The sequence below is a fragment of the Urocitellus parryii genome, unplaced genomic scaffold (assembly GCF_045843805.1).
Source record: "Urocitellus parryii isolate mUroPar1 unplaced genomic scaffold, mUroPar1.hap1 Scaffold_53, whole genome shotgun sequence".
Lineage (NCBI taxonomy): Eukaryota > Metazoa > Chordata > Mammalia > Rodentia > Sciuridae > Urocitellus > Urocitellus parryii.
The window spans coordinates 1,713,707-1,857,885 of record NW_027554068.1 but is presented as its reverse complement, the minus strand read 5'-3'; the positions used below and the strand labels follow the sequence as shown (position 1 = coordinate 1,857,885).

At 38.1% G+C, this 144,179-nt stretch overlaps 1 protein-coding gene and 2 pseudogenes across 4 annotated transcripts; 2 read left to right on the top strand and 1 right to left on the bottom strand.

The window, feature by feature from the left end:
• Positions 1–42,008: 42,008 nt before the first annotated feature.
• LOC144252721 (secernin-3-like) lies at positions 42,009–76,096 on the bottom strand. 4 transcript variants are annotated; one of them, XM_077794864.1, is made up of 8 exons: positions 76,020–76,095; positions 74,097–74,263; positions 70,896–71,077; positions 70,218–70,417; positions 64,360–64,572; positions 52,757–52,919; positions 51,640–51,820; positions 42,009–42,086 (listed from the first exon to the last, which is right to left on the bottom strand). In XM_077794864.1, the coding sequence occupies exons 2-8, from the start codon at positions 74,250–74,252 to the stop codon at positions 42,081–42,083; spliced, it is 1,101 nt and encodes a 366-aa protein (XP_077650990.1). In that variant the 5' UTR covers positions 74,253–74,263; positions 76,020–76,095; the 3' UTR covers positions 42,009–42,080. The 4 variants fall into 4 exon arrangements, with proteins under 4 accessions (XP_077650990.1, XP_077650987.1, XP_077650988.1 ...); XM_077794861.1 differs by lacking the exon at positions 42,009–42,086 and adding an exon at positions 45,076–48,807 and having other exon boundaries at positions 76,020–76,096; XM_077794862.1 differs by lacking the exon at positions 42,009–42,086 and adding an exon at positions 45,076–48,807 and having other exon boundaries at positions 64,360–64,569; positions 76,020–76,096.
• Positions 76,097–76,116: 20 nt separating this feature from the next.
• On the top strand, positions 76,117–112,173 carry LOC144252723 (corepressor interacting with RBPJ 1-like; annotated as a pseudogene).
• Positions 112,174–137,002: 24,829 nt separating this feature from the next.
• Positions 137,003–138,971, top strand: LOC144252726 (protein spire homolog 1 pseudogene; annotated as a pseudogene).
• The last annotated feature ends 5,208 nt before the right edge of the window (positions 138,972–144,179 follow it).

Sequence of the window (144,179 nt, the reverse complement as noted above, 5' to 3'; positions counted from 1 at the left end):
CTTCAACTCACTCAATGGCCCACTTATCCTCTCAGTTACATGGTTTTTCTTTCTTTATCTGACATAAAAAGCAGAAAGTCAGTTTTTCCTCAATTCCCATGGCTCAGCAAAAGGCAAAATTTTCCCAAGGTATTATGCGGCCTTTCCCCCAAATATAGGAAAATGAACTATTCCACTCCATCTCCTTGGAGGCAGCCACAGCTTCCTGATAATTAATTCTTCACCTGATTCATCTCTTCATGACATTTGGGGTCTCCCTTCTCTCCCACTGCACCCCCACTTTCTTTGCATCTCTTCAGGGGACTGTGAGCAAGAAGGGTTTATCTTTTATGACATATCTTTTTATGACATATCTTTTTCTTGCATAAAGACTTTTTCTGAGGCCCCCACAGTGGTCTAGAGAGCTCACACCTTATGTCCAGATGCTCCTTCTTGGAAGCCAGGGATTTAGAATTTACCTGGCTTCCTATCCAGCCTCACATGTCAATACCATGTGATGTCCTTATCTTTCCTTCTCCCCTGCCCTGCTTTTGCTTCTCAAGAGAGTGGAACAAAAATAAGAAATAATTAGCATGATGGAGGAGAGTAGAAGTTATTGAAAATCTTTCATTTAGAAAGTTGTGCCAGACACTAAGAGGTTAATAACACCAGTAGCTCTTTACTTCCTCCAGAGCTTCAAGCTCTGCCCCTTGTCCCCAGGCCTCAGTACCCAGAGACTTAGAGAACAGGGATATGCTTGCATTACCTCTTCCTCCCTGCAACTCTCTTCCCCTAGATGTGAAACCATTCACATCTTGGCTGGTGGGATGACTTTTGGACCACCTGTTTCTTTCCCACTGTTTTGCTTGATGTCAACCCAAATTTCCCTTAGAACCTTGGGAAGGAATCACCATTGCTAACTATGTGTTTGGCCTCCATTCTGGATGTTTGACTTCCTCACACCCCTCTCTAGAGTGCAGGGCTAGATGGAGCAGCGGGCAGGGAGAGATCTCCATGGATAGGGTGAGGTAGGGAGTAGAGCAGAACCAAAAGCCCTCTGGCTGGTATTTCTCCAGGGAGCTTCCTGATGAATCAGTTCCCTATTAGCATGCTGAAGCAGGAAGAAGAGATCAGAGAGAGGACTCTGGATCATAATTTTGCTGTAAATATTTTCTCATTCCTCTATGCCTCATTATATACCAAGAATGTGTCCCGGGCATGGAGACTGAAGAGAGAGTGGTTTCTGTGTTAGATGCATTATTTCAGCACAGAGTTTGAAGTTTTCCCCTTAACTCCCTTTCCTGCTCAATTCCAGGAGAAGCAGAAACCCTGGAAAACCTGTGACTACAAAATAATGAATCATTTAATTGCCACCTGGTCTACATTAACATGTGACCTGCCTTCTCTCCCTCCTTCAACTGAGGGACACACAAAAGGGGTGGCATTGGAGGTCAGACTAAGGAAGAAATTATGTGGAGGTGTGTGAGCCTAGAAATATTATGAAAGAAAAATCCTCAAGGGGTTAAAATTCTTTCTCTGCATGCTTCTCAACTCTTGCTAAGCTCTGGCCCCCACTGCTTATGCTTCTTAATGAAAGCAGCAAACATAGCTTTCTCCTCTTTATTTTTTTTTCAATCAAGGCTCACAGCATCTACGAAACTGACTATTATCCCTTTCCTGGTTGGAGCCAGGCCTCAGCCTGACCTGAAAAAGTCCCCATGCAATGGAAGCACATGACCCTATCTAAAGCTTCTGGTTTCAGTGTGACCACAGCTTCTCTGTTTAAGCACAATTGCCTACCTACTCATCATGCATTTAGAGTATGGATACCAGCACTTGCCTGTGTCTCCACACCCATAGGCAGGTGATTATGGGAAGTTAGATAAGATTCTTATATTATACTTCCAATTCAGCTTTTTCTCCAAGCTCCCTATCTCAATGTAGCTGCAAAGTCTGAATGGCTTAGCTTAATAATTCCTGTCTTCTTTCTTCCTCCTTTGTCTTCCTTTTATATCCTTCCTCTTACTTTCCTTTTTCCCTCTCTTCTATTTTCCTCCTTATTCTTTCCCTTTTTCTTCTCTTTCCCTTGAATTCTTTCTCTCTCCTTTGCTTCCTTCTATCCTTCACTTTCACTTAAGCTGCACAGGTTCGTCTCTTTCCTCTCTGCACTTATCCTTTAATCATGAAATAAATCTATTTTTTTTCTGATGCTGGGAATGCCAGTTGGGGCCTTGCACAAGCTAGGCAAGTGCTCTATCACTGAGATACACCCCCATCCCTGCATGAAATAAATCTTGAGTCATCTTTGGAGCTCCTTGGTCTAATGCTGGCTGGAGGCTGGGGATGGCTAAAAGAGCTCTTGCTTTTAGCTGGATGTAGTTTTTAGCCTGAGTTTTCTAAGACAAGAACAGCAGGTGTTTCTGTTGTTATTGAGTGAGGTCTGCTTGAAGATGGCAGCTCCTGTCTGCTTGATGATGGCAGTTCCTGTCTGGTCCATCCTGGAAGCTATTAAGAACATGTGAAGGTCTATCAGTCAGCCAACTAAATGTATCATGTATCCAGTCCATTCAAAACCCTTCACTCTGTGCTGTATAAAATAGGAAAGAAGCAGGTGGTCCTTGCTCAACCCACATGAGACACATATCTGGAAACATTTAAACAAGTGTAAGCATATTGCAGTGATCTAAAGCTACCTTCTATCAGAACAGCACAAGATAAGAAAGAAGTGTATACATATTAGGTTCAGAGCCAGAGAATTCTTGGTTGGGTTTAAGAAAGGGTTCATGTCAGGAAATAGTAAAAGTTAAGGATAACCAGAAAGGAAACAACCAAGATGATTCAAATCCTGGAGACAGACATCTGCATTGCACGTGGATATCATTCCATCCTCTGATGGTACAGTCCCCCTCCTCTTGTATCCTCCTGACCTGGAAAGCCTCAGCACACAGGGAATCTATCTTGTGTCTAAAAGGCCTGAGGAAGCATTATACAGCCAAGCCTCACCAATCTGCTTATCATTTTTTGTCTTCTCCTACCCTCACAAGGGAGAGGACTCCTATTCAATAAGTTGGAAAATGGGGCCAGAATGAAGGCTCATTGAGAAGAGGGAGTATGTGTCTTTTTGCTTATTCCTGGAAGCTGGTGCAGAGTGAATGTGCTGTCCCCTACCTTTCCAAGGTCCTGGAATGTTGTTCTTACCTTCCCTTCATCCAAAAACATCACAATTTTAGAAAACCATGTCATTTCTTTGCCCCTGGGAAAGCCCTGTGCCTTGTTCCACCGCATCTCTCTCCTTCCACACTCTCAGGCTCTTCCCAGACTCACACAGTCAACACCACAGGGCCTTACCAAGACATCCTGGCACATTTTCCCCTTGGCCCAAAATCAAGAGAGAGGAATAGCAATTGGTCCTGCTGATTCAGCAGGTATCTATCTGTGCAGCCTGAGTTTCATAGGTCACTTATGCAAAAGGAAAAAAAAAAGGTGGAGGTGAGGTATGTCCTATTGTTTAATAGCTGTCTGTAACGGTAGCACTAATATAAAAAAGGAAAGTTCTAGTATTAAAACATTAAAACAACTTTAATACATTAAAAAAAGAAAGAAAAAAGAAAAAAAGGTGGGGGGCAGATGGGGTCAGGCCTGGGTGGAAAAGGAAAGAAAATGAGTGTGATATGAAAAAAGAGGAGCAAGCAGGGCCAAACTGCTGAGCCAGGGTCTGGAAAGAGGCTCAACTCTTGAATTTAAATCCCATGTAAAGATTTTAGACTAACTGTTCTTATTGGGGAGCCCAAACATTTTTTTCCCACTGGAGTTCAAACATATTCTTGGCAGCTCTGGACACAGGGTAGCAGCAGTTTAGTTAGGGGACACTTTCATTTTGCAGCTGGCAGATTCCCAAATGTGAGGCCATCTGGCAGGGTTTCCAAGGTTTGGGCCATTGCAGCAACTTCTTCCTCTGCTTCTGGAAAAGCATGATGCACAGGTTCCCACAGAAGTGGTAAAGGGTTTCTTGTTTCCATGGAGCAAAGGGATGGTCATCTTCATGTCAAGTGATGAGGGCATTAACCAAAAGAAAGGGAATCGGGAGTAAGGTGAGAAAGAAGCTGGATTTTTTGACTGAAAGGAGATTTTGGAAATCATAGAACCAGAGAATGTCCAAGATCTAGGTAGTGAGAACATGAGCTTTGGGGAAGGCACACCTGGGGAAGAATCCTGTTTCGCCATCTACCAGCTGTGAGACCGTACATTCATTATTGCCTTCCTTTAAGCCTGTTTTTTAATATATAAAATGAAAAATAATATCTACCTTAAAGGATTTTTGTAAAGTTCAAAAATTTGATATTATCACTTTCTAGCACTGTCCTGAGCACATAGTAAGTGCTCAATACATGCCAGTATTTTGACATAAAGGAAGCAGGACCCAGAAAAGACAGGAGGCTCATCTGATGGCTGACAGAGTAGAATCCACATTCAAGATTCTTTCTATTCTGCCAGGCCACCTTTTCACATGTGCCCCTTTCTCATTTATTCTGCCTCTGCACAATGGGCACCAAAACTTATTCAGAGGCATGAATGCTGAGCTTAGCTTGAAAAGCAGCCAGGCAGGACAAATCCAGCACCCCTTAGTGATCCATACACATCTTCATAGCTGGGAAAGGCGTCTTTTAAGCTTAACTGAAATATTTTCTGTTGCATTTTAAGGTTATTTGTTCTTCTCTTAAAAACACCAAACAGATCTGAGTTAGTACTAATGCCATATGGTGATATGAGGGACCGCTACCCTGTTTCCCACTGACCTGTCAAGGACAACAGTGATGAGTGAAGGGAATGGAGGCTGAACCCAGAAAGCATCTCCCACTTCCACAAAAAGAAAGCTGAATCTATTTCTCCAAATTGTTTTCTTCTAAGGGATTAAAGGTAAAGCTGCTTTTTTTTGCAGCATTCTGAGGTCAGAAAGCAGAAGAAAGCAGGGAGGGACACAGAAAAGAAGCCTGATGTGTTGTTGTGAGTGCTCTGGATGGTAATGAGGGGGCTAAGGATCCTACTTTGTTTGGTCAGGCCTAAAGGGTAAGAGTCTTCTCTTAAAGACTTTTCTTCAATGAGATATATTCTAGGGGGAAAAGATAAGGTAGGCTTAAAATATTCTACCCATTGTGGTCATGGCTAAACACCACTATGCAAAAAATATTAGTGTGTGTGTGTGTGTGTGTGTGTGTGTGTGTGTGAGAGAGAGAGAGAGAGAGAGAGTGTGTGTGTGTGTGTGTGTGTGTGTGTGTGTGTGTGTGTGTTGAGGCCTGGGTAAGATGGAGGATGGGCTGTTTTGCTGTTGCTCTTTGCTTGCAACATCTAATCTGGAGGGTTATATAACCGATGATGTGATGAGTGGTACCTATCCTCCCCCACAGGCCGACTGCTGTGGACAGAGGGCATGACACAGCCTGTCCAATCCCTGCCTAGTGAAGGTCCTAGCCTCTGGCTTCAGAACATTCCATCTAGGCCCATATACAGAGACTGGGGACTTTAGAGGCTTGATCAGAGTCCCCCAACCTCTTTGGGGAGTCAAGCAAATGTCAGACCTGGATGGAACCTTAAGGCCACCTGGTCCAAACTTCTCATTCAGCAAATGAAAAAAAAAAGAAAAAAAAAGGTCCTGAAAGGGCAGTGACTGGTGCTTCTAAACTAGTTAGTGGCAGGACTTAGGTTTAGAACTCAGATTATCTTTCTTTTAACACTTATCTAGTTCTCTTGGTCTTACATAGAGATGAACCAGAAGAGCTAGTCAGGGCTCTTCCATGGGAGTGCTGGACCAAAATTACAGCTAGTAATTGGGGCTTAGGGGACCCAAGGAGGTCCCTCTGCCTTCTAGAATTTCTCACCTTTGCTGCCAATTCCACAGTCAGAGATTGCTTTGAGTACTTCAAGGTTATCTTCTTGAATAAAACACAAATTCTCCTAGGACAGGAGAAAAACAAAACATTTAGCCCTATCAGTCTTTCACACTTCAGCACGAAAGCATGTATCTGGGCATTTCCCAGGGCAAGGCTTGGTGAGAGGGAATACACAGCAGCACTAGTTGACTATAGGCCAGGCCAGGAGGCTCATAAGGAGCTGAAAGGTTCATGAGGGAGGCTGTTGAGTATCTAAACGTATCTTTATTTTCACTAAATTTTGCAAAGAGTTGGAATTGTCTTGCTTGACCTTGGCAAAGAAGGGAAAGGGACCCAGGGCATCCCACCCCAACTGGTTGTAGAAAAGTTATTTGGGCTATAGAAGGGATACTTCTCCAATGAGCTTCATTCATGTGTAAAGTCACAAGAAAACAAGTACATAAAGGGGCATTATAGAGCTTGTTTGCTTCTTTCTAGCATCTTAACATAATGTTTGTGATAGTAAAATGTCCCAGGACTCTTGGGGTTTGCTGAGATAAGAAGTGTGGGTTGGTAGGGGTTGGTGTCCATGAGCCTGAAGAGAATGGGAGATGAGAGCCAAACTCAAGACCTAGGTGCTTAATAAACACTAACTGAATACATAAATTCATAGTTGTGTGGGGCCCAGGCAGGCTTATGAATTATGAAGTGGAGAGAGAGAAGGGTATGGTATCAGGGTTGAGAAAGAGCTCTGCTGAAGGGAAATAGGTTGTGCTTGAGCTCAACAGCATAGCTCCTTGTCTGTGTGAAACTTGGAGGTTCAGCTCTTCACGTTGGTAGGGAAGTAAGGGGGTGATGGTGGATGGAGGACTGTCCATCCCTACTAATGACACCCACCCCAATCCTACACAATCCTACATGTGAGCAAGAAAGCCCTCCTTTCCCTCTGCCCCAGCCTCTGAGCAATCTCTCAGCCTAGGAAGCTCATTAAGAACAAAGTTAATGTTTTATCTCAATGACACTTGGGTGTGCATGCGTGTACACACACACACACACACACACAGCCTCTCAGAAGGTTGGACAAGCAGTGGACAATGGGTCTATGAGGATGTGAGGGATAGGAGGCCTGAATTACAACCTGTTTCTGAAGGAAAGAAATGTGCTGGGGTGTGGGTCCATGGTAGAACATGTGCCTAGCATGTGCAAAGCCCTGAATTCAATCCCCAGCAGAGAGAGAGAGAGAGAGAGAGAAGACAGAAACAAACATAAGAGAAAGAGCAACCTGGATTCTGGTCACGACATAGCCAGCTCCCAGGCTGCAGACCTCTCTATGACGCAGTACCAGTCCTGTTCAGGACAAGTCAGGATCTTGATGGAAGGTGAGTGGGTGTGTGCATGGTGTGGATGTGTTTGAGACTAAGTGGATATGGCGTGCATGGGTGAGTGTGTTGCTGAGTTGGGCTGGGGTGTTGGACGACAATTCACCTCACACCACAGGCTGTGAAAACCTCCCAGCAAAGATCAGCATAGCTTTATCTTGCTATCTCCAATGACGCAGAGTCTGGTCACACTGTCAGGATTCTGGGTTCCTTCTCTGCACAACATGTTTCATCTCTCTTGCTATCCAGTTTCTCCTGGGTCTTTCTCCTCCCTATAAAATGGGGTGAGTCTACAGTCCACACCCATCCTGCTATCAGTACCCTACTGTTTGGAACCCACAAACCAGGCTCCAGAAGACTGAGCCCAGAGGCAGAAGGCGGCCTGGAGGATGGGTGGTTGCAGCTGGTGTGGTCTGGGATTCTCAACTGAGGTGTAGTGTTTGGAAGCTCAGGTACACTGCAGCAGAAAGCACAAAAATTTGCAAAGTGGTTTTCTTTGGCCAGGGCCTGCTGCCAGTGACTTCTCAAGGCTTTGGACATGCCAGGTCAAAGCAATATTCTGCCTGCCTTCAATCAAGAATGTACTCCTATCCCAGGCAGAGAGGCAAGGGAATTCCACAATTTCTTCCTTGATGAATGATTCCAATCTACCACAATTTTCATTCAATGCATCAATTTAACACAATAATTATTTTAAAACAACAGAAACAAAAAAATCTGCAAAGTGGCAGGGAATTTCTTGCTTGGGCCTAGCTTCAGTATTTCCAGTGCCAAGCAAGCCTCATATTTACAGGCCCTGTAATGGGCCTGGATGCTTCCAAACTGGCACTTCGGGCACCTCTGACATTCTAGATGCTTCTTACTAAGAGCCCCTCAGGGAAGACCAAAGGAATTTCAGAGACAGGTAGATGCTATCTTTTCAAGCATCTGGATTTTGATCCAGAAGCTAGGACTCTGGTTCTCATGCTTCGCCCTCCTCACAGACCCCCAAGCAAACCTCTCTCTGCGCAAGGGGACAATCGTTTTTTCCTTCGCCTAGTCCCTCTACCCTCAAGTCTGGTGAAGCAGAGCCTTTAGGGGGTTGCTGCAGCAGAGAGGGCGGCCCTCCCAAGAGAAAAATGCCTTCTACAGGACAAGAACCCTAGGACGGAAGCCCAGGATGGAGGACTGAGGGAGACTCTGAATTCACTCTCCCTTTCAGGAAAAATTTTGGTAGACCCCCGTGCGCCCTTTAGCAGGATAAAGTGAATTCCGCAGAGGATTCTAGCTATCAAGTACCCCGGAAATTTCCACTGGGTTCCCTCTGGTCATGAATGCGTACAACCCGGGGCAGCAGAACAGATCTAACCTGTTCTTTCCTTCCCCAACCTGACCGGGATCCCGCTCCCTCAGGCCCCTCTGCAGCTTCGCGTGCCCCAGTCGCTGGGCAAGCCAGGGGAAACCCCGTCCTCCTTCTCTGGCTGTGCTCCTGGGGGCTGCTGGCTGGGGAGGGAGCACCGAGTCAGGATCTCGGTGTGCGGGCGGCTGGCTAGCTGCTGACAAGCAGGATGGGATCTCCCTGCCCACGCGCCCCCTCCCCCGCAGCGCTCGGCAATCCCTCGTGGGGGCGGGGGCGGGGACGGGCACCCCAGGCGCAGGAAAGCCGCGAGCCCCTGCCACCCCGCCCGCCCCCGCTGCTGAGTCACGCGCTCGGGAAGTGCGGTCCCAGCCACGCGCAGCACCTGTGCGCTCCAGCCGCCGCCGCTTCCCGGTCCCGGCGCTGCGCACTCGCCCGCTGCCCCTGCCCCCTGCCTCTGCCCCCTGCCTCCCGCCCTCGCCCGGTGCAGCTCCCGCGTCTGGCTGTGTCTCGTCACCTTCCTCCACCCACGCGGCCTTCTCCTGCTCAGCCCGGCGTGCCCGCGCCACCGGCCGCCCACGGCGTCTGGGAGCGCCCCCTCGCCACGCGCCGCCTCCGCGCACCTCCCAGAGCTCCCAAGGGGAGAGAAACGAGTGTCGCGTCACCGCCTGCCCCAGCGCTCAAGGCTGAACACTGGGCACTCTTCTTGCCCGGCCTCCCTAGGCCTCAGCCCTCGCTAATGTGAATGGATTCCCTTTGGAGAAAAAGGGAAATTAAGGGGGGAGAGGCCAAGGAAGTCAGTGATGAGGAGTGTTACCGAGTCCAGCTTTTCAGCATCCACCTCTCCTAATCTTCTTGTACCCGCGAGACACCTCCTCTGCTAAAGAATCGCAGCCCTTTTGTCTTTGAAATGTGTTTTGTAGCTCAGTTGTAGAATTTCAAAGGATCTTTGGGTCCAGCCTGTGATGGAGCAGGAAGTGTGGCACTGGGTTTGAATCTTAACTCATTTGCTAATTCTATGATCTTGAGCAGGGACAGCTTCCGTTTTCTTGTCCGCAAAATGGGGACCAGGAATAGTACCCATCTTGTGGATTGCTATGAAAATTCAGAAGGAATGCCAATGAAGCGTCAAGCAAGTCATGTGCATAGTGAGGGTAGAAAGTAAGGTACTTGCTATTATTTGGGGACTGTTTGCAAGCACTCGCCAGGAAGGTGTTTTGTTTGTTTGTTTGTTTGTTTGTTTCAATAGTACTGGAGAGGATGAGCCCCCAGAGCCTCCGGCATCTAGGCAGCCACTCTCTACCCAATCACTCTCTACCATTGAGCCACATGCCAGCCTCAGAAAGTGCCTTTTGAGGGTGGAGTTGTTGTCCTCACTCCCACTGTCTCCCATAGGGCTCAGAACAGGACTCCCTCTTCAGTTTGACAGCTCCTCAAACAACTGAAGATAGTCATCCTTTCCTCCCTAGCCCCCTTCCCACTCTCCAGCCCTTGCCATCTTCACTCAGATGGGCACACCCAGTCCAGCACTTCCTGCTCCACATGGTTTTATGGGTGGCTCTGCCTCACCTCAGTGACAGCTCTTTCAGAGCGCAGTGCCACCAGCAAGTCTGCAGCCCAAAGGGTGTGGCCAGATCAGCCTGGGCACAGGGAAGCCCTGCCTCAGCCCCAGCTCCATCTGAGCTCTGGACCTTGCCCAGCTTGCTGTGCTGGCTGGGAACCTGCTGGCTTTCTCAGCCCCAGTCACAGGAGATCTATCCGACACCTATACAATGGGATGTCAATTGCCATTTCTACGTGTACAGGTGACTTTCATTTTTACAAAATTGCTGGGACTTTTCACACAGACCTGTTGTTTTGCATTTCCCCAATCTGATTGTGTTCTTTTTTCAAATCGAATTTACTCTTTTCAAATAGATAACACATGAACCTAGTGCAAGATTTAAAAGATGCAGAAGTTTTCAACGAGACATGTGTGTGTGCCTGCATGTATACAAATGGTAGTATACTATCTGCTGTTCTGCACTTGGATTTCTCCCCCTAATAAAGTATGTTAGTGATCCTTCCATATTCGGTATAAAAAGAGCTGCCTCATTCTTTTTAATAGCTGCAAAGTATTCCATTGCTGGGAGTTTTGGAAGGCATGCTCTGTGTAACCATTCTGGGTGGGTTTTTCTGAGAGTCAGGGGATTGGGTAATAGGCAGACACTGAGGGGCTCCTTTGGAGATTGCCCCTCCAGTTGCTGACATATTACAGGCATGGGTAAGTTGCAGTAGAAATAAAATTCAGAGACTGAAAACCCTGACCCTGCTTTTGTTCCCTGGTGCTTCCTTTGTGGTCCACAGGCTTCAGGTAGGGGAAACCTTCAGAGTATTATAATGTTATTCACAAAAAGCTGAAGCAAATCCTAACACCCCACCCCCTTTCAGGGAGTCTTCCTGAGTTGATCTGAGAAATAAGCTGATGCTCTTGCAAAAGGTGGTTTTCTTCTCTGAATATGCATATATATTAATGGCGTATGCATTCCTTCATTCATTATGCTTAATAAATATTTATTGAGTATTTACTGGGCCAGTTACAACTCTAGGCACTGGAGTACAGCAGTGAACAAAAATCTCCCAGATCCTTTCAAGAAGCTTGCAGACCAAAACATAAACAAAATAATGAAAATTTATAATGCATCTGATGGGATAAATGCTCTGGAGCCGAGAAGGGGGTCTGGGAGTATAAGAATTGTGATTTCAACAGGTACCCTGGAAAGGCTTCACTGGGAAGATTAACACCAGAGGAAAATCTGGAGGAAGAGATAGGAGGTTTTCAATGTCTGGGGAGAAGTCTCCTGGCAGAGGGCAAAGCCTGCACAGAGGCCAGAGTGGGAATCAGCTTGGTTGTTCCAGTTCCTGGGAGTGCAGAGAGTAGCCTCAGGTGAAATCAGACTGGTGTGGGATGTAGGGAGAAGGTGAGTGTGCAGGGGTGGAGCAGATCTTGTAATCATTCTCAACTGGGACTTCCAAATCCACCAGACCATGTTTGGAAATGTGTAGGAGCATTTTAGATGTCACAATGGCCGATGGACTTGGGGGAGGTGGAGTTGCTCTACTAGAATTTAGGGACAGGGGCCATGTCAAACATTCTGTAGAGCTCAGGATGGTCCACAGAATGAAGAATTTTCCTGCCAATGATGCCAGTGTTTCTTGTTAAGGGCATTGGAATCCACTGTGAAATGTTTGGCTTCTACCTTGAGAAATACTGGGATCCATTGGATAATTTTGAGCAGAGGATGCTTAAAAGGAACTTTGAACACTGGATTGAGAATAGACTGAAGAAGAAAGGAAGATATAGAGTGGGGTTTAGGCAAGAGGTTGGCACAAAATCCAGGTAGGAAATGGTTAGTAGCTCAGACCTGGATAGTAGCAGTGGAAGTGGTGACAAGCTGCCCAGATAGTTGTACTTCCCGAGGGATTAATGTGTGTAGGAAAGACAGAAAATGAGGATGAGTCCAAGGTTTGAGCCAGAGTCACTAAAAAATGAGATGGGGAAATCTTGGGTATTGAAATTTAGGAAGTCAAGTTCAAGATGCCCATTAGACATTCAACTGGAGATGTTGGAATTGGCATTTGGGATGGCCAGGCATATAAATCTGGGCTGGTTTTTAATCCTTAAGCCTGGACAACACCATCAAGCAGTGAGAAAAGAAGACTAAAGAGAACCAGAGGCAGAGTCCTGGGGCACACCAGTATTGGGAGATGGGGATGGTGGCTAAGAAGGGACAACCAAAGGGCAAAGAAAAAAGCTTAGAGAGCAGAGGGGTTTCCAGGAGGAGGCCATGAACCTTAGAGTGAAACACTGCTCACATGTAGAATAGGATGAGGAATTGTTCATTGGCTTCGGCAACATTCAAGCAATTGGAGACTTGAAAAGCAGAATTTTGCTAGAACATTGGGATGGAAACTTGACTGGTATGCGTTAAAGAGAGAAGGGGAGGGGCAGGGCTGTGGCTCAGTGGTGGAGTGCTTGCCAAGCATGCATGAGGCACTGGGTTTGATCCCAGCACCACATAAAAAATAAACAAAATAAAGATATTGTATACATCTACAACTAAATTTTTTTTTAAAAGAGAGACAAATCAATTAAATATAATGTGTGGACCCTGATTAGATCCTCATTCAAATGAAGCAACTAGAAGACATTTTCAAGACAATCAAGGAAATCTGAAGAGAGACAAGAGAATTGCTGTTATGTAGATATGAGAATGATATGAACTGTTGTTATATATCTTCTTAAAGTTCTTACCTTTTAGAGATACAAACTATTCTAGCAAAAAAAAAAATGTCGGGAGGTAGAAGATCAACAAAAGGTGTGTTTAAAGTTTCCCTAATAATAAATATAAAAGTGTCCCCTGATATGTGGAAGCTAGTCCAAAATAAGGAGGAGGGGAGAGAGAGTGAGAAGGTGGAAAGGGGAGGAGGGGCTCCATCAAAAATGAAGGAAGGGCTGGGGTTGTGGCTCAGTGGCAGAGCGCTTGCCTAGCATGTGTGAGGCACTGGGTTCGATTCTCAGCACCACATATAAAAACAAAATAAAGGTCCATTGACAGCTAAAAAATGTTTGTTTGTTTTTTAATGAAGGAAGACTGGTGGGCTAGATGAAGGGGACTGAGGGAGGGAGAAGAGAGAGGATTAGGGAATAACAGAGGAATGTGCAGACATGAATATACCACAGTGAATCTCACCATCTTGTATATCCACAAGACACCAAACAAAAAAGAAAAAAAAAACGTCTAAAAGTAAACAGCAGAAAGATCAGTAGAGTAGAGGAAAGGAAGGAGAGAAGGGGAAGGGGAAATACTAGGGTCTGAATGATATTTTTATTTCATGCTTTTTTAATTATGTCAAAATGAATCCTAGTGTATGTATAACCAAAAAGAAACAATTAAATAGGTTTTTAAAAAGTGTAAGAAATTATGGAATTGAGAGGAATTGTAGAAAGTGGGTATAGAAAATTCTTCGATGGGTTTTACTAGGGAAGGGGGGCAATAAAAGGGGTCATAACTGAAGGGGAAAGTGGTTTAAGATGAAGGGTTATAAGCCGGAAGAAATAATAGTACATTTGCTTTTGCAGTACCTCAGCCAACACCATGCATTGATCCTTGCACCACAAGAAAGACCCTGTGCAGAGCTCTACAGATAAATCTAGAAAGACTCCTATAGGAAGTGAATCATTTAATTACTTTGAGTGCAGAGGAAATATGACTATGTGCTTATAATGGGTTAGGCACTTTGTTAAGTGTTTCACAAACTTTTTTCTCCATATGTCCTAAAACACTTTATGAGCTAAGCTCTGTCCTACATTCCAAGTTACTTGTCCCATTCAAACCCAGGCAGTATGGGTCGGGCAGTTGGGGCTCTTGGCCTCTACTCTCCCCTGCCTTTCTGCAGATGACTGCAGTCACGTGTTTCCAGATTTTTTAAAAATGTACTTGTCCTGGCCTCTGCCCTGGGGAATGTCACTCAGCAGGGGACCAGGGAAAGAAGGACAGACAAGCATGCTTTAAATGAAGCTCTCAAGGGATTCAGATGCAGCTCCCTGCTTAAAAACCATTAGGATAGATCAGCCTGAACACATTCATTTATCAACACATACACAGACATTCACACCACTGCTGTATGCAATTAGACTAGCTGGGCTGAGGGGAAATTTTGAAATATTATGCACTGCTATACAGAAGGGAGGAGAGTAGAGAGAGGGAGCTGAGTGTGTTATTGTTACTTAGGGATGGAAATTTTATTTAGGCTCCTTAAAGGCAGGAGTCATATGTATACACTCACTTAACAGGTATTATTGAACACCTCCTGCTAACAGCACTGCTGTCCGCACAGAGGATTCATTGTGAACAAACCAAAGACCCTGCTATCATAGAGCTCTGAGTCAAGAGGAGAAGACAGGCATGAAACAAGTAAATTTGCACATATGTAATCTAAATTCAAAGGATTGAAAGGAAAAGAAGGGGACGAGCCAAAGGAAGGTTTTTGTTGTTGTCATTGTTTGGGCAGTGTTCAGAATGGAACCCAGGGCCTCACACATGCTAGGCAGGTGCTCTACCCCTGAGTTACGTATACCCCAGTTCAGGAGGGTTGTTTTGATAGGCAAGACCTTGCTTAGGAGATGACACTGCTGCAGAGAGATTAAATAAAACAGGCAGTAGAGGGGACCGAAGCTAAGTGCACTGACTGCCAGATCCACACTGCCTGGCTTGAATTGAAACAAGTAACCTTTTCCATGGGGAAAGCATTCCGGGAAAGGGCCCTAGGCCGGAAGAAAAGTATGTGTCAAAGAACCCAGAAAGGAAGGGGTGGCCAAGAGGGGACCCAGAAAGGGAGACAGCGAGAGAGGGGGAGAGGAAATGGGGTTGGGAGGGGCTTTCTGGAGGAGTGTCTGGGTGAGATATGTCAAGTGGGTGGAGACCCTGAGCAAAGGAATGATGTCACCTACTGCTACAGAAAACCGTTCAGGGGCTTGAAGGGCAGAAAAAGGAGACTAGCGCAACAGAGACAGCCCCAGAAAAAAATTCATAATCATTCCATATTCACTCATTTATTCAAACTTTCTTTAAATATCCATGTACTTAATTTTTGCTATGTGTTAGGCATTTATGTACTTTATTATCTCATTTATTGACACAATCTTGATGGGATGATATCATTATTTCTATTTCATAGAAGTAGTAACTGAGGCTCAGAGAAGTTAAGGTGACCCACCCAAGGTCACACAGCCAAAGTGCTATATTCAGGAGTCACATGAGAGCCGTAGCCTCTTATACCCCGTCTCCACTCTAGGGGGAGTCCCTTGTGGTGCAGAAAGTGCTTCCCCCAAGCAAAGTATAGTCTGGGATATACACCAGTATTCAGGGACAAAAAGGATGGTGGCACTGTGCCCATACAACAGTTGTTCATGTTGTTGCAGCTCTGAACTTGGCCCTTGGCCCATTCATCTCTGTCATGCAAGGCAGTACTAGGCTAGAGGGCTGGCAGAATGCCACCCACATGTAGCCACAGGATGGATGGTTGGAAGGTCACTGTGGAGCATCGAATTTCTCCAGGGCCCACATGGTCAGAAGGGTTCACATATGGGACAAAACATCCTTGGCCTCAGCTCTGTATGTGTGTGTGCACACACAGTGTTGTATGTGAAAAAATATATGTTTGTGTTTCTGTATCTGCACATTCAAGGGTGTGTGTGCATGCACATGTCTGAACATGTATGTGTGCCTACAAATGCATAAATATATTTAATGTAAGACTGGGAGTTCATTTAGGACCTATGGGAGTACACTGAATGTGTGCTTGACATTAGATATGTATGTTAAGAAATGTATGTGTGGATGTGTTGGGCACAAAGGGGCACCTGTGTATGCTTGTATGTATGAATCTTTGCACACCCAATTGGGTGCATGTATGCTAGTGTTAGAGTTCAGCTGATTTATCAGGAGCAAACAGGTTTCTTTGCTAAGTGTGTGAGTTGGGTGGATGCCATGAGCAGAGTGTTGGGAGGTCAGTGGAAATTATGGGATGGAGTTGGCTGAATGAGGTTTGATTTCTGTCGAATTTTAAGAGCCTGAATGTGCTATTAAGGGCAAGATCAAGGCTCTTGTATTCACAACTGAGAGGCCACCTCCGCTACACATGCTAGGGGAGCAGGTATAGTGAGTGTGGGAGCCAGAGGCAGGTGCAGCAGTGAAAGGGGAATGGGGGTCATCAGACTTCACTTAGCCTTAGTTTCCCATCGCTCAAATGGCATAATATAATAATAATGATAGTAATTAATAGAAATGTTATTAATTATCTTATTATACTATATTATTATACATAAGATGATTCTTAGGGTTTTCAAAAGTGTCTTGTAAATGAGAAACTCTGTAAAGGTACAATCATTGTTCACCCTCACTAGGTTTCCACACCTTTCCTGGTAAAGCAGTGCGGCCCACATTCGGCTAAGGGTGGGTTAGTGCACAGTGTAGACGTGCTGTGTGCTGCTCTGGCCTTGAGTAGTCAAGACTCTGGGGCTGGCATGGGCCTGATGGCCTTGATCTGTCCTCTCAAGCCAGTTTCGCTCAACAGCCAGGCTGAAGTCTACCAGGTAATAAAGAGGTCTCTTGTGAGAGAAACTGGCAAGATGTAGTGATGGCCCAGCTCCGTAATTCATGCTGTGCTGCCCAGTCTGGCACCAGAATCCCTCCTGGCTCCCTATAAAGAGTGCTGGGGTTCAGAAAAACTCACTTGGGTTTGGACAACTACATGGCTTCAGGCTTGCTGGGCAGGAAGGAGGGTAAAGCATGGAGCTGGAGGGCTGGGATGGAGCTAGTTTCCTAATGGTTCTTAGGCTGGGCTGGGTGGTGAGTATGGAAGGAGGAAGGGTCTGGGGTCCCCTGACACATTCAGGTTACAGACTGGGTTTCCTCCCCAGAGACTGCCAAGCTGATGCCAAGGCTGTGTGATACTGAACAAGTATCTTAGTCTCTCTGAGTCTCCTTTTCCATAAAATGAGGATTACAATGAGGTGATGTGTGAAAGGTGCTTACACACTGCTTTGAGCATAAGGATGAGTAGGTCTGTGTCTCTGTGGTATGTTTTTTTGTTTGCATGCACGCGAGTGTTTCAGGTATGTGCATGTCTGATTCTCCATTTCCCCCCAGCACCTTCAGGAATAGGAACTTTTTTATGCATTCTGTCTACAAACAGTATCAGCTCTATGCCACATGCCAGGCCATGTCTTGTACTAGATGTAAAGATGCATTGGTCACAGAAGTGTTCTGGAAAACTCATTCCAGTATAGAGAGATATAACATGCATATAAACAGTGATCCAGCATAGGAAAATTTGATGTTGCAGCCTGTTAGTGCATCAGGGACACCACCAATGGAGCTCAGAGGTGAGTGCTTCTGGCTCAGGTGGGGACAGAGGCCCGCAGAGCTCAGGATAGGCCCAAGGACAAACTAGGGAAGACTTTCCAGGAGAGACGCCCAGCCCTGGTCCTACAGGTAGCCAGAATCTGGATATTGGGAGTTTGGAGGAGCCTGGAATCTCTGACTGAGGCTTCCATCATCCTTGGTCTGTTTCTTAACTGTAAATTGGGGATATAGATCTAGGCTCTGCTGTTCCCACATCCTTGTGGCAAGACTTTTGAGTTTGCAGCTGCAGGGCTGGGAAAAGTAATTGAGTCTGGTTGAGTCTGAAAGCAAAAAGTGCAAACTAATTGGTCCAGGCACAGTACTAAACGCTTCAGATACATTATCTCATTTACTTGTTATAGAGACCCTTTGAGGTATATGATGATGATGATGATGATGATGATGATGATGATGATGGTGATATGCTATTAGTATCCTATTTTATAGGTAAGAAAACTCAGATTCAGCCAGGTCAAGCTACTAAACAGAAAGTGAACTTTGAATTTTGGATGCTGGAGCCCATATGAGGGCACAGTTGGGTACAGTCATTTTCTTCTATGCTTGCCTTGTGCTACACTTTGTGCTAAGCACCAAAAGTGTTATCTTGTTTGACTTCCACAATAGCCTGATGATGTCACTTCTTTGATGACCTCCCGTTTTCAGAAGAAATGGAGACTGAAGAAGCTCAGATAATCTGCCTGTGAATCCACAATCATTGTAGTGGGAAGATGAAGCCTGAATGCAGACTGTCCTGAGTCCACAGGCTGCTGGTTTCCTGGGAACCATGCCATTTCCTGTTTTTTGAGAAGAGCCTTCAGTGAAATTCCTTCCCCAGAGATTTTTGTGGCTCCTCCACACACTCCAAAAGGGGGCACTCCTAGGACCAGAGACACACAACCACAATATGCTATGAAAACTGTCATGTACCATTGCAATACTTAGTGTCATAAAGCCACCCCCAATTCAAAATACAGATAAGCATCAGTTTTGCTAATAAATCTGTAATTTGGACAGGACTCACTTGGGATAGTTCCTTTGTGCTCTACCTGGCTTGAGCTAGAGTGGCCTGGCTAAGGCTGACCAGACTCATCTTCAGGATGGTCACCAAATGGCTGGCAGGTTGTGTTGATTGTTGGTGGCTTTCCACATAATTCTCTCCATTCTCCCAGAATGGTGACTGATTTCCTCTTATTTCCATGAAAAAAAAATAGAAGGAGGAAAACTAGGGCAGATCACTTTTCTGGAAGTCAAGGGAAGAGGTGTTTCAGGAAGGAGGCTTTGGCTAACAAAAACTGTAGGAAAATCAAATTAATTAGGAACTTGGGTCTGGCAATCAGGAAGATATTGTGGACCTCCCTGGGGAAAGTTCTGCTGGGGTCTGGGGGAAGAACCCAGGTAACGGCCAGTTGGCAGGAGATAAAGGTGAAGGGAAACTCATGCAAGCAGTAACTCTTTCAGGAAGTGGCTGAAGAAGGAAGCAGAGAGTTATAATCAGGGGAGAAAAGTTGCAGGAAAATAATATTTTTAAAATGATTTGAGCAGGTTTACATGCTTATGAGAATAACAATATTGAAGAGGGAGGAGATGGGATGAAAACAGGATGAGGCATGAAAAGGACACGAACACCTCTCTCTCAAGGTCAAAGGCAGAGAAGCAAGAGTGGCCCTAAGTCAGACATATGAATAACAGCTTCCAATTATTAAGCTAAGTTGTACTGTAAGAGCTTTATGTGTTTTAACTCGTTTTATCTCATACAACCCTTTAAAGACGTGGTTCAGACGTGGTTTCTCCCCATCAAAACTCATATCAAAGCTTGGTTTCCAATGAAACAGTATTGAATGGAAGTGAGACCTTTAAGAGGTAGAGCCCAGTGTGGGGGGGGGTCATGTCCACCCTTCTAAAGGAATTAATGCTGGTCTCAGAGGACTGGATTTGATCCCATGAGAGCAGATTAGCTTCTGAGGAGCTGGTTATTATAAAAAAGTTATTTTGGCCCCTTCCTGCTCTCTGGCCCTCTCTCTCACCATGTGAGCTATATCTTGCATGCACTCTTGCCACATGATGTCATTCACCATCTTTGACTGTAGTTAAGGAGGCCCTCACCAGAACTGGTGCAATGTTATTTGCACGTTCAGTCACCAGAGTCATGAGTCAAATTAACTTCTTTTCTTTATACATTACCCAGCAACAGAAATTTTATCATAGTGACTCAAAATGTGAAACAGACCCCTTTTGAAATTAAAAATTCCAATCAAGGGATGGGAGGTGAGGAGGGAGGGAGGGAGGAAGTGCTGAAAAGTGATATTGACCATATTATTATACTGTTATATTGTGTGCATGTGCAAATATATAGCAACAAATTCCATCAATTTGTAAAAGGATAATGCACCACCAACAACAACAAAAAAACACATAGGGGGAAAAAGATTCCTACTTGAAAATTCAGAAAAAAATTTAAAACTCCAAATTATTTTAACGTCTAAACTTTCTCATACTGAGGATGGAGGCCAAGGGGCTGCCCCCTGTCCCTCACAGGTTTTCTGGGGAACCTAAGACTGTGACATGTTTCTAATTAATATAATCTAGCTAAATCTTTGTATGTATATCACCTGGCCTTTTATTTTTTTTTTCTTTAAATCAAATGGCTTCTGTGGGATTGGCAGAGAAGCAATCTAGTTTCTAGCAATCTAGAAGCAACTAGATTGATTCTCCCCAGTTTGATCAAACTGCATAAAATTCATGCTTCCTTCTTTCCATCATTTGCCTATTTCTTATGCAGGCAGCTGAATTCACCTAGCTTGGATCCAGGCAGTTTCCCTGGCTGGGCTGCTGGTAACAAATGGACATTCATTTCGTCCTCATACAACCCTTTGAGAAGTTTAAATGTGATTTGTCCTTGTCAAAACTCAGGTCAAAGCTTGATTCCTTGGGTACCAGTTTTGAAAGGTATGGACCTTCCATCCCATTTTACAGATGGGAAATGGAGGCAGAATTTGTACAGAGGAGTTAGGAAGGATTACTCAAGCAGGCTTCCTACAAGCAGTGAGGAAAGGAGGAGCAGAACACTGAACCTGGCTGGACAACCCTGTCCTGAAATCAACAGGCTGACATTTTCTGTTGTATGCACCCCAGCTGCTGGAACAGCTATAAACATGTACCTTGTTAAGTGTCAGATTGCCCCACTGAGCAAAGGAAATCCTGACCTGAAGGAGGAGATGGGGGACCCAGGAGAAGAAAGTCAAGAAGGTATCCTGGTAGGGCTCTGTTTGCAAGCAAGCTGTGGTTGCCGAGTTCCTCAGTGGCAGAGACTAATAATATCAACAATCATCATTATAAGATTTTGCATCTGTACAGGGTTTATTATGTTTCTCTCAAGGTAGTTTCACATTTGCAGTCTTACTGAATCCCACAACTCAACAAGATAAACAAAGTGAGACAGAAACCTCTTTTACCATGACCTTCCTCTCCTGAGGCAGAGCAACAGAACGGGGCCAGGTCTCCTCCATCTTCAGCTCAGAGCTATTTCTGACACACCTCCCGGGGACCCTGTCTCAGCCCAGGCCCTATTTCCCCCATTCATCCATCCACATCCCCAATTTTCTCATTGTCCTAGTTTCTGGCCCCCTGCACTCCGTTGGCTCAGTGATGAGCTATCTGGTCTCTGAAAATACAATCTAGCTGTTGAAAGAAGGAAAAACACAATGTCTTTCTGCTGCTTGGAAGGGGGTTAATAATTAGGTGATCTGGGGGTAACGGGTGGAGGGAAGTTAAGGAAAAAAACTGATTCCAAATCCTCTTGAAGTAATAAGAACTAAGGAGGAAAAGAAAAAGATTTTGGTCTTTTTGCTTTTCAATCAGTTGTATTAAAGTAAAATGACAAACAATAAAAGTCACCCATTTTCAGGGTACAGTGTGATGAGGTCTGATGGATGTCTGCAGCCACGTAACCACTATCTTAATCAAGATGTAGAACATTTCCATCACCCCAAATTAACCCTGATTCCCTTTTGCCATTAATCCTTCCCCTCCCAAACTGCTAAAACTTACTTTCTGTCACTATAATTTTGCCTTTTCTAGAACATCATATAAATGCAGTCTTTTGTGTCTAAATCCCTTTATTTAGAATGATACTTATGAAATTCATCCATGCTGGAGTATGCATTCATTGCTGAATAGTACACATTTCATTGTATGGATATACTGCAATTTGCTTATCTATTTGCCAGATGATGGGCATTTAAGTTGTTGCGTTTGTTTTCCTACTCTGAACATTTGCTGCTGTGAAGAGTTTTGGGTCATTATGTTTGAATTAATCTTGAGTAAATACCTAGGAATGCAATTGCAGGTGCATATTGCAAGTGTGTGGCCTAACTTCATAAGAAAACGCCAGGCTATTTTTCAAATTGTTGCACCATTTTGCATTCCCACAGAAGTATAGGAGAGTTCCAGGTGCTTCACACCCTTGTCAACACTTGGTGTTGTCAGACTTAAATTTTAGTTCCTCTAGAGGATGTGCAAAGGGATTTCACTGTGGGTTTTAATTTGCATGATGACTAATAGAACTGAATATCTTCTCATGTGTTAATTTTTCTTTCATGAAGTGTCTGTTCAAATTTGCTGTACATTTTCCTATCAGGTTGCCTTTTCATATTAGGTTATAAGAGTTATTCATTTTTCTTATTAGTGCCTTTCAAAGAGAAAATTTGATATTTAAAAATTTTCTTGATGAAGTCTAGTTCTATTTATTTATAATTTTTTGCAGTGCCAGAAACAGAACCCAAGGATTTGTACATGCTAGGCAAGCATTCTACCACTATGTCCCCAGCCCTAATTCTGGCATTTTTTTTCTTTTATAGTTTGTGCTTTTTGGTCTTAAGAAATATTTGCCTGCCCTAAAGTCACAGAGTATCTCCTATGTTTTCTTTGAGAAGTTTTATCTGTTATTTTAGGTTTATGATATATTTTATATTCATTTTTTATATTGTACAAGGCAAGGACTAAAGTCCTTTTTTTGGCATATGGATATACAATTGTTTCAGCACTATTTGTTAAAAATATTCACATTCCCTTTGAATTATCTTGGCACTCTTACCAGAAATCAATTGATGACCTATGTGCTGATCTGTATGTAACCTCTGTATTTGCTTCAATCAGTCCATATGTTTATTCTCATGACAATACCACACTGTCTTTTTTTTTTTTTGGTGGTGGTGGTGGTGCTGGAAATAGAACTAGGTCCTCACGCATGTTAGGCAAATGCTCTGCCACTGAGCTACACCCCTAGCACCACACCAATCTATTTTAAGTCTTGAGGGCACATTGTGTTAATTCTATAAGTTGTTGTTTTTTTCCAAAGTTATTTTGGCTAGTCAGTCCCCCATATCCCTAGGAAGAGGAGAATCTTCTGAAAAAAAATAAAGATCTGTTTCTTCCTATTTATCACGTTTAGATTAGAGAAGCTTCCTGGAGGAGGTGAGAAAATTAAGAGAAAAGTTAAAAGAAAGCAATTCATTTTCTAGGCTTTACCCTCCAGTGAGAATGGTGTTAAGGGTGGGGCATGGGAATATGATGGGAAGTGAAGTGATTTCAGTGTTTCTCCCTTTCCCTGGAATCCAAGGCAGCTCCTTTAGAGAGTTTCCCTGGAGGTTTCCTTTCAAAGTCTGGGGGGAAAGTCTTCTTGCTTGGTGAAGCAAGTCTTCAGTTTGGTGAAAGGGTGGGAAGGATCCTCCTTCAAAGTTGCCCCACAGAGATTCCTGGGTTTTCTTCCTGTATGTTCCTGCAGAGAGTCCCTTTTCCAACCTCTCTGCCAGTTCCCCCACTGCACTCCTGCACACATCCTCAGGTCTAAGCCATGCCACTATTTTTATGGCCATGCAGTGGAATCCTGAGTCTCAAACTAAATCCAGATGTGGGCGGTCATAGGTTTATAGCCTTCCGTAATTTTGAGAACCTGGCACCAGTAAAGCTTTCATGATGTCCCTTCTCCTTCCAACCAGCCGGCTGGACCCTTCAGCCCCACTTGTCTCCCCCGCAGTGCCCTCTCTCAGCTGTCTCCTTCTTCAGAAGCAGGGTCCTCCTCTCCCTCAGCCTCAGCTTTCCTCCTCCTTGGGTTCCACCACTGCTTCTTAGCAGATCCTTCGCTCCTGTCTTGCTTGGCTGATGCCTTCAGATTTCCAGAGCCAGTCACTCTGGGGCCCAGGAACCTGGAGCTTTCTGCTCTGCTCTGCTCTCACTCCCAAGTCCTCCAAGCTCCTCCTCCACCCAGCCTCACAGCACAACCAGGGACCACCAACCTGTAAAAATCCTCAATATTGATCTTCACATCCAGGTGTCGCCACCACCTCTAAACCACATACCAGTCCACATACCCCCTCAGACTCATCACTTTGGGAGACCTGGGATGGCCGAAGCTTGGGAGGACCAAATGTGCCCAAAGACATGGGCCCTGGAATTAAGAGTCCAAGGAAGAATTGCTTTGGTTCTGGATCCTACAGCCTGGCTCATTTGGCATTCCAAGAGCCAAGGACTAAGAATGTGTCATATTCCTTTTCAGGAAGGGTCCCTTTCATTGCCAGTTTCTAGTGTCCTTCAGCCCCCAGAACTCCTTGGGCTGTGAGCCCCTCACATTACAATGGAAATGATGCATGGGAACTGTGTGACTGGGTGGCTTGGAGAAGCCCCACCCAGGCCCTTTTGTCAGGCAGGTTGAGGGCTGTATGATTCCAAGGCCTGGCTCACATTCCTGATGTCCGCCTACCACCACCCAAAGTGTGATGATTGTGCTCGGGCCTATGAGGATCATTCTCCTTTCTTTAAGTTTCTGGTAGCAGCGACTCCTTGGTACTCAGTGGTAGAGCCCCCCCTGGGTTCAATCCCTAGTAGCCCCCCCCCCAAAAAAAAATCCAACATCCAACAAAACTTCCACATCTTCCTCATCACTCTAGAGGTGAGTGAACTGAGGCACAGTGAGTTTGGGAACCACTGATAAAATATCAAGCATTAACCCACATTACCTCACTTCTTATGGGAACACTTTGTGGTGTGTGTTATCATCCCCTTTTGTACAAATGAGAAAGTAAAAACTCAGAGGAATTAAGTGACTTGGGCAAAGTCACACGGCTAGTTAATAACAGAGTGAAACCTGGCAGAAAGCAGTCTGATTTCCAGGATTATGCCCATTACTCCTCTTCAAAAGGTTTCATAGCCAGTGGACATTCATGTCTTCATTCTCTAAACCTGGAGCGGGAGTCCCCAGTCCCCAGCTCAGTGCCTTGGTGCTCAGCGCATTGACAAAGGTCAAAGTCCTTGTTTGAGTGAAGCTGTAGAGGAGGCTACATTTAGAGTGTGGACTAAGGGATAGGGCCTCATTTGTACTTCTCTGCCTAAATCTACAGTTTTCCTTGATACTGCACTCAAGCCTCAGTCTGAATCTCTAGTCTCTGTGACATGGCCCTTCCTCTCACTCTTCCCATCCTCCCTGGAAGTTGCCACCACAACAGAAGGACACTGGACATCAGAGAATGGGAAGGAGCACAGAGGACAGGAGGAAGGACCCAGGGTTCCTGGAGTGGCAACAGCCTAGGGCTGGTGGACCCTCACAGCCTGTCCTGTCCATGTTCAAGGCCAGGGGCCATGGGTACAAGCTGTCTCTGTCTAGAGAAACTAGAGTAAGCCTTTTTCCCCGCAGGAGGGCCAACCTGAGGTCTTGCCACTGTCCGACTCCAGACAGGCTAATGGAATGGATACCACATGCCCCAGTTCCCCACATATGGATCACAACCGCTGCGTGTGTTCATTTAAGTCCCTGATCTGTCAAAGCTTCAGTTTTCTCATAGTCGAACTAGAATAATAGCAACATCTGTACCCTGCAGGGCTTTTAAGGGGAGCAAATACCCAGAAAATGGAACAGTGCATCATAAAGTTAAAGGCCACACATGCAGGTGAACCTTTCATTCATTCACTTTCCTGATCCAGCTCTTTCCCTTCCATCAGTTCAAATGACAGAAAGGAAGACAGAGTTCTTTCTTCTACCAGTGATGTTTCCTACATCCCCGAAATCCAGCACTGCTGCATTTCATGAGCACCCAGAGGCAGAAATGTCCCCTCAATATAGCAAGAACCAGGGGCTCACAGAACTTCCTGACAGAACATGTTCTACACACCTGATTCATCACTAAAGCAGATGATGACATGCAACATCTCTGCATCCCCATTTCATGGTGGTGGAAACTGAGGCCTGGTGCAGAGTGAAAGAGGGTCCCAAGAGTTCAAGCAAATCCTCAAGATGCTGGACATTTAAGCAGAGTACCAAGAAGCCTCTGCTACCAGAGAAGTAAAGAAAGGAGAAAAGTCCCCATTTGGGTGGTGGTAGGCGGACATCAGGAATGTGAGCCAGGCCTTGGAATCATACAGCCCTCAACCTGCCTGACAAAAGGGCCTGGGAGGGGCTTCTCCAAGCCACCCAGTCACACAGTTCCCATGCATCATTTCCATTGTAATGTGAGGGGCTCACAGCCCAAGGAGTTCTGGGGCTGAAGGACACTAGAAACTGGCAATGAAAGGGACCCTTCCTGAAAAGGAATATGACACATTCTTAGTCTTTGGCTCTTGGAATGCCAAATGAGCCAGGCTGTAGGATCCAGAACCAAAGCAATTCTTCCTTGGACCCTTAATTCCAGGGCCCATGTCTTTGGGCACATTTGGTCCTCCCCAGCTTCGGCCATCCCAGGTCTCCCAAAGTGATGAGTCTGAGGGGGTTGTTTGGTCTGCTCCGTGGATAGAGGTGGCGACACCTGGATGTGAAGATCAATATTGAGGATTTTTACAGGTTGGTGGTCCCTGGTTGTGCTGTGAGGCTGGGTGGAGGAGGAGCTTGGAGGACTTGGGAGTGAGAGCAGAGCAGAGCAGAAAGCTCCAGGTTTCTGGGCCAGCAGAGTGGCTGGCTCTGGGAATTTGAAGGCATTAGCCAAGCAAGACAGGAGTGAAGGATCTGCTAAGAAGCAGTGGAGACCCTTTTAATTTTGAGACAGGTTCTCAATAAGTTGCCAAAGGTGGTCTCAAACTTGAGATCCTGCTGCCTCAGCCTCCCAAGTAGATCACAGGCATGCACCACTGCACCTGGCTGATGTCAGGGATTTATGAGAATAGTGAGTTACTATCTGTAAAGTGTTTCAAACCATATTTGCCACGTAGTAAACACTATAAAGTTCTAAGACACAATCAATGTTTTCCTTCTCATTTTATCATCTGTATCAAATAAACTTCAGACTTTGTAGTTCCCGTTTTTTCCACTGATGTCCTCTTTTTGCCCCAGGATCCATCCATCCAGGACACCACACTGCAGTTGCCATGTCTCCTTGGTCTCTCCTGGTCTGTGACAATTTCTGTCTCTTTGTTGCTTTCATGCTCTTAACAGTTTGAAGAGTATCAGTCAGGTGTTTTATGGACTATCCCCAGTTTAGAACTTAAATTGTCTGCTCGTTTTCCCCGTTAGACTGTGGCTAGGGGTTTGGAGAGGATTACCCAGAAGGAAAGTGCTTTTCTCATCACAACTCCAAATTGATTTTTATGGTAAAGAATTCTTTGGCTCCCTCTGTTTGGCTTTCCCTCAGGGTGGAGGAAAGGGAAGTCTGTGTGGCTGAAGGAAAGCTTCAGCCAAACTAAGCTAAGACCTGACCAGTCAGGGAACTTGGACCATGACCTGGGGCAGGGGAGGTGGTTAGAGGCAGACTGAGCAGGATCAGAAATTCAGCACAGGCCAAACCCCAGGAGAAGGCCAGGGGGTCCTAGGGGAGCCCCTTGGCCGGGCTAAGGAGGCTCAGGGAATAGGCTGTGGACAGAGGAGTCAGAGGGGAAGAACCAGGAGGTGAGCCCTTCTTGGCTGGACTGTCCTGAGGGGACCCCCTGGCAGAAACCCCAACAAAGATTTTGCCCCTTCAGCTCTGCCAGCCTGAGCCTAGGGTGCAGAAAGGTCAAGATCCTTCAGGCCTATGTTGCTCACTGTATGGGCCAATGCAGCCAAAGACTGAGGGTGGAGGGAAGTCCCTTGGAACCTGCCCTCCATGTCTGGATAGAGAAGCAGCACAGCCCTGGAAGGAAGCCTCTGGGAAATACAGGGAGGATCAGAGCAGAGTGCCCCCAGGGACCTCTGTGCCAGCAGGGGACTGTCTCCTTGGGCTTGCCTTCCAGAACTGCCAGCGCTGTGGGCTGGCAACCAAGCTGCGTTTGTACTCTTGATGACTTTTGTCAGGAATCCCAAACCTGTCCTGGATACAGGCACAGCTGGTGGCCTGGAACTGGGGGTATGGGGAGGTATGCCATTCACCTACCAGGGTTCATCTGCCCCTCCACTGTTTGGGCTCTGAGCTCTTCTGGTTCTTGCACTTGTCTCCTCTTCTTCCCCTTTTCCTCAGGCCAGAAAGCCTTGGGTGCTATCAAGACCTTTTGGTTCCAGACAATTCTCCAGGCTCTCCGATTTGCCCCAGGAACCCATGGATGGAAAAGGGAGATGGGGGAAGGACAGACTAGCAGACAACTCTAGGCTTATTCTCCATACCGGGTCTCAGCTTTCTCATCTGTAAAATGAGGGATCGGAATCAGTTACTTTTATTGTATTATTATTATTATTATATTATTATTATTATAGTGCTGGGATGGAACCCAGGGCCTGGCGCATGCTAAGCACATGCTCTACCACTGAACCACATCCCCAACTCTTGCTCTTTTGAAATTTCATATTAATTGCATTAATGATTAATCTGTGGTCTATAGATTACATATAATCTATAATCCAAATAATCTATTAAAGTAATAAAAGTCCAAGATAAAAAATTGTTCATGATCCCATTCTGAAATTACGTGAATATTTGTGTTGGTTTCTGATGATTTCTAGTTCTTGTCCAGGTACCTATTCAATTTTAATGTATTTCATAAATAGGAATTTATATTTAACATTTCAATTATCATTACACAGAACAATGTTTTTTCTTTTGTTTTTCCTACCTCAACCTTCTTTTATTCCTCACTCTCCTCCTGCTGCAAAGTTCACAGCTTAGTTTGCACTCATAAAATATAATGTACTGATATAGTACCCATATCACACATAGAATTCACATTTGAGGGGAGAGGGGTCGTGGCCTATTTTACAAAATTGAGACCATGCTACATACATTTTCCTGCAAACTGTTTTACTCATTTAGCCATACGTTGTAGAAATCCATTCAGGCCAAGATAGAGTGCATGATTCCATAAGATGAAGCTATTGCAATTGATTCAATCATTCTGTGATTGATGGGGACTTGGGTTTTTTCTAGCTGTTTCTTCTTCCCAACTAAAAACAATGCTGCCATAAACATTTTGAATAATAATACCTCTAGGAACAGTTACTTGCATTTCTACAAGTATGAAATACCACCGGTGGGATTGCTGGAGAAGACTGCATAAGACTCACTAGTGTCCTCTTTCCCCAAAACAAGAATAAAAATTCACATCTACACAAGTAGTGCATGAAAGCCTCTGTCTCCCCACATCCTCACCAGCACTGGTAGTTAGCAGTCATTTTAATGATTGCCAGCCTGCTTGATGAGCAATGGCATCTCAGTGCTATTTTAATTTGCATTTTTCTGTTTACTAGCAACCTGGAGCATCTTTCTTTGTATTTATTGGCTTTCCAGATTTCCTCTTCTCTCCATAGCTATTCACACCATTTGCTCATTTTTTTTTTCTTCTGGGTTTGTCTTTGTATTATGAATGTGTTGAAGCTCAGTGTAGGAATGTTTAACTTGCCTTTTGTGGGATGTAATGCAAATATATTTTCCCACTAAGTTGAACGAAATATATTTTTCTTTCAACTTAGTAGGGAATCTTTTTCCATACATGATGTTCTCATTTTATTTAGTCAGATATGTGTCTTTTTCTTTGATATGTGTATGTGTGTGTGTGTGTGTGTGTGTGTGTGTGTTTGTGGTACTGAGATTGAAACCCAGGGCCTCACATATGCTAGGCCAGTGCTCTACCACAAAGTAACATCCCCAGTTCTTTTTATTTTATTTTGAGGCAGGGTCTTGCAATGTTGCTGAAGCTGGCTTCAAACTTGCCATCTTCCTAAGTAGGTGGGATTATAGGCATGTACCACTGTGCTGGGCTAGATATGTGTATCATTCTTAATGACTTTTCAAATTCCTGTTTTGTTCTTAAAATCTCCCCAACATATACACTATATTCCTAAATTTCCTTTTGTATTTTTCCTTGCTTTATTTTTTTCTCATTTAAACAAAATCTCTCTGGAATTTATTTTGTTGAATTAAAAAATATGCTCCAATTTTACTTTTTTCCAGGAGGATAGCCAAATTCAACGTTTCCAATCTCCAAGCCTAGGGGATCCTAGGAGGTAGCTAGTCAGCTACTAATATTGGGGTTGAGGGTGGGGTGTCTGGGAACTGATGTCAGACTCCCTGTCCCCCAACTACGGAGCTATTCTACATTTGCTATTTTACAAAATGGGCTTCCAATAAAGATCTGATTTGGACAAGGTGTTCTTAAGCCTTAAGGAAGTCTGAAAACCCCTTTCAGATAATCTTTGGGGATCCTCCCAGGCTTGACACTCTCTGACTCCATAATACTCAGGATATCAACCATTTAGTAAAGAAGAGGAGGTGACAGGTCAATGGAACTTTATCCAGCAGTGACTTCAGCATTAACTCCTGAGTTGGCTCCAGGTGGATATCATACAGCACTTTAGAAACATATGAGACCTTGAAAAATCATCTAGTCTAGTGCCTCTCAATCTTGGCTGCCTTTAGAATCATCTGGGAGTTTATAAAAAGTCCTGGTGCCCTGGGCCCCTGCCAGACTACGTGATTCAGAATCTCTGAAAATCATTGGAAAATTATTTTTTAAATCTCCTGGTGAGTCTTAGGCAGCTAGGGTTGAGAACGACTTCTGTAGTTCAACCCTCTGAATTCAATAGTAAATATATTGAGAACCAGAAAAAGTGAATTCATATCACACATCTGGCCAGCTATAGAGATGGTACTAGAACTAGGATTTCCATCTCCTGAGTTGGCCTTCCCATCTACATCAAACAAATCCCCTGTCAACACCTTGGACTTTCCAACAGACAACACAAAGGGCTCTGAGCACTATGTACATTTGCATACGAATCAGTATATTCTGGGTGAATAGGCGTAAAGGACTTAGTGGGGAACAGGGTGGTAAAGAACTAACTATGATAAAAGATTGAGCAAGGGACATGGAAAATCCAGGGGTAGGAGCCCACTGCAGGGATGGAGGTGTGGAATAAGGCAGAGTGAGTTGACCAGGTAGGTCAGGGAGGCTCTGTGCAGGAGGTGGCATTTGAATAGGGCCTGTGGGTGACTGAAAAAGACTTGGATGGACAGGGAGTCAATGCCAACATTTCCCTGGAACAGCATTTGGCTGCCTTGGTATTACACAGAGGCTCAAAAGCCATGGAGGGGGAGCAGCAGGGATTCCAGGCAGGAATGCCTTAGTGTAGGGGGATCTAAGGTCCAGCCTGTCTCAGCCCTGCTCTGACCTTCTCCCTCTGCTCTGCCCACAGGAATGAAACCGTGCTGCATCAATTCTGCTGCCCAGCCACTGACGCCTAGCAGAAACCCTCCTGCTCTGACCTGGCCTCCCAAAGGTGGGACGTGGTGGCCCTTCCTTCCTTCCCCACCACATCTCTTTTCCTTCTCAGAGCAGAGCACACAGCACAATGCTGTTTGGCCTCCTCTTGAGTCTTGTGTGGTTGTTTGTTTTTATCTCCTTCCCCATCCTTCCATTTCTCATTCTTTCCTCTGAACCCAGATGAGTCATTCCCAATTTTTAAGATCATTACACCCTGCCATTCAAATTCCAAACCTATGCTCCTTCCTTCTAAACAGGTTGCGTAAAGTTCAATTTTGCTAAACGTCAAGGGATCTGACTTTGGTTTTATATAGAGATATGTATTTCACATGGCAGCAAGTCTGAATGTAGTGGGTACTTAACCCTTTAACAGCGCCTGCCCATCCTCTATAACAAATTTTTTTTTTTAATTTTTCTTTCTAATCTTTCTCCTTCCATAAAGGAGCCAAGGTCACTGACTAATTTTAGGGATTTCTCAACCCTCAGGGAATTGGTGACAACCTGGGAAGGAAGGGGGAGTGTTGACAAGGCAGGGTTGATGTCACTACCCAGAGCTCTGGTCTTCATTTTTTCTGGATCATTCCTGCTCCTGGGTCTCCTGTCTCCCTTCCTTGTAGCACATCATGCCCTCATGCCCAGTCCTCCCTCCGTGTTCCTCTCCATCTCTCTGCCCCTGTGTTTCTCCATCTCTCTTTCTCTCTGCCCAAGTCAGTGCCCCCTTTCCACTGCACTTTGATCTACTCTCAGTCTCTTTAACTTTGTTTTGGTCTCTTCTTCACCAGTTTTTCTGCCTCATTTCTCCACATCTCTTTTTCTCTTGACTTGTTCTTTACTTTGCTTGAATTCTGGCCTGACATGGGCCCTGTCACCAGCTTCCTGAAGTAGGAATGACTTTGGGCAAGTTATTCAACTCCCCTGGGCCTTGGTCTCCTTATCGATATAGTGCTGGGGGTGGGGGGTGAGGACTGGTCTGCCTGTCAAGAAAGTAGCATTTAACTAGAACCTAACTGATTTCCCAGCTGTCCAGTGAGGTCAGCTGAGGAAGGTTACTGTCCCTGCCTTATGTGAAAGGGTCAGAAGACTCAGGGATTTGTCCGCACAAAGTACAGGTGCCTGCACTTGAACTCGGAGAATTTGGCTCCCAGTGTTCACCATTTTCGCTTTCAATATTCAATAATTCTATCATCTTTCCCTTTTTATTCCATAGAAAATATCTAGATAGTTTTCAGAAGTGGTGCTATTGACCTTCACATTACAGACATTCACCCCCTAAAATTCAATGCTACTTGTTCTCCCTCAAGGGGAAGCCAGCAAAGGTTAGAGAAAGAGACAGTTCTCTGGCAGAGACTATGGGCAGTGAGCCCAATAGTCCTTAAATCTAGGACTGAGGGAGGGATGGGACTTCCCGAGTCTGACCAGATTGGAAGATGGGAGGCCAAAGGGAAGGACCAGTCTCTGTGCCAATGCTCTGCGTAGTCTTATGGCCAAGTTTTGGGTCAGACCCAGGGACATGAAGACAAATAAATCCCACCCACTTGGATCCCTGGGAAGCCCACACCTAATGGAGCCTTAGGATTCCCCAAAGTGAAAATTTCTCACCTAGGAATTAGAAGGAAGAAGAGAAGTGGTAGAATGAACTGGTAGAAGAGGAATGAAGACAAAGAGTGGAGCTCTGGCATGAGAGTGGCGTGGAAGGAAGAGGCAGAAGGGGCCTGGTTCCTTCTTGTGGGCTGACAGTGTTCAGACACATGGCCCCGTCTCCTTCCTAGAGATCTACTTCCTTGGCAGGGGAGGAGGAGTTTGCCCCCATCCCCAACCCCACCCCATCAGTTCAACTCAACTCCATGGACATTTTCATGATGCTAAGGAAGCACCAGGCTTCAGTGAGGTTGAATAACTTCCACCCTCAGGAAGCTCAGGTCTGGGCAGGGGCAGGCAACAGAGAGCCTCCCTTGGGTTTTTCTCTGGTTGCAATGGTCTTTTCTCTGGTTCACTCCTACCCCTCAGGTTCTTCCTGGTGGCAGAACTCTACCTGCCTGCAGCCCTGGCTCCAGGTGGGAAGGGGTGGGAGGAACCAGCATGCCCAGCCTTGGAGTGATCACATGGAAGGTGGGGCAGGGGAGAAGTGCTGCCCTTTGGAGCCAGGGCTCCAAAGAACTAGGGTTGATTCCAAGGTTTGGAGTGGATGTTAGGAAACCCTTTACCATATTACCCAAAAGGTTGGTTGTTTATCTTCCCCTTAGGCATGCAGATGCTGAGGTTGGGGCTGGAGGGGCTCTGGGGAAGGAGGGTGAGAGGTGGAAGATGCTTTGGATTGTTCTTGGAAGAGCCTGAAAGCCCTGCCCACTGCAGCCTCCCCTCCACGAGGGACAGGGAGCCTGGCTTTCAAGATGGCCCAGGGCTTCAACTGCTGTCTGTCTCTGGTTCCCAGTTATTCTAAGTTGTCCTGTTTGTCTATATGGTTTGTAGTTTCCTAGAGCCTGTTTTTGTCTGTCTGTCTGTCTGATGTCAGTGTCTCCCCTTCTTGGGAAGAGGATTCCTGGATGATTTCGGAACAACCAGACAGTACATGTGTCAGTTGGTCTGTCTATTCTTGACTTCCCTGGGGGAATTCCATCCTCAGGAAAGTTTTCTCCCACCAGACTCCTGCTATATTCCTGCTCCCAACCTATCAAAGACCCCTTCACTATCCCTTCTCCCTTCTCCTGAACCAGGTGTCCCACCTCCAAACAGGGTAGCCCAAACTTCCCCAAGGAGTTCATCTAGAGGGTGGGGGGCTAGAGCAGGTGTAAGTGGGTCACCAAGGCCCCTGGGCATCCCCTGGAACTGTGAGACAAGCCAGGCTCCTCCTACCAGTCATTCTGGCTTCCTACCAGCTCAGTCAGCCATCAGCCAGGTCATGGACTCCCCTGAGGATTTCTAGGGATAAACGAATTGATCTCTACAGGAGATCTCTACAGGGAATTCCAAACCCATCAGTCAGATCTCAGGGCCTTTGCTCTGTGGATTCAGGCAGTTGTGGTAGCTCCCTCACCTTCTCTTCCTCTGCACTATGGTTAAGGCCAAGGTCAGTCCAAGTTTGCTCAGCCGTCTGTTTCATCCCTGCCCTCACGTCAGGCAGTGTCATCCCTTGGAGATAGGTCACCTATCTGATCAGCTGCTGTAGACTCAGTTCAACCCTCAGCACGGAGGAGATACACCAGGACCTAGAGAGACCCTCATGCTCCTAAAGAGGCAGAGAAGTCTCAGCCTAGTGTAGGGTAGAATGGCATTGCTGGGGGATGGGACAGACTTTCCCATCCACCTGCAGAGCGGCAGTTGGAGACTGGTACAGGAGAAACTCTTATGTATCAGGGAGAGATGTCCCCTGGCATGAGAAGACTTAGCACTGAGCAAGTCTGGAAGCCTGGGTGTCCTCGAAAGGGAGGCTGAAGCTGGGCACCAGGGACCTAGGTACAACAGAGCCGCTGTGGGCTGGCAATGGGCTCTGAGGCTGGATCTCCAGTTGGGATTATCGTGGGCTCCCTTGAGCCTGGTTCCTCACACACCCCTTGGCAAACAACCCATGACTAGGGGTAATTAGCCTCAGGTGGGAGCTGGGAGTTGGGGGCCCCTTGCAGCGGGGGAGGGGGTGGGTAAGCAGCAACTGCACTCATGGTTCTTTCTCCCAGAGGTTTGGGAGCAGGTGGGGCCCCTTCCCCACCTCCTCCCCCAGTGCTAGCTAATGACAGGGCTTTATTCTGGGGAGCTGAATAGGCTTGTAATTGCAGCCCTACTTTTGATACCACGGGGCTCCCCTCCCTTTCAGGCTCTCAGTGACCAGGGAGCTGGCCAGCAGCCTCCCAGCGTCAAGCAGAATTCCAGCCCATTTGTCTCCGTGGGTGGTAATGGGGCTAAGATGAGGAAGATTGACTTCTATTAGAGTAATGGGAGGAGGCGGCAGGAGGAGGGGGCGGGGCAGGGGAGGACACAGAGCAACCAACTCCTAGTTGTGGGGAGAAAGAGGAGACCTGGAGTCAGGGGGTGCCCTGGGACCCAGTGGCCTGAACTGCTTCCTTTCATTCCCCACCCTTCCTCCAGGATGGAAGAGACGCTAATATGTATTGAGCATGCCAGGAACGCTGTGCTAAGCACCCTCCGTATTTTATCTCCCCTCATTCTGTGAGATAGATGTGATTCTCCTGTACAGATAAGCGATGTGGGATGGAGAGACATTGGGTATCTTGACAGAGGGACCACTGCTAATCGGATCTGGAGCTGGAAATTAAACCCAGATCTAACTTCAAAACACAACCTTTTTTCCTGCAAAGCTGCTATTGGATTTTTTTTTTTAAGAACTCAAGAGAAATCCTTCCAGCCATTTCATTTGGTTTCAAATAACATCTATTTCCTCTGATTATTAGTTATACATGCTAGTTGTTGGAAATGTGAAAAGCACAGAAATAAAAAAGAGGAAAATAAAAATGGAATCCATTAATATAAAATTAACTACAGTTAATATTTGAGGATGCAAACTTTCAGTGTTTTATTTTTCTATGATTGGGTTTTCCATTTTCCCAGCACTAAAAAAAAAAAAAAAAAAAAAAAAAAAAGATTTTATAGCCTGTATTTCCCACTTGGTATACTGTACCATTCTGGAGAGCCTCATTCTTAAACCGTCCCTCCTGGGCCCCCACTCACCCTGGTAACACACCCAGCTCATGGCCTCACCTGCTAACCAGCCAGAGGAGCAATGTCTGCAGTGTGGCTCCAGGCTCTGTTGGTGGCTGCAGCTGCTTGATGCCCTTAAGGAAGGGGCATCCTTCCAAGAATGGCTGTCGGGGGGAGCCCGGCATTAGCATGGCCAGAGCATCCATTCCGCCTCTCCTTGACTCACCCTGCTGGCTGTGATGGGCCTGAAGCATGATCAATGGACCAGCCAGTGTTTACTCAGCGATTACAGAGCAATTAAATTCCCAATCGATACAGTTTAGTCCTCAAACAGCTGGGCTGGGGCGCTTCTGCATCACCTGCCTGCTTCATGAGTCACTCTGAGGCTCAGAGGCTGCTGGGAGACCCACTTTACCCACTGGTGGAACAGAGTGGCCAAGTGGGTGGCTCTGGGCCACCTCACACGGCATTTCCCCAGAGGGGCATGGAAAAGCCATGGGCTTCCCTCAAAGGCCCTGAGAAGCAGGCTCCCCGCCTGCCTGGCCCCGGGGCTCTGGAGTCTGTGCATCCTCACATCAGGAAGAAGTGGGTGGCAGGGGAGGCCAGAGAAGCTGGGATGGTGAGACTGAACCCAGGAGGCCAAGAAAATGCCCCTGGTGCCCTGTCACTTCTGGGAGCAGCTCTTCAGGGACTGATGATTCCCACTCCAGCTCTTTGCCCGACAGAGCAAAGCCGGCCTGGCAGGGGGGCAGGTGGGGAGCAGGCCTGCTCCTCCCTCTACGGCCTTCTGAGCATCTCCCTATCGGGCTCTCCTGGTCACCACACCTGGGGTGACCATGCAAAGGGTGCAGAAGAATTTGGTCCTAGAGCTAATGAAATCTGTTCCCTGTCCCTGAGGAACTGTGTTACCTGTCACTTCCCTCTGTGTGCTTTTTGCCCCATTTGTGTCTTCTTTTTTTAGACACAAAAGCCAAAATAAGTGTGGAAGTACTTGGAGCTCGGAGAGGTTATTAAAACATAATAGAGAATACAGGTTGAGTGTCCCTTATCTGAAATGTTTGGGGCCAGAAATGTTTAGAATTTTGAAATTTGGGGGATTGGGGAATATATTTATATACCAAATGAGGTCTTTTGGGAATGAGACCCAGGTCTAAACAGCATTCATTTCTATTTCGTGTACACTTCATTTCTATTTCATATACACGTGGCCTAGGGATGATTTTTTGTTGTTGTTGCTGTTCCAGGGATTGAACTCGGAGGCACTCAACTACTGAGCCACATCCCAGCACTATTTTGTATTTGATTGAGAAAGGGTCTCACGGAGTTGCTTAGGGCCTTGCTAAGTTGCTGAAGCTGACTTCGAATTTGTGATCCTCCTTCCTCAGCCTCCCCATTCTCTGGGCCTGAGGGTAATTTTACACAACATTTTTAATAACTTTGTGCATGAAACAAAGTTTCATGGTATGGAATTTTCCACATGTGACATCATTTCCATGTCCAGAATGTTTCAGATTTTGGAGCATTTTGGATTTTAGATTTTGATATTAGGGATGCTTAACCTGTGTTAGAACATCTGTGTCTCGTCATGACTTGGCTTTCGGATCTCCTGATCCTCATGGCTCACCTTAGCTAAAATTGAAACTCATGTTTACAGCCAACGCTTTGTGCAGGCCAATTTCCTTGTATAATTTTCCCTCCCAGACCTTGCGACGTCTTTTTAAGACTGGCCTGTTCATGTGACCTAGGCTGTCTACCAAGGGTACTTAAGAGACTTAATCTTTTCTTGCTGGGGATTGTGCCATATTAAGGAAGGGCTACTTTTGCAGTGTGATTAGAGAAGACTAGAGAATTCCTTCTAATTCTACATTTCTATTTGTGTCTCCTACCATGGGTGTGGGGAGAGAATATTAGCTATTATATATTCAGCACCTGATCTGTGTTATACAAGTATTATTTTATTTAACTCTCAGTTGTAGCTTGTGAAATGTTATTCCCATTTTACAGACAAGAAAACTGGGGATCAGAAAGGCTGAATGACTTCTCCAAGAGCCACATACCTGGTAAAGAGCAGAGCCAGATTTGAACCAAGTATCTGTCCTTTGCAGGCCGTAGCTGGCCCAGTCAGATGAGAAAAGGGAGGGGTTCGAGTACATGGGGCTTTTCTTTCCTTCCCTCTACCCTGCCCCACGAGGCTGTTCCCAGACTCATCAGAGCAGCCAGGCTGAAGAGAGAAATGACCCAGGGGAATATTTTTAGGGACAAAAAGAGAAAACCAATTCCAGGTTTTATTAGTTAAAGAAACTAAACATAACTGAAGATTATACTTCCAGAACAACAAGATGAAAGCTACCACAAGTAATAGCTAGCTCTCTCTGTGCTGTTGGTAGTTGCTAATGCTCTTTGTCCAGTTTTCTGGGAAAACCTGTTTTTGTTTTCTGTACTGAAGAATCTTGTTTGAGTTTCTTGGATATTCTTTTCTCATCCCCAGTAAGAGGAACCTCTTTTTGCAGGCCTAGAAAATTTCTAACCCCATGATTTCCTGTGCTTTTGTTTTGCTTTCTCTGCTGAAAAGTCCTCTTTATTCATTCACTTATAACAAATAACCTGACCGTGAAAATCATTTATAATTTCTATAAATGTATCTAATGTATGGCCAAAAAAATTAAAAATTTGTTTCTTCAAACCAAGAGGGGAAGAAAGAGAATATCTGTACCGAGTTTGACTTGATCCGATCAGGTCTGCTTAGGGACTTGACTGCCTTTGAGGGGCCTTGGAATGGTTTAAGAAAGGAGGTCCTGGAAATTTCTTTGGTGATGATTAAAAAACAAACAGGAAAGAGCTGTCTGTAGAGGAAGCCTGGAGTGTGCTGCTGCCTCTGGCAGGAGGGAGAGAGGGGAAACAGAGAGTGGGCTCATGGATGGAGGGGCACCAGCTGAGCAGGAGAGCCAAAGGACCCCTCCAGAAGTGACCGTCTACAGTTTGCAGCTGGGGAAGTGCAGGCCAGAGTAGAACGTGGGCTCCTGGATCAGACAAGACACCCTTCTCTAGGCCTGAGTTTCCTCAATATGACATGGGGGTGGACTGGCTAATTCAAGGCCCCCTCTAGCAGCGATTCTCTTCGGAAGGTGTGCTGCCTTGGCCAGGGATGGGCCACATGAGCAGAGACTAGGAGCATTTACAGAGCAAGAAGACAGGTCAGGGGTCTGATAAAATAGCAGACCCAGAGGCCGATGGGAAATCCAGCCCTGGAACTCTGTGTGCCCCTTGCCTGTGCAAGGAAAGTGCAGAATTCAATTGCCCAGTGCATGGGGTTTTATTTCTATATTTCACATATTGTTTAAACACTGCTTTTATAATACAAAAGAAAAGAATTTGTTTTTGGTACCAGGGATTGAAGCCAGGGGCACTTAACCACTGAGCCATATCCCCAGCTCTTTTTAATATTTTATTTAGAGACAGGGTCTTGCCAAATTGCTTAGGGCCTCACTAAGTGGTGGAGGCTGGCTTTGAACTCACCATCCTCCTGCCTCAGCTTCCCAAGCAACTGAGATTACAGGCCTATACCACCAAGCCCGACTCAGAATAAAATTTTTAAGAGAAGAAAAAAATGATATCTCACAGCTCACCTCTGTGAGCTTCCCCAGGTGTCTGGAGCAGTGCAGCCTAGGTATTAAGATGTGCCCTCTAAGGGCCCCAGGGAAGAACCAGTCACCCACTCCCTGCCTCCATGCTGGCAGCTCTCAGCACTTGTCCTGGACATGGGTGCACGGTTTTTTACTCCAAGAACAGACATGATGGGTCATGAAGGAGGATTAAGGGGAAAGTCAGCCCTGACCCTAACAAGCAGCACCTGTAAAGGCTCTTCCTGATTACAAAATTCCTCCCACCCCCTCTCCTGATTCTCACCCCAAGGATCCTAACCTTTTGGCCTTGCAAGAGAATCACTGTCTCCATTTTACAGCTGAGGAAACTCTCAGAGACGATGGGCCACTTGTTCCAGGTCACAAAGGTAGAAGCTGATAGAGCCACGAGCTTAGTAAAAACTGAAATGAGCCAAAAATGTCTAGAGGATTTATAAAATAATTAGGTCACTCACCCAGCCTTCTGTGAAAAGGAAACTAAATGCAGAATCAGTTGTGTTGTAGATGAGATGGGAAATTTGGTGACTGGCTTTGGAACAGCCATTTTGATAGAGCAGAAGGGATTCTCTCTCCGTGCTTTTCTTTCGTTAAAAATAGCCTCCTTCGGCTGGGGTTGTAGCTCAGTGGTAGAACACTTGTCTAGCACATGTGAAGCACTGGGTTCAATCCTCAGCACTACATAAAAATAAAAGTAAAATAAAGTTTTAGAAAAAAAACTTTAAGAAAGTGAATATTTTTTTTTTTTTTTAAAAATAGCCTCCTTAGTCAGGCATGGTAATACACATCTATAATCCCAGCTCCTGGGAGGCCTCAAGTTTGAGGCCAGCCTGGGCATATTAGTGAGAATCTGTATCAAGACAAAAACATTTCTTAAAAAGGGGCTGAGGGGCTAGGGATATAGCTCAGTTTGGTAGAGTGCTTGCCTTGCATGTAACAAGACCCTGGGTTCAATCCCCAGGACCACAAAAAATGGTGGGGGGTGGGGGGACTGAGGATGTCACTCAGCAGTAGAGCATTTGCCTAGGTTTTCACAAAGTTCCAGGTTCAATCTCCAGTAAGAAAAAATAAACTCCTTAAATTTTGGTTTTCAGACTTGAATTTCTATGGAACAATAAAGAAACAGCAGAAAACGGAGATTATCTTGTTTCTGAGGAAATAAAAATGACCTGTCAACAATTTATCCATTATCACCGTGACCTCTGTATCCGTAACATCGTCAAGGAAAGAAGGTAAGCAAATTGCCATTGTAGATCCAAATAATTATATTTTAGATTAACTATTTTTGGATTTTAATAAGCTAATAGTTATGGGTCAATTTTTAGTTTAAGAAGTAGCATATGAAAGAGACATATTACTTTGATTTTACTATTTTAAAATATCATATAACTTCTGATTTCTACATAAAATGTGAGAACTTTAAAACAAACCCGAATGTGGTAGAATATTAACATTCACTTCATGTTGGCCATTAGTGTCTCTCACAAAGCTTTGAAATACATTGGATTCAGAAATGGTTTTATATTCCCATTTTCTAGTGTTATATTATTATATTGTTTCATATTGCCAAAAAACAAAATGAAGGCAGGAGTGGTGGCACACTCCTGTAAGCCCAGCAATTTGGGAGGCTGAGGCAGGAGGATCGCAAATTCAAGGCCAGCCATGTTAACTTAGTGAGACCCTGTCTCAAAATTTTTTAAAAAAGGATGTAGCTCTGGGGTAAAGTGCCCCAGATTCAATCTCTGGTACCACAAATAATAATAATAATAAAATTTCTGCCTCTTAATTAATTCTGCTGCTTATATTTCACCTCAAGTCCTAATCTTCCTTTGGTCTATGACATTATATCTTCAAGGTATGGAATATACTGCAGCAGGAAATGACCAACTTTGAATAAACAAATTTGTAGTGAAAATATTTTTGGTTGTCATGCAAGAAAAATAAAACATAAGGAAAGTAACATGTGTATAACGGAAAATTATATAGGAGAGTTTATTTGCACCTATTATGCCACTATATTTAATATACATGCCATTATAATCAGAAGGTAGCCTAGGTTAGATGGTGGAAAGGGGAAGCATTTGGGTGTAGGTTAATACTAGAATTCAACTCCTGAATTGAAGTTTCTTGGCTGTGTGACAATAGGCAGGTTCAATTCTCTAGCCTTAGTTTTCCTTTTCTTTAAAAATCCGACTCTCAATATTGTTTGAATTAGGTGACAAAATGTCTGTGATATGCCTAGCCTAATGGTAAACTATGGAGAAAAGCTAATGTTCTACCCTTAAAGGGCTGAGCACAATTATTTCAAGATATTATCCGCATCAACAACTTGTTTTTCAACTGCTTTTCAAAATTAAAAAAGAAAACTCTGTTGTTATCTCTGTCAGGCCTGTTGTGATTGCCAACTGTCGGGAAGTGTAGCTCTTACCATTTGCAGGGCTGCCAGGCTGCCTTGGTCCCAGATGGTTGAATGGGCACCAGCTGGTAGTGTTCTGGCCTGTTCCCTGTCCCTTTCCAGGCTCTACTGCCTGTACAGCATCACATTCTCTGACACTCTGTACATCTCCATGGGCTTTTGTTACAGCTGCCTGATCACAGTCTTCAAGAAACTATTCAATTGGTGTCTGGGACAGAAGGCATTAGGACTATAAATTAAAAGCCAACAAACAGGAAGAAGGCTCAGACAGGGGTTGTAACATTCAGGCTTCTGTCAAAATGATGTTTGCAGTTGCAAAGAATTAAGTTAAGAGTTCTTATTACTAAGTTAAAATATTGTAATCTGGGGTTGGGGATGTAGTTCAGCGGTGGAGTGCTTGCCTAACAAGCATGAAGGCCCTGGGTGACATCACCAGCACCTCAAAACAAAACATATTGTGATTTTTACATACTTGAGAAACATTTTCGTTTATTAACCTTTTTTATAATTCTTATATGATACACATATATTTTATTTATGATAAAATGTTTTTAAATTCTTGTCACCTGTTTCTCATTTCATCTCAGTCTTCATTCACTATTTCTCATTGTCAAGCACTTTAGGTTTTACAGCTTGACTGATGCTTGTGGACAGATTTTTGTTGTCTATTGCATATTTGTACAGAATTTATGTAATTGGGTTTGGTTGGGTTTTTTTTTTTCATTTCTCTTTTCCTTGTTTATTTGAACACATTTGAAGGACCTCATATTTGCATTAAGAAGACAAAATTTAAGTGATCAAGAAGTAGATTTATAAAGCACATTTTAAAAAATCTTAAGATTTGTAGCAAGACAGATCTCACTTATTCTTTCCTTGCTTTTTAATGAAGCAAATCCTGACAAACACAAAAGTGAGGTTGTCTTGGTTGCTGATGGAAAGAAACACTACTTGTGGGCACGATAATAAAGTTTGATTTGAGTAGTTTAATAAAAATAGTAACTTCTTAAGAGCTTACAAAAAATATGTAATGTTCCTGAGACAATTAAAATTACATAGCACAAATAAGAATATAAGAAATTATAATATATTTAATATTCAGACATTACCTATGTCCATTTTTTGTTGTTGAAGCGTTTCTGTTTTCACAAGCATTATTGGCATATTTTATTTTTCTCCAGGAGTCTTTCTGGGGTCAGGAAAGTTAACAATTCCTTTATATTCAGAACAGTTTCATTCCTGCCATGCTTTTAACTATCGTGCCGTCTTCCCTTGTCTCCTTCTATTTTTTCCTTGCTTGTCCTCTACCATGCAGTGCTGATACCAGGTTTACAGAACATATGGGTGAATCATTCCTTTGACATACAGGTGTGGTGCAAAGACTTCTGCTGGGACCTTCTGTGGCTGTGACCAGGTGAACTGGCTAATTGAAGTTGGCCTTGCCTCTGACCGTGGTGAAGCTGTGATATATGGAGACAGACTGGTGCAAGGGGGAGTCATCCAACATATTACCAATGAATATGAATTTCGGGATGAGTACTTGTTTTACAGATTTCTTCAAAAGAGTCCTGAACAGACTTCTGCTATTAATGCAGACAGCCCCCAACAGGAAAGCTATAAAGAAATTGAGCATTCACCCCCATCTTCACTTTCTCCTAAGTCCTAAATGATAAAGGAGAGAATCCTCCACGGAATCATATTCTAGTCCCAGATCCAGTATTTATCTGTGTGATCTTGGGAAAATTAGACCCTCTCTGAGCCTTAGTTGCCACTTCTGTAAAATCTGACAAGATGCATTCCCCCCGCCCCGTGCTAACACTGTGGTTTTAGTATGGAAAACACATAGGAAAGTGACCTAGGAAAAAGAAAGAAACAAAAGGAAAAGTTCTGATAGTGAATATAATAATTACTATAAATAATACTAATGTGGCAACATTATAAAATGATTTCTTCCTGCAACTGTTTGCTATAACTTCAAAATCAATATCCAGTTGACAATTCCTTTTAATTGCCAAATTTGACAGATGTTCTGCTGGTGAAATGGACATAAAATTATGGTAACTTTACATTTATTAATGGCACTTCCTAAAAAAAATAATTTTACTGAATCTAATAAGAGGTTCTTATTCCTCCCAGCCCCCGTCCATTTCTTCGAAAAAACTCATTAACAAATTAGAATCACTGCCTTTTTTTTTTTTAAATAGGCTTGTCTCTTCTTGCTCTTCTAACCAAAGTACTAATCTATGTCATTAGGAAAGGAATAAAAACCTCCATAAATATTATCATCAAAATCCAATCTCTAACTTTTGTGCTACAGATAGTAATTTGTGCATATTTATTTAAATATTAAAAAATTATTGTCATGTGATGTATCACTTATTATTTGCACAAAGCAACATAGTACAGAATAATAACCCTACTACTTTTCTCCCTGCAGTGAATAAAAAGGACCATATATATAGGCCAAGTCAAGAGTTAAAACTTCTAGACATAGCACCCTATGACTACCTTTAGAATTCAGTCTATGAATTCTATGTATTAAAAAAAAATCTGTTTTTTAAATTTTTAAATTACTAAATGTTGCTATCTTAGTCCATTAAGGCAGCTATAACAAAACACCACAAACTGGATAGCTTATAAACAACAGAAACTTATTTCTTATAAGTCTGGAGGCTGTGTAGTCTAAGATTTAAGACATGGGCAGGCTCAGTGTCTGGTGAAGGCCTGATTTCTGGTTTACAGCTGGTGCCCTTTTGCTGTGACCTCACATGGTAGAAGGGAAAAACTCTTGTCTCTTCAGCCCTGAGAAAGGGACTGATGCCATTCATGAGGGCTCTACCCTCACGACCTAGTCACCTCCCAGTACTATCCCACTGGGGATTACATTTTAACATATGAATTTGAGGGGATGCAAACATTCAGACCATAACAGATAAAGTTCATCTTCAGAAAATTAAAGGGAGTTATTCACATGATTTTTGAACATCTACTTAATTATTAGGTGTCAGTTTAACTTACTTAAAATATGTTGAAATGTTTATCTCATGTTTAGTGTTTTCTATATAAAGCCGTTTAGAAAATTATTGCCCTTTTAATGCAACAGATATATAAATTTTTTAAAAACCTGCATGGAAGCCTAGTGTATTTAACAAGTAAATTTAACTTTAGTATACCATTAACCTATACAAATTTCAAGCTATCATTAGAGAATGGGCGTGTTTTTAAACAGAACTGTCTTGTGGGGGAACTTTTTCTAAAAAAATATGACCACGTTAATACTCTTTGAATGCTCAGGAGTAAGCATAAAGCCTCACTGCTGTTCCAATAGAGATGTAACTCACATGCATGCAGGCAACTCAAACTCAAGTGGAGAAATTTTTTATTTATGAACAAGTCATACAAATAAGTCATACTGCATATGTTCTGTTATTTGCACAAAAGGATTCTGCAACCTCTTTTTCCATGGGAGACACTAAAAGAAAATCCTAGATCAGAATGATCTGCAGTTTCAGATAAAGGATTTTAAGAGATGTTTTTAGATTAAGGATATGTTAATTTTATTAAATGAAAATATTTGTAACTGTTACTTTCTCACTGACAAAGCAAGTTTCTCAATAAACTACCTATTTTAACTTTCACTGCTGTCATCTTTTCTTTGGGCAACTGCAATGATACAGATACTATCAAACGGGTCTTTAATCTAAGTTCTTAATGTTTTCTTAAATGAGTTTCTTAAGACTGTCCCTTTCTTCATGACCCATTAGGTCCTGTGCATAGGAACTTCCCCAATTATGAATTCACTAAACACCTTTTATGAGTGAGTTAATATGAAATTAAGAGTGCCTTACATACATTTCATGATTTTTCTTAAATATTATTTTTAGTTGTGATTGGACACAATACCTTTATTTTATTTATTTTTATGTGGTTCTGAGGATCAAACCCAGCGCCTTGCACATGCTAGGCAAGCACTCTACTGCTGAGCCACATCTCATGATTTTTCATATGTAGAGTCACAGCTGAGAAAATTATCTGGTACAATTTTGATTAAAATCTACCCCTTTTTACTAATCTTCAGCATAGTCTATTGTTATCTTAACTCTCAATGAACAAGTCCATGCCTAACTTGTGCTTTGCTTTTAATATTTTTAGAATAAGATAAAGTATATTTTGGTACTTGGAGAATAATGATTAGTGACCCAAAAGTTATGCAAAAGAGAAAAATTCACTATGTAGAACTGTTTTTGGAAAATTTTACAAGAAGGAACTAACTTTCCAAAATTCTAGGCTACATATTATTTCTAGGACAACATTCTTTTTTTAACAATAAATATATAAACTGATATTTTCATCAAGATCAAACAATGTAGCTTTCTGTAAAGTACTCAATTTATTAGATGACTCCCTTGGTTTATAACATAATTTAAGGGTTGACCTAATAAAAAGCTTAATTCAGCAACTATATTTTTTACTCTTACAATAGATAAAATTTAATAAAACCTTAAATTTTTTACAATATATCCCAAGGCATTAATCACCCCCACAAGTACTCACAGCCCAATTGCATTTATACAGTAAAAGTCAAGCTATATTATATTAATTTACACTAATAATTACATACATTAATAATACATTAATAATCCTTGTGTTTTTAAACATTTTTGTTGTAGATAGACACAATATATTTATTTTTATGTGGTGCTGAGGATTGAACCTAGTGCCTCACACGTGTGAGGCAAGTCCTCTACCACTGAGCCATGGCTCCAGCCCCAATTATCCTTGCTTTCATATGGGGATATATTCCCATTTCTAATATGGAAAGAAGCAACAGCTTGATTTGAAACTTATCAAAAGCTAACAAGTTGTATAGATAAATTATCTAGATAATTTCTGCAACCTTGCTTTTTATAGGCAGAGGACTGTATAAATTTTTCCTGTCAGTATCTGAATATTCATTTTGCAAATATCTATTAATAAGCATTTATTACATGCCAGACACAATACTGAACACTGCACATACAACAGTAAGAACAAATATGATTCCTAGTTTCATAGAGCTTAGTTCTACTGTGTTTAAAGTTCTGTGCAAATGTTTAATGTATAATTAATTTGTGATCAGGATAGCGTGTGGCTCCAAGAGTATTTAAGAGAGACCTGACCTTGTGGTTTGAGGAAAACTTCCTTAAGGAATTCCTGTCTTGGCAAAACCATTAAAAGAACTACAAAAGGTGAGAACACGGAATGAATGTTCCATGAGGAAGGAACTTGGGCACATTCCAAGACTTGAAAGGGCAGCATAGGTGAAACATAAAAAACAATGGTGAACGTGTAATAAGATAAAGACAGAGGACAGATTAATTAGCAGGCTCTTGGTGGTATTTGTTAAGAGACTTTAACCCAAGAACAATGTCTTTGAAAGAGTTTTAGACTCAACAATAAGAAAATGAACAAACAACTGATTTCAAAATGGGCAAAAGATCTGAACAGACACCTCACCAAAGAAGATGTACCCAGGTGGCAAATAAGCAATGAAAAGATGTTCAACATTTCATGTCACTAGGGAATTGCAAATTAATACGAGAAACAACTGCACAACTATTAGAATGGTAAAAATTTAAAACACTGACACAAAAAATGCTGGGAAGGATATGGTGCAACATTGCTGGTGGGGATGCAAATGGTAGTGACTCTGGAAGACAGTTTGGCGAATTCTTACAAAAACTGAACATGGTCTTACCATATGACCCAGCAGTTGCACACTTTGTAATTTACCCAATGTAAGTTGAAATTTTACATCCACACAGAAACCTGCATATGGCAGTGTGTAGATTTACTCATAATTGCCAAGACTTAAAAGCAACCAAAATGTCCTTTAGTAATGATACATCCAGACAGTGATACATCCAGACAGTGGGATATTATTCAGGCTAAAAAGAAAGGCGTTATCAAGTCATGAAAAACAAGGAATAACTTAAGTGTATGTTACTAGTAAGCAAGAGAAATCAATCTGAAAGAATACCTACTGTATGATTCCAACATTATGGGGAAAGCAAAACAGAGAAAACTAAAAACAAAATAGTGGTTTCTAAGAGACAGTGGAAGGCTAAACAATTGGAGCTATAAGTTCACTGGTAAGCCAACTCTTGATATAGAGTGTGTTTAAATGAAAGTGTATTTTCAGAATTAATACAATGACAAAGATTTAGTGTGTAAATCTAGAAAATTCCCATGTTAGCACTGGTTAATATTTGCTTAAAGCGTAAGAAAACTCACCACTTCATATTTTTTCCGTTACTAAAAAAAACTTAAAATAATTGATAAAATGATTTGAGGGTTCTACGAAATTATAAGTATAAATCCATGCATCATATTAATGTCTTATGCTTTATGTAGAATTGAATACTTAATTTTTTTTAGTTGTAGATGGACACAATACTTTTATTTTATTTATTTGCATGTGGTGCAGAGGATCAAATCCAATGCCTCACACATGAGAGGGAAGTGCTGTACCACCGAGCCTCAGCCCCAGCACCTGAGTACTTAATTATTGTGACAAACAAAAAGTTATTGTGGCTAAAAGAAATAATTGCCTGGAATAACACCTAGCTACCTCATGATATATGTTTGGTTTTCTTTGTCAGTATCTCAGCAAAACTATATGAGTTTTAACAATTGAACTATCACTTGAATGCTATTAAAGAATAATAGCTAAGTAGGTTTACCTCAAGACAATGGATTCTGACTTTGAGGGAGATTTCCACCATTTCTATGATTGCTATGAAGTAATAATTTGCCTTATAAATTCTAATTTCATCCTTTGTACTCTGAGGAAAGAGATTAGCAATTTTATCCATATCAAGATGCTTGTTTTGGAGGACTGACTCCATCTTTTTGAATAGTTCTTTCTCCAGCTTCCTCATGTTATCCAGTATTGTTCCTAAACAGTATTTATCCTAAACAATGAAAAGTACACAAATACACATACATGAGTACATGAATCTATCCAAATTCCAACCCACCCTCACAGACAAGATTTGTTCACTGTGGTTTCTACTTCTGGATTAGTTACCCCTCCTAATATGTAAATATAGAAGGAATGAATCTCTATTTTAGACTGAATGAAATCCCTGCGTTCAATTATCAGCATCAAAAACAACAACAACAAGGGCTGGGGTTGTGGCTCAGTGGTAGACATTTGCCTCACATGTGTGAGGCACTGGGTTCATTTCTCAGCACTGCATACAAATAAATGACTAAAGGTCCATCAACAACTAAAATATATATTTTAAAACAGCAACAACAAAATCCCTGCACATAACAAAGTTAACATTCATATTTTTTGCCTCTTTGATGCAAAACACACAAACATAAATGACCCAAAAGTCAACTGAGAGGGGCTGGGGCTGGGGCTCAGCATAGCGAACTTGCCTGACATGCGTGAGACACTGGGTTCAATTCTCAGCACCACATATAAATAAATAAAAGAAAGGTCTGTCAACAACTAAAAAAATTTTTTTTAAATCACCTAAGAAATAAGCTATGAAAAAAAAACCCAGCCAAGTCATTTAATATTTATACCAATAAATATAGAAGATTTTCTATCTCATTAGTAATCAAGAAATGTAAATTAAAACTATCAGTAGGACTGAGTCTCCCTAAAACAAAAAAGTAGTTAGAGTCAGAACTAGAACACAGCTTATTGATACCACCCTCAAATTACATTATTTTTCCACCACTTTATATTGTCAATCAACAATTAACATCTTTTAAACAGTAACAGCTTCTAATGTTTTTAAACATTTATTTATTTATGTATCTTTAGTTTTAGGCAGACATATTATTTTTTTTAATGTGGTGCTGAGGATCGAACCCAGTGCCTCATGTATGCTAGGTGAGCACTCTACCACTGAGTCACAACCCTAGCCCCGAGCTTTTCATTTTTATCCCAAAATTACTTTGTAATTCCAATCAGCAATTTAATTTACTTTAACAAATATTTAATACTAACTCTATAAAGCTCACCTCCCAGAAGCAGCATAATGGGGAAAAGAGAAGTGAAAGCTCATGAGAGCAATTATGAGCAACAAAGGCTGTGTGGAAACTGCACAGGAGGAGTAAAGGGAAGTTCCTGAAGCATAACACTAAGGGACTTGAGCAAAGACCAAAGAATCAGAGTGCACATCATTGTTCACCACACTGTTCTGAGTGTGGAGAATAAGCTAAGTACATAGGAATGATAGACACCTCAGGCCCAGTCACTTGGGCCCCAGTCAGCATATTAAGTGGGTTCCTATTACTTGCCTCTCATTTCACACCACTAAGCTACAAAACAGTATTTAGACTGTAGACCAGATGTGAAAACAAACTGGTCCCCAATAAAGCAGAATCAGCATTAAGAATTCTTAGCAAATAGGAAGTCTGGCAAAGTGCTTCAAGCAAAAGCAAAATAGTGAAGTGGGGGGAAAAAGGCAGATAACTATGCAAACATATTACAGGCAAAAATGAGTAATTGCCTGGAGGAAAATTAATTTAATTGATTTAAATGTAGACAGATGTAAATGCCTAGATCTTGAAAAAGTTAAAGGATTATATAGCAAGAAAAATTAGCAAGTGGTAAAAATAGCCAAGAAAAGATATAGGATGGTTAATCTTTTCCTTCATTGCACGTTGTCAATTGATAGTTGCCTTTAGACAGCACTTGTACTTTCTTTTTTTCTTTTTTATTTCTTTCTTTCTTTTCTTCTTCTTCTTTTTTTTTTTTTTTTTTTTTTTTGCAATGCTGGGTGGGGATCAAACCCAAGGCCTCATGCATGCATGCTAATGCATGCTAAGCAAGTACTCTACTATTGAGCTACAACCCCAGCCCCATTTCATTCTTATGGGGGGGGGAGTTGGACAGGCAAGGGATAGGGAAGGCTGAAGAGGTATATTTTATAAAATTAAGTTTCAATCTATGTCATAAAATAAATACATCTGCTTATTTCTGGAGATTTCAGGTGATATGTTGCTCTTTACAATGTTCACATTTTTAAAATAATAAGCATATATTATTTTTTTAAAAAACAACTTATTATTTTAAGTCTATGTGGCCTTCAATCACTTTCAATTAATTTTCATCTGCAGTTGTAGGATTAAAATTTACTGCCCTTTAGAGTCTTTGTAATTTTTGGTGTGAGATACTAAGCTAATTACTAAACCTCTCTCCTAGTCTTGGATTCCTTATCAGTAAAATGGAGATAACAATAGTACCTATCTCATAAAATGATTGTGCAGATTAAATAAAATAATCCATATAAAATGGTATATGATAAGTGCTTAATAAATGTTAGTTATTATTATGTTTAATATACTAAATTTCTCTAAAATAGTCACAACATACATATTCTTAACCAAAAGTAAAAATAATACAGCTTTACTATAGTAATAGCATCTACACTATTTCTTTTTTTTTTGGGGGGGTGGGGGTAGAGGGTACTGGGGATTGAACTCAGGGGCACTTGACCACTGAGCCACATCCCCAGCCCTATTTTGTATTTAAAGACAGAGTCTCACTGAGTTGCTTATTACCTCGCTGTTACTGAGGCTGGCTTTGAAATCCAATCCTTCTGCCTCAGCCTCCCAAGCTGCTGGGATTACAGGAGGGCACCATCATCTCCAGCAACATCTATACTATTTATAATCCTACTTTTTACATGAAGGAAAGAAATTGGTTCTTCAATGTTTAGAATTCAGATTGAATCATACTTTAAACTATTCTAATGATATAACAGATAATATAATAATACCTCATTATTATTTATTACTTCCAAAGCCTGTTGGTGGTTTTGGTAGAGTGGGTGTCTTCTGTCAGGCTTACTCTTTAAGTGCAGCCTCTTTTTAACTGGATCTTCAAGTTCAAATGTTGGTGAACTGGTATCCAACAGTTGTGAAATATGTGGCACAAATATGAAAGGCTTAAAAACTGATCTAGAAGAAAGAGACTTAATTAAATTGACATGTCAAAATGTTGAAAAATTCAGCATTATTCTAAGTTTTCCAAGATTCTCTTAGAGAAGTTTCTGTTAATGATGCTACATAAGTAAGTTGTTCCTGTCATATTAATTATGCTATGCCCAAATCCCAGTGTACAGTGTGATCTCATTTATAGCAGGGGCAATGCTTAATTTAGGGCTGCATTCATACCGACCTACTGAGAGCACAGCACATATACCATGTCAGTGAATGAACAGTTTTCCATTTCCTAAGGTAAGAACAATTCTCAGTGTTATAGACTGAGGATTATAACTTGGAGTGAAAATCAGTACAAGTGTTAATGAAGGGACACAGGTTTCACACTCTAACTTCTTGAAGTATCTTTAACAATATGAAAGTCTATAACATTAAGGGATAGCAAGTACGAAATCATTTCTAAATGTAATGTGGTGTTAAATTTGGTAAGAGATACAAATGACTTGAATCAAGATAGTCTATAAATAAAGTCCTAAAGATATAACTTGAACTACTGATAGTTTAAGTTTTATATGTATGTTTTCTATATGTACAAAAGTAAATCTAGCACAACTACATTACTTATTCAATTTACTAACTTATAAATCATTTAATGTCATTAATGTCTGAAATCTGAGAAACCTATCTACCTTCTTTTCTTGACAATGTTAAATATATTTGTAGGAAAGAGGAGTACAGATAAGGGTAAATACAAAACTATAAGCCTTTTCTTCCCATAAAAAATGAGAACAGTTACACATTTATGGAAATTGCAATCTAAAATTGGCCCAGAAAATCCACCAACAAGTTGTCTTATTTATGTAACAAAAATTTAGTCTCACAGAATTATCAACACACTATGATTCTTCCCCATACCATGACCACTTGCTAGTTCACAGTATTTTGTGACTTTACCTCTCAGGATCAGGAGTCCGCGTAAAGAAGTGAATGCAAGGAAGGTTGGAATCTTGAGGTAAAACAGAAACCATGCTTGCAGTGGTCAGGAATTCTCCCTCCATATTAATGCCACTTGGTTTATCTCGGAGAATTTCCATCATTGTTTCAAATGTTATGTTTCCTAGGGAAATAATTTTAAAATCCATTAAATATGTTTGCATATATATATTTTACAATTACAAACTGCTTTCTCTACTGATAATATAGGAGATATCGATTTTGGTATAAATGAGACATCAACTATAAACAAACTCTGTTTCAACAGCACATTGTCACAGAAAGATATTTTCTTTTAAATATAAAATATGCAAAATCTCAAAAACATTCTAACAGGTAAAAACTTTGTAAGCAAAAGCAATCAATAGTATAAAAATACATTCAATCCTATTGCACTTACAGAATTTTTAAGGCATATTTAGTAATGAACTGATGATATTTCAATAACCTATTATCTGAGCCTGTCCATTCAATCAATAAAAATATTGTATTTAGTTTCCAATATTATAAAAAATTATTTTTATAAAACAACACATTATTTTTCCTATATTAATTTCTGTGTCTGACATTAATAAGCTTACATTAAAGTGTGGGCTAGAACTTGAAAAAGAATGAAGATGACAAAACACATTATGGTTAATGGAATTTGGGTGTGCATAATCCTGCTGGGCTACTTTAAAAATTAAACGTCCATGTGTGAGATGAAACATGTATGTGATGATATATTGCATGTGATTATACTGTTTTATGCTTTTATATTTAATGTGTATTGTTTTTCAGAATTTTTTTTGAGGAAAATAGAAAAAATTATTTTCTATCTTTAGTAAATATAACATGTCCCTGGTTACACAGAGTTTCAGAATTCAGTATTTGGAAAGCATCACAAAAATTTTTTTAAAGTCATTGATGTTTTCAGACAGCTCTGTTCCTTGCTATACACATTTATAGTCAAAGATGTGGCTCAGAACTACCTTACAGTAACAACAACAACAACAAAAAAACCCTAACCTACCTATATAGTTATTATGGTTTGGATATAAGGTATTTCCCCAAAGTTCCTGTGTGAAGGCAGAAATGTTCAGCAGTGAGAGGATTAGATTGTAAGAGTTGAAACCTAATTAGTGGATTAAGCCACTTGATGGATTAATAATTTGAATGGACTAGTTGGGCAGTAACTATAGGCAGGTGGGAATGACTGGAGGAATTAGGTCTCTAGAGGTGTACCTTTGTATTTGTCCCTGATCCCTCTCTGTCTGCTTTCTGGACATCATGAGTTGAGTAGTTTTCCTCCATCAGCCCTTCCACCATGATGTTATGCCTCACCAAGAGCTCAGAGCAATGGAATCAGCTGAGACCTCTGAAACTGTGAGCCAAAATAAACTTCCTCCTCAAAGTTGTACTTGTCAAGTATCTTGGTCACAGCAATTAAAAAGCTGACTAACACAGCAGTCCTACAAAAATAGTTTGTTTTTCTTCTGACCTATCATTAATTTTCTTCTGCAAAATTTATCACTCCAAATTCCTCCTAAATCAAATTCAAACTCCTGAAAATTAAAACTTACTATTAAGCTCAACTGAAATGACCTTTTCCTCTCCATCTATAAGCATTACTAATCTTTTGTTTATTTGTTGTAGCCCCATCATTAGATTATACATTCCCTATAGAAAAGGATGATATTTCCCTCTATTTAGTTCTCATTTATTTAAAAAAAAAACATTTTGGGGCATCTGTTAAGTGCCAGGCACTGTCATAGAAACTAGAGGTGTATATCTATATAGAGATATAAATATGAAGAGATATATCTCTTCATGAATATGATCCAATTTCAACTAAAGTAACAACAGTTAACAAGTCATTGACAATCTCTCCTAAAAAGTTTCAGAATAGGCTTAAAAGTTTTCCTTTGAATATAAGAAATTCTCATTATCAAAAGAAAACTGACACAAGAAAAGACTACTACTCAAAGTAACACATTTAAAATGAGAATCAAAACTTCATGGTAAATAATGGAGTAAAAAGGATTGATTGAACTTTTAATGTAAAATAAAAATATTACAGAAATAAATTTATATAAATATAAACTTACAAAAAACAATTTAGTTTTAAATTTTAACATGCTAATTCTTAGAACAAAGAATGAAGTATAATTTTTCCAACAAAATTTTATGAGAATACTTTATGACTACTGCAGGATGATCATAAAGACAATTTTCACAAAAATATTTGAGGATTACATCAAGTTTCTTAACCCATCATTTCCCAGCATCCAATAATGGGTTGTCACTCTCTTAATCCTTTAATACTGAAGTCACTGTCTTTGAAAGCACTTGATCATATTACCATCCTTAGTTTTCTCTTCAATTAATAGGTCTAACTCTATCCATGTGTTATTTGTCATTGACTTTGTATGAGACTTTTCTTGGGATAAACTGAAAAAATATCATAAAATTCATTGGCAAAAATGAACATTCAAGAATTTCCAGAAATAAAAAAAATTAAATCAACTAAAAATAAAATAAAATATATGATTATTAAAAAAATTGCCAGGATAATTCTGAAAAAGCAGAGTAATAAGGAGGTGTTTTTCATGTCACATAAAAAAACAGTATTATAAATACTCTCATATTGTTCTCTAGCTCATAAAACAGGTTTTGAGGGGCTGGCGATATTAGCTCTGTAACTCAGAGGAAGAGCACTTGCCTAGCATGAATGAAGCCCTGGGTTCAATATATAGCACTGAAGAGAGAAAGAAAGAAAAAGAGAAACTGGGTACCATGGGGCACACCTATAATCCCGCTACTTGGAACACAGGATTGCAAGTTAGAGGCCAGTCTGGGTTAACTCAGCAAAACCTGTCTCAAAATTAAAAGAGGGGTGGGGTATAGTCAGCCTAGCATACTTGAAAAATGTTCAATTCCCAGGACTGCAAAAAAAAAAAGTCATGTTCTGACTGTTTCAGGTATTCATTCATGTTTTTAAACAGGGAGATTTCCACTACTCCAGTTATTATAGTTATTCCTGGAAGAAGGTAAGTTTAATTCCAAGTACTCCAACACAGGTAGCAGTATTCTTTTAACCACTCCATTATTATGCCTCCAATTTATTAAATACATCAGTTTTTTCTTACCCAGAAATAGTACCAGGTTATTTTTTTTAAAGAGAGAGTGAGAGAGAGGAGAGAGAGAGAGAGAGAGAGAGAGAGAGAGAGAGAGAGAGAGAGAGAGAGAATTTTTAATATTTATTTTTTAGTTCTCGGAGGACACAACATCTTTGTTGGTATGTGATGCTGAGGATCGAACCCGGGCTGCACGCATGCCAGGCGAGCGCACTACCGCTTGAGCCACATCCCCAGCCCAGTACCAGGTTCTTAATAACAACAATAAACATGGTATATCCATATTGTAACAAGTACAGTTTGTTTGTTTTTTAAGTAATAAAACATAGTGTCTGCCATCAGGTATTTCAGATAACTTATGTGGAAATATTTAATTGTTTCCTTAAAATCAGTTTTTGGTTTTGTTTTTGATTGTACCCAGGGGTGCTTAATCACTGAATCACATCCACAGCCCTTTTTATTTTTTATTTTAAGACAGGGTTTTGCTACATTGCTGAAGCTGGCTTTGAACTTCCTATCCTCCTGCCTTAGTCTCCCAAACTGCTAAGATTACAGGCGAGCATCACCATGCCCAGCTAAACATAGTTCTAAAGACTTAAATAACTTTCACTTAACATGGTTAATTGACCACAAGTTTTTGTTTGTTTGTTTGTTTTCCTCTCTCCCCAAACTCTACAGTTTTGGGGCTGGAGATATAGCTCAGTGGTAGAGCACACGCTTAGTATGCACAATGCCGTGGATTCAATCCCCAGCACCAAATAATAAACACAACATTTTACAATACTTACCAGAAAGAAATTTTAAAATGAAGTAACTCACAAAGATAAATAGAATAGGGAAAGCAAGAATCTCCCCACACCATTCCCCTAACATGGGGATTAAAAGAAAAAGCTTCACTGGGAGCAGTGGTGCATGCCTATAATCCCAATGGAAGGCTGAGACAGGAAGATTGCAAGTTCAAACCCAGAGTTTAGCAATTTAGCAAGGCCCTAAGTAACTCAGCAAGACCCTGTCTCTAATAAAATACAAAAAGGTTTGGAGATGTGACTCAGTGGTTGAGTGCCCCTGGGTTCAATTCCGGGAGGGAAAATGGAGGGAAGGAAAGAAAGAAAAGAAAAAGCTCATAGCAAGTCTATACCCAAAATATGATTTTTTGTGATACTTCAAAAGAAAATTAACTTTCATATACAATAATGTAATGTTCTGTCATCAGTTAATCATGCAACTTACCAACAATTTTATGGTAATGAAAATAGATTTACACAAGTCCATATTCTATCTGGTTTCTTCACAGTATAACCATGACTTCAAATTCAAACAAGAAAAATAACTTACTGAATTTATAGGTAACTTGTTATAGGAGTCATAATTTTCTGTTAATTTTGAAAAACACAGGAAGAAAAAAGGGTGTTACCCAAAAAAGCACCTTTAATGTTAAAACTCGGCAATAAAACAAAAGCCTACCACCCATACTGATCTACTACTATCAGATACATAGCTCCAATACCTAGTGAGATTTAAAAATGATTCAAGTCTAAATTCCTATAAATGCAAGTTTTAATAAAAAACAGTGGCAGAACATAACACTGTGATAATACAAGTATTACAAAAATGTTTTCTGTATTCAAAACCTACAATTCTCAAAATGAAAGGAGGATTTACATGATCACTTGAGTAGGGTAGCTATAAGTAATCCACTAGCAAGCATTGAATAAGTACTGAGACTGCAGTGGCAGGGTTCAGTAAAATAAATGCAAAACACAGGGTGCAATTTCATTGCAATTTAAACTAGTTATTTAAAATACATGAGTGAATATAGATACAATTTGGATATACATGCAGCACAGTTAATAGCCATCAGGTAGGGATGGTTAGAAAGGAGAAAGGTAGGCTCTTCTATCTAGAAAAATTAGCCATAATGTACTAGTGGACAATTTTCTATGAAAGAATTGGAAATACATTTATTCTTTTGGCAAAGCACAGAAAGCTAGATGAACTATACTTCACACTTGAAAAAAATAAGCTTCATGTCAGATGCATATATTAATATATTCATGTATAACTATCAAATCTACAATTCAGTATTTTGTAGTTAAATATAACAAGTATTATGATGCACTGGGGAATTAATGTTTTATTATTTCTATTTGGTTTTCTTCCTTTTGTCCAATTACTCTAAACCTTACATTCTTGACATTTTCCTTTCCATCTTAATTATGCATTGTTGCTCTTCATTTTTAAAAATTATCTGCTAATTTTATTTCCTGGACTTTATGTTTACTGCCTGAAAAATATACACAACAGTGATCTTTGCTAAACTACCTAGAAGTTACAATTTAATTCAATTCAACCCAATAATGATTCTTAATTAATCATTTCAACACTTATTAAGCACACACAACATAGTAGTACAAGACATTGAGCTAAGTATTAAGAGAAAAATAAAGGTAAATTTAAAAAGCCCTTTTTTCAGTTTCATAGAGAATATAAATGAAGAGCACAAATACATATAGTTTTCTCATTTGTAAAATGAAGATAATATCTACTTCATATGGCTGTTTAAAAAGAAAATGTAAGTGAATAACTTAATACAGTACCTAGCCCTGGATAAGTTTGCAATAAATGAGAGTAGATACTGCTACAACTTTTTTTAAATCTACTTTTATAATAAGTCTAAAATTGAAATATTTAGTATAACATTCTGTATCATTTTTTATATACCTATCCCTATGGAAAAATAGTTTAAATATACTTATAAAATGATAAATTAGCTGGGCATGGTTGTACACACCTGTAATCCCAGTGGCTCAGAAGGCTGAGGCAGGAGGATCAAAAGTTTAAAGCTATACTCAGCAACTTAGCGAGGCCCTAAACATCTCAGGAAGATCCTATCTCTAAATAAAATACAAAAAAGGGCTGGGGATGTGGCTCAGTGGTTCAGCACCCCTGTGTTCAATCCCAGTACTAAAAATAAATTAATTAATACATAAAATAAAATGATAAACTAACATTAAGAAACTTTGTAGAAAATATTTCAAATTTTGACATTGTTTTAGAAATTAAAATATAAGATATTAAATACTTTGAAAAATAACTAATGTGAAATTAATTTGTTTAATGAATACTTGAAAAAAGCAAATATCAATCACTGACTGATCCATCTGAGTAGTTGGTATCTGATTGATTTATAGAACCATTTTATTCTTTAAGTGAAGGAGGATAGAGCAGTCACATGTTTTTTTAGTAAAATGACTCTTTTAGCTATTATCTGCTACTCAGTAATCTAAATAAAATTTATTTTGCCAGAATTATTTGGTAGCAAAGGGGAAAAGTACATTAAAAGTTATTTTTTAGGAGTTAATAGTGACCCAATATAAAAAATGGGAAAAAGATACACTAATAAGTGGACAATTTATAAGAAAATTATAAATTTTCAATAAATATCGGAATGTGTAATCTTACTAATAAAATAATATATATTGAGATAATAATATGCCACTTTTACCTACAAAATTTATAAGGGCTAGTCAGGTGCAGTGGCACACACCTATAATCCCAGTGTTTCAGGAGGCAGAGGCAGAAGGATTATGTGTTCAAGATTAGCTTCGGCAGACTAACCCACAAAATTACAATTATCTTTTACAATTATCTTATATTAGACAAAGGTACCAAAAACATGCACTGGAGAAAAAATAGCCTCTTCAACAGATGGTGCTGGGAAAACTGGAAATCCATATGCAACAAAAAGAAATTAAAACCTTATTTCTCACCACTCAAAAAACTCAACTCAAAATGGATCAAGGACTTAGGAATAAAACCAGAGACCCTGCATCTAATAGAAGAAAAAGTAGGCCCTAATTTCCATTATGTGGGATTGGGCCCCAACTTCCTTAATAAGACTCCTGTGGCACAAGAATTAAAATCAAGAATCAATAAATGGGATGGAATCAAACTAAAAAGTTTCTTCTCAGCAAAAGAAATAATCTGTGAGGTGAATAGAGAGCCTACATCTTGGGGGCAAATCTTTACCCCTCACACATCAGATAGAGCACTAATCTCTAGGGTATATAAAGAACTTAAAAAGCTAAGCACCAAAAAAACACAAATAACCCAATCAATAAATGGGCCAAGGACCTGAACAGACACTTCTCAGAAGATGATATAAGTCAATCAACAAATATATGAAAAAATGTTCATCATCACTAGCAATTAGAGAAGTGCAAATCAAAACCACTCTAAGATTTCATCTCACTCCAGTCAGAATGGCAGCTAGTATGCATACAAACAACAAGTGTTGGCGAGGATGTGGAGGAAAAGGTACATACATTGCTGGTGGGATTGCAAATTGGTGCAGCCAATATAGAAAGCAGTTTGGAGATTTCTTGGAAAATTGGGACTGGAGCCATCATTTGACCCAGCTATCCACTCTCCTGGGTCTATACCCAAAGGACTTAAAACAGCTTACTATAGGGACACAATCACATCAGTGTTTATAGCAGCACGATTCACAATAGCTAAACTGTGGAACCAACCTAGATGCCCTTCAGTAGATGAATGTATTAAAAGAAATGTGGCATATACACAATTGATTATTACTCAGGAATAAAAGAGAAAAAATCATGGGATTTGCAGGTGAATGGATGGAGTTAGAGAAGATAATGCTAAGTGAAGTTAATCAATCCCCCAAAAAACAATCCTGAATGTCTTCTTTGATATAAGGAGGCTGATTTATAGTGGGATAGGGAGAGGGAGCATGAGAGGCAGGGATGAATTCTAGATAGGGCAGAGTTGTTGGAGGGGAAGAGGGGGACATGGGGTTATAAATGATAGTGGAATGTGATGATCATTATTATCCAAAGTAAATGTATGAAGACATGAATTGATGTGAATATACTTTGTATACAACCAGAGATATGAAAAATTATGCTCTATGTGTGTGGTAAGAATTGTAATACATCCCACTGTCATATATAAATAAAAATTTAAAAAATAAAAAGAACTATTTAAAAATGAATAAAAATAAGATCAGCCTCAGCAATTTAGCAAGGCCGTAAACAACTCAGCAAGACTCTTGTCTCTAAATAAAACATAAAAAAGGGCTGGAGATGTGGCTCAGTGGTTAAGTGCCCCTGGGTTCAATCCTGGGTACCCCCCACAAAATTATAAAGGTTAAAAAATAAGTATTTAGAAAATAGGCACTCAACTATTCAAATATTGCTGGTGTTAATTTAAATTGATGTATCTATTCTGGTGGCCACTGTGGCAATGTGTTTCAAAAACTTTAAAATATATATACATCTTGACTGCACATTCTTCTTCTAAAAACTCATTCTACTAAAATAACCATGGATATGAATATAAGTAGGCTATGAACACTTTATATGATTTTCAGTAATGAAAAACTAAAAATTACCTAAGTAACAGTTATTTGTTAGCTAAAGTATGATTCATACAATCATTCTTTATTATGTAATGATCAAAATACTACTACATAAAAATTGAGGCAATATCAAAATAATAAATATGTATCTATTTAAAGGAAAGTTCTGCAGATACTAAAATAGAATGATCTGTATTATATACTACTAACTTTGGAAAGTTATATGTACAAAAGTATAAATGGCATGCTACCATTTCAGTAAAATACATATACATATTTGTCTCATTAAACCTGTTTCATCTCTGGGAGAATATATAAAGAATTGCCTATGGGGGAAAAAACTAAGTATTTGGGGACAGACTACAAATGTACCTTTAAATTTTCAATCATGTGAATATATTTATTTTTAAAAGTAAAATAATATCATGGAATAATAAAAGACATGTGAAGGAGTTCTACTTTGAACTTCACTATGTAAGCTCATATCAGACCAACCCTCCCTAATATAAACTTGGAATAAAAATGCAATGAACAATTAACCTGAGGGCTCTTTACAACTAACAAAGGCAAGAAAATTTGGAGGTGATGTGGATGAGAGGATGATGCATAGGGTGAGTTTCCCAATTTTTTTATGACTGCAACTTATAGGAAGTCCACAGTCAGTGCTGTGCTGGCTGCAACAGATAACCTTGGTATTTCTGACCTCAAGAACCAGAGGTCAACCACAAGCACTGGAAAGTGAAGGGCAAATCCCATAATGCAGAGAGTCAGGCAGAAGAAATTCTAAATTCTCTGTTCAAAACAATAACAAAAAAAGAACACATCTGCCCAAATAGCCCAAATATTCATCTGATCCCTAAATAATCATGTGGGGCAGAATGCAAGAAATGGACTGAAAGTTGAGCCAATGATAGTTTGCAGATTGAGTATAATCAATTAAGATAAGTATCTGCTAAAACAAGTTATCCATTTCTTATTAGGTAAATTTGGTGTTCTGTGGATTTTAGGGAATTGGTTCATTTCCTCTGAGTTAATGAAATTAGGAGCATAGATTTATTTGTAGTATTCCTTTGTTAGTTTCCTAAAGTCTGTGGAGCCTATAATGAACTCTTATTTCTGACACTAGTCATTTATATCTTCTTCCTCCCCAGAATTAGACTTAAACCAGCCCCAAAGGAAAGACTACTATAGAGCGATCCTAATAAGTATTAAAAATAGGCCTAAAGGAATGAAATTACTAAAATTCCAACAGTGTTTCAAAGAATACAAAATTGCAGCATTCATCAAATAAAATCATAATGCCCACCATCCAATCAAAATTACTAGATCCTTGAAAATGCAACTCCCCCTCCCGCAAAAAAGATGAAAATTTGGTCACCGGAAGACAGACTCAAAAATTATGGAGATGATATTGTTAGCAGACAAGAATGCTAAAATTTCTATTACATTGCTATATGACGAATATGCTCAAGGATTTAAAGAAAAACACAAAGGTAATGAGTAGACAAATGAAAGATAAAGAACCAAATGAAATTTGTAGAGATGAAATACAATATTGAAAATGAAAACATCACTAGATGAGATTTAACAGCAGATCAGATAATACACAGGAAAAGTCAGAATACTTGAGGACATTACAGGAGAAGCTATTATAGTATAGATAGAAACTTCATTCTTTCATCAGAATCCCATGTAATTTAAATGTTTTCAGTGCAGTTACATGTAGATTTATTATAGTACATTTTCCATTAGATAGGTAATTTGAGTAAAATCTGAATATGTATTGTATCAAATATTCACATAGTAGAGTTAGAAATACACATATGCTGAGGTCTTGTATGGTTTACTAATTCCAAACCAACATTTGTTTCTCAGCCCCACACAGGTAGCCCACAAAATAAATGTGGTTGAGAGTTCAATCTCTCATAAGAGACTGTATTGACTTATAGCCTGAGAAGGCAGGAAGCGCAACTCTAGGCTAGGGATCTAGGCAAGAAGTACAGTAATATTTTTTAGATTTGTACCTTGGGAAAGAGCCTAGCTCCTATTTTCCAAACAAGTCTTTGACCTAGCCATCTATGCTTTCATGGATGTTAAAACTCTAGCCTGTAAGGCTTAGCTCCAATGCAGAATCCCCCTGCCCTTTGACCCAGAGATGAGGAGGACTGTCTGGGGGTGGAAATATTCCAAATCTTGCTCATATTATAGGTTTTCTCTTCATTTTTAGAACCTGGTGATTTCCTATTCTTGTATTTGAACTTAGTTATATATGCTTTTAATGACTATTTTAATCAATATTTCTGAAGTTTTGAAGTGGGAAGGAGGGAATTCTTGTATCTGCTCAGTTTGTCTTCTCAACCAGAACTTCTAGATATAATTTACAGTAATAAAATAACCAATAAGAGTACTATCAAGGGGCTGTAGCTGTAGCTCAGTGGTAAGCACTTGCCTTGTATATGTGAGGCACTAGGTTTGATCCTCAGCACCATGTAAAAATAAATAAACATACTGTATGTTTATCTACAACTAAATAAATATTTTTTAAAAGAGTACTATCAAAAGATAAATACAAGAAGTAGCAGCAAAAGTCAAAGAAGCATGTTTCCATGTTTCAAAAAATTCTGAGAGCCAGGTAGGGTGGTGCACGCATGTAATGCCAGCAGCTCAGGAGGCTGAGGCAGGAGGATCACAAATTCAAAGCCAGGCTCATCAACTTAGCAAAGAACTGGGAATGTAGCTCAGTGGTTAAGCAGCCCTGAGTTCAACCCTGGTACCAAAAAAAAAAAAAAAAATCTGAGAAGTAACCACAATTTTGTTTGAAGAATATTAACAGAATTTTTTTTAAAGTTTCTAAGAAATGAAAATCTGAACTTTCACATAGAATCATTACCTTCCCACAATTATAAATTTTACACATCTCAAAAAATAGCTTACATCATCATACTGTTTTCAGTTTTAATGACTATATTTTTATTAAATATAATTCCTAAAAACAGATTTATCACTCCTACATTATATCCACAAAAATGTAATTTGTTATTTTGACATTATTAAAATGCTAAAATTACCTTTGTGTTTATTCAGAAGCTTGTAGCCCTCACAGTATCTGCCTGATGAAGTCATCATCTTGGCTGTGTCAAGATAAGAATATGTTGCAGCAAAATCAAATTCCTTTTTACCATCCCACCATCCTTTCTGCTTAGCATAGTTTCTCATGTCTGGGTGTTCTTGGTCAATCTTGGTTGTTATAGAAAACTGATTAGAAATATTACGAACTCCTTCTATTTTCAAAGAAAAGGGAAATGAAAACGAAAAGTTATGTTTAACATTATTGTTCCATCTATACATTATAAATTCTTAATCACTATTTAAATGTAAACATAGACTTCTAAATTTTGTACTATGTTCATCTATTGCATATTCTAAGAGACAATTTTTAGAATTAAACTTTTTATGTTCAGATAATTGTAGATGCATATGCAGTTATAAGAAATAATCCAGGGAGAAACTGTGTTCCCTTTACTCCATATCCTCCAACAAAAACATTTTGAAAAACTAGAGTATAAAGTCACAATCATAATACTGGTAATGATACAGTCAAGAAAAAGAATGCTTGTACTACCACAAGAATCCTTTATGTTGCCCCCTCTTAGAGCCATACCCACTGTCTCCCACCCGTAGCATACATGAACTCCAGGCAACCACTAGTTTGTTCTCTTATTTCTCTAAATATTAATTCTAAAAATCCTAGCTTTTTTTTTTACTCAACATAATTCTCTTTTTTTAATATTTATTTTTTAGTTTTCGGCGGACACAACATCTTTGTTTGTATGTGGTGCTGGGAATCGAACCCAGGCCACACGCATGCCAGGCGGGCGCGCTACCACCTGAGCCACATCCCCAGCCCCTCAACATAATTCTCTAAAGATTCATCCAGCTTACTGTAGGTATCAACAGTTCGTTCCTTTTTATTGCTGAGTAATACTCAAGGATGTGGATTTACTATAGTTTCTAACACTATTTTTTTTAAATCATAAATACATTGCTTGCAAAGATATTGTGGCACAAGTCACAAATAAAATTTTCCACTAAAATACAAAAGAGGAAAAAACAATAAAAGTCTGTTCACAATAAATTATATAGCTGATGATAAATGAAAATTGACCCAACCACTCAGGAGAATCACAAGTTTGAGGACAGCCTAGACAACTTAGGAAGACCCTGTCTCAAAATTTTTTACAAAGGGCTGAGAATGTAGCCCAGGGGTAAAGTGTCCCTGGGTTTAATCCCCGTACCACAAAAATGAATGTTAATTAATTAAAATTGATAATGTTTTGAAACTGATTTAAAAGACAGCTGCAAAGTAAAAATCAACTAAGTAATTATTCTACTGAAGTAATACTTGGGATAGTCTCACTATAAAATCAAGACTTAAGTCAAAATAGAATTAAGGATAGTGATGAAGTTTCCATCTAAGAGATGATTCCCTATAATCCAACAATTCAGTTTTTTTAATCAACATATATTTTAATTGACACATAATAATTGTACATATTTATGTGGTACAGTGTAGCATTTCATTACATGTATAATAATGTCTAATAATCAGACCAAGGCAAATGGGTGTATATTATATCAGACATTTATCATTTCTTTGTGTTAGGAACATTCAAAGACAACAATTTAGTTCTTGGGCTCATTTAGAAATAGAAAAACTGGTGACAAAACGTACAACTGGATAATGAGACCCAGTGAAGGTGCTTATTTTGCATGACCTAATGAGACTTTTTCACAGAATGTTGAACTGTGTTGAACAGAATTCGTTTGTCTTTTCATGTAGCATATTTGATAAAATTAAAAGTGCTTAATGATATAATAGGGTCAATTAACACAATCAGAAAATAGTCTAAGTTAAACTTTATATATTAAAAAAGATAAAATACATAAAATAAAACATAAAACAATATATATAAAGCAAAATATATAACAAAATGTCCAACAAAACAACTGGCAATGATCTGTTTTGAAAATAATATCCAAATCCTCCAAAGCTCAAGTCTTCCTTTATGAAGCCTTTCTGAACTCCCCCAGCTTACAATGACCTTTCCTTTCTTTAATATTCACAGCATCTATGTGTATCATTCATACAACAATTAACATTTTTACATGTATATATTATCTCCTTAGTAAAACTAGGAGATCCTCCTGGATCTCAAACATAATCACATGATTATGTTTGAACACAGGTTGTGCTCTAGTGAAAGAACACTGAACTGAAATCAGGAAGATCTCAATTCCAAGTTTTGCATATACCAGTCTCTTACATCTCTGGATTTCCTCACTTGAAAAAAATAAAAGGAATATATGATCAAAACAAAACCATGGGAAAGAAAAAGCAAAGCATTCTAAAGCAAACAACTTGTGTTGTTCTACCCAATGACATAAAATTTTGTTTTATTATTATATCATCGTACCCTTTCTTTTTTACTGATAACATTAAAATTAAGCATAATAGTGGGATTTATTATTACATATTAGTACATGCACATAATTTAGTCAATTTCATTCACCAGTACCTTCTTTTCCCTCTCCTCTATCCTCCTCCTTGTCCCTTTCTTCTACTCCACTGGTCTCCTTTCTATTTTTATGACAACCTTGCCCCTGCCTTTTATTTTCTTTAGCATCCACATACGAAAGAGAATATGACCATTGAGTTTCTGAGTCTGGCTTACTTCATTTAACATAATGTTCTCAAGTTCCATCCATTTTCCTTTAAATTACACAGTTTCATTCATATTTATGTCTGAATAAAACTCCATTGTCCAAAGTACATGTATGAAGGCACAAATTGGTGTCAACATACTTTATATACAACCAGAGATATGAAAATTGTGCTGTATATGTGTAATAAGAATTGTATCCGGGGCTGGGGATGTGGCTCAAGCGGTAGCGCGCTCGCCTGGCATGCGTGCGGCCCGGGTTCGATCCTCAGCACCACATACCAACAAAGATATTGTGTCTGCCGAGAACTAAAGAATAAATGTTGAAAGTTCTCTCTCTCTCTCTCTTTCTCTCCTCTCTCACTCTCTCTTTAAAAAAAAAAAAAAAGAATTGTATTGCATTCCGCTGTCATTTATTTTTTTAAAAATCAATTTTAAAAAGCTCCATTGTATATATATGCCACATTTTCTTTATTCACTTATCCATTGATAGACAATGTTAAGGTCTGTAAACAAGTCAAAATAACACCTGGTATTTTGCCAGGGCAATGTTAGAGTTCGTAAACAAGTCTGGATGGTGCCTGGCAAAATGCCAGAGGGAGTGGTTTGAAAAGTAACAAAAGCGAGCCATTAAGTGTGGAGATTCCTTATTGGTTGACTGATGTATCTACTTTATACTAATTAAGATAAGCTGTGCAAAATGTATAAATAGCTCTGTTGTCCTACAATAAACGCTCCTACTCCTGCTGTATCAATCTACAGAAGTTATTCGTCACCCCCCACCCCCTCACCCCCCGGCTATTTTGCTGCAGCCGGACTGCAGCAGATCTGGCATTTTGCCAGGCAGGCACCATCCAGACTTGTTTACGAACTCTAACATTCCCCTGGCAAAATACCAGGTGTTATTTTGACTTGTTTACAGACCTTAACATTAGACACTTACAGACAGACATTGGTTCTATACCTTGGCTATTGGGAATTGCATTGCTATAAACATGGGTATGTATGTATAGCTATGCTGACTTTAATTCTTTTGAATAAATATTGAGGAATATCATAGCTGCATCATATGATCTTTCCATTCCTAGTCTTTTGAGGAACCTCCATACTGATTTCCATACTGGTTATACAAAGTCATAATCCCATCAAGATCCCATAAGTATTCTTTTTCTCCTTCATTCTTGCCAGCATTTATTATTATTTGTATTTCTTGATTACTGCCATTCTAATTGGAATAAGATGAACTCTTAGGGTAATTTTGATTTGCATTTCCCTGATTGCTAAAGATGTTGAAATTTTTTTCATATATTTGTTTTCCATTTGTATTTCTTCTTTTGAGAAGTGTTTAATTTTTTTCCCCATTTATTGACTGGGTTATTTTATAGATTTTTAAAGTTCTTTATATATTATGGATATTAATCCTCTGTTGAAAAACTAGCTAGCAAAGACTTCTCCCAGTTTGTATACTCTCTTCATGCTCTTTTTTTACTTTGCTGTACAGAAGCTTTTCAATTTGATGCAAACCCATTTATTAATTTTTGGTACTATTTCCTGAAGTTTAGGAGTCTTGTTGAAGAAGTTGTTGCTTGTCTGTACCTATATGTTGAAGTGCTGACCCACTTTAAAGTTGCCACGTTTCTGGTCTGATTCCTAGGTCTTTCATCCATTTTGAGTTGACTTTTGTGCAGGGTGAGAGGGAGCTCAACCTCAAATTCAGGGTGAGTTTCATTATTCTACATCTGGATATTCAGTTTTTCCACACATTTGTTTAAAAGGCTATCTTTTCTCCAAAGTATATTTTGGGCACCTTTGTAAGGATCAGATGAATGTATCTGTGTGGGTCTGTCTCTGTGTCTTCTATTGCATTGCTCTATGTGTGTTTTTATGCCAGTTCTGTTCTGTTTTTCTTACTAGCTTTGTAGTGTAATTTAAAATTGGGTATTGTGATGCCATCAGCATTTTTTTATTTTCTTTGAGTTGCTTGTGACATTCTGGATTTTATATTCTTCCATATGAATTTTTGGACTGTTTTTTCTAGTTCTGTGAATAATATTATTGGTATTTTGATGGACATTGCATTGAATCTGTAGATCACTTTTTGTACTACGGCTATTCTGCCTCTCCATGAACATGGGAGATCTGTCCATTTTCTAGTGTCTTCTTCAATTTCTTTCTTCAGTGTTCTATAATTTTCATTATAAAGGTCTTTCACCTCTTTGATTAGATTTATTCTTTCTTTCTTTCTTTAGGTTATTATGCATGGGATTGTTTTCCTAATTTCTTTTTCAATGGATTGATTATTGGTGAATAGGAAAGTTACTGATTCTTGAATATTGATTTTGTATCTTGATACTTTGTTGAGTTTGTTTATTAGTTCTAGAAGTCTGGGGGAACTTTTTAGATCTTATAAGTATGGGATAATATCACCTGAAAACAGTGATAATTTGACTTTTCCCTTTACTCTTTGTATCCCTTTTATTTTATTTCCTTCTCACATAATTGCTAAAATTTCAGAAAATGTATTGAAATATATATACTCGTGAGAGTGGACATTCTTGTTTCACTATATCCTTTCTAACCACCAACCCAAAGACATCCATCTCCAGCTCCATTCCCCTTTTCTCACCTCCATACTTAAGCATGAAAGAATTTTGGTGTTCAGCTCAAAGTTAAAAGAGGACAAGATAGCAAGGGGTTATTAAAAGAAAAAAAGCACTATAAAATAGCCAAAAACTGATGCACATAAAATATACACACATTATATGAAACTCATATAGCCAGAGATAATGCTACCTTTTAACCTTTTCAAGAATGCACTTCATAGTACATGTTCTTTCCAATTTTTAACTTTTCCCCTACAGGTTACCCTTTATTTTGCTGGAATATAAATCTTCAAAGACAATGAAATGCAATATCTGCAGTTAAGGGTATATTTTATTAATAGTAAATTAAATCACACAAAAAAGTTGTCCATCTAGATTAATTACCACAAGAGCAAGTTATTAAAGCAAAGTCATTCCTTATGTTCTTCGTCTTCTGCATGTGCCCATTTGCCCTACTGCTTTCCCCTACAGGCCGAAGCAGTAAGACCTGCCACAAGAAACTGAGCAGATGTGCCACCATATTCTTGGATTTTCCCCCCTTTCAGAATTGTGAGCCAAAATAGATTTGTTCCCTTATAAATAAAAAAAAAAAGTTTTCCATACCTTTTACTTTTTCTGCTGCCCAATGCTTCCCTGCAGTCTCCAGAATCCAGGCTTCATTCCTATCAGCTATCAGGAAACTGTTGTGATAACTAAATTCCATCCTGCCCTCTGTACAGTTTCCACCCTGGCCATATTTCTCTAACAAATCAACAATGACCTTGAGGGCTTTTTCAGCTGTGTCAGCTCTTTCAAGGCCAAGTCTAAAATAAAAATATTAAAATAAACTTTGTTTATTTTTCTGAAATATTTTCATGCTCATATGACTTTGTGTTTACATTCAAAGCAAAAATTCTTTCAAGTTAACAAATAATATGAAATCTAATTTTTAAACTTTTTGACTTGGTAATTTATCGGCAAGTTGCTTTATATCTGAAATTCAGATATCTCATTTGTAAAATTATGATAGTAATACATATTCCATAAGGTTATTGTGTAAATTACACAATTATATTAGGTACTTCCAATGAATCATGATTTCCCTCTCCTTCCCTTCTCCCAATTAGTGATCTTTGATAGCCATGAAATTGCATGCTGAAACTCTAAAACATTTTTATCTTTGATACTATGAAGTATCAAAGTCCAAAAAAAGAAAAATTGAAAAATAAAATAGGTAAGAATTATACCAAGATTTAACAATTAGACAAGTTCTATAATGAAAAAATATAACACACAAATAACCTGACAAGGTCCATGCCCAGTAGTGCTTCTTCATCACAAACTTCTTCTCTTCCCCATACAGCTTCATTCCCAATGCAAACTCCATGCTCATTGGCTCCCATTTCTGCCCCCCACAACCAAGCAGGGCGACTAAGGACAACAGCATATGTTTCTGGAACTTGATCAATTTCTATATAAGTACACTGTTAAAAAAAAAAGTCATAGCCATAACCACAAAACCAAAAAAAGTTATCAAAATCTAGAATTTCAAAAATCATTCAAAAGATACACCATTATCAAAGAGGTCAATGAAATATAACTAAATTGAAACTTTTAGTAATAAAGGCATTACTCTTAAAAATATTCAGAATTAATGCTAAATCATTTATTCATCCAAATAATGGCTGAGTATCTCCTACCGTAAAGTAGTCTGCTAAAAGAGATCTTAGTTATAAAGACTTAATCAATACAAAGCTTACTTATAACAAACTAAGACTTCTACATTAAGACACAACAAAATATAAAGTACAAGGGTCATGAAGAGAAGTGAACATGAGGCACTACAGAAGCTCAGGAAAGAATTCTAGTTGTAAAGTCTTGAACATTTTTTGCAAAGGAAGATGTATAGGAATTGATGATTAAGAAAGGAATTCTCCAGCTGCGGTTGTGCCTCAGCAGTAGATCACTCGCCTAGCACATGCGAGGCCGTGTGTGCGAGGGCCTGGGTTTGATCCTCAGCACCACATAAAAATAAAATAAAGATATTGTGTCCATCTACAACTAAAAAATAAAATATGAAAAAGAAATGAATTCTCAACCTCAATGTCCAGTGTTTCCTAATTAGGCACACATATGGTAACCCCTAAATACAGGAGTATTATCATAGAAGTCTATATCACTTGTGGAAGAAGTCCATCAGGTATGTCTGCAGCAGTGGAAAGAATGAGAACCACTGGTTTACAAGATAGCCAGATTTAAATATAGAGATAAAGTGGAACCGGTATCCCAGATGAATAAACAGTTTCAGAAAAAGAAAAAATATATAGCCTAATATATAGAAAATGTCTAATATATCTGAGTGTTAGAATGTCACAGAATTAAAATACAAAAAGTACATAACTTAGCAATAAAATATAAAGTGAAACTTTCACTAAAGTTCCATAGTAAATTATTTCTTACATAAAAATTTTAAAGGATCCTTCAATTCATTTGTATACTATCAAGTGACTGAATAAAATGCATGTTGTTAGTGTTATTGCAGGGCTTAATAAACCTTTTAATGAGTCATAAACCTTTATCCAGAATCTGGATTAACTTTTCTTATTCTACACCAATCAAAATCTTTTTTGTCTAACAAACTTCCTAGTGAAGCTTTCCTTGATCCCTAGTCTGAATCACATGTTTCTCCTATGCTGCAATATGTTGCTTCTACTTAAATTTATCATTTAATTTATAGTGGAATTAGTTGCATATACCTCCTATTCCAACTGTAGACTCTGAGTTCCCATCAGACAACATCTGAATCTTACAGCTGACTTTAAACTCCTTGCTCTAACATGCTTGCATGTGAAAAGTATTCTAATATTTCATCAAAGAATAATTTTCATTAGTTATTTCAATTGCTTCCAAATCATTGAAATAAAAATCAGAAGCCTATTTCTAATTCAATTATTTTTCATATTTAAATTCTTGAATTTTAACTTCTATTATCTCTTCCAAATTGCTAGTTAATGATAGTAATAGGGCTGGGGATGTGGCTCAAACGGTAGCGCGCTCGCCTGGAATGCGTGCGGCCCAGGTTCGATCCTCAGCACCACATACCAACAAAGATGTTGTGTCCGCCGAAAACTAAAAAGTAAAATATTAAAAAATTCTCTCTCTCTCTCTCTCTCTCTCTCTCTCTCTCTCTCTCTCTCTCCCTCTCCCTCTCTCCCTCTCTCTCAAAAAAAAATGATAGTAATAACTGTTTTATGATATTTTTAAAGTAGCATATTGCTAATAAAACATGTATTTCAGATTTCCTGTTTTCTGGGATACTTTGGTTTGCAATTTGAAGCAATGAAGATCTCTGACATGCTAGAGGGCTCTGCCTGTTTTTTGTGTCAATTCATGGCCTTGGTGATTTGTCTATAAACTATTCTAAATTCTGGCTCCTGGTCAGAATTAGACAAATGCCTTTTGTGAATAACATGCCACCCCAGAACTCATCTAGGAACGGGTTGTCTTGTAAGCAGAGTGATGCCTGACTTCTTAAAATTCATTTATACTCACCTTCTGTGGCATCAAGAAACATGAACACCCATGGGATATTCTCATTGAAAGTTGTCACATATAAACCAGTGTTTTTAAATATTAGAGGTTACACCTAACATTATTCTCTGATCAAAGGAAGTTTTCAATCACTGTTGTGTAAAAAGAGTTACGAAATAATAGTGCTACATCTGGAGAAACAATCCAAGGGCCAGTGGGAAACAAAAATTCAACATCATCTCAAATAGAAAGTTGGGGACCCTTCTAAGAGTGTCAGATAGAAGCAGTTTTTCCCTTGGTGGACTGTCTAATTTTTTAAAAGAGAGAGAGAGAGAGAGAGAGAGAGAGAGAGAGAGAGAGAGAGAGAGAGAATTTTTTTAATATTTATTTTTTGGTTTTCGGCAGACACAACATCTTTGTATGTGGTGCTCAGGATCGAACCTGGGCCACATGCATGCTAGGCAAGCACGCTACCACTTGAGCCACATCCCCAGCCCAGGACTGTCTAATTTTTATTGCTTGGTATTAAGTGGAGAAATTAAGCTATAGATTCTGGTGTTTAAGACAACCTTGGTACTCTGGCGATGTGAGGACTGCACTGCCTCTTAGAAGATGGACTAATATCTATGGGTGTTATCTTATACTTTTTTAATGACATTCTTTTAAAAATGAGTTTCCGGGCTGGGGTTGTGGCTCAGTGGCTGAGCACTTACCTAGAATGTGTGGGGCACTGGGTTCAATCCTCAGCACCACATTGAAAAAATACATAAATAAAGGTATTGTGTCTATCTACAACTAAAAAATATTTTTTTAAAAAACGAATATTTTTTTAAAAATGAGTTTCCTCTGTTGTACATATTTATGCACTCTTTGTGAGGTGAAGGTGCTTCCCAGATTTAGACTTGGAATGAAGGCAATTTTTAAAAATAAAGATTTGAATATCTAGAAAATAAAAACATATATTTTACCTACCTTAAGAGGTTCTCTGTTATCATGAACTGCAGCAGGAAAATAAACTACCTCTTGTACTTCATCACAGAGTCTGTCTGAATTTTTTCCAAAAATAATCCTCTTATCAATTGTTGCTGGGGGTAATGCCACAAATGTATCACAGGAATAGGGCTCCATTTTCTAAACAACTACCAATCACATAGAAGTTTTTAAATAACAAGAGAAAATATTGTTAAGTATATACAAAACAAATACTCCTACTCTCTGGCCAAGGGATATTATTACCATGTCTAATAAAGGGTGTTCATTAAAGCTTTAAATATCATAAACTATAATACAATAATCAACATGACTTAAGAATCAACCATGAACTACAAGAATCAACAAGAAAATAGCAATGTGAACTACTTTCTTCTAGTTGATGGGTCAAATTTATTCTCTAAAACCTTTCTCTCCTAAAGTCTCCCCTGAATTTCTTTTCATTATTCCTATATTCGGGAATCTCTACACCTAGCCTACTGTTATAAAGGCTATATTCTATATATTTGTGCACCAGTCCTCTTATTGGCAATAAAATCCTTATGAGGCGAGAGTATGCCTTAATTATCTTTGTATTGTTATCATTGAAACTTACAGGGGGAAAAAAAAAACATGTTTTCAGTATTTTCTCGAAATAAGAAAGAAAAGGTTTCCTTTGACCTAAGGAAGAATATGCAGAGATTATAATATTAAAAAGACAGAAATTTTGAAACAGATTCACTACTTCAAATATAAAAAATGTCAATGAAATTCCAATTGTCAATATTTTATGGTGGAAGTTCACAAATATAATTTGTAAATCCTGATTGTAGAATTTCATATGTAGATTGTCTTCACTAGAAATTTGAAAAATTTAAATCATCAATTTTAGTAATATACTTAAGTATTCTATACATTATTTTGCTTTCAGAATAGACACATTGTTTTAGCTGTTTATTTTATAATGCCCAAACTCCTGAAGTTTTTCTCTTCTCAATGATGAGAAAGAGGTCACTATCCTTATTGTTCTTTTCTTTGAGTATTTCAACTTTTATATCTTGCATCTCCTTCTATTTGTGTTCCAAAGTTGGTTCCACCACTACATAACTTTGACAAGCTATTTAATTGTTCTATGCTTGCAGGCTCAATAGTAGAATAAAAGATTAAACAGAGCTATTACGGGGATTTCAATTAGACAAGTTAAGCGTTTTGCTTAACATGAAACATAGTAGATCCTCAAATGAAAAATGTTATTATCTGGCAGAAGAGTAAATTACACAAATAGTCTAGTCTAAACCCCGCTAGAGGACTTGGTTGATGTGTGCTCTATAATAATAGCAGCCACATCTATTCAAAACCCTGGAGTCCTGACGTCCATCACGCTGCACTAGGAGATCTCAACTATCCAAGAGGGGTCGTCAGGGAAGCTAGGTACAATTGCTGCCTAGTTAGAATGGTACTTGGCCCATTGAGGACATGAAACTTGGACTCTCACACCATTTATCACTCAACAAATGTTTGCTGAACATCTTTCTGCACTAGGGAACGTACAGCTGGAAATAACTAGAAACAAAAGGAGCTCCCGCTCCTGTAGAGCTGACATTCTATTTTATAGCTTTCAAAAAGCATCACATCGTTTGAACCTCACAATCGTACTCCAGTTAAAGCGAGAATTACTCTCTCCACAAGACAGGTGAAAAACCCGGTGCAGAAAAGTTTTTGCAACTCGTGTCAACGTTCAACGAAAGCAATGGGCTCGAACATCTGACAGCTGGTAGAAAGAGCCGCCACCGCGGACCCCATACACTGCGTGAGAGGATCAAATGGCTGTGGCCGCGAGTCCCGCGGTCAGGCAGCGCTGCGCCGCAGCTAGTCCAGGGCTCTGGCCTCCGCTGCGCACATTCCTCCCTCTAGCAAGCCCCTCACCTGGCCTCTGCGCTTCCAGAAGTGACAGCTGAAAGTAGCGGGAGGAGGCGCCAGTTGACGGAAGCTGTCACCTTTGACCTAGGAAGTTCCCGCGGCTGCTGGAGGCGCAGTTCCGGTTAGGCGGCAGAGTTTGTTTACGTTGCTCGCTGACCGGTTGGTTGCCTTCCTCAGCTCGGATGCCAAGATGGGGAAATCCTTCGCCAACTTCATGTGCAAAAAGGACTTTCATCCTGCCTCCAAATCCAATATCAAAAAGGTGAGTAGAAGAAACCCAAAGGGATCTGGCTTACGGCCACTGGGTCCCCAGGGGCTGCTGGGGTGAGAGTGGTGATGTCGCTGGGATGCCAGGATATCACCTCCTCTCCAGGCCAGAAGCCCAGGTGCTCTCGCCCCCTTTTCCTCACTGATGAAGCAGGCGCTCTACGTTTGTTCTACATCCAAGACGAGTTGGGATGCTCTCGTTGGCTCTGTCGGTCAAAGTGTAAATCCATAAAACGTGGAGCCTGCGCTCACAGTTGCTCAATACTTGCCTTAACTGGTTCGGGTTTGGTCTTTTCGAATCCGAGGTTCACGGCTCCTTAGTTTTATCCTCTACAAAGACGACTGTTTATTTAAGATAGATCGTATAAAAGAAATCACCCTCATTGAATATTAGCGTTTTAAATAATTAATTACAGTCGGGGCGGTGACGCACTCCGGAGGATCTCAAGTTGGAGGCCAGCCTTTGCAATTTAGCGAGATCCGCAACTTCGCGAGACCCTGTCTCAAAATAAAAAAAAAAAAAAAGAAGAAGAAGAAGAAGAAGGGGTTGAGGATGTAGCTTAGTGATAGAGTACATCTGGACTCAATCACTGGCACCAAAAATAAATAAAGCAAAATTAATTTATTAGAGGCTGGAGTTGTGGCTCAGTGATAGAGCACTTGCTTAGCATGTGTGAGGCACTGGGTTCAATTCTCAGCACCGCATATAAATAAATGAATACAATCAAGGTCCATCAACATCTTAAAAAATATTTTTTAAAAAATAATTAATTAGGGCTGGGGATGTGGCTCAAGCGGTAGCGCGCTCGCCTGGCATGCGTGCGGCCCAGGTTCGATCCTCAGCACCACATACAAACAAAGATGTGTTCGCCAAAAAATAAATATTAAAATTCTCTCTCAAAAAAATAATTAATTAATTAATTAATTACAGTTTGGCTAAGCTCAGGGCAGAAAAACCATAGCGAAAATGATTGTGGTGAAAAGCAAAAGGATGAAGTAAAAAGTCAGGGCTTTGGAGGCAGACGAGGATTCTAACCATTCCAGCATAGTCGGTATTAGACCTTGCATAAAATATTTATATATTTATTTGTTTATTGGTATTGGGGATTGAACCAATGGGCTACATCCCAACCATTTTTTATTTTGAGACAAGTTCTGCTAAGTTGCTAAGGATCTCTCTCTACAAGTTGCTGACACTAACCTTAAACTTAGCAATCCTCCTGCAGTCCCTGAATTACAGGCATTGTCACACAAAATAGTTAATATTCCTGATCCAAAATTTCTTAATCTACAAATAAAGGATGATCAGTATCACTTGCTTTGACTTGTAAAGTTGTGAAGAGTAAATGAGATGGTGTATCTCATCCAGCCCCTAGGACTGTCCTCCATAAATATTAACACCTCATACCATTGAACTGCCATCCTTTTCTTTATACCCTGCATTCTTCCTTGAATGTGTATCTACTTTCCTAAATCTCTATCTGTGCCTTTGGGGGGAAAAAATGAGATAGTGTGGGTAGAGGATTTGAAACAAAGTGAGTGCTTACTACTGTGTGCATCACATACAGGGGGTACTAAAATTGTTAATTGACTATACACACAAAGTTGTGAAATGAACTAGGCTTTTAATTTTATATATAGCATGTTTTATGTTTTTGAGTTTTATATAGCCATGTGAATATGTACATATATATGTAAAGTATGTTACCACCATGTAAATAGAATTATGTTTTATATACTAATGCATATGCATTAGAAAATCTTTGGCAGAACAGGGCATAATAGTGCACACCTGTAATATCAGTGGCTTGGGAGACTGAGGCAGGAGGATCACAAGTTCAAAACCAGCATCTGCAACTTAGTGAGGCCCTAAGCAACATAGAGAGACCCTGTCTCTAAATAAAATTTTAAAAGGGCTGAGGGTGTGTGGCTTGGTAGATAAGACCCTTGGGTTCAATCCCTGGTGCCAAAAAAAAAAAAATCTTTGGCAAGGGTTGGGGTTGTAGCTCAATGGTAGAGCACTTGCCCAGCACATGTGAGGCACTGGGTTCAATCCTCAACAGCACATAAAAATAAATAAGTCAAATAAATATATTGTGTCCATCTACAACTTTAAAAAAATTTAAAAAGAATCTTTGGCAGGATATGCAATAAATGGATAACACTAGCAACCTGTGAATACAATTACTTGATAAAAAATAACTTTTAATAACCAAAACTAAAAAATAAATAACCAAAACTTATAAAGCATTCTATGCTTGTAAAGCATTCTAATCTATGTCTCATTCTCTTTACTATTTTTATGGTGTTGTGAATTTCACACAGACACCTTTACCCTAAGGTGTTCATGCTCCTGAGCACTTCTGTCTTATTTCTTTGGTTTTTTGTTTTGTTTTATGCTGAGGATTGAACCTAGGGCCTCCATCATGTTGGGCAAGCACTCTACCACTAAACTAAATCCCTAGCCCCTGTCTTATCTCTTTGTTTCTTTTCTTGTCTCTTTCTTTTTTTCCTACAATTTCATTTCCTTTCCCTTTTTTCTCTTTCTCCAGTTCTCCTCTCTTAGGGTATTGGTGACACCCAGTAGCATTGGTGGCCATTGCATAACACTACTTCTAATGTTCTGTACTAATGGGTTATCTATGTTAAACATATTCTATGTAAAGAAATGCTTTTTTTGCTCTCTGAAATAATGTAGGGACCGGTACAAGGTGCTGTTGTACCACACATACTGAAAGCAGTTCTCATGTTTGTGTGAAAGTATAGCTATGTTGAATGGTTGAATTTTAGGATTTATATCAAGATACAAATCATATTTTCAGATATTATTTTGTGATGATGTCATTATTACTAAATTGGACTGTCATAAACAATGCCATTTTATATTTAATTATGAAAAAAACTTGCTACTTAACTTAAATCCAACTATTTAATTTACTTTTTTACTTTACTCATTTAGGTATGGATGGCAGAACAGAAAATATCATATGATAAGAAGAAACAAGAAGAATTAATGCAACAGTACCTTAAAGAACAAGAGTCATATGATAATAGGTGAGATATGCCCCTCTGCCATTGTTTATAGAATAATCAATTACAGGAGACTAATCCCTTTACTCTCATAGATGGTCACTTTATTTGACTTTACCCATAATTCACGTAAAATGTATTTTCTACGACTCATATAGTTTCTGAGAAAAGCTGGGTGTGGTAGCTGCTTCAGAGGTGTGGCAAGAGATTTGCTTGAGCCCAAGAGTTTGAGACCAGCCTTGGAAAATAGTGAGACCACTGTCACAAAAATAGATTTAATAAACAAAGCACAGTGGGGCACATCTGTATTCCTAGCAGCTCAGGAGGCTGAGGCAGGAGGATTGGAGTTGAAAGCCAGCCTCAGCACCTTAACAAGGCTCCAAGCAACTCATTGAGACCCTGGCTGTAAATAAAATATAAAAAAGGGATAGGGTTGTGGCTCAGTAGTTGAGTGCCCTTGGGTTCAATCCCCTGTACAAAAATATAAATAAATAAATAATAAAAATAAGTAAACCAATCAATAAAAATCAAGTGAACTGTAGAACACTCCTCTGTTTATAGGCATTGGGTTGCTTATACTTTTGAGCTATTGTGGATAATGCTGTGTAAATCTTTAGAGGTAACTGCTCAAGTTCCTGTTTTCAATTTCTTTAAATATATTTTTAGGTGGGGCTGGGATTGTGGCTCAGCGATAGAGTGCTCGCCTAGCACTGGTGGGACTGGGGTTTGATCCTCAGCACCACATAAAAATAAAGGCATTGTGTTATGTCCATCTACACCTAAAAAATAAATATTAAAAAATAAAATTAAAAAATAATAAATATATTTTTAGGAATGGAATCACTGGATCATATAATTCACCAAATTCTTTTCTGTAGTGACTGTGCTATCTTTTTTTTTAATTAGAACTTTATAGTTATATATAGTAGTTGGGGGGCTCATCCCAACAAACTCATACATGCATGAAATTTTAATTCAGGTCATGATCCCCACTTTTTCCTCCCATTTCCTTCCCCTCTCCCATTCTCCTTCCTCTACTATAATTCCATTTGCTTATTTATTTATATTTGATCAGTTCTTTTTACTTATGCATAATGGTGAAGTTCCCTGTTGATTTTTGTTTGTTTGTTTGGTATCAGGAATTGACTCAGGGGCACTCAACCACTGAACCACATCCCCAGTCCTATTGTATTTTATTTAGAGACAGGGTCTCACTGAGTTGCTGAGCACCTCACTTTTGCTGAGGCTGGCTTTGAACTCATGATCCTCCTGCCCCAGCCTCCCAAGCCACTGGGATTTCAGGCATGTTTTTGTTTTTTAATTTATTTTTTATTTTTTAATTTATTTTTTATTTTTTAGTTATAGGTGGACACAATATCTGTATTTTATATTTATGTGGTGCTGAGGATAGAACCGAGAGCCTCACCATGCTAGGCGAGCGCTCTACCTCTGAGCCACAACCCCAGCCCCTCCCGGCCACAATTTCTTAATCCATCATTTATTGGTGGGCACCTGGGTTGATTTCATAATTTAGTTATTGTGAATTGCTCTGCAATGAACATGGAGGTGAATTTATTGCTGTAGTATGCCAATTTTAGATCTTTTAGGAAAATACCAAGGAATGAGATAGGTGGGTTATCCCTAGTTTTGTAAGAAATCTCTATACTGCTTTCCTGAGTAGTTGTACTAGTCTACAGTTCCACAAAAATGTACAAGTGTACTTTTTCCTTGCCAGCATTTACTGTTTGTGTTCTTGATCGCTGCCGTTCTGACTGGAATAAGATGAAATCTTGGTGTAGTTTTGATTTGCGTTTCCCTGATTGATAGAGATGTTAAACATTTTTTCATAGATTTTTTTGACCATTTGTGTTTCTTTTTTCAGAAGTTTCTGGTTAGTTCTTTGGCCCATTTATTGATTGAGTTAGTTGGTTTGAGTTTTTGTTGTGTTTTTTTGGGGGGGTATTAAGTTGAATTCTTTATATATTCTGTATGTTAACCCCCTATTGGAGACGTCACTGGTCAAGATTTTCTCCCATTCTGTAGCTCTCTCTCCATACTTTTAATAATTTCCTTTGCTGAAATGCTGTATTTAACTTTTTTTTTTTGTTTTTTTGTGTTCAGCAGTAACCATCCTAGTAAGTATGAAGTGGTATCTCATTGCAGTTTTGGATTTACATTTCCATAATATTTAGTGATGCTGAGCTTTTTAATTTTCACTTTTTAAAAATATTTTTTAGTAGTAGTTGGATACAGTATCTTTATTTTATTTATTTTTATGTGTTGCCGAGGATCAAACCCAGGGCTTCGCACGTGCTAGGCAATTGCTCTACTGCTAAGCCACAACCCAGCCCTTAATTTTCATTTTTTAATGGTGTTAATATAAGACAAAATTTACATACTTGTGTAAAGATATGTTGACTTCTAAGTATATTAAGAGTTTTTGGGGCTGGGGATGTGGCTCAAGCGGTAGCGCGCTCGCCTGGCATGCGTGCGGCCCGGGTTCGATCCTCAGCACCACATACCAACAAAGATGTTGTGTCCACCAATAACTAAGAGTTTTGGCATCATCACCATAATCTAATTTCAGAACGTTTCATCTCTGAAAAAGAAATCTTATACCTATTAGGAATTACTTCCAATTTCCCAACCTTGTCCTTCTTCTACCTCTCAGCCCTAAGTAATTGCCAGTCTACTATCTCTATAAATTTGCCAATTCTGGACATGTCCTGTACATGTGGCATCTTGTAACTGATTTCTTTTTCTTAGCATGTTTCATGGTATGACATGTATCAGCACTTAATTCCTTTCTGTTGCTGAATAATAATCCATTGTATGGATGTCTGTACCTATGTTCCTTTGCTTCTCTTTTTTTTTCCATAACAGTTGTTTATAGAATCCAATGGAAGTAAGAGAAGAATCTCAATCATGTAGCATATCCATTTTGATTGTCTTTTCCAAGTATGAGAGGAAATTCTATTTCCTTGTTGGCTTTCTTCTTTATAATTAGCACTTTACCTGTATTTTTTTTTATATTTATTTTTTTAGTTATCGGCGGACACGTTGTTTGTATGTGATGCTGAGGATCGAACCCGGGCCGCACGCATGCCAGGCGAGCGTGCTACCGCTTGAGCCACATCCCCAGCCCTTTACCTGTATTTTTTGAATTAAACTTTAACTCAGGCATACAATTTGTGGCTGAGGATTTTTTATAAAAAGCCAAACATTTCTTTTTGTAAATGGAACCTGAACAGGAAACTTTCAGTGTTAAAATGGAACAATAAAAATAAGATTTTTGAGGTACAGCAGGCACTGATTCTATCATATTAAGTTGCTTATTGGAGAGTTTTTTTAAAATGAGTCTTTTTTCATTGGCCTCACTAAAGAATTTGATTCTCTCATTTAGATTCTTACAAGCATTAATTGGCTTTGACTTTCTCAAGAAAACCCAGACTCATTTTCAAAACTGATTCCTCACAATTAAGAAAAACTGTTGGCAACCTTGTCCTTGTCCAACTGTTTAACTTAATTCCAACTCTGTGATGACCTTCAGGATTTCAACAGCATTTCAGAATTTAAGAAAAGTCCTTTAGAGTGACCGTAGAGCTTTTCCTCTTTTTTGTTGAGAGGACCAGAATATTTCAAGTAAGAAGACGGTTTCAAAACTTACAGCCTATTATTAAAGAAATAGTATTGTGATTTCCATTCACATATTCTAAAGAAACAGTATTGTTTGATTTCCGTTCACATATTCTAAATGTCCTCTAATCAGTGGGGTAAAATTTTAGAATTTGAACTCTAACAAAAAAAATATTTATTTTTATTCTCTTGGGGTTCCTTTTGGGGTGGAAGGATAAAATTGTTAAGTTTATTTCTTATGTCATTTAGATTGCTTATGGGAGATGAACGTGTAAAGAATGGCCTTAATTTCATGTATGAAGCCCCACCAGGAGCCAAAAAAGGTACTTGCCCTGTTTCCTTAAAATATTTTATATGTTTACAACTACAGATTGAGAACTGCTGGGTGTGATAGCACAAACCTGTAGTGGCAGCTACCAGGGAGTCTCAAAACAGGAAGAGGCAAGTTCAGGACCAACCTGCACAACATAGTGACCTCCATCTCAAAGAAATTAATTAATCAAAATTTTTAAAAAAGATTGAAAACTGCTAATAGACTTTTTTTAAGAGAGAGAGGAGAGAGAGAGAAAATTTTTTTGTTGTTTTTAGTATTTATTTTTCAGTTTTCGGTGGACACAACATCTTTATTTTATGTGGTGCTGAGGATAGAACCCAGCTCTCCACACATGCCAGGAGAGCGTGTTACCGCTTGAGCCACATCCCCAGCCAGCTAACAGACTTTTTAAAAGTATTCTTTGTTTTTAAAGATTGTTATCATGTCAGGTGCAATGGTGCAAACCTATAATCCTTATCTGGGAGGCTGAGACAGGAAGATCACAACTTTAGTAACACCCTCACTTAAATAAAAAGGACTGGGTTTGTAGTTCAGTGTTAGAGCACCCCTGGCTTCAATCCCCAGTACTACAAAATAATAAATAAAAAATAAATAAAATTGGTTTTCTGAGGAGATAATAAAGAATAATATTATAACCAATAAAGTAGAATAAATATTAAAAATATTGTTCTAGTAATTTTTCATGAGGTGTCCTTTTGGGAGGAAAAAAATCTCAACACCAGCAGAAATGCATTTATTCTTTTATAATGTGGTTATATCTTTAGTCTTTCCTTCTAAATATACTTGTGTATATAAAATACAATATTCACTATCTGTAAAAAGCATAAAAGTTTCAAAATTAGCAATTAACAATTAGCAGTTAACATGTTTGTTAAATATAGTATTGTTAAATTCAGTATTGTATTTTATCCTTTCGTCCTTGATTTTTATCTCATGCAAAAAGAAAGAAGTCAAACCAGTACAATCTTACAAATTATAATCAAATAACATATCATAGTGGTAATATACATTTGATTTTTACACTGATAATTTTAACTTGTCTTACTTTTTCCCCTCCTGTATTTTTGATATGCAATCAAGAAAACAAAGAGGTAAAGCACTATTTACTGTTTTAATTTACTTATAATTAATTTTGATTTTATGGAGAAAATTGAAAGACTTTTTAATGAATGTTTTAGAAAGAAGAAACAGAAGGAGAGACAGAATACAAATTTGAATGGCAGAAAGGAGCTCCATGAGAAAAGTACGGTCTGGTTTGCTTTTAAGATACAATATATATCACTATATCTGCAATCCCATCTTATGTTATTACCTTTATATGCATTAGAGAAAGTAACTAATATGAAAACATTTTTATTGAACTTTCTTATGCAACCAATCTACTTTTATCATAGTCTTGTTTTATATTCTTGTTCTTTTTATTTATAAATTACAAACTATAAGCCTAGATATTTGATAACTATTTTGAAATATTAAATAGACTATAGTTCTGTATACTTATTGAAGTAATAACACATTTCATATTGTTTTGAGGACTATAACTTTTTCAAGTTAACTACCATTGAATTTATTAAATTATTCTTAATATTTTATTTATACATTTTCTCTATTTAATAGATATGCCAAAGATGACATGAACATCAGAGATCAGCCCTTTGGCATTCAGGCAAGTGACATGTATTTTACCCTTTACGAATAATTTTTATTTAGTAAATATCTACATAATTATCAAAAAGGTGTTCACGCTGAAAAAGAACAATATGGTTTGTATTGGTATCAGATGATGGTAGGAATAAGGAGAAAACATTAAATGTGGTAGACTGACCAAAAATGTGAATCAAAATTACTAATAAGAGTTATGGGGAGGCTGGGATTGTAGCTCAATGGTAGAGCGCTCGCCTAGCATGCGTGGGGCCCTGTGTTCGATCCTCAGCGCCGCATAAAAATAAATGAATGGAATAAAGGGATTGTATCCAACTACAACTTAAAAAAATAAATATTAAAAAAAAAGTTATAGGGCTGCAGTTGTGGCTCAGCTGTAGAGCCCTCACCTAGCATGTGTGAGCCCTGGGTTTGATCCTCAGCACCACATAATAATAAATAAATAAGATAAAGATATTGTATCCAACTGCAACTAAAAAATAAATACTTAAAAAAAAGAGTTATAATGATGTTGGTGTCTGCTCTTTTCCAAGAATTTGGAGAATTAGGTCATGACCAAGAAAAGATTTAAAACAGTAATTTGTTTAGAATCAGGGCAGCCTGTCACTAGAGGGAATCCTTATAAAGAAAATGTTGTTGGAACCTTTCCTTGCTTGTTCATTTATATATTATCTGTAACTTAAACAGCAGAGCTGAGTCCTTACAGTTGGCACAGAGGTTGGGCCTGAAAAGCCTAAAATAAGTTCTATTTGAACCTTTACAGGAAAATTTTGCCAGCTCCTGGTTTAGAAATTTGAAACTTTTAATTTTGACTTATTAAAACTAAGAAATTTTAAGATGATATTGTTATATTGCAACCAACTAAGAAGTAAAAAACAATAGGATTCAGCTTAGGTGTTAGGCAGGATTTATAATAAGATTTTAGTATTTGTATTAAATTTACCAAACTTAGTTTTGTAGTATCTTTTCCTACAGATCTTTTTAAAATGTGAGTAATTTAACTTGAATCCTGCCAAACATTGGTTAGATTCGTAGTATTTTAGTAACCAAAAGAATATTCATTCACTTTTCTCAGGTTCGAAATGTAAGATGTATTAAATGTCACAAATGGGGTCATGTCAACACAGATCGAGAATGTCCTTTGTTTGGTCTTTCTGGAATCAATGCAAGTTCGGTTCCCACTGATGGCTCAGGTAGGCATTAGACATGATTTTTTTTAGAATTTAGGTAAATAAGGAAAGAAAAATAACATTTTTTTCTTTAATCTGAATATTTTTTGTTTTATTTGAGTTTTATTGTTTTAGACTAAGGCACATTACCAAAATATGATTATCATTGAGAAATTCTGTGTTGAAACTAAAATGCTTTGTAATAGAATTAAAATGTAATTTTTCCAGCCAAAGGCCCTATGAACTTGATTTTTTAAGGTAAGATAACAATAAATACTTTATCAGGTTAGTGGCCTAAAATTAGAAAATAAATGGTTGATTCTCATATTTAGATTCTCCTGATTTTTAAAAAAGGCTGGAGTGAAAGCCTCAGCAATCATTTCTCTTTGGTTCATGGAATTAAAAACAAAACTGAGTAAAAAAAGATGATAAATATGTTTAAATTGGGTTTATATTGGAAAATTATTTATCTTACTACGTATTATTTTCTAAAAAAAAATTTGTCCACTTGGGTTTGCATCATTTTGGCTCTTCATAAAAAGGATACTAAAACTGTGAAGTTTTAGCTTAAGTTCATCATTATCTTACTACTATTTCATTGAGATAGCCATACTAATTTAATCCTGTCTCAGAATAAGTCATAATAGAAATACCCTACTTAATTCTATAACCTTCAATGAGTAATTTCACTTTTATGGGCTTCAACTCCTGATTTTTTTTTTTTTTGGTACAAGGGATTGAACCCAAGGGCACTTTATTACTGAACTACATCCCCAGCCCTTTATAAAATCTTTTACCTGGAGGGAGGGTTCCACTAAGTTGCTGAGAGTCTGACTGAATTGCTAAGGCTGACATCAAACTTGAGATCTTCCTACCTGAGCTTCCCTAGTCACTGGAATTACAGGCATGAGCCATCACACCCAGCTCAACTCCTGATTTTACAATAAGGATGATAGTATGACTCAGATTTTCAGCACTTTATAAAGCAGCTATAGAACTCTTTTTTTTTAAAGAAATCTTACATAAAACCCTAAAACATAAAAGCACTGCTATTTATTGAAACAAGTCCTCTGGGCATTAAGTCCCCTTCTTTCAGTCGCAAGGCCTCCAGTCATCTCTTTAGAATCTCTATGGCTTTTGCTGTTCACCTCAATCTTGAGCCTAGGGTTCACCCTCATTCAGCTTTCAACCTTTTGCATCTGTTCTTACTTTCTTCTAGAAAACCACGTTCAAAAAAGTTCATCTTAATATTAGGAGTTTAGGAATTTGATCCATCGTTATTTTGGGCATTTCCCTAGTGGTGGTATAGATGTTAGAATTGGTGAAGGAAGCATACCTATAAAATACTGTGATTGATTTTTGAAAAATCTTTATTCCTGTAAAATAAGTTCAGAAACCACCTTTTAAGGAGAAGGAGAACTAGTTGTTCAGTTGTAAGACAATGTTAATACAGTCTTTGTTCTGGCAAAATACCTTATAAAAGAACTTACCAGGGCTGGGGATGTGGCTGAAGTGGTAGCGCGCTCGCCTGGCATGCGTGCGGCCCGGGTTCGATCCTCAGCACCACATACCAACAAAGATGTTGTGTCCGCCGAGAACTAAAAAATAAATATTAAAAAATTCTCTCTCTCTCTCTCTCTCCTCTCACTCTATCTTTAAAAAAAAAAGAACTTACCACTGATACCACAATACAGATACTCTTAATAACCCACATAGCTAATTCTCCCTCCTTCCCTGCCCTCTTCCAATTAGTAGAAGGGATAAAGGCCCCAAAGGAAATAAAACCCCAAAGAAAATGGAGTGGAGTAGGTCATACATCACGAACCCATTTGGCTCAAATATTTTTGACACTTCCCTTTCTTAGTCCAGAGATTCATTGTTACATCTTAAAAGTATATTCTGTTTTCAAGATAGGGTTGCTTCTTTCTCATCTTTTCCTTCATGCCAGTCTTATAGTTTCCTTACACCTACATGATTCATGGGTTGTTTTGAGACAGGCAGAAGTAGTAGCTGTCTTTCTTCCCCAGCCTCATCTTACTCTGATCCTGCTTCTGAGAGAATGAGTAGGATAGACTCCAGGCTTAGCCCTTTCTTTTAATAATCAGTAGGCCTGCCTTGTCTTGAGTCTGTATTAGAAAGTATGCTAACAACAACCCAAAGAACTTGTGTATTAACCTATTTTTAAAAGTATTTAAAACAAGAGCTGGGGTTGTGGTTCAGTGGCAGAGCACTGGCCTCGAACATGTGAGGCACTGGGTTCAATCCCCAGTGTCACATAAAAGTAAATAAACAAAATAAAAGTATTGTGTCCAACTACAACTAAAATATTTTTTTAAAATAAAGATATTATGTCCATGTTTAACTAAAAATATTTTTTAAAAAAATAAGTATTGAAAACAGTAAAACCCCACAGTCACATGCCACACAGTTAGTAAATTCCTGTTTAATGCAGCTGGTTATTGACTTTTCTTTAGCCCTCCATTTGTATCCATTAACCTTATGGTAATTCAGTGTATGCAATTCAGGTTTTTGTATGCCATTCATTGGGGTATTATTGTAGAACTATTCTTTTCAGTTAAGTGAACTTTGTCCAAATAACATGAATGAAGTAGAAAAATACATAACTTGTTGAATCCTATTGTTTTACCTATATTTAACCATATTTAAGAAGTCTACATATATTGACATATGTTACATACAATATATTGTCTGTTTTGCCTGTGAAATTTGGTAAAGACTTGAAAGAACTGTATACAGGGTGTTGGAGCAAGTATGGTAAGATGAATATTTCAATCCTTTGTTAATAAATTGAACAGCCATTTTGAAGGGCCATAATATATATCAGAAGTATTCAAAACATCATTTGGGGCATGCCTGTAATCCTAGCTACTCAGGAGGCTGAATCAGGAGGATTGCAAACTTGAGGCCAGCCTTAACAATTTACTGAGGCCCTGTCTCAGAAAAACACAAACAAACAAAAATCCACCATATCCTTTTACCTTCCAGTAGTTAAAAGAAAGCAATAAGGTATACCCTCAAAGATTCACAGTAGTGAAAGATTAGAAACAACATGTAGACTTCTCAAGTATGGTTAAATATAGGTAAAACAATAGGATTCAACAATTTATGCATTTTTCTACTTTGTTCATATTATTTGGAAAAAGTTCATTTGACTGAAGAGGAATTCTACAATAATACCCCAATGAATGTCCATCAGTAGGGGGTTTATTCAGCAGTTATTTATGAAGCAATTATAAGTTCTGTGATGAAAATGTAATTGGAATCTGTGATCAAAACTAACTGGGGAGTTACTATATTAAGTGGTCAGAAAGGCCCCTCTGAGGAAGTGATGTTAAGATGAGACCTGAATGACAAGACGATTACAGCAGTGTGAGATCTGGGAAAAGAGCATTTGGCGTATCAGGCAAAAGGAACAGCCTTTCATACAGAGGGACCATCAATCCTGATAGGGCACATACTTAGTGGCACTCACCTAGTGGTTAAAAACATTGACTAAAGGGCCTGGGGTTGTGGCTCAGCGATAGAGCGCTTGCCTAGCCATGTGTGAGACCCTGGGTTTGATCCTCAGCACCACTTAAAAATAAATAAATAAAGGTATTGTGTCCAACTACAACTAAAAAATAAATATTAAAAAAATATTGATTGAAGATGACTCCTTAGATGCCTGCTTTAGAACTTCTACTGTGCTGCTTCTTAATTGTAACTTTAGGCAAGTTATTTAACATCTCTTGCTGATATGTATAAAACATAATAATACCTACATCTCATAAAGTTGTTATGAAAACTAGATAAGTTAATACATGATGCTTAGAATAGTGCCTGGCATGTAATAATCACTTCTTGAGTATTTTTTTTATTAATTGTGGAGTATCTCCCGCAAATGGAATACTCTACAACCGTATGTAATATATATACATAAGTAATATAGCTAGAGATCTATGTTGATTTGTAAGGATATAGGAGGATATATCAAGTGTAAAAAAAGTTAAATGGTATCAATTAAAAGTATGTAGGATAAACAAAATGTCAGGCATTCCATAATTAAATTGGCTTTCAAGGATGAAGTTATTTTTAAAATCTGTATGACTTTAGATGCTCTACCTTTTATGATAAAAGGATGACTTACTGATATAAGAGCCTCTATTTTTAGGGTTGTCGGTGTAGCTCAGTGGTAGTGCATTTGCCTGGAGCCTCTGGATTTGATCCCTAACCACCCGCACCCCCCAGAAAAGCCCTATTTGAAAATTAATTCTTAGAACCAGTTTATTATTTATTTTTCAAACACTTGTTTTTAGCAACTATGTATTTGACATCCTACACATTAGCCAATAAGTTTTTTAAACTTTATGTTCTGGTTTATTGAAGGTATAGACTATTCCTAGTTTCCAATCAAATCAGAAACATTAACATATCACATAAGAGACAGTTGGGCACAGTGGTGCATGCTTATAATTCTAGCAGCTCAGGAGGCTTAGGCAGGAGTATCACAAGTTCAAAGCCAGCCTCATAAACTTAGCAAGACCCTGACTCTAAATAAAAAATAAAAGGGGCTAGTGACAATCTACTCAAAATTAGAATACGATTTAAGAGTCTGTTTAATAGAGGAAAGCATTGTTAAATTAGGTAGTTAACAGAGTAAGAAGGACTAAAATGATCTCTGAAGAATTAAAATTTAGATAGGTAGAAAGAAAGTTTGACACCCCCCCCCAAAAAAAAAGACCTGAAGAAAAACATAAGCACAAAAGAATTTAACTTGAATAGAATAAAATTTGAATGGCTCTCAAGATGGGATGGAGGGAATTTGTCCATTCATCCTGCAACCAGTGTTTCCCAAGCTTACCTACTGTAAGGAATCATTTAACACAGCTTGTTTAAATATTGGTTCTCAAGCTCCTGCCCCATAGGGGCTATTGAATAAGAGTCCAGAGAAAAGTCTGAGAATCTTATCCTCGGATAATGCTTATGATCTGTTGTTTGTCTTTGGAAGGCAAATAATATAGAGGAAAATGAAAGAGAAATGTGTTGAAAGAGCCTTTACATAAAAAAGGGGGGGGACAAATTTTCAACATTTCTAATTTTTAAGTATTGTAAAGAATCTAAATATCGTGCAATAGGGGAATGGCATGATATTAATTAAACTAGGTGTGGTATCGAAGGCCTATAATCCATCTACTCAGGAGGCTGAGGCAAGAGAATCACAAGTTGGAGGCCAGCCTCAGCAACTTATTGAGACCCTGATTCAAAATAAAAAATGAAAAGGGCTGGGGATATAGTTCAGTGTTAGAGAGCACCCCTGATTTCAATTCCCAGTACTCCAGATAAAAAATACTAACTGAATTTTCATTGGAATTAGTTAAGATGTTAATTTGATGAAATTACAAGCAATATTATTTTGTATTAAAATTTTAAAATAAACTTAAAATTTAGCCTTTTTAAGCACTAAAACTCTTCAGAAAGCTAATGCTTTCCTTTCTATTCCCATGTTAAGTTTATTTTCAGAATATTAGAACAGCTAAAGGAAGCAGAGTTATGGTTGTGGTGCAAAGGCTGTGTTCACAATGAGAAATACCTAACAGACTGAATTAATTCTTTGCCTTAATCTTTATATCTTTAAGATATTAGGGAAACTTTATCTTTATATCTTTAAGATATTAGAGAAACTTCCATTTCCAGTTTTTTCTTTCAAACTGACAAGGTATGAGAGTAAAAACTGCCATATACACAGGGTATTTTAATTTCTTAAATTCTGTATCTGAATTGTCTAAGAATATCTGAAGACATTGAACTCTGTTAAAATTGAGAAAGGAATAGGGATTCATTCAGTTGTAAAGCCCTTGCCTAGTATGCACAAGGTCATAGGTTCCATCTCCAGCACCACAAAAAAAGAAAAAGAAATCAGTAGCTTTCACTATCTAGGCTATTACATAAGGTGAAAGTTACCAATCTGCTTCTGATGTACCATCAAGGTTGAAAACCATTATCTTAAGCTGTTTATAAGAATAATTGAAGATTTGGGAGGATAGTACCTTTTACTATATATTTGTTTGTTTAACTTGTGTTTTATTTATCATAAAGTCATAAATTTATCCTAAGGAAATAGTCATGAATATGTCCTAAAGATTTAGTCACAAAGAATTGTGTATGATAGTGAGAGACAATACTAAAATATCTAGTAAAAAAAAAAATTCCCTCATACTGGGGTTTGAACCCAGGGGCATTCTACCCACAAGCTATATCCCCAGCCCTTTTTATTTTAATTTTGTGACAGGGTCTTACTAAATTGCTGAGGCTGTTCTCGAAACTTGTGTGTGACTGTTCTGCCTCAGCTTACCAATCTGGGATTATGAACATGAACCTGGACTGTTGAAAGGAAATTAAGTGAATTATGGAACATTGTTATAATGGAATTCTGTACAATGCAGCATTTAAAATGATAAGATTTCTTAATGATGGGGATATTTTTTAAAACATTTAGTGAATTTTTTAAAAATAGGTTATAAGACAGAGAAGTTACAGTTGTATATCTGTTTATGTGTATAGGTAGACACAGAAACAGATATTTTAAAGAAAAGGATTGGAAGGAGATAGACCAAATTAATAGTGGTTGTGTTTGGGTAGTAGGATTACTAAGATTTTTAGTTTTATCTTTTTGCTTATCCATATTTCCAACAGTGAAGATAAATTACATTTATAAATTTTTAAGTGAGCATTTCTTTAAAAGAATTAAAAATTATACATAGAAATAAATTATTTTAAATTGTATTGCTCCATTAATGCCTCTAAAGTTTGACCTGAATTTAGCAGTAGTACTTAACTAAAGCTAATAGAAACTCTTAAAGGTTTCTCAAAAACAAAATCAAAACTCTACTATCTTAAATAGAAAAGTGAGTAATAATGATGTAATATTCTGAACTTGAATGCAATGAAAAATAAACTGACCAATTTCCTAATCCACTTGGTGATTCAAACTAAAAAAAAAAATCTTTTCATTTAAAAAAATCACCTATTGAATAATGTCTCACCAGTGAATAGAGATTATTTTTGCAATAAGGCAATTTCAGTAGATGTGGTTATCATGGGATAATCACACCCCTGGGGTACAGCCTTGTGCCTGTAATCTCCCAGGAGTGTAATTATTTCATGATAACTGCACCCCCTGGTGTTACATTATTTCTATTATGAAATTCTTAGTTTAGTATATAAAGTAACTTACTTTGATCACTGGAAACTGCAAGGTGCTGTTAGAATGCTCCAGCTGTGAGGTTTACAGAGACCAGCTATAAGATTTACTTCTCCTTTACAAAGTTAAATTAGGCAATCAAAATGCTTCTTTGGGCTAAGCATATCTTTTCTACTGAAAAGATCATCTTACCTTTTTCATCCACTCCAGATACATCAAAATTATCCTTAAAACTTGTAAGCTTCAGTGGTAACTGAATTTTTATAAAATATTCTATAACATAATTAAATGACTAATTCATATCTTTTATCTATACTCTGTAGAACTTATTTTTTATCACTGACTCTTAACATCTGTCAGTTATTTGTGTTTTTAATGTATATTGAAATTAAAAATCTTTTTCTTTTTTCTTAAACCACAGTGGAGTATTTCAACAGAGCAAGTGATTTGTTTGTTTTTTCTGGTACTAGGGATTGAACCCAGCCAGGGCCTCATGCATGCTAGGCAAGTGCTCTACCACTGAGCTGCATCCCCAGCCTTTTTATTGTATCTTGAGACAGGGTCTCACTAAGTTGCCCTCAAACTGAGGCTGACCTCAAACTGAGCAAGTATTTTTTAAACAGCTTTATTGAGCTATAATTTACATGCCATCAATGCAATGGCTTTTAGTGTATTTACAGAGTTGTACATCCATCACTATAGTCAATTTTAGAACATTTTAATTTTTCTAAAAAAGAAAGAAAGAAAATCCCTTGACCCTCACCCTCCAGTCCCCAGCTGTAGGCAACCACTAAACTACTTTCTGTCCCTATGTCTTTGCCTCTTCTGGACATTCCATTCTTCCATGGAATGTGTTTTCCCATTATGCTTAAATGCCCAGATATTCACACACACATACACCAGTCTTATAATAGCCCACCAGGATACAAGTTTATATGTAGGCACCTATAAAACAGGTAAATGTGTAAGATTTTCTTCAAAGAACATAAAGCAAAATTCTATTTTTAAACTCCTTTATTCCCTAAACATGGATTTTGTATCTCTCTCCATGTTTGACTTTCAGATCTTTTTCTTCAGGAAGCAAATAGTTAGCTCTAAATAGTTACTCTATAGGAGAGCTAGACATGCTGAAGCACTTCCATTGCTAATATTTTATTAAAGATTATTACACCTATATTTTTATACCTCATGAGAGTTACTGGCATGTAATTTTTCTTTCTTGTTTGTATTTGGTTTTGGTATCAGGATGATGTTAGTCTTATAGAATAAGTTAGGTAATGTTCCTTCTGTTTCTGTTATCTAGAAGAGATTATTAATATAATTTCTTCTTAGGGCTGGGGATGTGGCTCAAGTGGTAGCGCACTCGCCTGGCATGCGTGCAGCCCGGGTTCGATCCTCAGCACCACATACAAACAAAGATGTTGTGTCCGCCGATAACTAAAAATAAATAAATAAATAAATATTTTAAAAATTCTCTCTCTCTTTCTCTCTCTCTCCCTCCCTCCCTCCCTCCTTCTCTCTCCCTCTCTCTCCCTGTCTCACTCTCTTTAAAAAAAAATATATATATATATATAATTTCTTCTTTAAATATTTGATAAAATTAACTAGTGAATCCATCTGGGCCTGTCACTTTTTGTTTTAGAAGGTTATTGATTGATTGTTGGCTAAATTTCTTTACTAGATAGATGCCTATCAAATGACCTTTTTCTCCTTTTGTCAGCTTTGGTAGATTGTGTCTTTCAAAGAATTGGTCCATTTCATGTAAATCAGATTTAATGGTATAGAATCATTTGTTGTATTCCATTATTACCCCTCTAATGTCCATGGATCTGTAGTGTTGACCCTCATTTCATTTCTCTTTCCTTGGTTAGCTAGAGCTTTATCAATTTACTGATCTTTTCAAAGAACCAGCTTTTGTTGTGATTGATTTTTCTCCCTTGTTTTCCTCTTTTTATTTCTTCTCTTCTTATTTTGAATTTAATTTGCTCTTCCTTTTCAAGTTTTATAAGACAGAAGATTATGTAATTGATTTGGGAGAGGTGATGAAGTTTGAACCCAAGGCCTCACCCATGCTAGTCAAGTTCTGTTCCACGGAGCTACACTCCAGCTCTACATATTGATTTTAAATCTTTCTTCTAATACATGTATTTAGTACTATAAATTTCTTTCTGAGTTGGTTTTTGCTGTGTCCTACAAAATTTAATAGGTTTTATTACAATGATTTCTGACATTAACTACCCAGAAATAGGCCAGACTTCACAGGTTAACAGTTCTCCAAAGACTATTCTCAATTAAGACACCAGCTACAAATTTGGGAGTTCCTAGACCACCCACCAAACCTGCTACAAATCCACGCTTCCTTCTACCTGCCTAAGGTTTGATAATTCACTAGACTGACTTACAGAACTCAGAAACTAACACTATACTTGTGATTACAATTTTACTATAGTAAAAGGATAAAAATCAGGGTAAGCCAAAAGAAGAGGTACATAGAACAAGGTCTGGGAAGGTCCCAGACACAGTCTTCCAAAGTCTCCCTGTAGAGTCAGTACCTGTCAATCTTCTTGTACATAAATATATAACAACTTTTATTAACCAGGGAAGCTTATCCAAGCTGTCTAGTTTTTATTGGTCTTTATTACATAGTTGTGAATGATCAAAATCATTAGCCATGAGATTTAACTCTTCTATCTCCAGCTCTTCTTTCTTCCTCAAAGGGCTTCTCTCACCTAGCTCAAAGTCTAGCCCTCTAATCACATGATTTATTTTTCTGGTATGGTCAGCCACTATCTTGAGTCAGCTCTTTTTTTGTTGTTTTGTTTAGTATTTTTTTAGTTGTAGGTAGACACAATACCTTTATTTCATTTATTTATATGTGGTGCTGAGGACCGAACCCAGGGCCTCTCACCTACTAGGTGAGTACTCTACCACTGAGTCACAACCCTAGCCCTTGAGCATGATCTGATCATGTATATTGAAATTAAAAATCTTTTTCTTTTTTCTTAAACCACAGTGGAATATTTCAATCATGAGTCACCATCATGAGGCACATCAATAACATAAACTATCAGGACCCACCAAAGATACTCTTATTACTCAGGAAATGTCAAGAGTTGAGGTTCCCTCAGAACTGGGGACAAAGGCTAGGCATGGGGACCAGCCCAGCCATTCAGGAAGCTGCGGCATGAGGATCACAAGTTCAAAGCCAGCCTCAGCAATTTATTAAAGCCCTGTCTCAAAAAATAAAATGTGTTGGGGATGTGGCTCAGTGGTTAAGCACCCCTATGTTCAATCCCTACTACTTTAAAAAAAAGAACTGGGGACAAAGACCAGCCCAAAATTGTTATACAGCAGTTGTATTGTCTATTCTTAGTTGAAAATATTTTTTACTTTTTCCTGAGACTTCTTTGATATATGTGTTTAGAGCTCTGTTATTTAATCTCAAAATATTTTAGGTTTTTCTTTTACTTTTATTAAGTTGTGTTATATGGCCCAGATGTGGTCTATTTGGTAAATGTTCTATATGAATGTGAGAAAATATATATTTTTCTGCTGTTGCTAGGTGAATGAAGTATTCTATAAATGTCAATTAGGAAAAAAATGTCAACTAGATCCAGTTGATGGATCAGTTCAATATATTCTGATTTTTCACCTGTTGTATCTGTCAGTTATTGATAGAGGGATGGGAAGTCTCCAGCTATAATAGTGGAGTTGCCTGTTTCTAAAGATACTCATCAGTTTTTGCTTTACACATTTTGATGCTCTGTTAGGCACATACACATATTTGGGTCTTTTTGGAAAATTGACCCTTTGACCGTTATGTAATACTCTATTTAGCCTTGGTATTTGTCCTTGCTCTGAAATCTGTTTGTCTAAAATTAATATGGCGCCAGGTACAGTGGTGCATGCTTGTAATCCCAGCTACTCAAAAAGCTGAGACAGGAGGATTACAAATATGAGGCAATCATACTTAACAACCAGAGCAACTTAGCAACCCCCAGTCACAGATTTAAAGAATAAAAAGGGTGGCTCAGTGGTTTTAACGCAGTGGTAGAGTTCTCCTGGATTCAATAAAATTAATATATATGCTCCATCTTTATTTGGTTATTGTTAGCCTGGGGTATATCTTTCTCCATTCATGCACTCTTTTGCTTTGTTTTTATTTTTGTTTTTTGTGGTGCTAAGGATCGAACTCAGAGGCTACCACATGCTAGGCAAGCACTATTACTGAACTAACCCCATCCCCCATTCTTTTACTTATAATTTGTGTCTTTTTTTTTTTTCAGTACTGGGGGTTGGGCCCACGGGTACTTAACCACTGAACTACATCCCCAGTTCTTTTTTGAGATAGGGTCTCACTAAGCTGGCCTTGTCCTTAAGATCTTTCTGCCTTTGCCTCCCGAGTTGCTGGGATTATAAGTGTGCATCCCCCAGCTCCTGTGCCTTTATGTTTAAAGTAGATTTCTTTTGAATATCATACAGTTGGGTCTTTTTTTTTTCTTATAGTCTCTTAGTTGGTATGTTAAGATTCTTTATATAAAAGTGATGATTGTTATACTTAATAGCTTTCATTTTTTTAACATTTATTTTTTAGTTATAGGTGGACACAGTATCTTTATTTTACTTTACGTGGTGCTGAGGATTGAACCTAGTGCCTCACACATGCTAGGTGAGCACTCTACCTCTGAGCCACAACCCCAGCCCCTAGCTTTTGTTTTTTGTAATTGTTTTCTATTCATTGCCCTCATTCATCGTTTCATTTTTGTTCTTTTTCTGCTTCATCTGGTTTTAAATGAGTATTTTATATGATTTCACGTTTTCTCAACATTTCAATTATACTATTTCTTGATATTTTTTTTAAATTGGTCATCTCAGACTTTGCAATATACACGTATAACTAAGTCTACTTTCAAAGAACACTCTACAACTTCCTGAATAGTGCAGGTGCCTTTTAACAAAGTACCTAGTTCCTGTTATATAATAGAGTTCTTCCTTCCTATCCCTTAAACATTGCTGTTATAATTTCATTTACTCATAAGCTATAATCATTTATTTTTGCTATCTTTATTTTGAATCAGCAGTTATCCTTTGGATCAGTTAAGAATATGAAAAATGGGTTGGGAATATACCTCAATGGTAGAACACTTACCTAGTATGCACAAGGCCATGAATTGATTCCCAGCACTGCAAATAAAGAAAAAAAATTGAAAAATAAAAGATCTGATTGATTTTATTTGACCTTCATTTATTCTTTCTTGAACACTCTTCCTTATGTAGACCTGAGTTTCTGACCTAGGTTATTTTGTTTCTCTCTGAAAAACTTAAAGACAGGTGTACTGACAGCAAATTCCTTGTTTGTCTGTTTATTTTATATTTTAAAGAAGGTCTTTGTTTTTATACTTTTGAACAATAATTTCAGTGATACTGAATTCTACATTGGTGGGGTTTTTTCTTTCTTTTTATTCATTTATTAGTTCTAATCAGTTAGGATACCTGACAGTAGAAAGTTCTTCAATTCATTGTACACAAATGGAGCAGAAATTTTCACTTTTCTGGTTGTGCATGAACTCAACCTATACCCTAAAGATTTAAAAAGTGACGCAACCACTTCAGTGTGTTGTGTATATGTACCATCATTCCATTTGAAAAATAGATACCTTCTTTATCTATTCATCTGTTGAAGGGCATCGAGGTTGCTTCCATAGTTTAACAACTATTCACAATTGCTAAACTGTGGAAGCAACCTCGATTCTGTCCCTCCTTCCTTCCCTTCCTTCCTCACACTAGATAGCATTAATCCCTTTATGAGCGTTGATCCCTCAGAGACTAAACACTTCTTAAAGGTCCCACTACCTCTCAACACCATAACACTGGGAACCAAGGCTCAACATGTGTATTGGTGGGGTCAAACTATATTCAGACCATAACAGACAGATATTACAACTATCAAAAAATTGACTTAAAAATAAAGAAGTTAAGCACCAATTCTCTCCTTTATAAAGTTGATCACAAGTGCTTATACTTGATTGTGGTTGATTTAATTTTTTCCTTTATATGTAGATGATTTTATGTTGTTAAATATTTTATGCAAGAAGAAGCTAGGTAGTCGTTGAAAAAAAAAATGTGGACCTATTAAAGAGATTATCTAGGCTGGGTACAATGGTGCACACCTATAATCCCAGTGGCTCAGGAGGCTGAAGAAGGAGGATTGTAAATTCAAAGCCAGCCTCAGCAACTTGGCAAGGCCCTCAGCAACTTAGCAAAACCCTGTCTCAAAATATTAAAAAAGTCTGGGGTGTGGCTCAGTGGTTAATTGCCCCTGGGTTCAATCCCTGGTACCAAATAAAAAGAGAAGTTTATCTAGTAAAACTTGTCAAGTCATATTGTGGCAGAAGTCAAAATGATACTCTTTACTAGTACTTTAAATTTTAAGTGACACCAGTGGTTAAGTTATTTCAGACTATTTGTATATATTATTATAAGTTAGTGATTAAATTTGTTAAAGTGTCTGTTCCTTGAAATTCTATTGATGTGAACAAATTAATTACAGTCCTGTTCTAAATGACTCTGTTCTGTGTTAAAGGTGTGTGTGGGATTAGAGGAGGCTACAACTCCCACATTCTCAAAGGGGTATTATGATTCTCAGATAACAATCATAATTCTCTCTTACATATTTCTTCCTATTAACATCATTGCATCCTTTCAAGGTCTTCCAGCCTCAAGTAATAGAAATTAGTTTGAGATTACCCAGGAAGGAAAAGGAGAATGAATGGAATTCAGTACACCTAATAAAACTAATTCTTCTACCCAAATCAAACATAATAAACTTAATATTAACCTTCATCATGTTCCAAATGCTTTGCTTTTTACCTTTTCTAAATTCTATGAGAATTTGAAAATCTAACTCAAATTCTATTTTATTCCTGAAAAATCTTAAGTTTTTCTGAGATAGGGCCTGTGTCTTATTTATTTTTGTATCCCCATTGCCTTAAACAATGTACATACTTAGTAAATAATAGTATAGTTGGTGAATAGAAAGGCTTTGCTAATAAACATCATTGTTGATCATCTCCTCTTAATTATATATATATATGCATATATGAGTATATATTAGGGGTACCAGGGATTGAACTCAGGGATACTCGACCACTGAGCCAAATCCACAGCCCATTTTTGTATTTTATTTAGAGACAAAGTCACACTGAGTTGCTTAGCACCTCCCTTTTGCTGAGGCTGGCTTTGAACTCTCAATCCTCCTGTCTCAGCCTCCCTAGCCACTGGGATTATAGGCATGTGCCGGCTTCCTCTGATTATATTTTATAATAGAAATTATAATTTGTTTTACTTATGAACTAATTTTCCCCAAAATATTATAAGTTTAAAGGTAAAATCCAAGTTCTTGAGAAGTTCTAGTAAGATGAAATAACAAGCCCTCACTAACACACAAATTTAAAAAAAGAATTTTCTGTGTTATATACTAGGGATACATAAGTTCAAATTCCCTATACAGGGCTCTCCTCAGTTATATACATACAAAATATATATGGGTATAGCCAGAGTCTATAGTATCATGGTCACTCAGTAATTACTAGTGACTGAAAAGATCATGTGTAACTTTTTTTTTTTAATAAAATACACTAGTCTTAAGTATAGGGTTTAAGTTTGGCAAATGTACACACCTGGTAACAAACATACCTGACAAGATAAGGAGCATTACCATCACCCTAGAAAATTCCTATCTGTCCCTTTCTGGTCTGCCTCCTCTAATCATGAATTTCTAATCCCATCTATTAGTCATACCTGGTTTTTTATTTGGTTTAGTTTTTGGTTTTTTGTTTTGGCACTAGGGATTTAACCCAGGGGCACTTTACCACTGAGCTACATACCCAGCCCTTTTTATTTTGAGACAGGGTTTCACTGTGTTGCTTAGGGCCTTGCTAACTAAGTTGCTGATGCTTGCCTGGAATTTGTGATCTTCCTGCCTCAACTTCCTGACTCATTGGGATTACAGGCCTGCGCCACCATGATTAACTTTATTATTGCTGGTTGTATCACCACTGTAATATTTGCATATAAATTAAGTTGAAAACAAGTTATAAAGATATAATGAAATATGTGTCAAATATCTTCATACTGATTCTGTAAATCAAGGTTGATTTTAATAAATAGTAATTTTTACTAGCATATAATAAGGACAGTTTGATATTTTTTTGCCTTTGTGTATTTTTTAGACACATGGACTAAAATGAAATGTTTGATTTTCCTTTATATTGTGTGTTTTAATAGAGATCAGTTAGTTGTCTTCAGTATGAACTTGGGATGAGGGCAATAAGAAATCCTATTGTTTCCAGCCTCCTCAAAGATGAACTGGCAGTGTGTCAGGAAAATTCCCAGTATGGAGCAGTTTTATTACAATTCAGTACAATTGGTTCTTGCATAACCTTTAGAAAATCATACATAAAACATTCTCATCTATATAAATAAAAATCACCCACACACTTTATTAATAGCTTTGTTCACTTTTTTCCCTGGGAATTATGCTGCATGTTCCTACTGTGCCCCTTTTTTAGTCTTTTTTAAAAGACAACTTTCTATAAGCTTTCTTAAAAGCAAAATGGTTACAGTAATATAAGTGTGAGGTAATTCTCAATAATTCCCACAAGACCTAGATCTCCCTCTTAATAATGTACTATAAATAGTGTTTCTAAGTGTCATAGTCAGTTTAACCTTAGGAAAGAAAAAAGGACAGAAGATTATGCTTTCATGGAAATGATAGTCATGTTTTCTTTTATTTGTGATAATATATGATGATTTACTTATTTGTATTCATTCTGGGGATTGAACCCACAGTCTCGTGCATGCTAAGCAGATGCTCTGCCACTGAGCTGTATACTCCCAACCAACCACTGGGTGTTTGGGGGGTTTTGTTGGTAGTGGTGGTTTGGCTTGCTTGTTTGTTTCTAGTGTTACTAGGGGTCGAACACAAGGCTTCAGAATTGTCAGTCAAAAGCTCTACCACTAAGCTGCATCCCCAGTGCAGGGGGGTTATTGATCTTATTTATTTATTTACTTATACATTCTTGGAGATTAAATCCTAGGTTACTCTACAACCCAACTTTATCCTCAGCTCTCTTTATTTTTTTTATTTTGAGGCAGTGTCTCTCCAGCAGTGTCTCCAGGTTGCTCAGGATGGCCTTGAACTTGTGATCTTCCTACCTGGGCCTCCTGAGTAGCTAAAGTTATGGGGCATGCAGCACCACCAGCCAAGGAGTGTTATTTTAAAATACACATTTTCAAGTTTATGCTGCTGTTCAACTAAGGCCGCAGTAAATACATGGTAAAAGGGGTTACAGAACATACTAAGTAGAAGTCTTACTAGCCTGATTTGCTTAATTGGAGATATATTTTGGGGCTATCATTTTCTGGAATACAAACTTTTTGGAAAATTTTCTATATATTATTCCAAAGGTAATAATCTAATAATAAACCTGTAGATCCAACTACCAATTTACAGAAAATTAAGGAGCTAGAAGAACATGTTCAACAGTATCACCCTCCATAATGTGGGATATTTAACAGGACAGATTACCTGGTTTCTTCAACAAATGAATAGCAGGGTGAAGGGAAGGAGCGGGTAAATTTTTTAAGATTAGAAAACTAGATACAATTGGAGAAATTTAAATATAAACTGGATATTAGATGGTTTTTTAAATTATCAATATTGATAGGTATAATAAAAATAATGCAATGTTAAGAAATTGTCCTTACTGATTCATACCAAAGTGATATCTGAGATTTTGCTTAAAATACTTTTCCAGAAAAGAAATTTGGATGTAATAGATGAAACAAGAATGGTAAAATAGTAAATGCTTGAAGCTATGTTACATAGGTTTGAAACATTCTGTACCATAAAATTAAATTTAAAAGACATAGTTGGGCTAGGGATATAGTTTAGAAAAAGATTGCTTGCCTAGCACACAAAATCCCTGGGATCAATCCCCAACACCACTGAACACACACATATATTGGAAAGGGAAAAATATAGATCACCACAGTAAAAGCGAGCAAAACTGTATTCACTTTCAGAATAGCAGTTTAGTTTAGCAAACAACATCCCTATAAATTAACATGTAAAATTTGGGGGAAGGATAAAAAGGCATTTATAATGAAGCCTTACTCAACCTACAATTCATCCTATTTTCTCTTATACCATTAAATTTTTAGACAATACTTCATTTAAAAAGAATAATGAACTCAGAATGGAAGATACATCTGACAGTGGGAATAGTAGATGGACCTAACTCTGGCAGCGGAACACAACAAGGGTCTGTCTTGTCTTCCACCTTAGTCTCCCCCTTGTACCATTTGTGGCATTCACCTGGGACTGCTGTCTTCTAATTGTGGAGGAGTCAGATTTGTGGCCTTTCCTCATAGCCAGACCTTTGGCTTTGTATATTTATCTGGGATAAAATACCTATTTTACTACAGAACATTTTTGACCTTCTATTGCTCATTGCTTTTGTTCAGTTTTATATATTTTTTAAAATATTTATTTTTTAGCTTTAGGTGGACACAATATCTTTATTTTATTTTTATGTGGTGCTTAGGATCGAACCCGGGGAATTGAGCCAAGGGCCTCAAACATACTCTAACACTGAGCTACATCCCCATATACACCCCACCTCCTCAGACAAGGTCTCGCTAAATTGCCCACACAGCTCTCAAACTTGTGATCTTCTTGCCTTGACCTCTCAAATAGCTGGGATTACTGGTATGTACTAGTGAGCCTGGCTAAAATAAATGTCCTTAATGAGTAGATTCAGCCTCTTACAAACATACTTTGTGCAGCTTAATTTACCTTCTGAGAATTTTTTCTTTCCTGAGTTACTGATTGCATGGTATTTTTCCTGGGAGAACATAGTCCACGTCTAATTAGTATATAGAACTGAACACCATAGCACTGGTACTTTGACACTTTACAGTATTGCCATATTACAATAAGAAAAGTTTGCAGAATAAATTAATATTGAGATTAATTCCTTCAATGGACTTGCTTCCTAAATCAGAAATTGTTTTTTATGCTATAGAGGCCTAACCCAGTGTGGCTGAATGATGTAGAAAGCCCTTGCAAGTCTACGTTTTACTGAAATCTCTAGAATTATTCTGCCATAGTAAATTTAAGAGTTAACTAAATATTCCTGAGACCCAACTCCATTTGTAATTTAAATTAAGATATCATACATTAAAAATGTAGTTATTTTTTGTATTTGAACATTTGCATAATCTATTTTATTAGCATATCTGTATTATCAATGAATTTTGAGTTCTCAGCCTAGTGTCATTTCTGTCAATATAACTCTACATAGCCACTGCCATAGTGACATGAAAGTATAAAGATGTCTTGCTAAATATATCTTAATTAAACTTGACTTGTCACATCTTCTAAACACAGAGACTTAAACCTAGAACTTTTGATGCTAGGAGATTTAAGTACAAAAATAAGCCAGGCATGGTGGCGCACTCCTGTAGTTCCAGTGACTCCGGAGGCTGAAGCAGGTAGATCACAAGGTTGAGAACAGCCTCAGCAACCTAATGAGACCCCTAAGCAACTCAGCAAGATCTTGCCTCAAAATAAAAAGTAAAATGTGCTAGGAATGTGTCTCAGTGGTTAATAACCACTGGGTTCAATCCCCAATACTGGGCTGGGGTTGTGGCTCAGTGGAAGAGTGCTTGCCTAGCACACATGAGGTACTGGGTTTGATCCCCAGCACTACACATACACACACACACACACACACACACACACACACACACACACACACAAAACCAACTAAATAAATCCCCAGTACCCAAAAAATAAAGGTGAATAAGACTAGATTTGAAAAATGTTACTACTAAGAACAATTTTTAAGAATTATAGACTGTTATAAAATAATCATAAAGATTATATAGCTACTGGTAAAAATGAATTGTTACTATTAATTGAGTACTGTTTGTCAGGCACTTCACTAAACACTATTTACAAAGTAGTAATGTATGCTGTTTTTATACTGCACAAAGTTCGGTTGGGGTTTTAAGAAATATAAATGCCATAAGAGTAATAGTTGTGTAATCTGTATAATCTGTCGCATTGATAAAAGAGAACATTTTCTTGAAGTAGTTGGAAGTACTGTAAAAAATGCATGCTTTCTAAAACATTAAAATTATCCATCTTGTGATGAAAACTAATGAAATTAGTGGTAACCTCTCATCCTAATGACCAAGCTCTTTGGCCCTTTACTAGAGTGGTTTTTATCTTAATTCTTAGCATATTTGCTTTCTGAATTTATATGACATATAATAAAGTTAACAGGGAATTGTATTTTTGACAGTTCAGAGGACACATTTTCTACTTTCTAAAAGTATGTTCCTACATGTGAAATTTGAGAATCCCACCAATTCAATTGTTTTGGGTTCGGGGTTTGGGGTTTTTGGTTTTTGCTGTGCTGTGGCTCAAACCCCCGTCTTTGCAGATACACTAGGTAAGCATCTACCACTGAAGTACATGGAGCTGTTATTCATTCATGTGAAGCCATTAATTGTATGAGCACTTTTATGCCATTTACAGACAACTAGTAACTAATACTTAAATTTTGAATTTTTTAAATTTTTAGTTGTAGATGGACACAATACCCTTATTTTATTTACTTTTTTTGGTGGGGGGAGGGAGGTACCAGGAATTGAACCCAGGGGCACTTAACCACTGGCTGAGGCTGGCTTTGTACTTGTGGTCCTCCTGTTTCAGCCTCCTGAGCCACTGGGATTACATGCCCCAGCGTATTTACTTATTTTTATGTGGTACTGAGGATCAAACCCAGTGTCTCACATGTAGTAGGTAAGCACTCTACCACTGAGCTAAAACCCCAGCCCCTGAAATTTGATTTTTATTTAAAATTTTATTGTCAATATATGCAACCATTTTGTAATTTTAAAGGGTCATTAAAGTAATCCATAGGAATTAAATATGAACTCTCCCCATATGTCAATGATAGGCAGTTTCCTCCCTATTCTCTCCTTCACAGCTAGAGTAGCCATTCAGTTTTTCTTGATAACATGACTAGAATGGTAAAGCCTAGAGAGCAGTACCCTTTTCCACCCAGTTTTACCAAAGCTGCTATTGACAAATGAACAGATTTGGATTGATTGCCTTTTGGTTTTTTTGTTTGTTTGTTTTAAGTTCTTTTTTTTCTTCTTTTTAAAGAGAGAGAGAAAGAGAGGATTTTTTAATATTTATTTTTTAGTTTTCGGCGGACACAACATCTTTGTGGTGTTGAGGATCGAACGCGGGCCTCATGCATGCCAGGCGAGCGCTTGAGCCACATCCCCAGCCCCTTGATTGCCTTTTGTTTTCCATGGTAACAGATAGTTACCATATTAATGATAAATAAGTGGTAAAAGACCAATAAAGAAGAGAAAAGGGAAAAAATAGACAAAATTTTTAATCAACAAACTAGAGAATCTGTTTCTGAATGTTTCTCTGTCTCCTACCATTTGTTATGAAGTCCTTGTCTTCAGTAACTGTCTCAGTCTTCCTTGTATTACAGACATGTGGCCCAGGGTAGTTCATTTAAGCTAATGTACAGAAATTTGGGTGTAGTTACCATGAAATGTTGTCAGTTTCTTAGCTACAGGGAAAATAAAATGGAACAGGAATATAGAAAAGAAGGAGCTGGGGTTGTGGCTCAGTGGTAGAGGGCTTGCCTAGCACATGTGAGGCACTGGGTTCGATCCTCAGCACCACATAAAAATAAATGAGTAAAATAAAGGCATTGTATCCATCTACAACTAAAAATATTTAAAAGAAAAAGAAAATTAAGAGTGAAGAATCTCTTCTGCTTTACATAGCCTTATTTTAAGGGAATAGGACAGACCTTTCAACTTTTTTTTATAATGTATATTCTGTTAGTCCGTATCACAGGACCAAAAAGAAACTCACTTTTCAGTTTGGGATTTTGCAAACAGTAGCTTATGAAAAATATAAAATATGCACACCTATACCTATCCTAAAATTGCTTTTATCAACCCAAATCTAATAACTAGAAATTTCAAAATCTGGGCATATTTTATAAGCGAGATTAAAGAGCCTAGTCGTTACTCAGTAGACATGGAGGCAAGACTGTTGATAATATCAACCCCACAGCATTGTATTCAATATTGGTGTTTGATAAGCAGGGGTAAGGAATTTTCTTTTGGAAAGTAGGATAATAAATTGTGTATGTACCTGTAAAAATATCTCTTTTAAGTGAATTCTTACTGAGAGAGTAACTATTAAAAGTTTAATTGTAGTTTGTCATTTTGTTTTGATCTTATACTAAAAACTTCCAACCAAACAATATGTAAATATATCTTTTTCAATATGACAAAGTTGCATAAGAGAATCCCCTTGCACGTAAAGAAAAATGCAATTATTTTCTATTCTGAATCTCCAGACTGCTGTTTTAGAAAATCATATCTGATTATTTGCTCAGCAGAAGATTATTGAGTTGATTTAGCTGTGATTTTACTTAACAAAGCTTCAACTGCATTCCTACTGTGGAGTCTGAAAAAGGTAGAGAGATATAAATGATACATTCAAACTGTGATTTTTGTGAACAGGGCCATCGATGCACCCCTCGGAGCTAATAGCGGAGATGAGAAACAGTGGGTTTGCACTGAAACGAAATGTACTGGGGAGAAACTTGACCGCAAATGATCCATCACAGGTAATGATCTTTTTATCAGTAAGCTGAAAATGTCTATAAATCTAAATGTGATTGCTTGTGAATTGCTACTTAATGTTTCCAATGTTCATATATCCATAGGAAAGTCACATAGAGCAAAGAAAATTCCTAAAATGTATTTTGATTTTGCCTCTTTATTATTTTAACCTAAATGAGAAATTGTTTATAAACCTATATTTTAATAAATGAAACGGCTCCTCTGTGTTTATATGGATAAAATAACCGAATGAGTGTTAAGATTGTTTTTCCCTTCCTGCCAACTCACCCCTGACATGACATTAAATTGAACTAATGGTAAGAAATATATAGGCAAACTCCTAAAAATTACAGAAAATATTTTAAACTTTTTTAATTTATTAAAGTTAGAAAATAGTTGAGTTTGAAGGGTTGTATTAGTATGTATTCGATAACATACAACTAATATTATAAAGGCTAAAATTATGGATATCTGTGGATATTTTGACCTTCCTATAAGATTCATGATCTTTTTTTTTTTTTTACAGTGTTGGTAATTAGCTACATGCTAAACAAGTGCCCTACCAGTGAGCTGCACTCCCAGCCTCTCATGATCTTCTTGTTTTTTAAATTTCATTAAATTATTTTAAAGATAAAATATTTAAATAGGAAAATGCTGAAATTCAAGAAATCTAAAGATTGTTTCTGTGTTCATTTTTTCTTTTCTTCCTGATAAAGTTTTCTAATGTTAGCAAGGCAGTTGTACTAACATCTTATGATCCACTGTAACAGGTAGACTACAAAGAAATTTTTAAAATTCCATTTGCAGCCAGGTACAGTAAGATATATCTGTAATCTCAACGGCTCACAAGGCTGAGACAGGAGGATCACGAGTTCAAAGCCAGCCTCAGCAAAGGCAAGGCACTTACAACTCAGTGAGACCCTGTTTCTAAATAAAATACAAAAAATAGGGCTGGGGTTGTGGCTCAGTGGTTGAGCATCCCTAAGTTCAATCCCTGGTACCAAAAAGAAGAAAAAGAAAAAATTCCATTTGCAGTTCCTAGTCCAAAATACCATATTCATCTATAGTATGTCCCTATTAAAAAAAAATCTTGTTTATGTTTTCTTTCCTGATAACTACTTGTCTGAAAATTTAGCAATTTGATGTCTTTGTTGACTCAGGAGTATGTTGCAAGTGAGGGTGAAGAGGATCCAGAAGTGGAATTCTTAAAGTCACTCACAACCAAACAAAAAGAAAAACTTCTCAGGTAATTGGAAAAGTATATATTTAATAGATTTTGTGTGTGCATGTTTGTGGTGCTGGAGATCTGAAGCAGGGCCTCATGCACTACAAGGCAAGTGTGCTACCACTAAGCTACACCCCCAGCCACACTAAGAGCTCTTGAAGCTATTTAATATGCATCGTGTTGATTTATTCTTCAGCCAAAGTAATACAATTCTGTTGTCTTTTTTTTTTCAATAATATAAGATTGTGTACTTGGATAATACCACAAACTATTGCACTTTTCAGTATATTTAATTTGAAAATTGACTTATTTGTAGGTTTTACTTTTCAGAATAGATTTGTGTGTATCTTTGCACAGTTTTTCTTAGAAACTATTTTTGGTGCTGGTAGTGGTGGCACACGCCTGTAATCCCAGCAGCTCAGGAGACTGAGGCAAGATGATCCCGAGTTCAAAGCTAGCCTCAGCAAAAGGGAGGCTTGCTAAGCAACCCAGTAAGACCCTGTCACTAAATAAAATACAAAATAGGGCTGGGGGTGTGGCTGACTGGTTGAGTGCCCCTGAGTTCAATTCCGGGTACCAAAAAAAGGAAGAAAGAAAATGTTTTTGCCCATGTATCTTTGTTTTCTTTCTACATCTTGTAAATTTTTGAGAAATGCTGAAAGAATGTTTAAGGTACATGTAAACTTTATATTAGACTACCTTTGGATTAATAAATCTAAGAAATATCTGCTGAGTCCAATAGAGGGAGCTCATGATGTTCTCAGGAAGTAGAGTTTTAAGAATGGCTGAGAAAAGCCAGTGAAGACACTTACCTCAGAGAAACTCAAACATACCATATAAACAAGAAGTTACTCTTCTGAGACTGCATATTCGTCTTTAGAAATTCTCAATGCCCTGATGGAATTGCTCTAATTATTTATAAAACTGAACAGTTGTTGAAAAGTAGTATGTGATTGTTTTGTTACATAAACCTAGAAAGGTCATCAATTTTTATTTATTTTTGTGGTACTGGTGATGGAACTCAGGAGTGGTTTACCACTGAATTACATCCCCAGTCCTTTTTGTTTATTATTTGGAGACAGGGTTTTGAGCCTCACTAAGTTGCTAGGGCTGGTCTTGAACTTGCCATCCTCCTGCCTCAGCTTCCCAAGTAGCTAAGATTACAGGCATGCACCACCTTGCACAGCTAAGGGTATCTTATTTTTTTTTTTAGTTGTCAATGGACCTTTATGTTATTTTATTTATATGTGGTGCTGAGAATAAAACCCAGTGCCTCAGACATGCTAGGCACGCTTTCTACCACTGAGCCACAACCCCAGCCCTAAGGGTATCAATTTTTAAAGTGTATTTTTATTTGGAATTTTTGGAGAATATATTCTTGAATATTGATAATGTAATATTAATATTCTTGAATACTGATAATGTAATATTAATATTTTCATACTTTAATACACAGAAAGTTTCAACAGGTTCAACTAATGTGTACACCATTCACAGGCTTTCAGATATATATAGATATTTCTCTCTTTTTTTTTTTAATTGTAGATAGACACAATACTTTTATGTATTTATTTTTATGTGGTGCTGAGGATCAAACCCAGTACCTCATACATGCGAGGCCAGCACTTTGCCACTGAGCCACAGTCCCATCCCTCACAGGCTTTCTTTAGATCAGAATTACTATACCTTTAGAGTACTAAATAATTTCAAATTCTAACCCAGTAAGAATTTAATAGTCATTTCCATTGATGAAGTACAATCAGAGAATTGACTTAATACATTTATTTACTTAAATATAATGTAAACATGCCTTGAACAATTTAAAAGAAAAAAATGATTTGCCGTTTAATAAAATAAGTTGTTTATATATGGATACCATTTTTTAGTAGCTTCTAAGAAAGCATATTATCCATTAACAATTTTATAGTTGGTGAAATGGCTACTTTTTAGTTTGCTACTATTTTTTCCCCAATTACAGGAAATTGGACAGACTTGAAAAGAAAAAAAAAGAAAAAAGATAGAAAAAAGAAAAAGTTACAGAAGAACAGAAGTAAACACAAAAAACATAAAAGCAAATCCTCCTCCTCTTCCTCTTCCTCCTGCTCCTCCTCTTCCTCCAGTACAGCTTCAGAAAGCAGTAGTGAGAGTGACAAAGAAAAGAAGAAAAGAAAGAAACACAAATGTTCAGGAAATAACAGTGATTCTGAAGAAGACAAGTCTAAGAAGAGAAAACTTCATGAAAAACTTTCTAATAGTCATAGTAACAAGGAAAAAGTCAAGGAAAAGTCTAGGTCTTTAAAAAAAGAGAGTTCCGGAGAGAATAGCAAACAGAGCTATCCTGATAGCCACAGGTCCAAAAGCCACCACCACAGCCCAGAGAAGAGAGGATCAGAAAAAAAAGAGGGGAGCAGCAGAAGCTGTAGCAGGGATGAGAGGAGTAGGAGAAGCCGAAGCCGAAGTCCTGGTAGTTATAAGCAAAGGGAGATAAGGAAGCAGCCACAGCAGAGTCCCAGTGAAGAGCGCAGCAGAGGAAATGACAGCAGGAGCCATGGCACCAGTGTATACAGAGGAGAAAGAATGCACAGGGAGCATCCCGGAGATAAGCACACCAAAGGGACCCACAGAGAAAGAAGCAGAAGTCGGGAGAGAATAAAGAGACCGCATGTAACAGTTACCTAGTAATAAAAGCATCTCCACTTTCTTACTAAACACTTTTAGTAAGGGCTAAATTATGTACTATTATCTTTGTAATAAATAAAGCTCTATTTTAATTTTCCATCTCTGTAAACTGTCATTTCAAATATAAAACCATAAGAATGAATTTTGCAAATATTTGTAAGTAATGTATTTTGAGAATGTAGAAGTATTTTCTGTTGTTAACTGTTTCTTGTGCCCCTGTACCAGATAAAGCTCCATATAATTCTGACATTTTCTTTGTTCTGAAACAAATTAAAAGAGTGACAGTACATTGAATGGTTATAATTTGATTTTCTTTTTGGTCAATTCAAATTTGTTATTACTTTTAAGATTTGAATTTCTTGAAGCAAAGTGTAATCATTGAAATTCACTAGTGTGAATTAAACAAGGGATATTTATCAATATTTCTTTAAGGCTTTTAAACTCCTTTCAGGTGTTTTGTTCTACAGAGTAAGCTAATTACATTTGGATGATCCATTAGCTTTCTGTGCTCCCATAGAAATAACATAGAATTTTACCTCAAACTTAGAACAACATAATAAAAATCAAGGCAGAGGCAGGACTGTGTTCCTTCTGGGGGCTCCAGGGGAAAAAATTCTGTTTGCTCACCTTTGCAGCTTTTTACTGGCTCCCTTCCTCCATTTTTCAAAACTAACAAAGGGGAGTCAAGTAGCAGACACTTCCATATTCGGCATTCTACTTTTTTAGGACCCTTGAAATTACATTGGGCCCACCTGCAGAATCCAGGATAATCTCCTATTTTAAAATCAATGGATTAGCAATCCTAATCCTCCTTTTCCATGAAACATAATATGTACAGGTTCTGGGGTTAAGACATGTATATCTGTGAAGGACCATCCTACCTACCATAGATGGCCTTTCTACTACCGGCATATAACTATTATCAGATTTTGCTTAAAAATATCAAGCATTTAGATTATGTCCCAAATGAAATAATATGGACTATTTCAATACATTTCATGAGTATAAGAATATAAGACATATTTAAACTTAACTATAAATTCTCCTATATTTCAAAGGAAAGATTTAGAAAAAAGTTAGCACAAATCATAAGTAACATGCAATTTCAAAAACACATATGATGGACATAATATTAGGGCTCTACTTTTTAAAGACATCTGTCATTTAATACAAAACAAATATTGATTAGATGGTTTTGATAGTTGGCAGTCACAATTTCTTAGGTTCTGTAAGAAAGTAAATTTGAAAGAAAAGTTAAATAAAATCATTCCAAGTAGTCTGATACATATCTCTTATTCTTGTCTGCACACACAGAAAACACGTGTGCTACAATTTAAAAAAAACTAAGGTGGTAAGGAATACTTTGGTTATTTAGATTAAGAGAACTAGAGGAGGGGAGAGGAACCTGAATTCCTCTTCACTGTTCTTTCATAATTTACAGTTCATCTCAAAGACCCCATTCCTTCACATTATATATATTAATAACTGTGCATTTGAAATTGATAGACTAATAATTTACACCTTAAGTTCATCAGTGTTGTAGTGATTATTTTATCTTATACCTTCTTAGATTTTATAATTTTCATAATATCAAAACCTATGCAATACTTAGTGCTTTAAAAATGGTTTCTGAACCAATATAGTACTCATGAAGAGAAATGTTAAAAATGAATCTTGTAATTAAGAATGAATTAAAGAAATACATATTTCTTTTCACTTTGACTTTCACAAAAGTGCAGTCCACTTTTAACTTTAAAATAGCTGTTAGGTTTTTTTTTTTTTTGGTGTGTGTGTGTGTGTGTGTGTGTGTGTGTTTTAAATTTACTTATTCCGATTTGTTATACGTGACAGCAGAATGCATTTCAATTCATAGTACACACATGGAGCACAATTTTTTATGTCTCTGGTTGTACACAAAGTATAGTCACACCATTCATGTCTTTATACATGTACTTAGGGTAAGGATTTGTTTGTTTATTTTTAAATCTCTGATTTAATCTTCATTGTTAAGATTGAGAAACCATAAAGTGCTATTTCTTTATGAGAAAAATTTTCTTAGAGAAAAAGTCCTACATAGTTATGAAAGATGTCAATTTGCTGTTTGTCTTATAGCCTTGGTCACCCAAGTGTGTGCTAAACAACCCCAAAAAGCTAGCATTCTAACTTCGTAAACTTAAAAATGGAAGGGAAGCATTTTCACACAGTCATAACATAATAAACAGCTTTAAAGAGGTTTTATCTAGTGTACTTTGTGCACCCTAATGATATAGGGGGGGAAGTGATTTTTTAATAAAAATACTAGGCACCTAATTCTACTTTTGCTTTTGAAATGTAAAAACCAGAGATGAACCTCAAAAAAAGGGGGGGATCTGTCTAATTGTATGTGTAGAGATTCCTCTAAGTACAGAAGCCAAAGAAGAATCCTCCAAGTTTAATATGATTTAAGAACCCAAACAAAAGTCCTCAACAGTCTAGGTTCAGTGGCTACCCAGGAGGCTAAGGCAGGAGGATCACAAGTTGGAGGCTAGCCTGGGCAACTTAGCCACACTCCAGCTCAGAAAAGTAAAAAAAAAAAAAGGCTGGGGTTTTAATCTATGCTAGAGTGGCCCTAGGTTTAATCTCCACTACAAGGCAAAATTAGTACTCCAAAGTGACAATTTTGTGAAAATCCATCCGGTGAGGTTGGTCATTCTTCTTACCCTTAATAGAGAAGTTCTTTTAAAGGAATCTGGGTACATGTAGACATTTCTTGATGTGTCCATAGGCCTGGAACTGCACTGAGAGGCATAGAACATGTTTGGGGGACATCCCCTTAATCCTTTTGCCCCAAGCCTAACACTTAACGTAACACTAGCAAACTGATTCCTGTAGGAGGTGCTGTCGATTTACAAATGACCAGGAACGATCAGGCTGCTAGGTTAGGACTTAAGTTATCTGAATGTCTACATAGTGAATTACTTATAATTTCTTTTAATAAATGACAAAATAGTAAGAGGTTGCTGCAGCGTAGCGGCAGGTCTGCTTACCTTGCAATGTGAAATCGATCTTGTTTTGAATCATACAGATGCAATCTGAAGAAAGCTTTTTATGTGAAAGGTTTGGACCTTTCTTACTGTTCTTCCATGAGACGGCTTGCTGACAGAGAAACAGATCAAGTCCCCACTGCTGGAAGCAGGCTTCCCAATTTTAATCATGGAACATTTTTGGTATGCTTTAGCCCTGAAGCTCAGAGTTCAAAATCCACTTGGCCCATATCACTTTTCTTACTTAACGACCAACGAGCCAAGACGCTGGCGGAGGCCTCTAAAAAAGGCCACATCCTCCACACCCTGTGCTTAAGACCAGGAAGAAAGCTGCATTTTTAGCTCCAGTAGCTAAAGGATACTAAAACATCTTATTTAGGTTTTCTGAAAAGAAACCTTTGCTATAGTTACCACTTCTTGAAAAGAAATAAAGAAAGGCATGCAATACCTGCGGGCCTTGGGAGCATTTTAAGATCAAAAGGAGAAATGCTTTTTAAAAGTTGTGAGGAACAAATAGAAACGAGGGAACTTAGCTTTGGGAAACGCAACTGAGAGCTGTTCTGATTGAGGCTCCTAAATCCCGGTTCCTGCTGGCAGAAAAGGAAGCAGATAACTTTTCGACACCTTCTCCTTTTCTCCTCCCTCACACCACACTTAACAGAACCCCAGAACCCCCAGAATGTAACAGTAATAATGAAGCGAGGTTCGGAATGAAATGCCAAGAATTGCTTGGAATGGAGAGAAATGCACGCTCCGGCCGCACTGCCTGTGAGCCGCCTTCCCCCACTCGGAGACACACAAAACCTCTGTCCCTACTGCTCCAAAGACTTCCCGAGGGGGTGGGAAGAATTAAAGGTCCGGGAACTCTGGTGCGGTTCGGAGCCGGGCTTCCAAGGACATCACCCTAAACTTGTCCATTTCCCTAAACCAGCACTCTACCCCAGCCTCTTCCTGCTTCCTTTTGGTTTAGGGTACAAAGTAGGTTGCTAGAAAATTTGAAATTGCCGCTAAGCAGTGCCCCCCAGTATCGGAGCTCGCTCCCTGATAGAACACAAAACCCCGCTTTTCTTTGCTTGATTCGCTGTGTTGCTGCAGCTCACAGGAAAAGCCAGTTTCCGCACGCTAAGAGCCAAGCTCCAGGCAGACAGGGCGGCTCTCCCATTTTGGAGCTCTAGATGGCGCCAGCGAGCCACACTCGCCACGCTCCTCTTGTGGGAATCAAGAGCTACTGTCAAACATAAAAGCAAATCAGAGTTTTCAGTTTTTTTAATGTGTTAAGAATGTTATTCCTTAAGAAAATTTGTAGCTAAATTATTCTCACTTAAAATAAACACTTAGTATACCAATTACCCAAATGGGCGGGATTTATGTGAGATTTACTTCATCTGCATTTTTGTAGTGGAAGAGAGCTTTGGTGAATACAGATAATAGATGCAAATAAGATTAGAGTTAAAATAAATAAAGTTTCCATCTGAATAATAAGAAATTCAATTTTACACGATTTGCAACGACTTGACCGAATGTCCAGACACGCCGTTCAGGTGCACAATCTAATCTCATCAAAATAATGTTTTCTCTACTTTGCATAAAGAAAAATTTTTTCCTTTCCTTTTTCCTACCAGGAAGGATCCAATTCACTCCAGGGGGTTAAAGCAGCGTCCGGAAAGGAAAGCACCGAGGGAGGGTGTAGTTTGGGGATGGATAGGCGCAGGCCGAGGAACTCTGGGTCTTGGTTCCTCTATTGCCCTAGAAGCTGCGGAACAGAAAACTTTGAGAAACCCGCTAAAACGAAATCGCATTTTCCCTCACCCCGGGTCGGGAGGGACTCCGGGCCCCCGTGCAACGGCCTCCAGCCTCGCACCGACCTCCACATCTGTGCCCGGGTTCAGGCGGCGGCCTTCACCTCCTCTGGGTCGCGAAGCCAGAGAGGCCCAGGCCACCCGGGCCCCAAGGTGGCCCTGGGGAGGCACGGCCCCACCTCCGTTGGGGACCCAGCTAGTGTTCTCGCTTATGGACTCTCTCTTCTCACGGACGCCCTCTCCAATTTGCTCGGCCTCAGCTGGTCGCCACCCACTGGGGTCAAGGTTCTCCGCGCCCCTGGGATGCCTACGGCTGAGGGAAGGGACGGAGGAGGGAGGGGCTGGAGGCAGTTGGAATCCGTGTTCCCAGGTTGGTTTCGGCCAAGAACGGTTGTCCCGCTCCCACCGGGTTCAGGTTCCGCGCACTCTGGTCTCCCCGCAGGACACTTGGGTCTGTGTCGCCGCCCGCCGTTCTCGGGAGTCGCGGTGATGGACATCGGCTGACCCGCGGGGCAGAGGCAGGGCGCAGATGCCTTGATCACTGGCCTGCGGAGGGAGCTGCGCGGCAAGCGGGACCTGCACAGCCAGGCCCTTTGATCTGCTTTCATTATAAAGGAGAAACAAAGCTTCCTGGACCCGACACCCGGGCGCCCTCATTCCTCGGGAACCCTCACCACGTCCTCACCTCCACGCCGCCCGCCCCCGGCCCCAAAACCTACCCGGCACACTCTGGGCCTGCAGCGCTTCTGTCCAAAGCACCTCTGCCAGCTTCTCCCCAAGACCAGATATGAACCCCGAAGGAGCATGAGGGGCGAAGAGTCTCCGTTAGAAACGGCTTGAGCGGTGAAAGAAAATGGCCAAAGTGAAGAAAAACTATAGAATAGAGTTTTCCCTGCGGAAGAGCAGGGCTGCCGAAGCCGGGGGTGGGGGTGGGGGGAGCGAGCAAAAGAAGCAAAGAAGCCACTGAACCTCACATTGCAAACGCCCCGCTGGGGACCTTCGTTCTGTTCAATCGCTACTTCACTACTTGGCTTTTCAGAGCGGAGTTCTGATGACTGTTAATAACAATAATTTTTTTTTTCTTTTCTAAGAATTAAAATCTTCAAATTTCCAAGGACAGTAATCGAAAAAGAAAAAAAAATCTGTTGGTGATGACTTCTCTTGTATTTCCTATTGTGTAGGAAGCCTTTTAGAAATATTTTTATTCTGCAAATATGTACTTTATTTTCCAAATTAACATTTTTTTTTCCGAATTGCAAAAATTGTCTCATTGACCAATTTTCTTTTCTCTCCCTCCCTTCTCCCTCTTTTTAAACTGGTGCTGTTAAGTTGGTGGTCAGAAGACAAAGAGAGTGAAAATAATTTTCATTTCAATAATTGCCTTCTGGTCAATTTAACTGTGCCTTATTTTGAAAGAGACTGTCTAAATGAGATTCCTGTCCCAAATGTGTTCCCAGGCCTGATCCCAGCCTTTAATTATTCCTGAGTTTTTTTCTTCAGAATAAGACGCCGCACTGAGTAATCACAAAGAAGTCAGAGAGCATCCTTGAACCTTTTCAGAAGCAGCGCCACTGATATTCAAATAACCTGCGAGGGCCATTTGACGGCTCCGGGGACCTAGGCATTTCCAATTCACTATTTGCATAGATCAGCCTTCTTTGAAAAGGAAAGGAGCAGTTGTCTTCCATAACATTAAAAAGCCTAGTTATCAAATCAAGTGCTTAGTTTGGGGGCTTTTAAAACGTTTACATTTTATCTCAGGTTGCCCTTTACTGTTTGACATGCAAATTTGGTGCAGTTAATTTAGACAATTAAAAAGATCTTCAAGGGAGCTTTGTCACAGAGAATATTTGGAGTTTTCCCCGTGGACCAGCTGAGATAAAGTTGGCCAGAACAAATGATGTCTAGGAGATTAATTAGATATTTGATAAGACATGAATCCCTAATAAGGGAATACAAGGCACAGGGGGCTGCTGTGTGCTCTAAGTCAAAATTAATAACATTTAACAAGATTTTCATTTAGGCATGAAATGTCTTTTCCGGGGTATTGACTCTAGCGATTTATTCCCCTAAGATACCTCCTAACCTAGAGGGTCTTAAGAGCTAAAAGACTTCTCTCTAAAAAGCTTTTTCCTTTCACAGATTGTTTTCAAATTACTTTCAAAAAACAAACAAATCCACCAGCGTTGTCTCTGACCCCTCTGGGAAGTTAGGTGTCTCCCCAGTTAGACTTGACAAGGAACTCTGCTGTTTTTAGGTGATGCAGATACTTAAAATGTCACTTTTCCAGAGCCCACCCATTAAGTAATACAACTGCACGTTCTTATAACCCAATTTAATTTATGCTGTTGATATACAAATAAATAATTTTGACTTCTCAAAAATGTATATGTATTATGGCTTTTATAACCCACATAAACTTTACATTACCTACAACTAACATTAATGGAATTGTTTCCCAACAAAAAAGTCAACCACATAAAGGTTATTAAGGGGGAAACAGGATTTAAAATAAAAAAAAGGAAGTGTATTGTTCAGAGTCCTTTAATAATACCAAAATGAAAATATGTCAAGATTTTCTTCATACAGATAAACGCATTTAATTTCTTTAGATGACCTTAACTTACGTGTTTGAGTGAAATGATAACTCAACATTTTAAATATCTTTTTACATATATACTGACTTTCACAAAGTGCATCAGAAAATTAAAAAAAAAACCTCCCTGAATTTCAGGAATTCACCAAAAAGAAAAAAAAATTCTATTCGAATGAACATTTACAAGAAAATAAAAGCGAACACAATCTTTTGAACCCTATTTATACAGATGTTATGAAATACAGAGAAACTGTCGCTAGACTTCCAGTTTAATTTCTCACCTTAAGCCTCTTTTCTTGATGCTTCCTTTTTAGGAAAAAAAAAGTCTCATTGTAAGTAGATATCAAGCAGGACTTGGAGCATTTTATATATAATATAATCCACACAAAGGGTCTGTTTTCAGTTTTACACAAGACAAAAGTCTAAATCTACAGTAATAAGTAGTGAATCATTGTTTGCCATGGGCTAGTGAGTGAGGAAAGAGTGTGAAAATATGAAGGAGAACTGGGATATTTTTGATGTGATGGAAGGGATATTTTGATTATCACGATGTTAACACAACTATCACTACTTTCCCAAAAGTATAGAAATGAACATTTAAAATAACTGGACATTATGATGTGTACATCAAACCTCCATAAATTTAGCTGAAGTTAAAATTGCAAAAAATGGAAAGATTAATCATAAAAATTTGGCAAAAGTATGGCCACAGAAAATATTTGGAAGAAACTCCAAAAATCAAATCATACAAAGAGTTTGTGAGCTGAGACTTGTCACTAAAAGAGTAAGTCACCTATAAAATGTGGGATCATCCTAAGGGAATTCCACAAGATCAGTGCTACAGATAGGAGACAAGTTTCAGACCAGTATTACATGTAGGATAGAATTAGAGACTCCCATGTTATATCAGAACACTTTGAAGGGAGAGAAACTTGATCCATAAAATTAATAAATAGGGAGACAAGGGGAGATAGCAAAATTATTAGATAACAATGGAGATATGAAAAATAGAATGGGAATGTCTAATATGTGTGTCTGATCAGATATCCCAAAGTAGAAAAGAGAAATTGGCAGACATGAAATATTTGAAGATATAACCATCTAAACTTTTCCTGAAGGTATTAAAATATAAACCCACAAAGAATTTCTCAAAGTACAATTTAAAATTCATATGGTAAGAACAAAAATATAAATACATAGAGGCTTTTAGGAATGCTGAGAAACACCATACTCAAGAGAGGGATTTTAAAAGTAGTCAGAAAATGCCTGGAGGTATTACTTAGTGCCAGCACAACAAAATGATAAGTACATACATAGTAGCTAGAGAAACATATAAGATCAAATATGCATCAAGGAATAATAATTAAACTGATTGCAGATTTCTCAGCAATTAAAACCTGAAGATAGAATTCTATATTTGGGGTAGAATGTTTCTAGAACATCATTACCAATTAAGATTTGTATATCTAGCAAAACATCATTTGAAAGCAAAGTGAAAATAAATAAACCTTCTCAAATATATAATAATTGAGTATACCATTATCAGGATTATATTTTAAAAATTTTAAAGGAAGTTTAATATTTTAAAGAAAAACACTGAATAAGAAAACAATGTAAATAAAACAAAATCCAAAATTTTTGAGAGATAATGCAGAATAAAAATGTTCAGGATAAAAATGTAGGATAAATAAGTAAAAATTCATGATAAAATTCCAAAAACTAAGAAATCCCACTTGATGTATATATAATCAGGATGATTATAAATATATTAATATAGTGCTTAAATAGTGGTAGCAGTTTGGATTTTAAAATTTCACCCTTATGCTCTGAATAAGAGACCAACCTAAACACAAGTAGTTGAAAATATGTTAAGTAAAGGGAAAAAAAGAAACAAGTATGGCTAATCAAAATAAAGTTTATATGGCTTTACTTATATCATACAAAATATACCTTAAGATAAATATGTTATTAAGATCATTTTGTATGATAAAAGTCCTAATTTAACAATTTTAGATTTTATGTACCACATAAGATAGCAGGAGGAACTTGAGAAATCTATCCTAAATATCTGAGATATTTGAAATATTTCTTGCAATTAAAAGTATCTCATATACAGAAAAGTTTACAAATGTGTAGTAACTTTTTAAAAAAAATGAACCCAGTTCTTAGAAATCAACTAATTTGCCTACCTCCATAAAATTGATATTAGATCGTCTTCTCAAGCATATATGAAGTATTAAACTGCTGACCACATATGAGGACATAACATAAATTTTTGAAAAATAATATGTACAAAATGTTCTTCGATCACAATACCTTTGAAGTCAATAAGGGGATCAGTAATATGAACACTTAGATATTTTGAATTCTACAATCACATTTGTAAAACACTCATAAATCAAAAGAGAAATTATAGTGGATAATATAAAAGTAGTTTTAAATGAATTTTAAAGCACTAGTTACAGGAAAAATTCTTATTTTTAAATGCTTATCTTACACAAAAGTAAGGACTAAATTATTTATATATGTATGTATTTATTTTTGTGGCAATGGGGATAAAACTCAGGGGAATACCATCACTGAGGTATATCCCCAGTCCTTTTTGTTTATTTATTTGGAGAGATGGTCTTGTTAAGTTGCCTTGGCTGATCTTTAACATGGGATGCTCTTTCCTTAGTCTCCTGAGTCTCTGGGATTACAGGCATGTTCCACCATGCCCAGCAAAACTAAAAATTAATAAACACACTTGTAATACAAAATTTTCAAACAAAATTACTAAATAGTACAATAAAACTCAAAAGAGGAAATATAATCATATGACCAAATGTTAATGAAATTGAAGATATAGTAAAAATGATCTACAAAGCTAAAACTTAATTAATGAAAAAGTCTAGTACAATAAGCAAATATTTACCCATATAGACCAAAAATGAAATTTATGAGACCAAATAAATACTAGCTATTGTAAAATAGGATAAATGGCCCCAATAATTCTGATATAATGTACATAGGCATTGAAAAATACTTACAATATAGTCAAAATGCACATATTCCAAGATAAATTAACTCACCAGAGCTCAATTTCATTTAAAAATTTAAAAATCAAAATAGATCTATGATCATTAAAGAAATGAAATATCTAGTCTATAATTCCCATCAAGAAAATAATAGGTGTAAATCATTTCTGGAATGTTTTTCATATTTTCAAAGATGATACTACTACTATATAAATTCACTGAAACATAGGTATAAAAACAAAAGGAAGGAAAGTGATTATTCTCTTTATTTGCTCTCTCATTTAAGCAGACATGGAATCATTTACTTGGGAGATCTGATGTTCACTTATTTGTACTTCTCTGAAATTCTTCAACAGAACATGCTACTGGGAACAAAATTAACTAAGAGTTACAGATTGTTACCTGTTTGGATCCACTGTTTAATTGTGTGAAAATCATACTCTCTTGGCTGCTGTCAGTCCCTGAATAATTGGGGCACTAGTATCAGTCCAGTCTTACTAGTGAGGGCATTCCAAAGGCCACTCTCTGCTGGGTACTCTTTGCTCTAGAATTGTCCTATTTCCTGTGACTCCTATTACTCAGTCATGCTTTCTTCTTCTTTTTCCTTTGTACCAAATCTACTTTGTGATTTCAAAAGTCTTGCTTGCCAATACCTGCTTCTTCCTTTTCCTTTATACATATTTCTCGTGAATCATTTTATGAAGATCTAATCCAATCTTTGCATTTTCTACTCAAAGGTAAATAATAGGTGTAAATCATTTCTGGAATGTTTTTCATATTTTCAAAGATGATACTACTACTATATAAATGATACTCAAATTGAGTGACAAACACTAAGATCATGTTTGGGGACAGGCCATCTATGATACACCTGTCTAGGAGGACCCATCATGAGTGATATGAGTTCTACAGAAAGTTGTTGGCATGGTTATGTGGCCCAATTGCAAACTTTTACTCATAGTGACCCCTAGGAAAATTTCCAAGTGAGGAGAATTTTAGTGTTAGTGTGATGATTCAGGCATTTAAAAGCAATGAGAGGGAAATTCCTCCAAAGATAAGAGAGCTGGCAGGTTATTATTAAGTTGTGTTGAAAGTCAACAGAGGAATAGAGCCTTGTCTTTTTTCAGTATACAAGTACAAATGAGGCATGGTCATAGGATTTGGGACTTTGAGTCAGAGAACTCCAGAAATGTTTTACATCCCCATTCATAACTAAGATTAGGATGCCATTTGAGAAAAAATGGAACTATAAAATGTGATATCAGGATATCTAGATGAATATCACCAAGAATTTGAACTCTTCAAACCTTTTAGAATCCTCTAAATTTGCAAGAGCAGCCCACTCATATGCTAGATGTAACAGGAAGATTCTATGGAGGTCTCTTCATAAAAAAGAAAAAAAAGTTATTGCTATTATAATCTTCAAATAAAAGAAAATCAGAGAATCTTGCATTTCCTTACCACAAAGGATGAAGATCCTGGTAGATTTCTTTTTTTTTTTTCTGGAGACTTTGTATTCTACCCACAGGTATTTTGTTCAGAATCACATATTGGTAGACACAAAAGCTGCCATTTTTGGCTGACACTTGCCATAGTCCAGCTGGGCAAAATAACCAGAGGTGACAAGCAACTTGAAGGTTGAAGGGAGTGAACTACTATTTATTGTGAGTGAACTCATCGGGAAATGAGTGAGAACTCAAAGTAGCGGGCACCCAAGGTAGCAGGAGCCACTTCTCTGCGGGACAGCAGAGGTTCATATACCCAGCTAATTACACACAGCTTAACTTAATTAACATCATCTAGATACAGCAGTCAGTCATTAAGGGATCCTCATCATTTTAATGGCTCGCTGGCTTTACTTCACAAACCACTCCTCCTGGCAAAGTGCCAGGTGCCATCTTGACTTGATTTGCATCCCCAACAGAGGCTCAGTAAGGAAAGTGCTCTATGTTGCAGTATTAGAGGCCCCTAAATCTTGATCTATATGATTTGGCTGACCCTGTTATTGTGTCTTCTTGATAAAAAAAAAAAAGCAGATATAGTTTGGGTCATTCCAGTGCAAGTTTGGGCAAATTACTGTGGAAGAAACATAAAGTAGACCACTAGGTCCTGTCATTGATAGTGAAGAATTATATGTTTGTTTTTTGCAGGTGGTGGGTATTGGTAATTAAACTCAAGGTAACTTGACCACTGAGCCACATCCCCAGCCCTATTTTGTATTTTTATTTAGAGACAGGGGCTCACTATGTTGCTTAACACCTTGATTTTGCTGAGGCTGGCTTTGAACTTGCTACCCTCCTGCCTCAGCCTCCTGAACAGCTGGGATTACAGGCATGCACCATGACACCCAGTCAAATTATATGTCTTCTGATAAAAACTTCTGCCATGTTACTGGGCCACAGTAGAAACAAGCATTTTATCTTCTGATACTTCATGGCTATGTTTCCACAACAGGTTACTGAAGCTGAAGAATAACAAATGAGATTGGAGTGGTAGGCAGTAAAGGCAGCTAGGGATAGATCATGCAGAATATAATTCGGCAGACAGAAGAGCTTCAAATGCAATCAGAATAGAAACCTATATAATTTTATATATATATTTCCAAAAGAATGCTCTGTGAGTTGCTGTGAAAAAAATGAATGAAGAGAAAACAAAGATGTAGGAAGTACATTGGATGCAAAATAATGAAGAATTGGATTGGCAAACATGAAGATGGTAAAAAATAATTGTCTTCAGTGTTTTGATTTAGAAGGAATGATAATAACTGATTCATTGGGTATAGGGGGTAATATTTTTAAAATTTAATATCTATATCAATTACCTGGGGATCCTGTTACAATATAGTTTCTGAATTTGCAAAATTGAACTGGAAATGTGATTTTGCATTTTTAACGAGTTCTCGAATGATGATAAGCCAGGATCACACTTGGAGCAGCAAGTTCCTAATGACTGAAATTGAGAACAATCTGGGGGATTTTATGCTGGGCAACACTGATGCAGTAATGTGATAATAATGTGATACTGCAGATGGTCAGGAACAAGGGAATAAAGCATTTTGATTTGGTGAAAATAAATTTAAGATTGCCATTAAGTATACATGTTGAGATGGTAAATAAACAATTGAATGTGTCAATTGCAACTGCAGAAGAATGATCAGTCAGAGCTGACATTTTAAGATAATCAGTTTATAAATTATATTTTAATCTAGGGGATTTTTTGAGTTAATTCAGAAAGAATGGACACATATAAGCTCCAGTTGGGCCACATGATGAACTCTTAGTCACTCTTACATTTAATGTAAAGTATAAACTAAACTCAGAATATTTTTAAGTTAAAAACTGTTAAAATATGTTTCTTTCTTACTTTTTCAGCTTTTGATGAAGGAAAACAGCAAATTAACATAGACATCTTAAAACAAACAACTACAAAAATATTGAAGTTATTTTCCTTTTGTTCACAACAAAGAAAGGAAAAGTAGTCAAGTAACTTTATTTATAAATTAATTGACCAATAACAGGTAGATATTTTATTAACTAACATTTTTCCTAGTATCGCATTCCTCAAAGTATGCAACATTTTAAAAATTTCTCCACAATAATATATAGCATTTTGTAGTTGATATAAATCTCGATGGTAAAAGTTGTATTTCAGGTAATTGAAGACAGGCTGAGTAATAAAATAATTTGTAAGAAATATCATTTACACTGAATGAGAGGAAAAATATAATAAGTAAAATGATTCTTTTTTAAGTTAACCATTTATCTCAATATCATTAGATTGGAGGTAGGCTCTAGATTTTTTGCCTCCATAGTATGAAAGTGCCCTAATCTTTCACTTTTCTAAATAGGTAAAAGAAATTATTTGTATAAAAGAATGTGAGTAAATTGTTTCTATATCTAAGTGAATTATAATGCCATTTAAAAATTAATATTGATTTGATTATATACTTATATTCCTCCTGATTTTATAGGTTTTTTTATAGAAGAAGAGGCTAATTATTTTTGTTTCAATAAAATCTGATGCATGCCATATTTTAAAATTTCATCCTAATCAAATGAATGAATACTTCCTTAACATAAAATCCAGGTAATTAAATATAATAATGAGATATAGAAGAAAGAAAAGAGATAGAGAGAGAAAGAGAGAATGGGGGAAGTGAGGGAGGGAAAAAGAGATATAATTGCAAGAAAACAGAAAAACATAATTTTTATTAATAAAACATTTGGACATACTAACAAATGCATTTAATCAAGTTTATTGTACTATATAGTGTAAATCCATATTGCATTATTAAATGCATTTTACATTTTTAAATGAATCATTCCATTTTAGATGAAATTATAAAATTAAATAATGTATAACTTGAAAGCCCCAGAAAAATCAGCTGAAAAGTTATGAGGAACAATGTGGGAAATCAGTGCTGTACTTCCCCATGTGTATGAAGTTATGGGCATTGTAAAATAATAAACAAATACCCCACCAAAATAGAATATGAATCTCTAAATTTGGATTTTGTATTGTAGAAAAAGTAAATTAGTCACTTTGGTAATTATTTAGTTAAATTATTTATCTTTTTATAATTTTCAGATTTTGGAATATGATTTCATGATTTATTTAATATTGGAAAATAAAATTTTATTCAACTTGGCCTAGTTGTTCTTTGTAGGATATAAAGTTATAAATTAAACACTAAATGGATTTGTATACAACTCATCTCTGGAACATATAAATAATATATCAGAGTGGCTTACATAAAATTTCAAAAACTTTGCTTTCCAGGAGAGGATAAAAATAACCATTCTGAAATCTATTCAGAGTACTAAGTCATTTACTTTGCTTTCCATAGCAAAGAGTAACTTCAATAAAAATCATTTTTACCAAAGTCATAAAGAACAAAGGCAGCAGATGCAAAAAAGGGAAAATGTGACATAAATCTGGTAAATATTAATACAATCATATCAATAATACTCAAATGTGAATCACCCAAAAGCACCAATTAAAGATAAAGATTAAAGAGTGAATAATAATAATAAACTATAGTTGTCTTTAAAAATTTTACTTTAAAGACACCCAGATTTGAAGTAAAATATTGAGACAGATGTGTCATGTTAACTCTAATAAAAAGAGTCCTGGAGTAGCCATATTAATTTCAGAAAAGCAGACTTTAGAACAAGAATAATTATCAAGCATAACAATGGGCATCATATAATGATGAAGAGGTTAATTCTGCTAGAACATGTAACAAAATAGTGTATCAACAATAAAGAATCAAAATACATGAGGCAAAAACTATAAAACGGCAAGAAAAAATAGATTATTCCAGCATTATAATATTTTAAAAATTTTAATTCCTTAATTATACTTGGAGACTTCAACAATCTTCTTTTAATAATTAGCAGACCCAGCAGGTAAAATATTGGGTGAGATATTATTGAACTAAAGATCATAATCAATTACCTGTATCTAATTGACATCTATAGAACACATCACTTCATGATAGCAGAGTATGCATTCTACTCAAGATCACATGAAGTGTTCACCAAAATAGTCTACATTATGGGCCATAAACACACTAAATAAATTTAAAAGCCCAGAAATCCTGCAAGTTTCTTTCAGAACACAATAGAATTAAACTATAAATCAATACCAGAAAAATAGATGGAAAATTGCCAAATATTTGAAAGTAAAATAATACATTTCTAAATACCACTTACATAAAAGAGAAAATCTCAAGGAAAATTCAAAAAACATATTTTACACTAAGGGCAAATGAAAATAAAATTCTCAGAATTTGTTGGATACAGTGATAGCACATATATTAGATAAGAACATCTGAAATCAATAACATACTAGAGGCAGAAAAGTAACATAAAGTCGAAGCAAGTAGAAGAAAAACAATAAGAATTAAAGTGAAAATTAATGAAATTAAAATAGGTAAACAATAGAGAAAATCAATGAAACAAACATTTGGCTCTTCTAAAAAATCCATTGAATTGATTAACCTTTATCCAACCTAAGGAAAAAAGGGAAGAAACAAACTAATAATATCAGAAATAAAGAGGTCATCACCTCTTTCCCAGGGACATTAAAAACCTAATAAAAGAATATTGCTACTCCTCAAATTATTCCATGAAATAGGAAAGGAAGGATCCCTTCCAAACTCATTCTTTGAGGCTAGAATCACCTTGATATGAAACCAGACAAAGACACATCAAAGAAAGAAAACTTTAAACTAATATCCTTGATGAAGGTAGATACAAAAATTATGGATTTTTTTTTTGCAATCACATCAATAGATTTAAAGACCTTGCACCTAATTGAAGAAAAAATAGGCCCAAAAGTTTACCATGTCAGCTTAGAACATGACTTTTTTAACAAAACTCCTAAAGCACAAGAAGTAAAATTAGGAATCAATAAATTGGATAGATTCAAACTAAAAGGCTTCTTCACAGCAAAGAAGATCATCATTACTGTGAAGAGAGTGCCTACAGAATGGGAGAAAACCTTTACCACCTCCACCTCAGCTAGAGTATTAATCTTCAGGATATATAAAGTACTCAAAAAAACTTAACACCAAAACAACCAATAATCCAATGGAAATGGGCTAAGGAACTCAGCAGACACTTCACAGAAGAAGAAATACTATCTGTTGCCATATATATGAAAAAAATATTTAGCATCTCTAGCAATTAGAGAAATGCAAATCAGAACTACTCAAAGATTTTAGCTCACTACTGTCAGAATGGCAATTATGAAGACTACAAACAACAATAATTGTTGCCAAGAATGTGGGGAAAAAAGGTACACTCAAACATTGCTGGTGGGACTGCAAGTTGGTGCAACCACTATGGAAAGCAATACGGAGATTCCTTAGAAAATTTGGAATGGACCCACTTTTGACCCAGCTATCTCATTCTGGAGTTTATACCTAAAGGACTTAAAAATCAGCATACTTTCTTGATGCAGCTACGTCAATGTTTATAGCAGTTCTCAATTCACAATAGCCAAACTATGGAATCAATTTAGGTGTCCTTCAACAAGATGAATGGATGAAGAAAAGGTTATATATATATATACACAATGAAATATTACTAAGACTTACAGAAGAATAAAATTATGGCATTTTCCAGTAAATGGATGGAGCTGGAGAATATGCTAAAAGAAAAATAAGATAATCCCCCCAAAACAAAACAAAAAAAAAAGATGAATGTTTTCTCTGATATGGGAATGCTAATTCACAATATGAGGACTAGGGAAAAATAGAAGTACTTTGATTAGGCAGAGGTGAGTGAATGTAGGGGAGGTAGTATAGGTGTAATAAGGACAGCAAAATGTATTGGACATCATTACCCTATGTAGATATATGACTACATGATTGGTATGATTCTACATCATGTACAGTCAGAAGAATGAGAAGTTATGGTCCATTTTCATATGATGTATCAAAATGCATTCTACTGTTTTGTATAACAAATTAGAACAACAACAACAAAAGAATATTATGAACAACTCTATGGCCAAATGTTTTTAATTTAGATGAATTGAACCAATTTCTTGAAGGAGATAATTTTCTCAAACATAGTCAAGAAGAAATAGAAAATCAGAACATGTTTTTATCTATTAAAGAAATTGAATCAATAATTAATAGTAATCCTTCAAAACAAGATCACTGAGCCCAAATTGATTTCATTAATTAGTTCTACTAGACACTTAGGCAAGAAATTAAATAAAGCTTTTATAATCTCTTCTAGAATTAGAAACGTATTGCATTCATCTCAACTAATTCTATGAAGCCAGTATTATCCAAAGTCAGAAATAGATGTCTTAGTAAAAATATAAAACAGTATCTCTCATGAACACAGATGCAAAAGCCCTTGAAAAATACTGCCAAAAAGAATCCAAAACTGTTTAAAAATAATGGAACATCATAATCAGGCAAAATCTATCCCATCCATTCAGATTTAATAATTAGAATGTTCATGTACTCCCTAAATTCATTTTGAAAGCACCATTGTTATATTAAAAGTTGGGGCTGTTAGGAGGATTTAGGTCGCAAGGACAGAACCTTCGGGAATGATATCAGTGTCCCTATTAAAGAGTTTCCAGAGAGCTGTCCTGCCTCCTACACTATTTGAGGATATAGCTAGAAAGGATAATCTGTTAAACAGAACCAGTGTCTTCACTAGACACTCTTTGTGCCTTGATATTCAACTTTAAAGCCTCCAAAACAGTAAGTAATAAATTCCTGTTCTTTATTAGATATCAATTTATAGTACTATGTGATGGCAACAAAAACTGGCTAAAACAAAACTAGTGCAACCTTGAAAATTCATCAATTGGTGCAAGTTGCATCTTCAATGGGCTAAGGAAAACAAAAAAACATATGGCCATACAAATGGATGCACAATAATTTGATAGAATCCAACACATATTCATGGAAAAATCTATCCGGAAACTAGAATTAAAGGATGAATTTTCTCAACTTGTTAAAGAACACTTAACAAAAATCTATAGTTCATATTATATTAATGATTAGAAATTACATACTTTCTCCCTAAGATTGAGAACAAGACAAACTTCCTCATCATGCTGAAAGTCCTATCTAGTGCTATTCAAAAAGAAAATGTATATTGATTTGAAGAAAAAAATGAATTATCCTCCTTTGAATATAATACGTTTCTGAGGAAAATTTCAAAGAATCAATAACAAAGACAACAATAAAACTCTTGGAGCTAGTATGAAATTATAACAGCAAAGTTTCATAAGCTATTAACATAAAAATCAATTGATTTTCTACATATCAACAATGAAAAATACATATTCAAAATTTAAAACACAATACCACTTTCATTAGCACTAAAAATACTTAGTTAAAAATTTGACAAAGTACATAAAAATCTATATTAGGAAAATTATAAAACTGATGAAAAAATTAAAGAATGTGTAAGCAGAGACATATTCATGTTCATGTATAGGAAGACTTAATGTTTTTTATGTTGTCAGATCTAGACAAATACATAATGGTCCATAAGAAATAGACCCATGCAAATGGGAAATAAGCAAAGATAATTAAACAAAAAATATACTCTTTTCAACAAATGTTTCTGGAAGTACTAAATATTGCATGAACAAAAGTAATCTAGACCCATATTTTATACTAGAAAAATGAGTTTCCTAGATTGCCAGATTTTTCGAGGTACACTGAGGACTCCCGAAGGAAATTTTTATCATGCCTTATGTCATCTGAGAAATAACCTCTAACATGTTAAAACACTTTTCTGCTTATAAACATGCTAAATAACAAAAAAAATGGATCAATAGATAAAACTTGATTTTATTAATATATTTATATGCTTTGAATTTATGCAATAAACTCAAAATCATTGTAATCACATTTGTTTATGTAAAAATATCACACATTTGAGCAAGAGACTTGGCATCTTCCAAGAAAAGAAAAAGGGAATGTTTCTACTGGTATATCTAAGAAGTTTTTGCCAATTTCATTCATTCCATATTATCCCTGGATGATACGTGCACATGATTTCTGGTGATTGTGGAGAAGCACAGCTGGTAGCTACCATCAAAACTCAAATACACATCTGTTGTGATATTGCCTAAAAGAATTTCTTACTAATTTATATGACAAAACATCTTTTACCCACTACCCCTTCACACAGTAGTGTAAGATATTTTCAAAAACATCTGGACTCTCTGCTCAAAGGAGGCATTTCTTATCTAGTAGGGCATTATTTTCATTAGATTTTACTATAATTTGCTATTATTATCCAGTGAATCATTAAAAACAACATATTAGTGTCAAAGATATGTTAATTCATAAGCATTTTTTAACTTTCTTTTTTAATCCTTCTGAATTATTCCAACTGTCTCAGGATTTCCAAAGCAAAGCAAATTAATTCATTTCCCTACTTTAGCAAATTAATTTTTCTCCTGATTATTTTTTCTAGAGACTTAGCATTCCATACATTTTTAGATCTCCAAAAGTTGCTTGTAATAAATCCAGTATAAGAATACAAAATGAATTATTTATAACTCATACATTTTTAGGTTGATTTTTTAAATATCTAATTTGTTATTTGCTATATTGCATGATGGTCCTGTTGTTGACACATAATCTATATAGCAGACTGACCAAATAGTTGACAACTAAATTAACATGATCTAAGAGCCCTATCTTCGGTGTTTTCTAAGTTCTTGGAGTATATACTAAATTTTTATTGATTATGCATTACACAGTATCTATTTTAAGTTGAATGCATGGTATCAGGTGACATGAAATCATAGGACACTATAATGAGATACAAAAAATACTTAAAAGAAAAAAAAGCAATTTCCTAATTATAGATGGGTGTTAAATCTGTGAATTTTCAAGCATGAAAAAAAATCATTATAAATGTTAAATTTCACACTTAGGCAAATGTATTCAACAGAATGTTCATGTACAATCTGCACATTCTCCGCATTTCTAGCTGGTTTTCAAATTCCTCACAGTATACTTCTAAACTATCTTTGTGAAATTAGGCATAAAACAGCTTATGAAATTTACAAGGCCAGTCTAAAATGAATATACAATTTCCCTTCAAATATCCCAAGAGAACAGCAAATAAGGCAATAGGGTTGGACAGCAGCTATTTAAAATAAGGGAGGTAGGAAATTAGAGAAGATGGAATCAACTGTGATAGCGCCACTCTTTTAAGGAATTTGGAGTCAATTTTAATGTTATATAGCTAATATAGAGAGTTTAGTAGACAAAGTACTGCTTTCTCTAATTTATCTTTTTAAAGTTTATTTTTTTACGAAATTTTAAGAAAAAGTACAGGTGGTTAAAACCTAGAATGAGATCAGAAATGGGGCTGTCTTAATGTCAGTGTTACATTAAGTCTAAGCTGACCTCTCAGTACATTCAGATTGTGCAAGTATATTACAAATAAAGAATCCAGGATGCCCATGTCAACCATATCTCTTGCGTTGGCATCTTTCCTTCAACTCACATCTATTTCTATTGCCTCATTAGGTGTGTGTGTGTGTGTGTGTGTGTGTGTGTGTTTGTATATACACACAAATGGAAAAGAGAAAGCAAAATTCAAGGTTTAGACAGCTCAATGATACTAAAGTTAAATTTTTTGTTTTCATTAACAGTCCCTCAATGAAATAGTGTGCATATTGAAATGGATGGTTAGAGGCAGATGTGAATGATGTGGAAGGTTGGAGGCACATATGAATGACTTGAATTTTTGTCTGGTTCTCAAAGTAGCGATATTGGAATATCACTGGAACAATCTTGGAAAACACTGTGAACCTATGGACTTTAGCACAAGTATAAGAATTCTTGTGTCTCATAGCAGCAAAGCAGGTTCTGTAGAAGAGATAGTAAATCATACACACAGTGATTCATTCATGAGTGGAATTCTTTGTCACCTCTGTGCATATAGAATAGTCCTATGAACAAAGTTGTTATGGTTTCAGGTATGTGGAATATTCCTGAGCCAAAGTGAATACTCTCCTTTCTATTAAGTTGGTCTAATTCTTCTACTAGCAGAGACAAACTTTGAGTTTCCATGATGGTATTATTTCAATAGGAAACGGATCAGCAACTTGATGGAAAGTAAATTCTCCAGCTTTCCTCTTTGACCATGGAAGGTGCAGAAAATTTTCTTTAGATAAATGATAAAAGTTATAGTCTAGTAGACTTTAATTTTTAACGTTACTTTTTTTAAGTATCATTATAGTCATTGTGACCATCCATGACTGTGGGAAATTAGTAACATAATGAGTGGTTCCAAACTGTGTAAGCAGTAGACTAGAATTCAGAAGATCTTGTTGGAGCTTCCATCTGCATTGCTTTTTCAAGTATTTCATTATTTAGACCAAGTATTTTTTTCCTACTATAATCACATGTTCATCATTGAACAGATTTTTGTTGATGTCAGAGCAAGATCAGCCTGTACCTATGGCAGACTATAAAAGTTAAGCAATTAGTGACCTTAGGAACCCCTCAAAACCAATAACTGGTAGAAGCTAATGAATCTATATCAACAGTTGAAAATGATCATAAAATATATACTTTAAATCAATCTTTCCTGTAACTGTTTTTATCACTTACAAATTAAAATATTTCTATTCAAATCTTTCTTTCTGATTTGCTTTTGGCAGAAGATTACAGAAGACATTAAAAAAAAATTCCCTGATTTGTGTTTCTATAAATATGTTCATCAATGAAAGTGAGATGTCCCTTTCACTAGAATCCTGGTTATATCCAGCTTAGCATGTCTCTCTGAGGAATAATGAAATTTCAGAGGATTGTGAGTGTTTGATGCTTCTTTCCCCCAAAATATTCTCTTGTTTAATTTTGTGTTAAAATTCTAAAGCATTAGCTGTGTGTGTCCACATTTTCTTTTCCATGGGAGTTTCTGCTTCTTAGAGATAACACTAATTCTTTATCTCATTCAGTACCACATTAATGCCCTACATTGTAAGACTAAACTACAAAGATTCTATAAATACTTACTTTGTATAAAATAATAGGGAAATATGAGAGGGGAATCTGTGTATTGGCTCATATGGCTCAAGTGGTAGGATATGCCTTATAACCTGGACCAGCTGAGAAGTCTTGTCTTGTTCTTGGACCTATTCAACTTATGTAGTTTTAAAGATTAAAGATATATTGGAAACACATGCTAACCTTTGGTATTAATTACCTCTAAGTCCAAAATGTCACTTATCTTGTGCTGCATCACTTTCTTTTTTTTTCTTTTTTTTCTTTTTAAACATGTATTTAATTTTTAGGTGTAGATGGACACAATACAATGCATTTATTTTTATGTGGTGCTGAGGATTGAACCCGGGTCCCAGGGGTGCTAGGACACAAACAGACAACTGAGTGAATGAAGGAAGACTGTACAGGATATGAATGAGAAATTCAATAAAGAGATAGATATATTGAATAAGAATCAAAGAGAAATCCTGGGGGGGAGCACATTTCAAAACCCAGTTAAACATCTCACCAATAGGGCTCAGAGGTAGAACGCTCACCTAGCATGCACAAGGCACTGGGTTTGATCCTCAGCACAGTATAAAGTAAAATAAAGACATTATGTTCACCTATATCTAAAAAATAAGTATTTTTTAAAGTCTCACCAATAAATTTTAAAAAATAGAAGACAGAATTTCAAGACTGGGAAATTCATAGCAATAAAATAAAAAAAAATACAAAGCTCTTACTAGAATATACAAGAACCCTTGGACAACAATAAGAGACTAACTTAAGAATTGTAGGTCTTGAGGAAGTATAAGAGGTATAGGTCAATGACATAAGATATTCTGTAAATATAAAATTCCCTAAACCTCAGGAAGAAGATGGACATTCATAGACTAGAGGCATTTATAACCCCAAATAGATAGGATTAAAAAAAGAACCTCTCCAAAATGTATTACAGTTAAAGTGTCAGAAGTCAAGTACAAAGAATACAAGTTGCAAAAGACACATAATAAATCAATTATAAAGTCAAATCAGAATAACAGCAGATATCTAAGCAAAATATCAAGGGTCAGGAGGGCTTAGACTGTATTTCAAGTGCTGAAAGAAAACAACTGCCAACCAAGGTCCCTATATTCAGAAAAGCTATACTTCAGGATTAGAGAATAAAAACTTGCTATGATAAATGGGAACAAAATGAATTCATGACCACTAAATTATCATTGCAGAAGGATATAAAAGAAATCCTACACACAACCAAGAGGGCATGGAAAAGAAGAAATCTCATTAGAATTGTCCACAGACAAATGGGAATTAGAAATAAATCAAGACTTAGAAATGAAAAACAAGAACAAGAAGAAGTTAATATATAGCTATGCATATTTATACATATTTATAATGAAAGAGAATGCAAATCATCTTAATTATTCAATTAAAAGATACAGACTGCCCTACTGTATTTAAAAATAAATTTTATATTGTCTTCAAGCAACACGCCTCACAGGCAAAGACACTCACAGACTGAAAGTGAAAGGATGAAAAATGATATTTGATGCAAACACAATCCAAAAACAAGCAGGCACAATCACTCTAACACATGTCAAAGCACACTCTAAACCAAAACTAGTCCAAAGAGACAAAGAAGATGAAGGGAAGAATTTAATAAGAAAATAGTAGGATTATAAATAATACTGGCACAAATATTGGTGCATCTCATTTTATAAAACTAATGTTACATGATATAAAGTTAACCTCAATTGTACTGATAAAGTTCTTTATAATAAAATTGGGGGGCGGCCGACCCGCCTCTCGGAGCCGCAGCGGCGCGGGCCGCCTCGCTAGCCCACGCCGCCCGGCCCTCGGGTCCCGCGCCTAGGCGGCGGGCGCGGCCGGGTGGGGCGCGGCTCGGGCGGAGGCGCGCGGGGACGATGCCGCGGAGCTGAGCGGACGCGGCAGCGGCGCGGCGCCCTCCACGGGGTGGCGCAGGCGGCTGGCTGCAAGGGCCCGGCCGAGCCCGCAGCCGCCGCGGGCCCGCCGGAGGCGCTGAGCCTGGAGGAGATCCTGCGGCTGTACCGGCAACCCATCAACGAGGAGCAGGCGTGGGCCGTGTGCTACCAGTGCTGCGGCCGCTGGTAAAATGGGAAATTCACGTTGTACAGAAACAGAGGTTATCCAGTCCTTGGGAATTATTATCTATAAAGCACTGGAAGGAGAATGAGGAACGGGAGCTAAGCCCTCCCCTGGAGCAGCTCATCGACCGGATGGCCAACACGGTGGAGGCCGATGGCAGCAAGGACGCGGGCTACGAGGCTGCAGACGAGGGCCTGGAGGAGGAGGAAGATGAGAAGAGGGCCCTCTCTGCCATGCGCTCCTACCGAGACGTCATGAAGCTGTGTGCTGCTCTTCTCCCAGCCGAGTCAGAGGCACCAAATCATTATGAGGCAGTGTGTCGCGCACTGTTCGCAGACACCATGGAGCTCCACACGTTCCTGACTAAAATCAAGAGTGCAAAGGAGAATCTTAAGAAGATTCAAGAAATGGAGAAGAGTGATGACTCCAGCACAGACCTAGATGAGCTGAAAAACGCTGACTGGGCCCGATTCTGGGTCCAGGTGATGAGGGATTTGCGAAATGGGGTAAAACTTAAGAAGGTCCAGGAGCGGCAGTACAACCCACTGCCCATCGAGTACCAGCTGCTGCCCATCGAGTACCAGCTGACCCCCTATGAGATGCTGATGGATGACATCCGGTGCAGAAGGTACACCCTGCGGAAAGTGATGGTGAATGGTGACATTCCTCCTCGGTTAAAGAAGAGCGCTCATGAGATCATCCTGGACTTCATCATGTCAAGACCTCCTTTAAACCCCGCTTCAGCCAGAAAACTGAAACCAACCCCACCACGGCCTCGGAGCCTGCATGAAAGAATATTAGAAGAAATTAAAGGAGAAAGAAAGCTGCGGCCTGTGTCCCCAGAGGAGATTAGACGGAGCCGATTGGATGTGACTACCCCAGAATCTCCAAAGAATGTTGGGGAGCCATCTATGCTGAATGGAGGCCTGACATCGCAGACAGAGATTGGGGGGACCCCTGCTGCCCAGCAAGCACCTGCACAGCGCAAGAAGCTCCTCAAGGCCCCCATGCTGGCCGAGCTGGACAGCTCTGATTCGGAGGAGGAGACTCTGCCCAGGTCGTCCAGCGACAGCAGCGCGTCTCCCTCCTTCCTCGAGAACCCAGCGCTGGAGGCCACGTGCGAGAGGAAGAAGCCCCAAGAGTTCCTGCCCATGTCGTCCACCCCTCAGCCCGAGCGGCGGCAGCCGCCCCAGCGCCAGCACTCCACCGAGAAGGAGACGCCCACCAATGTGAGGCAGTTCCTGCCCCTGACCCGGCAGAGCTCCCGCTCCCTGGAGGAGTTCTGCTTCCCCGTGGAATGCCTCGCTCTGACGGTGGAAGAGGTGATGCACATCCACCAGGTGCTGGTGAAGGCAGAGCTGGAGAAGTACCAGCAGTACAAGGACATCTACACTGCCCTGAAGAAAGGAAAGCTCTGCTTACGTTGCCGAACCCGGAGGTTTTCCTTCTTCACCTGGTCTTACACCTGCCAGTTCTGTAAGAGGCCCGTGTGCTCACAGTGCTGCAAAAAGATGCGGCTGCCCTCCAAGCCATACTCCACTCTACCCATCTTTTCTCTGGGACCTTCCACCTTACAAAGAGGGGACAGTACTACCAGGTCAGAAAAGCCCCCAGCAAGCCACCAGTGGCCACTGCGCAGCATCGCCAGGTTCTCCTCAAAGTCTCCCAAGGAGCTCATGGAGGATTGGAGCACCATGGAGGTGTGCGTGGACTGCAAGAAGTTCATCTCGGAAATCGTCAGCTCCAGCCTGCGCAGCCTGGTGCTGGCCAACAAAAGAGCCCGGTTAAAAAGGAAAACACAGTCCTTCTATGTGTCCTCTCCTGGCCCCTCGGAGTACTGTCCTTCAGAGAGGACTATCAGTGAGATCTGAGCCGTGCCTTCCACTGGCTTCAGTGTGCAGAGTTGGGGCAGCCATGTCCGAGGATGCTGACCAGGCCGCTCCTTTCCGTGGTTTGACTAAACAGGCTTAAGTTTGAAGTGGACCAGAATCCTGCTGCATCACCTTGTCCCACAGGCTCTACCCTGAGTTTCCTCGACTGGTAATAGGAAAGGCCAGCCACCTGCTCGTTGGCCCTGAGAGGACAGTACTCTGGAATTTGCTTTGTGTGTGTGGATGTGGTGGCTGGAACCTTGCTGAGTCCAGTTCCTTGCCGCCCCTCCAGTGATCCTGGCTGAGGCAGAAGCTGCTCCCGCAAGTAGTCAGTCCAACAGAGATGTCGATGGCAGCAGGGCTGTGCGCAGGAAGGCACGTTGGCAGTTCCACCTGACAGTGTGCCTGTCCAGGGTGCCTGGTGATGGCGGGCCAGGCTGTCCATCGTCTCAGCACAACACCTGAGGGACTTGCTGATGCCGACCAGCTGACTGAAATCGTCATTGTTCCAAGGTTCAGGTTTGTGCCGGCACTGTAGTGCAGAGCATCTGAGGGAGCGGGGCCTCGAGGTGGCCATGTTGTCTTGGTGCCTGCATCGGTGTTGCTGAGCCTGTGACAGGCCTCCTTCCCCATCACGAGGGTATTTCAGTTACTGGGTGTCATCATGAGGATCTGAGAATGACAGTTCTGTGGGAGTTTCAGGACAGAGGAAGGCTAAACTGTTCTCAAGCAGCTGAGGGTATTTGGTCAGCCCTAGAGTGGCTGGGACCACAGAGGGTGCCGGGAGGAGGAGCTGGGGCTCAGCATTTTCAGCTGCATTTTTCATGACTTTATAGTGCAGCCATCATGACTAAATTAAGCTACAATTTGGTACCTAAGGTGTCGGAGACCAGCTCCAACAGGGGGTCTCAGGAGACGAACGGATGGTGAGGAGTCGGCGAAAGAGGGGGTGGAGAAACAACACAGACACCAAAGTGAAGGTGTTGATCCCAATCTTTACTTGTGAAGTTGATCATATATACTTTTCATTTTGGCAGGCTCACAGTATATTGTGGTTACAAAACAGGAATCATTATTCAAAGAAACAAAATATTACCTAGCTACAATTAGAATAGAAGAATGTATCTTGGCTTATGCATAAGCAAGCATTTGTACTTTCAGTTCGAGTTTTGTTTTGAGCTGTTTCTGCTTAGTTAACTTTTAATAATAGTTACAAATGTCCCAAACTATTGGCCTATACCTTGACTATTTTTTCTTGACTTACTGACTGGAACCAGTGCCATGGTTACAGCAAGTGGTTGATTTGTTATTACTTTTCATCAAACAAAAGTAAGAGCACAAACCATTGTGCACAGGAACAAGAACAAGTTGCCCAGTACTAAGCACTAATCTATCTTCTTAACATTAATTTTTCTTCTCTAGATTTTAATTTAATTTCTCAAAAACTTCCTTGACAGGAATACAGGGAGTTTTTCTTTAGACATTAACAATTTACACTCCACAGCTGAATCATTGCATTTAGAGCAAACAGATCTATGCTTTAGAAGTAGTTGCATTAATTGGGAAAGTCATGATTTTTCCTTCATACTTAATGGTCATATGAGAAATCACAACTATACTTATTAAAGGAATATAAAAACAAATCAGCCCATTCCCAGAAACATACTGCGCTCCTCCAGAGGATGGACGCCTTGCGCCATCCACCTCAGTAGGGCCTTGCCATTGCCTGAGTCAGGGGAGGGGCGCAGCACTAAGGTCTCAAACTGAAATTTATTTTTATAAATGAATTTTGAAAGAAAAATGTCTAGCTCTTTTAAAATTATATGAAAATTAACCTGCTGATAGGCAAGATTTTTGGATGCTTTTTGCACTGATTTCCTGGTAGATAACTTGAGTGTTGGCTGGGTTTCAGATGAAGGAGGCCTGGAGGGCAGTTTCCCAGTTCCAGGGGCCCTTCTGTGGGCCAGCCTTTATTATTTTGGTATGCTTAGAAGTGACCAGCCAACCAAATCAGCATTAACTTTCAGAAAGTCACTTAATGCACGTGCACAGTAATTTCCTGAAAGCTGTAGATCGTGTCTGTGGTCACACCCCAACAGCCTAGGGAGCTTCGGGCACGGCAGTCACATTTCTAGCCACATTTCCATATTAAGTTAACAGTAATACCTCAGAACTGCTCTGGTAGTAGTTTTTAAAGGATTGAAATTTACAATTTAGTAAATGGCTTTAAATTACTGATACTTATGAAATAAACTTTAACAGTTGACTAAATAATACATGTTAACAGTTGGTCTGTGCTGCTTGTGAAAGCGGGTCCCCAGAATATGCTGCTGGCTGCTTCAGCCATATTCAAGTCTTTTTTTAAAGAGCTTTAGAAATCACGCCAGGGAAGCTTGCTTATGCAATTTTCCAAGAGACTCTGAACTTCACATCCCAGACAGTTAGGTGAAGCCACCTGCTTTGGTGTGCACTCGCATGCAGGGCGGTGACTAGTTACTGTGTGTGCAACACAAGAAACAAAGCCCAGGACGAGGATTTTACTCGTGTTCACAAAGCAGTGACCTGGTTAAACCCCTTGTCCCTTCACTTCCTCATATGGGATGACCGGGCATCACGGTCACCCCTTAGCAGGCTGTGAGGGTGTAGATTCTTCAGCAGCAGGGATGGGTTTGGCCAAGTGCACAGAGGTCAGATGGATGGCATGTGGTTGAAACCACCAAAACCAATAGGCATCGCCTGGGCTGCCAAGAAGGATTCTGAATTAGCCCTGGGATGTGTGCCGCCCCCTGCAGGCTGCAGGAGGTAACTTCCTCAGGCTGACTCTTACCCCTAGGCTCCTGGCATGCCCTCCCTCTGCACCTTCTTCTGTCCTGACTGCCCAGTGGGCCCCTCTGACTTCCACGCCAACAAGAAGCATGCTGGCCTCAGTGTCATCCAGCGAGTTTTGAACACTGTGCACATCTGAACGGTCACCCTTGTCTCATCCTCCTCTCCTTCCTGAGTGCTGCTTCCTTTTGTCCCATTTGCCATGGGGTCACGTTGTCAGGAAATCTTCCCTCCTGTGGCTTGACTTTCCAGTCAGTGTCAGAGTATGTGAGAATGCTTGTAAATACTGTAGTGTATTTATTAATATTTAAGTCATTCATCCAGTGGACAGTGGGAATTAACTCTCCCCAGCCAGTAAAAATTAAGTCAGGTAAATGACATACATGTGCATTGACCTAACGATCTCACTAGATTTCAAGTCACGTCTTTCAAATTAAACCAGAGGTTGTTATATAAACGAGTCTTAAAAATAATCTTATGTTAAAGAAATTATGTGATTAATACATGAACTCATACCATGAAAAAAAAAATGGGGGACTTCAATATATCTAACTCACTGACAGATCACCCAAACAAAAAAATCAAGAAAGATACATTGGATTTACACTTTACTATAGATAAACTGAACTTAAAAAAAATTAGTTGTACATGGACACAATATCTTCTTTTTATTTATTTATTTATTTATTTTTATATGGTGCTGGGGATCCAATACAGGGCCTCACGTGTGCAAGGCAAACGCTCTACCACTGAGCTACAGCCTCAGCCCCAGATAAATTTAATTTAACAGAAATCTACCAAATATCTATCCAACAACAATCAAATACACTTTTGTTTAGACATCTCATGGAACTTTCTCAAAAATAGATCACATTTTAGTCCATACATTCACAATGTTATGAAATTAGAAACCAATACAAACTGTTCAAATACATGAAAATTATACAGTACACTTTTAATAATGAGTGGGTCATTGAAGAAATTAAGGGTTAAACTTAAAAATTCTTAGAATTAAATGAAAATAGAGCCAAAATATACTAGAATCTGTGATACAGTTAAAGAAGTGCTAAGAAGGAAGAATATAGCTATGAGTGTCTACATAAAAAAAAGAAACAGATTTCTCAAATGGTAAACTTAATGACCCATCTCAAATCCCTTAAGAAATATGAACAAGCTCACTCTAAAAACAGGAGAAAGAAAGAAATAATAAACAGTAGAACTGAAATTAACAAAATAGAGAGTAAAGAATAATACAAAGACCAACAAAAAAAGTTGTTGAGATTGATAAACTCTTCATAAAACTAATCAAAAGAAAGGCAAAGAAATTCCAAACTAATAAAATTGAAGAATAAAATAATTATTTTTGTTACAGCAGATGTTACAGCAGACACAACTGAAATGCAAAGGATCACCAGGGATTGTTTTGAAAACATACATTTAAATAAATTGGAAAATTTAGAAGAAATGTATCTATATCTAGGCTCACATGAACCTAGAAGATTTAGAAAACCTAAACAGACTAATATCAAATGATTGAAGCAATAATAAAAATCTTTCCAGTAAAGAAAATTTCAGGATCAGATTGATTCATACTTAATTTTATTGTATATTTGAAGACTAGCTAATACCAACACTCCTAAAATTATCCCATAAAATTGAAAGCAAATAATCGTTCTAAACTCATTCTATGAAGCCTATATCACTCTGATACTAAAACTGGATAATGACAGTTCAAGGAAAGAAAACTCTATAACAATATCTTTGATAAACAAAGATGAAAAAATTTTCAATACACTATTAGAAAATCAATTCAAGAACACATTAAAAACATTATGTATATAATTAAGTTGATTAGTTTTCAAGGATGCGAACATTATTTAACAGATGTAAATCAATAAATTTAATATACCACATAAATAGAATCAAGGACAAAGCTACACAATCATGTCAGTAGATGCAGAAAAATCTAAGAAAATTCTACACCCCTTCATATAAAAACCCTGAAGAAACTAGAATAAAAGGACCTACTTCAACATAATGAAAGCTACATATGACAAACCCAAAGTCAATATCATAGTGAATTGGAAAAGCTGAAAGAATTTCCTCTAAAATTAGGATCAAGGCAAGGATATCCACTCTTACCACTCATATTAAATATAGGGCTTGAAATTTTATCCAGAACAATGAATCAAGAAAAGGAAATAGGAGTTTACAAATAAGAATATATCAAATTATCACTATATGCAGATATACTTAGAAGACCCTCAAGTTTCTAGCAGAACACTACTAAACTGATAAATTGAGAAAAACAAGAAGATTCAAAATAAACAAAAAATAACTAACTTTTCTATATATCACTAATTATTCAGCTAAAAAAGAAATTAGGAAATTAATTCTATTCACAATTGCTTAAAATAATTAAATCTGACCATAAAGGTGAAACTCCTCTACAATGGAAATTATAGAAAAATT

Coding starts and splice junctions, on each gene's coding strand:
- LOC144252721 (XM_077794861.1), bottom strand. CDS start 74,252: ATGGAGCCCTATTCCTGTGATACATTTGTGGCATTACCCCCAGCAACA. Junction 70,418..70,895: donor CTGGGCATGGACCTTGTCAG/GTTATTTGTGTG, acceptor TTTTTATTTTAG/ACTTGGCCTTGAAAGAGCTG. Junction 51,821..52,756: donor CGGACTCCTGATCCTGAGAG/GTAAAGTCACAA, acceptor TCTTTCTTCTAG/ATCAGTTTTTAAGCCTTTCA.